Genomic DNA, 144,179 nt, shown 5'->3' with positions numbered 1-144,179 from the left:
TCTTTAAAAAAATCATCAGTGTTTGGCATGGCTTTTAAAAATTAAAACAATAGTACTTGTCACAGTCAATTATGTCCTCAGGTAACAGATCATAAAATGATCATTCCTCACCTTAGCAGAAAAGTGGGGAGCCACAGGGCAGAGTGATGTATACATTGTTGTGTAGAATCACTTCATCAATTGTTTTGCTTCATTATTTTTTTTGTTACCAGTACAGTTTTAATTACAGATGATGAAGTACTGAAATTTGGATTCATTTCATAATAGTGCTGTAAAACACAATGATTCAATAAATCATCTTAAATACTAGGCTTTCCATTAATTATCCTTTAGTGTACCCATGATTTTATCATTATGGGTACAAATTATAATAGTTCCATACTTTATCATCCCATGCTATTCATATTAATATTTTTTCATAAATACTACACAAAGGATCCATCCAATATACTGAACACCTTCCTCTCACATTTTTAACATCTGGAAAGTACCAAATTCTAAGGCAGTCCATACAAAGTCCACTAATTACAATAGAAGCTTTTGTTTATGTTAATAATAATAGTAATAGCATTCATATAGTATTTTAATGTTTGTAAATCACCTTACAAGTGGCACAAAGTAGGAGCTCAGCAGATACTAAGGTATTGATTTATATCAGTCTCTTAGGATTTAGTAAAACTTGAATTACCAGTATTGAATATTGCATGAAGATTACTTTCTTCAGCAACACATTTCAGTTTGTTGAAGATATTTTCATTCATTGCTTTCTACCAATGTTGTCACAACATAAAGGTCATTTTCTTCAACACTGTCATCAGAGAAGGGAATGTATGTCTCATTAAATTTTTATCTTTGGGTACTGGATGTTGCCAACTAAGTTTCTTCCATAGCAACTTTTTGAGAATTCATAAAGATAGGAAAAGAATAAATGGATGATGCAAATAGAAATTCCATAATTAAAAGGATTTTATAAATATATATGTATTTGAGAATAATAATCTTGGTGCATTTTTCTTTTATAAGAATTTTTTTCTTAATTGGAATGCTGCAATGAGTAAATTGAAGTTCATATCAGATGGCAAATGATTCTAGGTAGATAAGTACAAAGAGAAATGTCATTTTACCCCCAAATAATCTTCATTTCTTAAATATAATAAGCATCTTTTGAATCTCTGATTTGGGTTCAACTATTAACATTCCTTAAATCATGAGGGGCAGCTAAATTGTACAGTAGATTGAGTAGTGCCTCTGGAGTCATAAAGACATCTTCAGGAATTCAATCCACCCTCAAAAAGTCCTTAGACATTTATGAGTTGTATGATTCTAAGTAAGTCACTTAACCCTGCTTACTTTAGTTTCCTCTTCTGTGAAATGAACTGAAAAAAGCAAATGGCAAGTCACTCTAATATCATTACTAAGAAAAACCGCAAAATGGAATCACAAAGAGTTATACAGGACTGAAGCAATTGAACCACAGATCATGATGCAATGGAAGAATGAGAATAATCTCTCAGTAACTCATTCACAACCAAGGCTGTCACCTGTCTGAAAATATAATGCAAGCTTACACATATCTGCTAAAGAGCTGAGGCAATTGATATATGGATAACTATTTGTAAAAAAAAATAAAAAAAGAGGAATATGTAAATTTTGTTGGAACAGTCTTTCAAAACAATTTATTAAAATGGTAAACAGTCTTTATTCTTCATAGTACAGTAGGAAGAGAACTTACTGGACCTGGAGTCAGGGAATCTGGATATGAATACCCCCCTCCAATATTACTGCTAGTGACCTTGGCAAGGTTATTTACCTTCCCTGATCTTCAGTTTCCTCAGCAGCAAAATAAAGGGACTGAATTAAATACTTTCAAGGTCTCTTCTAGTTCAAGAGCTATGATCGTATAATTCTATTATATAATATTCCCATATTCTTGATTCATAAGTGTGGCAGAAGCAATACTTTACATCTTCCTGCTATGTAAATTAGGCTTATTTTTTTTTCTTAGAGAAAGTCCTAGAAACTTACCTGGCTCAAGAGACTAAGAATTTACACTGTTAAAGTCCCTTCCTCACTAACTGAATACAAATCAGTCACCAGAACCAGGAGTGGGATGTTGTGAAATGTTTGGCTTAGAGATAAGGATGGATACAACAATCAAAAGAGTTTTATTCATCCGAATTAACTCAAAGGGTTCTCAAAGCCTATCTTCATTTTTTTCCTTTTACCACTCAATAATTTTTTTTGTTAACTATAGAATGACTTAGGAACATAATCTTAGGAACACAGGCTTCACTACCAATGGCTAGCTATCAAGGAATTGACCAAAGTCAAGCCTAAGCCAGAATGATAAGGAACAGCTATCACTATGTATCTATGATGCTTGCCCATTGCATAATCAATACATGTGTCATATTCAATAAACAGTTGCTTTCTGTGACCAAGATTTTTTATCTTGTTTATTGCTAAACTTCACAACTTACCAAGATAAATAAGAAAGAACAGAAGATTGGTTTGGTTTGGACTATTTATAAATAGTCAGACATTTTTAATCATTTAATTTCTTGCAATCTCTAGGATGATATAAAATGTAGGCAGCATTTCAAACATAGAGCTTTGTCAAAGCATAGTCAAAGTCTCTTATTTGGGGATGATTTACAATAGAGGCTAATCTAATTGGAAGCTAGGTGGTACAGAAGATAGAGTACAATCCCTGGGGTAAGGAGGATTTGAATGCAAAGGTGTCCTCAGACACTTACTAGCTGTATAATTTTAGAAAAATCACTTAACCATGATTGCCTCAGTTTTTCTCATTTGTAAAAATGAAGTGGAGAAAGAAATGAATGACAAACCATTTTAATATCTTTGCCAAGAAAATTCCAAAATGAGATCATGGAGAATTGGTTATGACTGAAATGACTCAACAAACAATATTTATTTGAAATTTTAAGTACACTTAGATTTGAAGAGAAACAAAACAAATTATAAGAGAACAAGACAAGAGAAAGGATTATTTTTCAAAAATTAATCTCTACAGGATATGCCCTAGTATCAATATTCATTCAGCATGCTCTCTTCTATCTATAGTACTGTGCAAGAGAAATGACATTCAGAACAATGATGAAGAAATAGCCTGGTAACAATAGCCTCAATAAAAAGTCCTTCGTCTTCATACCTCACCCAAGAAATTAAATAAGCAAATGGCTTTTTTAAATTATGAATTTAAAAGTACCAAATAAGCATTTTATTAATGCTTATGCAAAAAAGGAAAAGACATGTACCTGAAGCTATAGATCTTTATCATGTGCTTTTCTTTGTAAGTTTATAATAAATTCAGCATGTTTTCCTCAAGGTCATCCTTATCTGTTTCCTTTTGACCTTCCTTTTTGCATTTTTTAAAAATGATTCAATGACTTCATCTTATTCTTTTTTATTCATTTCAGTCATCTGATCACTAACATCTTTCCTCCAATTGAAAAGAAAATATATATCAAATAATATTAGTCAAGCAAAACAAATCCTTGTATTGGTTATGCCCCAAAATATATGTCTCATTCTATATACACAGAAGTATTAAAGAAATATATGGACATTATGTCGGGCACCGGGGATTGTAAAGTCAAAAGTCAAATACTCCATGCTCTCTAAGGCCTTCCATTCTTCTGAGGGGGAACCAAAATATATACAGATGAATTATAGATTAATTTCACAGACATGGAAAATCATCAAGTAGAGGAATCAGAGTAGACCAAGGAGGAATCTTGCAGATGGTAGTACTGGAAGCGTTTGGGATTCTGAAAACAAAACTTGTAATTAATTAGAATCTTATTTTTATGATTACCTCAAGATGTACTGTAACTCGTCCCAACTTTCCTCATACTTTCTGGTCCATTTGTTTAATATGGTAGAATTTTATACAGTAGAAAATGGAAAATATTGACACATTTTTTTAACATCAAAAGATGGCTTTGTTTCTGAAGATGAGAGAAAGAAAGAGAGAGGGAGGGAGGGAGGGGGGGAGAGAGAGAGAGAGAGAGAGAGAGAGAGAGAAACAGAGACAGAGTGCAGCTTTCACTATTGACTAATGAGAAAATGGTTCACAATAAGTAACATCCTTATCATTTCCTTAAGTTGTCACAAAATTCTAAAAAGAAATTTCTGAAAGATATACAAGGTAGCAAAAAAAAAAAAGCACATCATGTAACACAAACACCATGTCCCTTAAGTTCTCAGCTGAATGGTTACACTAGACAGAAGAACAATGTTTGGGTCCATATACCACCTTAGACACACTATATATAACGTTGAGTATTTCATTTATGCTCTGATTTGGTCAACTTTGATACACCACCTAAAGTGCAGGAATGTTGTGATGAAAACACTTCATTTGGCTTACAATTCTACAAAAAATTTATGTGACAACTAACATTTATATAGTACCCTAATGTTTGCAAATTACTTTCCTCCAAACAACTCTGTGGGGTAGTTGTATATAATTGTATGTGGTAGTTTATTTAACAATTTGCCTTAAAACTCAAGTTTACTGCTCATTTCATAATATTGCTTTTTGCTTTGTTTTCTCAGAACTTATCATAGGACATTATAAATATTTAATAAATGCTTTTTGATTGATTGAACATTATAACCCAATTTTCTGACATTTAAAACAAAGACCTTTTATGATCTCATTTTGAACAAATATTCTATAACCTATTTATTTTGGATTATGTTATATGTTAGAAGAAAACTGTTATTCTTAAGCATGGTATTAATTAGGTAAGACATGCTCTAGTCATATAGTTTTAGTTCTCCCTTTAGTTCTAATGAACTTATCAGCTGAAGACATTTTATTATCCTTCATTTCCTACAAGATACATACCTCAAACTAGATTCTACCATGATCATGATTCCAGGAAACTCATGATCCTGAGAGTTTTATAAGCTTTGGTATTCACTTCTCATCAGTACCTTCTATCCCTCTGATGAGAGTGCTAAAGGACATAGCAAAGGACTCCTCCTAAATCTTCCATTTAAAAAGGGTTCTCTCTAACAATCATCTCTTCATTTCCCACCAGCTTCACTGTCTTATATACCTTCTTCCTATTTCTCCTCTCCCTTTTTAGCTTCCTACTGGGTGATGCCTTCTTATACTAAATTATAAATTCTTGAGAGAAGAGGTCCTTAGTTTTCTCCTTGGTATCTCCAGTACCTAGCACACAATAGATGCTTAGAAAATCTGATTGAGTGACTAATACGTAGAACAATGTACTTTGTAAGCTTCTATATTTCTTCAATATTAACACCAAACAGAAAAATGTTTTGAAAGTTCAGTTAATTATAAATTTAAATCTGAGTGGGAAAGAAAGCATGAATAAGATGGACAGTATTTGTAAAAAATACTCCCTCTTGAATGTGAGTGCATGTGGATCTGAGAATTTTAAGCCTTCCTCAGTCCATGGTACTATTACCAGGGGCTCAGTATCCCATGATTTTGCTCAATTGACAAAAGAATTAGACTACTGCAGTCATCATGAGATTCATGAATGCAGCCTGTCTCCATTTCCACATGGTGAGCTTTATCCGATTTCAAAAGTTGGAGAAAAAGATAGTGAACATATGCTTATTTTAGTTCACTTTATTTCTTCATATTTCTGTCTACACTATTTCTAGTAATAATAGCAAGAATGAAAAACAACAAAAAATGACAATTCACGTTCACATTGTTTTTTGTTTTTTGTAAACAACATCATGAGTTAGGGAAAGCAAATATGGCTTTCATCTTACAGATATAGGAAAAATGACCTGTCAGCGTCTTCCTTAGAGATACTTAACTAGTAAGCAGCATTAGAGGCATGATTTAATCCTAGAAACCATGACATATCTAGTATTCTATCTACTACCCTGTGTTGTCTCTCATCATATTAGATCTTATGGATAGATTATGCAAGTGAATGAAAATGATACTTCAACCTTCACAAGTCTGCATTTTGCAAATCTCTAATGTTATTACCATACAATTTTATGAACTTCAGTTGCCTCTATTTGTGTTTTGTTTGGTCTGCTAGAGCATAAATTACATGAAGACAAACTTAACTTCTGCATCCTGCCCAAAGCTCAGCATACTACTGCTTTCTTCAGCCTAGACCCTAATAATGTTTTCTGAACAGATAAATAAAATAAAATGAAGAGAGGAAAGAAGGGAGGGAAGGAAAAATGGAGAAGTGAGAGAAGGAGGAAAGGAGAGGAGGTAGGAGGTTGGGAGGAAGTGAGAGAGGAAGAAAGGAAAAAGGAAGAGAAATAAAAAAGGAAGAAAGTGAAAAAAGAAAGGATTAAGAAAAAGAAAGAAGGGAAAGGAAAGAAGAAAAAAGAAAAGGCAAGAAAGAGAGAAAGAAAGAAGGAAAGAAAAAGGAAGGAAGGAAGGAAGGAAGGAAGGAAGGAAGGAAGGAAGGAAGGAAAAGAAATAAAAATTACTTATAGGCAGTGTTACCTGTCAGAATGCTTTCTTTTAGAAGCAGTAAGTACAAAGAACAATTGGACATGGAGTCATGAAGACCCATGTTCAAATACTACCCCTATTATTTACTGTCACAAGGGAAAGCCATGTAACTTCTCTGGCTCTTTGTTTCCTCATGTGTTAAAAAGGGATAATGATATTTGCAGGGTCTCCCTTATAAGGTTGTTGTGGGCATAAATGAAATCAGCTATATAAAGTACTTTTTTAAAACTATGTCTTACAATTAGAGTTCCCACTTATTATGATTATTTATTTATTCCAAATTGGCTCCATGATCAAACACAGAATATCTATAATTTTCCACAAATATCCCTTAGTATATTCTCCACTTTAGTCTTAGGTTATTTTTCTTTTTTTTTCTGAGTAACAATCATGCATAGTAGTGTCCTGGCCTCAGAATTTAAAAATAATCCATCTACACACTCCTCTTTGGGTTCTAATTGCAAGAGTTGGTTTAATAGTAACTTTCCATACTCCATTTTGAATTACGAGATATTTTCATTAGGATTCTTCAATCATTTCTATCTCTTTGGATAGGCCATTTATCACTAAGGTAGATGTACTCCATTTAGTCTTATCAGTTAATTAAATGCTTGATGAATCATCTGTTTGTTTTGGTAACTTCTCAGGAGGGTCTTCATTTAATATTAATAATGCTGTAATGTTTTCTAAGAGTCAATAAGGATTGAAACTGACTTGAACTGTCTTTGGGGAACAGCAGTCATATTAATTTGAAAAGGTGGTTCTCACTCTTTTATTCATTACACACTCCGCATAAGAAGTCTTACTATGCCCAGTGCCCCACAATAGCCTTGCCCTTAGATCATAGGATCCTATGCTGTCAAGACAGGGAAACTTTGTATTATATTTGTATTCTCAGCTAAGAACTATCAGGGGTCTCACTAAATAGAGGGGGGAAAAGGATGACTCATTACAAAGCATAGCTCTGAGAAATATCTCAACAATGATTATATATTAGCCTTTCCCTATTTTCAGAGAATATTGATAAATATGCCTGAATGTGGATATTGCTTATTATTTAAGGCATCAGTTCAATTTTAGTTATTTGCAGGCTTCAAAGGTGCTATATGGTATTTCTTCTGAGCTCCAGAACCATATTTCCAATTCCTAACAAGATGTTTCCACCTTGAAAATCCTCTGGAATCTCATATTCACCATGGTAAAAACTGAGTTAATTATTTTTTCCCAAGTCTACTTCTTTAGTAATGTAATGTTTCTATCCATAGCACTACCTCCATATTTGAAATCTCAGTGCTATTTGCTTTAATATATTTCTTCTTTCTCTCTCAAATCTAATTAGTTGTGAAATCCTGTGGAAGCCACCCCAACAAGATCTCTTACATTTCTCATTTCTAGTACTTTAGAAACCCTACATCATTCTAGTCCCTAATTACCACTTGTCTTTACAAATTCCATTGTAGCCATTTCTTCTAAGACATCCTTCAGATCATTAAAAGATAGACACAAAATAGACAAATTTGATGTGGAAGCCAATAGGAAAACTTGTTTGCAATTTTGTTAAATTGAGGGGGGGACCTATCTTACAAAAATATTATAAGAACCATAGAAAACAAAACACTCTAGTTTTTAAAAGACTGGTCTTTTTATTCATAGAAATAGTCATAATTCTATTTTCCTCAAAAATTTTCAGTGGTTTCATTGTTTTACTGAGCCAAATTCAAAGCTTTTGGCTTGCCATCCAAGGCCCATTACTATCTGATACTGCCCCAACTTTCTAACCTTGTCTTTCATCTTAATTTTCTGTTGATTCTAGGATCATATTATTTCATCTTTATTAAAAAATCTTGAAAAATGTATATCTTTGTGTCTTTTACGTGTGAAATCATTGGTATAAAATAGATGTGCATAATTTATTAATGAGTCAATCGACATTTATTGGGGAACACACTCAAAATATTCTTTATTGATGGGAAGGAATCCGTAATCAAAAATGTTTTAAGGATTATTGATACAATTCATGATATAAAATTGAATGACTAGCTCATAGAGTTGGTTTGTCCATCATTGTTTATGGTTCATCATATGTAACTTATAATACAGGTACAAGATAAAATGGACTTAGAAATTAATTAGAAGAGGAGAGGGTATTTGGATTACATTGAGGAAATTATACAACTCTTTTGAGGATCCCAAGTTTCTTTTTGAGATGAAATTCAAATTTTTTTTGAAATTCAAATTTTTTAGCATATTTATCTTTTCATTGACTCAATAAGACTATGGGTCATTGAACACCACAATCTCTGTGGAACCAGAGCTGTGGGTGACTCCCAAAGGCAACAGAAAATAAGAGGTGAGCATATACAAACTATAGTATATTATCCACCATGAACTACTTTCTTTTTTTTTTAGGAACCAAAAATAGTTTACTTATGTATTACTATGGTAATATGTAAGAAGCTAAAGGGAAGAAAGAGTACAGGCAGTTAGAGCAGTGGGAAACAACTGATCTATTAAAGGAATTAGTTGCAGCAGTAGGAAAACAAGCAACATAAAGATAGGTATAGGAGCATGAGAGTTTATTGGAGGAATCATGCTTCCCAAGAACTGACTGGCCTCTCAAAGGAAGACAATCTTTTAGGGTATAAACAGTAAGGAAGGTTATAGGGACAAGGACAATCTATTTGCAGGATGATGCTCCCCAAGAGCAGGCAAACTTCCCAAAGGAAGACAAGCCTCAAGGACTACTTTCAAAGAGAAATATCAATATGTGTAAATTAAGGTAAGGCCTCAGGTATATTGAGCAAATCCCTATGGAATATTTACAGAAGATCGTAGATAAAGAATAATATGGGGGGGGGGGGCGGCTAGGTGGCGCATTGCATAAAAGCACAGGCCCTGGAGTCAGGAGTTCCTGGCTTCAAATCCAGTCTCAGACACTTAAACTGTGTTAACACTTAGCTGTGTGGCCTTGGGCAAGCCACTTAAGCCCATTTGCCTTGCAAAAAAAACAACAACTAAAAAACAACTAAAGAATCATATAGGTTAAGAAAGCAAATGCAAATTGAATGATTGGAGGAAGAATCTACACTAATGGGATCATAAATTGTTTTCTATATTGAAACAAATAAGAGAGATAACAAACATTTATTGAGAATGGGCTATTATCCTACAGGCTGCATATATAATATAAGCAAAGAAAGGAAGACAATCCTTTAACTGAAGGAGCTTACATTTTAATGAGGAAAGACAACAGGTAAAAAGGAGCTCAAAAGTTTTGGAGAAGGATTTCCTATAGTATAATATCAAAATTCAGAAAATAACAGAGCTAGGAGGAAAATGGAAGTTAGCCACTTGGGCTCCTCCCCAAAATGAGGTCCTCAGCTGGATTCACTTTTGGGAAAAGGTAGCTGGTATGGCAATTGAATGCTCCATTTTGAAGAGACCTCAGAATTTGAGAGAAGTTCTAGGATGATATAATACTTGAAAATGGTGGCAAAATCCAGAACAAGAACTGGGAGGGGATTGAAGTTTTGCCAATTTTAATGATGTGTATCCAATGAAGCAAGAGCAGTTATATGAGCAAAAGGATATCTGTTTACCCCTATTTTCTGATGTTGGCTATGGAAAGAATGGAAGATAGTTTTGTACTTATAGTTAGAGAATGTGACAGGGTTGGTGCACTGGAAAATGATGGAATAGATGTGCTGGTTTTTGACTGTAGGCAGAGTATTCTCCAGAATATAGAAAGGGATCTCTCTTCCAGTCTTTTAATAGAGGCAGCTGATGACACAGTGGTTACAGTATTAGGTTTGCAGTAAGGAAAATGTGTTCAAACCCAGTCTCAAACTCTTATTCCCTGTGTGACTCTGGGCAAGTTACTTAAATAATTTCTGTTTAATTTGTGTCAACTGTAATATAGAAATAATAACAACACTTACCTGCCAGAGTTGTTTTAAGAGTAAAATGAAATATTTGTTAAACGCTTAGCACAGTGACATAGTAGATGATTCATAAATGGTTACTCCCTTCCTCCTCCCCTCTCATATAGCTGTAGGTTATGTCAACATTGCTTAGGGGTTTGCAAATATTTCTAAGAAGACAATATGAAAGTAAACCACAAAAATTTTAAGAAAATTATTAATTTAAAAATGAGTGAAAGATAAATTTTAATGCTGAATCCCTAAAAGCTCAAATTATAGAAATAATGCTTCCATCAAAAAATTGCTGTAAAATAGGAAGCACAATAATTACAATAAGTGGTTCCATTATTTGAAAGACTTTTTTCCAAATTGATTTTATTTTATTTTTCCAATTACATATTATGAAAGTTTTTCAACATTCATCTACACGCATATGCATATTTTAAGTTACAAAATTTCCTTTCACCCTCCCTTCCCAAACCCCTCCCCTCAGCAGTGAACAGTATGGTGAATATTGTACATACACATTTGTGTTTAACAGGTTTACAGAGTAGTCATTTTCTGTATGAGGAATTAGGACTAAGGGAAAAGAAAGAAAACTATGAGATAGGAAAGAAAAACATAAGAGAAATTTTAAAAGAGTGAATATAGTATTCATTAAGACTGTAGGTTTATGTTTTGTTTTGTTTTTTGTTTTCTTCTTCTGGATGTGGATGTATTGTCCATAGCAGGTCTCCTACAGTTGACCTGGCTCTCTAAACTGCTGATAGGAGCTACATCCATCAAGGTTGATTAACTCATAATGTTGTTATTGATATATACAATGTTCTCTTGGTTCTGCTACCTTCACTCAGCATTAGTTCCTGTAATTAGTCCCATGCTTCACTAGAGTCCAACCTTTCATGGTTTCTTATAAAACAATAGTATTCCATTACATTCATTTACCAGTACTTGTTCAGTCAACCCCTCACTGATGGGCATCCCTTCAATTGTCAATTCTTTGCAAAAAAAAGAGCTGCCATGAATATTTTGGAACATGTGGGACTATTCCCATTTTTATATATAGGTCTAGTATTGGTTTTGCTGGGTGAAAGGGTATAATCAGTTTTACTACTTTTGGGGCATAGTTCCATATTGCTTTCTAGAATGGTTGGATTAGTTCACAACTCCTCCAGCAATGCATTAATGTCTCAATTCTACTACAACCTTTCCAACATTGATCCTTTCCCCTTTTTATCACCTTGGCCAATCTAAGAGATTTGAGGTAGAATCTCATGGTTCTTTTACTATTCATTTCTCTAATTAGTAGTGATTTGTAGCATTTTTTCATATGATTAAAAATAGCTTTAATTAACTCAATTGAAAACTTCCTGTTCACATCCTTTGATCATTTATCAATTGAGGAATGATTTGTAACCTTATAAAGTTGATGCAATCCTCTCTATATTTTAGAAATGAGACCTTTATTAGAAACCCTAGTTGTAAAAATTGTTTCCCAGCTTGCTGTTTTACTTCTAATCTTGGAACCATTGGTTTTATTTGTGTAAAACCTTTTTAATTTAATATAGTCAAAATCATCCATTTTGCAATTGATAATGTACTCCATTTCTTGCTTGGTCATACATTTCTCCCCTTTCCAAAGATCTGACAGAGTATTCCTTGATCTGTTAACTGGTATTGCCCTTTATGTCTAAATCCAATTTTGACTTTATTTTGATATAGGGTATGAGATCCAGGTCTATGCCTAGTTTTTGTAATATATTTTCCAGTTTTCCCGACAATTTTTGTCTAATGCTGAGTTCTTATCCTAGAAGCTGATGTCTTTGGATTTGTCAAACAGTAGTTTACTGTAGTCATTTATTACTGTTTCTTTAGAATCTGTCCTAATCCACTGATCCATTATTTTATTTCTTAATCAGTACCAGGTAGTTTATATGACTGCTGCTTTATAGTATAGTTTTAGATCTGTGGAGCTAGGCCATCTTCCTTTATATTGTTTTTCTTCAGTTCCTTTGATATTCTCGACCTTCTGTTGCTCATATAAATTTTGTTATTATTTTTCTAGCTTGGTAAAATAATTATTTGATAGTTTGATTGGTATGGCATTGAATAAGTAATTTAATTTGGATAGAATTGTCATTTTTATTATATTAGCTCGACCTAATCATAAGCAATTGACATTTTTCCAATTGTTTAGAACTGACTTTGTGTAAAAAGAGTTTTGTAACTGTGTTCATACAGTTTCTGGATTTATCTTGGTAGCTTGAAAGACATTTAAACAAGTTTTTGTACTTTATTTTTAAATATCCTTGTTGTGTTTTGTTTTTGTTATTTTTTTTTTGCAGAAAAAGCCTACTTCCATTTTTAAAAAGGGAAATAATTTGACAAAAAGTGGGTCAATAATCAGTAATCCAAGACTGAAATCAAGCAATTATTATACATCAAACATTTTTCAATGTTTCTTATTGCAAGGAAAGTTGTACTCCAGTTGAAGATACAGTGATGTTGATACAGGTTGCAAACCTAAAACCATTTAAAGATGAGCCAATAACTATTCTTAGAAGAGTAACTAATCCATTATTTGACTTATAAGAGATCTTAAAGGGCAATCAGTCCAAATCCCCTGAATTATACAGAAGAAAACTGGGAACTAAAATAATAAATTGACAGGAAAATAAGCAGCAGGGCTAGACTTTGATTTTAGCACACTAGACTCAGAATACAACCTTCTTTCTGATGCATCACATTGCATGTGCTTCCAGGCTTGTGGAACTTGGAAGGCTAGCAATAGTCATATTTAGAAAGATGAGAAACCTGGTGGAGTAACCTTTAGGAAAAAGCTATAGGAGGGGCAGCTAGGTGGCATAGTGGATAAAGCACCGGCCTTGGAGTCAGGAGTACCTGGGTTCAAATCCGGTCTCAGACACTTAATAATTATCTAGCTGTGTGGCCTTGGGTAAGCCACTTAACCCCATTTGCCTTGCAAAAAAAAAATCCTAAAAAAAAAGCTATAGGAGAACTGATTGCAAACTGGTGTTTCTACTTCTACTACTACTACTACTACTACTACTACTACTACTACTACTACTACTACTACTATTACTGCTACTACTACTCCTACTACCACCAGGATGACAACAACTAGTACTACTACTACTATTACTACTCTTAAAGTTATAATTAACTTTATTCACAACTGTGTTCCTTTTCTGACTTTCAATTTTGCTGACCTTGTGGTCCTGACTTTGTAACATGAAAAATGCTAATTTGGGTAGCTTTGCTTCCTTAGAATCATTTATATATATAGACACATGTATGTAAACATACGTATATATACACACATATATGTATACATTTTGTATGTATAGGCACAGTACATGCAATATATATATATAATATATATATATCTACCTATATCTACATATATATGAGTATATATACATATATAGATAATTACACAGGCTCATATCTGTGAATTTATATATATATATATACATATATGTATATATATAATACATACATATATATATATATATATACACAGCTACGCACAGTCATATGCACACATACACATACATATATCCTATTCACAAATGAATATGCCTCCTTGATGTATATTATACTCCACTATCATTTTCTTTCTCTCATAGGGATAACAATGATTTAAATATAATTATTGGAAAGGAGATTAACCTTTCTGTATTCCTAGATTCCTGATAGAAGGGAAAACAGGTTTTGTTGACATTTTGGTAGGACACTGAAGTTTACAAATCACTTTACACTGGCATTTCATTTGGCTTTTGCAACAACCTTGTGGCATAGGCATCACAGATACCATTTATTATCCACATTTAATAGCTAAAGAAACTGAGGCTGAGAAAGTTAGATGATATTATCACAATGGATTTGAGTCTGGGCCTTCTTGATCTACCTAAGTCTAGAATCTATTTAGTAGACCACACGCATTTATTTGTCAGGGAATGATAAGTAAATATATTTATAACAATTATTTTTATATTAAATGGAAATAGAGGATTACAATATGATATTCCTGCAATAATACAATCTAAAATATTAGGGAAATAAGATGGCATAATAGAAAGAGGACTATCTCTAGAGTCAGAAGACCTGTTTTCAAATCCTACTTCTGATGCTTATTATTTGTTCTGATTCATTTCCTCTCACTGCATGCTTAGTTATTGATTTTTGGACAAGGATTCCTCATTACAAGTACCAATAGAAAGATGGTGGATTAAAGGCAGGAACTCTGGAAGGGATAAAAAGGAAACTTGGGAGGTCAACAATAAAGGTCTAACTTGCTGGAGTAAAAGAGGAATGTTATCCAGCCCATACCAAGCCCCCAAAGGACCTAAACACTGTGACACTCTTTGACCCAGCAATACCGTTTTACTAGATGTACATCCCAAAAAAGATTAAAAAAGGAAATGGATCGATATGGACAAAAATATTTATAGCAACATTTTTTGTGGTGGCAAATAATTGGAGATTGAGAGAAGCCTATTAGTTATGGAATAATTGAACAAGTTGTGGTATATGAATGTAATGGAAATTATGAGCAAGATTCTTTCAGAAAAACACCTGGATACACTTACAGGAACTGATGGAAAATAAAATGAACAGAATCAGGACAAGGTACACAGTAAAAGCACCGTTTTACAATGATCAAATGTGAATGACTTAACTTTTCTCAGCAATACAAAAATTCAAGACAATTCTGAGGGACTTATCATGGAAAATGCTAACCACCACTAAAGGAAGAACTGAAGGAATCTGAATGCAGTTTGAAACATACTATTATTTTACTTAATTTTTCTTGGAAGCTATTTTTCTGCTTTCTTTTGAAACATAAGTAATGAGGAAGTAGTTTTGCATGACTACATGCAGAAACTTTATCAAACTTCTTGCCTTTTCAATGATAAGGGTAGAAGATAATTTCGAATGTAAAATTGCAAAAAAAAGATAAAAATTGTTTTTGCATGTAATTGGAAAAAAATAATATAATGTTAAAAATATCAACAATTAAATTAAAGATCATAATCATTCTAAAAACTGATTCTTATCACTGTCTAACCATATTTCCACTGTTTTGCCAGAATTAATACAGAGGAAGGAGGCTATACAGGACTGTGAGATATTTGGTATTTTTTTTTCATTTCATGAATTGCCATGTTCAAAGAATTTATCTCCAATTGATCAATTTACTGGTTATGCACCTTACTTTGCTTAGATAGACTATGGAAAAATAAAACTGTAGACAGAAGGAAGATTCAGACTGTGCCTAAGACCAAAGTCTTTCTATCATGATAGAATTTACTAGAGTTTCTACTCTGAAGGTAAAGAATTCACCCAAGGCCATGTCCATGTCATGACTGAAAAATTGAGTAGAAGTTTGTGGAGGATACAAAATTTATGCAAAATATTACAAATAGAGGAAAGATATTAACAACAGAACAATCAGGAAAGGTCTTGTGAAATCATTCGAACTAAACCTTGAAGGAATCTAAGATTTAAGCTCATCCCAAACCTTTATTTTAATAAGGATATTTTATGTATGCACATACATATGTGTATATCTATGCACACATTTTATAAATATACATGTACTTTTGTATGTATATATATACTTTATAGTTTATATGCTATATATTCTTTATTTATTATATATAATATATATATTTACATAATAGGTTCTTTGTGTACATAAATGTGAATTTAATAGCATCATAGCTCTAGATTTGTAAGAGATTCTAAAGACTAATTAATCCAATTGTCCCTTTTTATAAATGATGAGGAACAGAAGTTAAGCCATTTTTATTGGTGATTGAGTTCAAATTTACCTAATCTAGCTGACCCAGACTAGTTATCTTGCCATATATTTATATTTGTACTTTAATTAGCCTCCTCCTCAACTATCCTGCCACAGGCACTTACACCATTTTCTATCTTGGCAGTGAGAACAAGAACAAAAAATAAATGCTACCATTGGTTTTGCAAATGTATTGATTAAACTGAAAAGCACCTGATCATTCCTATGATTCTACAAGTCAAAGTTCCCTTTTCTGACCATTGAACCTTTACATATACATTTTCTGAATATAGGTTTCTAATGATTAGATACTCAGTTTTTATAACTGTTCCATCAGTGATAAGCATGATACTTGTCATATAATAAATTTTAATATATACTTTTCTCTTTTTCCTTCCTCCCTTATTTTTTCCTTCTTGAAATTTTCATTGTAAAATGAAACCAGAAGTAAATTATAGCAAAAACGAAAAATAAGTCACATATCCTCCAAATAGAGTCAAAATTAGGAATTAGCAGCAGGGGGGATTATATTTTTGACAAACGTCATCAAAAATATCATTTCATAGAAAATTGATCATCTCATGTTACCGTGATAATTTTAAGCATTTGGGTGAAAAAGATCACTACTACAAAAATTTCCAGATGCTCATCAACATCTGTTGCTGAGGATAAAGATGTAAGAAAAAACATATGCACTTGATAAAACCCTCCAAAGTAAATCAATATATACTTTGATATTCCTTGGGTCTAATGCAAAGAATCATTAAGTGAAACTGCTAAAAATATTTTGAAAACTACATCAGAAACAAAGAACAAGAAACCAAAAAATAATTAATTATTAAAAACAACACAAATTAAATATATATATATATATATGTATCTATCTGTATATACATATATACATATATATATATATATATATATATATATATATATATATGAGTAATAACCAAAAGACAGCTTCAGTATTAATCCTTATGTTACCAAAAAAAAAAAGAAAAGAACGTCCCTGAGCATGATGGGAGGAACTTCCAAGTGAAGAACATAACCAAATATTACATACAAAAATGGGTTTAAATCTTTCATTGGATGAATTACCTACATTGATCAGATCATGTATCAATTTGTTTATTTTTTTATTAAAATGATCTGTTTACATTTTGTTTTTCCACTCCAGTGAAAATACCCCCTCCCAGAAGAATGGACCTTCAAGTTCACAACCCCATAGGAGGGGAACAATTTCTAGTATTATATTAGGGCAATTTATTATATTACATTAATTAATATAGTATATCAATAGTACAATATATTTTTATTTATTTTATATTTTCATGTTGTCTTTTTATTCCTAAATTAAGAATACTGTTCTGCACATAGTTGTAATTTAATGTCTTTATTAAATGAATGTAATGAGATTCTATAAATATCTGATTCTATTACAAACTCTGTCGTTTTGGAGAAGACATATTCAAGAACAAGTTCAAGAATCATACCAAAAAAAGGTACTTCATTAGAAATCTTCCTAATGATAGTTTGAGATTATTATAGTTAGACAATACTTGACATCTTGTATTTTTCCTGCTGGGTTACACATAGCTCAGACTTCTTTGTTAGAAAGTAACGTACAGTGCGTAATTCAAACATGTCTTGAGCTGAAATAGGTGTTTTGACAAAATTTCAAAATGTATTGTATTTATAGGCTCCAACTGCCCACCTAAATCATGAGCCCATCAAAATTTTCAGTGATGAATCTATGACATCTTAAGTAGGCCATGATGCTAAAATAACCTATTGCTTGAAACTTTGCACGAAAAAAAAAGATAAGAAAAAAATGTGCCTCATGTTTTTCTTTTCTTCTAGTTTTTCAGGCTCCTTAGCAGCTTGTCAGGACATAATATTGATTTCATACTGATGAAAATCTTTTTGACAGGCAGATAGAATTCTTGTTATCCGAATGCCATTACTGTCTTGTAGAAATGGAGCTTCTCTTGCCTTTATGGTACTCTTGAGTATGTGTTTTAAGGAGAGAAGGCAGGTTTTTTTTTTTTGTCTTTAATCAATGGCCAATGAGGCCATAAGTATCTCTCTAAAGGAATGTCATGAGGAAGAGTAGAAAATAGTCTAAACTTGACTCAAGCAGATATTAGTTTGAGTCCTGGCTTCATCACTAAGCAAATGCATGAAAATGACCATAATTCTCCAACTAGGTTTACTCATCTGTAAAATTATGAAGTTGAACCAAATACTCTAAAATTTCCCTACTACACACATGCATACACACACACACACACACACACACACACACACACACACACACACATATATCAATGATTTACATTTGTATCATAGTTATTGTGCCTGTAATGAATCAGCAAGTTATTTGAAGCTACTCACTAAAAACCAAACCATACCAAACTAACTTCATTTCCATTTTAAAAGAGTTTCAAGATTGTTAGATCAAGAGGATTCTATAGATATACTTTAATTTGATGTCTGTAAAATATTTAACAAAATCTCTTTTATTATCCATTTGGATGGATGTGCAAATTAGGATACATCCAGAAGAAAGAAACTGGGAAAAAAATGATATGGAAGATTTGAAGAAATTGGGTATAAGTAGCATAGAAAAAGTATATTATTGTGTTAGTTTTTTTTTTTCTCAAAGGGAAGGATAAAGGAATAATAGCTGACTCCACATACTTGAACATCTGTCTGTGTCACTCCAGAGAGTAAAATTAGGATTAATATGGAAGAAAGAAAATGGTAGATAGGGAATAATTATTTGATATAAGGAGGCAGCTCACAATAACTAAGTTTAGGATCAAAATAAAGAAATTGTTACTGTCATTATTGCTATTTTTAAAATAAAAGATTGTCTTGCATGTGTGAGTTCCCTCACCCCTCCCATTCCTATAAGGGTTCTGGAAGGGGATAGATGGCTATTTATAATAATGGTGGAGTGATGATTTCTACATGGGGCTAGTGGATAGATAGGCAACTCCAAAGATCTTTTCAGTTCAAATATTCAATCCAGCAAATAATTATCAACCACTTGGTATAGTGCCATGCACTGTGCTTATGGAAGGACTACAAGGAGTGGTTTGTCTACAAGAAGCTAACATCCTACTTGAAGCAAATCAAACACCAACAGGTAAGTACATACAAGTACAGGCAAAATAAATGTAATTGAAGGGGAGATGGAAACAAACAACTGCGGAAATTAGAATAAACCTTGAAGGGGACTAGGAATATAAAGAAGAGAGGGCATTTTAGACCTAGTTAGATCTGTGCAAATGAATAGAGGCAGGGGATAATGAATGATCTGTACGTGAGGAGCATCAAGTACCCCCTTTGGGAGAACATAGAGCAAGTGAAGGGATTTAATTGACAATAAGACTGGATTGTGAAGGGAAATCTATTAGAAGGGTTTTTATTTTCTCTAGATGAAATAGGAAACCAAAATGGAACTTTGTGAGCAGGGGAGTGAGCAGGTTAGACCTGAGCTAAAGGTACATTCCCAGGAATGGAGAAAATGGATGGGAGGGGACAAAAGCTGATGCTAGGGAGGTCTAATTAATGATGAAGTCTGGAGATGGAAGCTGTGGGGGATGGGGGTAGTAGTGGGAGTGGGGTTGGGTTCGTTGAGTGGAGAGAGTGGAAAGACTGGGACAGGTGTTATGAATGTAGAATTGAAGGAACTTGATGTTTAATGGTACTGCAATTTCTGTTCTGCATTTTCCAATGTTGTTGATACACTTCAGGTGGAAACAAAAGTATATAGTTACACATAGGAACAAAAGAATGGTACAGAGGCTCCACCTCAGCTCCTTTCCCACCCAATTACTGCCCCCCTCCCAGAGAAGGATCAGCTTGAAAGAGAAAATTGAAGATGCTTTGCCATAAAGACTTGGCTTTCTTCCCCCACACCCGTTTTTCTATTTAATCACCTCCCTTCTGGAACAAAAACCCAAACTCTCACAAATACATACACTATATTCCTCAATCTATTAACTTTTACTGAAAATTTCTTCTGCACATATTACTTCTCAGCTCTCAGTCCTACAATTTATTTCATGTTCATCTTTGGTTTTTGGTTTTGTTTTGTGACTTTTTTTGAGGCAATGGAGTTAGGAGACTTGTCCAGGATCTGAGGTCAAATTTGAATTCAGATCCTCCAGATTCCAGGTCTTTTTGTTCTATTCACCTAGTTGTCCTGGTTTAACTTAATTTGAATTGGGAAGTTTGTCTGAGTTTTTATTGAGTCTGGAAATTTTATTGAGGGGTTCAAAAACTGGTGAATTTTACAGTCTCACACTCAGCTCATGAATGCTTAAGAGACTTAAAGTCAAACTTATGTAACTCAACTTCCTTCCAAAATTATTGCATTCCAATACTCTCTCCCTCCTTCACATATTCCACAAATAAGTCAAATTGGACTATCGTTAATTCTCTTACCAAGTCTTCTCTTTTTCCCCATATCTGGAATGGTTCCTCACAAGCACAGCTTTGCCTGTAGAAATTCTTCTCTTTCTTCAAGACCTAGCTCAAGGACTATCTCCTCATGGAATCTGACTCTGTCACTGCCCTCAAATATGATTCCTTCCTCTTATTTTTATTTTTAGGGGTTTTTTTTGGCAAGGCAAATAGGGTTAAGTGGCTTGCCCAAGGCCACACAGCTAGGTAATTATTAAATGTCTGAGACCAGATTTGAACCCAAGTACTCCGACTCCAGGGCTGGCGCTTTATCCACTTCGCCACCTAGCCACACCTATTAAGCCATCTTAATAAATGACACACCTCTCTCAAGGGGAAAGGGGCCTGATTCCTTCCTCTCTTGAATACATCATAAGATCATAGACCTTAGAGCTGAAAGGGAATTCAGATCATCTAGAACAGGGATGGGGAAACTGTTCTGCCAAGGGCCTTTTGGATAGTTGGACATCATTTACAGATTATATTTGGTTATATATTTAATTAATTCACCCCTAAAAAGATCCTAGAATTGCTGAATTGTGAGTCCTGCCTGTTGCTGCTTTGGCAAAGTCTCACCAAAACAGTCCATGGACAACAGGTTCTCTACCCAGGATAGTCTAACCATCTCATTTAACAGATGAAGAAATTGAGACTAGGGGAAAGTTATGTTTTGGTCAAAGTAACAATATTCAAAAAAGCATTTATTAAGGACTTGTCATGTGCCAGGTTAAGGAAATAGTCCCAAATGCTGAGGAACTTAAATTCTGTTGGAGAAAAAAAATGTTTAAATACAAACAAAATTGGGGCGGCTAGGTGGCGTAGTGGATAAAGCGCCAGCCCTGGAGTCAGGAGTACTTGGGTTCAAATCCTGTCTTAAACACTTAATAATTACCTAGCTGTGTGGCCTTGGGCAAGCCACTTAACCCCATTTGCCTTGCAAAAGCCTAAAGAAAATACAAACAAAATGACTGTAAGATATTTTCTGGGAGGTCACTACCAAATGGAAGGGATGAGAAAGAAACTTAAGCTGAATTTTGAAGGAAACTTGATATTCTGCATGGCGGAGGTGAAGTCAGAGTACATTCCAGGCATAGAGGATAAAGCAATCAGGTGGCACAATAGACTAACACTGGGTCTAGAAACAAGAAGACCCAGATTCAAATTCAGCATCAGATACTTTCTAGGTAATCCTAAGCAAGTCCCTTGAACATCTTTGCCTCAGTTTCTTCAATTGTAGAATGGATAAAAATGGCATCTACCTCCCAGGGTTGTTGGAAGGTCAAATAAGATAATACTTGAAAATACTTAGAACAGGGGCAGCTAGGTGGCACAGTGGATAGAGAATCCACCCTGGAATCAGGAGGACTTGAGATTAAATCCAGTCTCAGATTTAAGAATTATCTAGCTGTGTGACCTTGGCCAAGTCACTTAATCCCACTGCCTTGCAAAAACAAACAAACAAAAAAGAAAATACTTAGAACAGTGCAGGCACTTATAAAACACTATTTTCCTCCCTTCATGAAAGGCAGAACTATGAAATAAGTCTGAAAAGGTAGGGAGGCAATCTATTCTAAAAGGGTTTGAATGCCAAATGGAGCAGGAGGGTGGGGAATATTGTGTTTTATCCTAGGGGAGTTAGGGAGTTTATTGCAGAGGAGTATAACATGATCAGAGGAAAGATATTAATTCAGCTCCCCTCAATTCAGAACCAGTGCTCTTTCATTATATGATAAAAATTGTTCTCAAATCCTGCTGGGGTGTCCAACATATTTCTGATCAAAACATCTTAAAATGAATCATTTTATTGTGCAGCTAACACTCCTCAAATGAGATCTAAGAGATGTCTGCCTTATACAGAATTTTGTTCTATGATGACTGTTATAGCTAGGTCCCAGTGGAACATTGATGTTTTCATATTCACAAAAGGAGAGCAAAAAGACTGAGTACAGAAGAGCTAGAGTAATGGGTGAAAAGACATGTATTAATATAAGATTTATAAAAGATAATCAAAGGAGAAGAGAACAGTAGGGAGAATGATGGAAGAAATTTGCTAGGGGAAATGCATCTTTTGCATCAATAGCAGAGATTTGCTTCACAAAACAATGAGAAGACCAATAGTAATAAGAAGAATATATGACAAGGAAAAAGAAAAATGATGTCTCTCTGAAATATAGAGTGGAGTTGTTTTTTTCATCCCAACTTATCTATCTTATGTTTTACTATGGTTTTTCTTCCAACCCTATATCTGTTATTTTTTTCACCAGTGATATCCATGAAATTCACTCTAGAACTTCAAAAAAAATCTGTTGAAATAAAGAAAACATTCAACTTCTCCCTTGCATTTCAATTCTCTAGGTTCTGATCTATCTATTCCAGCCAGTGAGCTACTGACAGAGTACACAGTCTTCATTTAATTTTGTTGTTATTTACTTGTTTTCCTTCAAGGTTCTACTTCAAGGCTTTATACTACCAAACAAACTTTAATACCCTTCCTCATCAGCTTCATTGTCTCTTGTAGTGATATGAAGTCACCTTGTCAGGCAAGAAAAAAGGATAAACTCTTCCCCTACAACAAATTTTTGTGGGGGGGGGGCGGTGTAATGAATCTCTTTCTTGTCAATGTTACTAGCAAGACTATCAGACTCAGCCATAGGAACAACATAGAGGCAGGGGGAGGGATGGACTCAGAGTAAGGAAGAAGAAGAAGATTGATGTCTATGTCTTTCATACAATACTAGATGGATTTAGTGGAGCAAATACAATGTCAAGAACTTTGCAATAACATGCAGAAAATAATGAACATAAGTAAATGTATTTTCAATCATTTAAAGATAATGTCTATTAAAGGGTAAAAAAGAAAAAATACCTTTTTTGATTTGAAGATTGGATAGGTCCTTTGAAAACAGTCAATTTGTTCTGTTTTAAATAAATGTGATAAATGTAAATCTGAAGATGAACAAACACCATTATAAATGACACATTATGTGATATTCTGCATTTTAAGGCAAACAAGAATCGAACAGTTCTTTTAAGATGATGTCAAAGGGTTTTCATATAACTTTATGGTTTGTTTTATATGATTTTTTTTAAAAAGTGAAGAACTACATGGTACAGTAGAAGGGTTGTTGGATTTGGAATCAAAGGAGCTGGGTTTGAATCCAGCATCTGCTTCTTACCACCTGTGTGGTCTTGGGAAGATCATTATACTTTGTAGAGTTCAGTTTATTCATCTATAAAATGAAGAGTTGGAGCAGATAATTGCTTACAGTTAAAAGTTCTAAAGTTATGATACAACTGACCTACAAGAAGGGATTGGGGAAAAGGAGAAACTGGACCTGATGAACTATTCAGGAGTTATCTAGATCAGAAATGATTCTTACCTTAGTAAGAAAGCCTCTCCCCTTTACTCCCCAATTCTTCTGACAAAACCCTACCAATCCAAAGAAGCTTTAAACTAATGAGCTTCATTCTAGACCATAGGGGAATGAGATGCTCAGGAAGAACTAGTATCTTTGAGAGCTATTCAAGCCCCTTTCAGGGTGCTCCTCCACCTAGAGTGCCCACTTGCCATCAAAATCTCACTTGTGGCTCTAAGAAGCTATAGTAGCAGCCACATCTTGATAAAACTGTCTCTGCAGATGCGCTAAACTAACCTGAGTGTAGTGGACAGGGTTCAAAATCATTGGGGAGTTAGGGAGTATCTACTTCAAGTATGTGAAAACTGGTGACCTCAGCAGAAATAATACCAGGGACAATTCATTCCAATAACCATGAAGGAGGCTGAAACAGGTGCTGTGGAATAATTGGAGCTTGGCAAGCCATCAAATACACTGCATCTCTGGCCATCACCAGTTGTCCTGACTTTTGTCCTGACACTGGACTTCAACAACTCTGGAAGGCAGAGTATCTTTTCAACTCAGTGTCACTTAACTACATTTTACACATGAGACAAGATGTCACCCAATACATAGTGATATCATTGATCATTTTCAAAAATGAAGGATGAACAATAATTTATATCATACACCCTGCAAGAACTCCAACTATCTCAGGCTCAATAATCACATTAGAATTTATAAGATGCAATTCCAAAGTTCAGTAACAGAAACTGAATTTCCCTCTGTGCTGTCCTTATGTCCCTTTCCTACAGCCCAAATTAATGCTTTTTTTCAAAATATTTATTGACAGCATTCCCAGATTCAGTGAAAGCTTCTCTCAACTAGTTGTATTCCATCCTCAAGTTAGTCTAAACTTCCAAAAGATGGGTAGGTGTTTGAATGTGAGGTAAGGTAAGTCTTCAAGGTTTAGTGCCTGTGGACAAGGACTTGGGGAAAGGTGACAACCCAATCCTATACAATGTGGGACCTGATGATACTACCTAGGTCCTGATGTCAGCCTCTACTCTGAATGAGCTATTGTGTGTTCAATGAGCTCTCTATGGCTCTCAGCACAGATACACATGCAAATTTATATACATTTATGTATACTTATATGTATACATCTACTTATATGAATATACATGTATGAAGGAGTATCTTTGGCTTAAAGGACTTTTCAGGTATTCTTACTAACTTTAGCATATCTATGAGTTAGTCGGGAAATGTTACCCCTACTTCTTCATCAAATTCTTAAGGTTCATTAATTAAAACTTGACCCAACACTTACAATTCAAATCAAGTCAATCAGTATTTTAAAATACTTTCTTTAAACCAGTGCTTGGTGCTGAATGCTAAGAATGAAACAACAACAACAATAATAATAAAACAGCTGTCCTTTGTATTCAAAGAAGACCTTGCCAACTAAGTTAATGGTGGAATAACTTGAACATTATGTTCATTATAGTGAAGGGTATCTTGTTCAAGGACATCTTTCTCACTTGCCTTTTCTAGAACCATGGTCTAATTTGATAAAAAACAGAACTTGTGGTGATGGTCGACTGGATACTGCAAGAGTCCTTGACCTTTGTGTATGCTTTCTTCTCCCCTATCAGAGAGGCATCTCAGCTCTCCAGTAACACCATGCAAAGCATCAGTGTTTGATATCTGGTGACACATGATATATCCAAACCTGTCCCTTAATGAATAATCATCAATCTGGATTTTCCTCACATAATAAGGAGGCAACACAATCTCCACAACACTAGGCTATGACAACACATTCATTCAGACCTCTCTCTTAGTAAACTAATCATTAGGATAGATTTTCTATCAGACTTCCATTCATACATCCTCCTAGAATGTAGAGGAGCAGGTCATGGTAATAATAAAATTGCACTGTCAAGTAAAAGAACTATATAGTTTTTGCCATTGATGAAGTTACCTTCTTAAAGCTGAAAAGCAGGGTAAAAGTTCTAGAGGAGAAAAAAGTAAACCCAAAGCTTGAGTAAAGGAAACCCCAAGTCAAATCTGGCCTCAGAATCTTACTAGCTTTGTGATTCTCAACAAGTCATTGAACCACAGTTTATCTCTGTTTCCTCATCTCAAAATGAAGATTGCAATAGTAGCTGTTTCCCTGGATTGTTATGAGAATCATATCGGATAATAAATGTAAAAAAGCTTAGAATGGGGCCTGAAACCTAAGTAATTACTATATAAATATTAACTCCTATTATTATTATTATCATTATTACTTGACATTTGTCTGGAAATGGTGTTGTTTATCCTTCATGCTTAAAAAGGACCAATGACATCAGGAGGGTGATGACTTGACTTGCAAGTGAATTGAATTTTAAGTGTGGCAGGGTTGTGCAAAGTCTCACCATCTCCTCCAGGGTCACTTGAGTCTGGTGGCAAGGCATGGGACAGAACAACTGAAAATAATCCCCTATGCATTGGAGACCTTGGCCATTTATAGCTAACATCTTTTCCAGGTCTTAGTTTGTCTAAGGTAAAACTCATTCAGTGATTTAAGGTTAAGCAAGAAATGAGTCAAAAGATGACTGAGTTTACCTACTGAAAAAAAAAATCAAACTGGGAGGGGAAGACCCTCAGAGTTTCTGGCCAGAAACAATCACTATTTACACTCACTCTCAACCATTAAAATCCAAACAAGGACTGAGTGGATTTGGTCTCACTTTGTATGGCTTAGCCCATAGATTCTCCTTTTCCATAGGCCTCATTTCCAAACCAATTAACATTAACAGTGAGTCTAAAATAAAATGTAATAATGCCACATGAGTGAATCTGGATACATCTGATCTAGAGAAAATGGGAAGGAAAGATGGAAAACGAAGAGAATGAAAGATACCATTTTTGGAAAAGGGTGGATAGCAAAATGAAATTTAAAATCTAAGGAACAGGAGTATTGAAGGGGGAAGAGGAAGAGGGATATTAAATGAGAAGAAAGTATTTAGGGGTGAGGAGAAAAGATTCAGTAGCAAATGGGTCATCTCAAAAAGATCAAAGTAAAATAATTGATGGAACACTATACTGTGTTTATAGCTGAAAAGGGAACTTGAAACTAAAAAGTTTTTGCACAGATGATAACTATACATTTCAGCTAAGAAGGGAAATGGTCCAATCGGAGGAGAAATCTCTGTATCAGATTTCTCTGATAAAAACTAGGTATTAAAGGTGTATGAATAATTATTACACATATATATATATGTATATATATATATGCAAACAAATTGCTATTCCCCAAAGATAAATAAATGATATGAGCAAACAGTTCTCAGAAGAACTACAAAATATATTCAATGTCATGAAAAAATAATGCTTTGAATCACTAATAATAAAAGAAATTCAAATTAAAGAAAACTAGAAAATTACCTTATACCCTACAAATTGGCAAAGATGCCAAAACATTGAGTAAAGATAGGCATACTAATATACCATTGATGAAACTATAAAATAGTAAAAAAAAATTAGAAAGTATCAGGAATTATGCAAATAACATAACTGAAATGTTATTTTTAAACCAGAGATTCCATTACTAGACTTTTATTTCAAGGATGTCATCAATAAGAAGATACCATATAGTCCAAAATATTTTAGCAGTATTTTTTGTGATATTCAAAAGTTGGAAATCAAGTCAATAAATTGGGGAATGTCTAAACAATTTGTATTATATGATGTAATAAAATATTACTGAGTTGTAAAAAATGCTTTATATTATGACTGCATAGAGATATGAAAAGATCTACATGAACTGATGTACATGGTGAAGTAAGCTGAACCAAGGAAACAACATAGGGAATACAAAATAGAAAAATGATAAAAAAAATTAATGCAATAAAATTATATTCAACAAAACTTAAATGAAGAGATATGAGAAGGGAAAGCCTTAACCTATACCTTTGAGGGGTAGAAGGTTTTATAAATTGAGTGCTTTTTCAGACTTTTTCAATGTACCGAACAATTATGCTAACTTTTTTCTTCTTTTTTCCCTCTTCAAATATCTATTTTTCATATAGAATGGTTCTCGAGAAGGGTCAGGGAGAAGAATTCATGGGACACTAGAATGATATGAGTGACAGAAAATATCAATAAAATGCTATTTAAACAATATAAGCTTGAGAGAATATAATTGCCTTCCTTTTATTTTTATCAATTAGTACATGATTTTGTTACTGTTGAATTGTTTCAGTCATGTCCAACTCTTCCTGACCCCATTTGGGGCTTTCTTAGTAGAGATACTAGAGTGATTCATTACTTCCTTCCCCAGATCATTTTATAGATGAAGAAACTGAGTCACACAGGATTCAATGACTTGTCAAGAGTCACATTGCTAATAAATATTTGATTTAAACTCAAAAATGATGAGTCTTCTTGGATTCAGGCCTAGACCCCTATTCACTGCTCTATTAACACAGTATATGGTGCTCTTACTACATGCTTTTTTCTATTTATTCCTTCATTTCACTCATTTTGGATAGAACTTGATGGTTATAAAACCTGGGTTTGTGTCCTTTAACAGATCTGCAATGTGTCCTTGGTCAGTGATCTCTCAGTCTCAATTTCCTCAGGCAAAACATGGATTAAAATAGTACCTACCTCATAGGATTGTGGTAAGGAACAAATGAGATAATGCCTATAAAGCATTTTAAAACTTTAATACATCATATAAATGGGTGCTATTTTTATTTGGAGGACTATTACCAATATTATTACTAAAGTGATTATTATAGTCATTGAAATTAGTACTGTCTTTTCTAAATATTCTGCACAAACAAAATAAGCTTCTCTTTTTCAAAAACATGATTAATTTTTCCAAATTGCTCCTGCTACATGGTCTAAATTTCCATATGCAAATATATTTATTGAAGCTCAAGAGCCAACAACTTGAAGGAATTCATATCAAATAATGTTTTTCAGCAATTCCATAAGTAATCTATTCTGCCCAGAGGTTCCTAGGGATGGTAAATTCTTGAACATTCACCTCTGTCTATGTAAGTTTTGAAAATATTTGCTAAAAGAAGTGGCAATATTTGTGACAAATATTAGTATTTAAAACATAATTTCTTCCCTAATTCCTAAAGAATGAAAACTTTCTGCAAATCATTTAATTGATTGCAATGCAGTTCAAATACCCTGTAGAGTTCTTTGTATATTTATGGACTGGTAAAACATAAGTGCATAAAATAAATTCATCAAAACCTCTACACAAATAGATCCCTGGATAGAAGTTGACCCTTCAAGTAGAAAGCTGCACATTTTTTCATATAAAAGTGTTGACATTTTCTTCAGAAATTTCACTATGAAAGATGGCCTCTCCGGTTCCTTCCATCTCCTAGATTGGAGAACTAGGAAAAGGGCAAAATGTATGCTTCTAAATATAGAATTTAGCCTCTTGTTTGGTCTTTTTTTCATTTGCTTATTTCATTCTAGAAATAGCCTCATGATGTGTGACAAAAAAACATGAAGACACTTTTTTTTAATTGAAAATTAATCCTCTCTGCTATTTCTTTGTACTCAACAGTTGAACAAAAAAGGGTTTATTAAGTAATATGTGCTAGGGACTATACTAAGCACTGAAAATTCAAGGAAAAAAGAGTCCTTGGTTTTGAGGTGACCCTTTATGATTCTTACCTGGGAAAGTCCCTTGTAAAAAAAGAGTTAAATATCATTCTAGTGAATCATTTTTTTGATAATCAACATACAATAAGGATAATAAGAACTTATATTCTTTACATCTTAAGTACAACCCCCATGTTTTGTGGATAAGGAAACGAAGGACCTGGGAAATAAATGGACAAGTTCAACATGGCCAAAACTGAATTGTTTTATCTATCCCTACTAACCCAGCTTCTTTCCCTTAACATCATCCAACAGATATTGATAACAGGTCTAATTGGTACAGAACACTATTAGGTACCCAAAATCCAACAACTAAAATAAAATTAGTTCCTTAGCTTCAAGGAACTACAATTCTTGAACATCATCTACTACACAACAAAATGACAGTACAGTTTCACATTTTATAAAGAATTCATTAGAGTCTATTATTCTCACCAACACTGAATCAAAACCTTTATCTAATAGCAACATAAACCTCCTTTTAGGCCACTGAGGGACCATAATCTGGTGTATTAATGAGGGTCTAAAAGAACCAATGAGTTTCTTTTAATTAGGGAGAGATTTATACTTTCCCATTAAACAGGAAACTCTCTTATAATCCATAACTTCTAAGAAATTACAGAAATCCTTATAATTGGTGTCAAAATCTTTTAACTCCTAATCAAAACTCCATGAGGATTACTTCTACAGAGGCTTGGATATATCAATTTAATTCAATTCAATGACATTTAACAAGTTCTTAAACATTTTTCTATGTGTTGTTCTCTAACAAAATATATAGATTGGACTGCTTAAATGTGCTTAAAATCAGACATAAAATACAAGCGATTGGGGTGTCTAGGTGGTGCAGTAGATAGAGCACTGGCCTTGGAGTCAGGAGTACCTGAGTTCAAATCCAGCCTCAGACACTTAATAATTACCTAGCCATGTGGCCTTGGGCAAGCCACTTAACTCCATTGCCTTGCAAAAAACTAAAAAAAAAAAAAAAATACAAGGGATTACAAAGGAAATTATTATATCAACATAACAAAAAAATGAATAAAAATAAATCTATGTTCATGGATCCCAAATCAATGATTCTTGATTTATAGAGTGCTTTATTATGAATCCGACAATATGCTGAATACCTGGGCTACAAGACAAAAAACTAATTGGCTCTTACATCCAAGTTTATACCTACCTGAATGTCAGATAATAGCATCACTTTTTTTTTACTTTTCTGGATAACTGAAAAATCTTTATAGAAACAAAATTATAATTATCATAAAGTAATTTTATACTCTGAAGAGATATGGGAATAAAAATTAATTATTCAGTATTTTAATAATTTTTCAGGAAGAAAGAAAAGACACTTATAAAGTAGAACACAATTTAATTGGTATACCTTGGATTTCCATCAGCTTCCATCCAAAGAACACAAATTGCTTTCAAATCTATTATCCGGTTCTCTCAATTTTCACTTACGTGTGGTAAAATTATAATGGGATCTCTCTGAGAAATTCCATGGTTCTTTTAATGAGCCCCAAGCTCTGTCCTTAAATATCCTATTTTATAACAATATTCTTTCAGTTATGTTGCATGGCTCAAGGTTATAGGACTCAAGAAAAACTGAAGAATTAAACTTGCAGGTAATACAAGTGTCAAAGGAGAGATTCATACTGGAATGAAACAGACAAGCCATAAAGAATTGGGTAGCAAAGATGTCATGAAGGACTCAATCAAAGACAAGTATAGTCAAAAAAAGAAAGAAGAACATGAGGCAATCCTGCAGCAAAAGTAAAAGAAAAGCAATGAATAAAACATTAAAAAAGGTAGAATAAGGAACCCAACACTTTAGAGAACCACTTGCAGATCCTTTAGAAGAGGAAAAGGGTTATTTGGGATATGAAGATGTGGTTATGTGAATAAGTTAAGGAGGAGAGCATATATCCGCTGAAATGTCAAATCAACAAAATTTAAATTTAATCAACTAAGTTTTGGTTTCATTGCTGGCTCATACTCTTTCACAGTATGAGCCAGCAATGAAACCAAAACTTAGTTCTCCTAACTAATCGTCCAATCTTTCAATTTAAATGATTCATACTTTAGAATCACATAATTTCGAACAAAAAAAATGGACCTTAAGTGTCATTAAATTCAGTCTTTGAATATTACAAAGCATGAGTATATGTCTATTATTGAATAAAAATATAAATTATGACCTATAACATAAAATCAGCAAACAAGAGGAGAATCAAATTCCTACAGTTTTTCAAACATACTTTTTAAATGGTTACAAAAATTCAGCAAAAAATGGCTAAATGTGGAACTTAGGAATTAATTTGAAAGTTCTAAAATGTGCAATATTTTTGTTATGCCAAAAAACCTAATGCAACATTTATGTGGTATAGATTCTAACTGGAAGCTTACAAGATAAAATAAATTTGGATGATATAGACAGTGATGTTCCTTTTTAAAGGCAGAATGTGTTTTGATTTCATGAATCACTCTAAAACATGTTTTCAAACATATTCTTAAAAATTCATAAGTTCATCTGCTACACAACAAATGCTAAGTATATTGGTTATTATAACCTCTTCTCCATTTTATGTAAAAAATTCTTAAGAAGAGAAATCTGTGATATTGAAGGCTTGTATGGAGTATTTCAGCGATGAGGAAGATTCATAATACAAAGTTTAAAACCTTAACTGGATAATGGTAGGGTTTCTTCATCAAAAGTTGGATCTTTCAGGATGTCATTGAATTGATAAGAGACTATAATATGCTATACTATACTATGCCATCCTATGCAATGTCATGCCACATTACACTATACTATTTGTGCTTTAGTCATTTAGGTCTTGTCTGCCTCTTTGTGACCTGATCTTATTTGTGGTTTTCTTGGCAGAGATATTGGAATACTTTGCCATTTCCTTCTCTAGTTCATTTTACAGATGAAGAAATAGAGGCAAATAGGATAAAAATGACTTGCCCAGATTCACATAGATAGCAAGTATCTAAGGCCAGATTTGAACTCAGAAAGATGAGTTTTCATGACTTCAGAACTAATACTCTACTTACTATGACATCACTTAGCTGCCTACATGATATATATGATAATATGCTGTCTTATCCTATCCTATCCCATCCTGTTTGCTAATATCCATGATGTAGAATCAGAGTAGTAGAGTATCAGATTGGATAGAGGTAAAATCAAGGAAGACTTGAGTTCAAATATAACCTCTGATGCAAGAGAGTGGGCAAGCTGCACAGCCTCCATGTGCCCTGAGGCAACATTCTGAAACTATAAATTCTAAACAAGTTATTGAACTGGATCAGTGTAAAGAGTTTCCACACAGTGATACCAACGGGGGGAAAAACCAAGTCTGAATAGACAGAAATATAGAGAAAAAGAGATAAGTAGATGAACAGACAGGTTGCACTAAAATCCTGAAAGGTCCTTTATCTAGAAGAATGCTATTTAAAATAATTATAATCCAGAATCTAAATACCGCAATCAAGATTTTTCCCCAACATACACATACAAAAATATGTTTCATAGAACAAACCCTGCAACCCTATTTCAGTATAGCTCCTCCTACTTCATTCAAAAAAAATTAATTTAGATAAGAAAAACAATTTTTTGAATCCTTCAATGAATTTGCAGTTTCATGTACAATCATCTTTTTTCCCCATTCTATTATGTTTAGGAAATGGCATGTCTCATATTTTAAGTTCAGGATAAAAAATTAGAATAATATAAATCCTTTCCCTTTAACCAAAATAGAAACTGAAGAGAATTTAACATCATTATTTTTCAAAATTACTAAGGTTTTAGCCAGTATAAAAAGCATATTTCATCTAAGAATCTTAAAGCAGCTTCTAGAACTAAGTAGTGAATAGTATTTTTATTACCATTTGGAGATAACCATGGGATCAAAGACTATGAATAGCTCACTGAATGCCATATGACATTTCTGTGCTAGAGAAAGGAAATAGAGGTCAAGTTTCCTGATACTCATTCAGATATTCTATCCAGTCTCTGATGAGTTATACCTTACAAACCTTCAAATCCAATCATCTTTTTTAGTTTTTTTTCTCTTAAACTGAAACCAAGTAAGAAAACACTTTATGTGTGAAAAATTTTGTTGCTGCCCTCCCAAGTATCATAATGTGAGCACATTGTTTTCGATATTGACTTTTATGTCAGCATGTGAAACTAATGATACATGTAAAGAAATAATGGTAACACTTCTAATTTCTCACTTCACACATTTCTTAATTAATAAGCAAATAACTCACATAACATATTTTATATTAACAAATGATATGACATTTTGAAATATATTTTCAGGAGAGATGATTAATTGGTCTAGGATCTTTTGCAGGCTGATTTACTATATCACTTATTGAAGGGTAGTTCATCAAAAAACTCATTGAATTGGATTGATTAGGCTTATAGTTTTCAAATACTTCATATCCAATAATAACCCATTATTTATAAAAACATTTTCAGGATTCAGAATAAAACAACTGTATTTTGAAAGTGGAAATCCAGGGAGATCTGTGTGGGCAATCAAAATAAGTGTAATAGCATTTTGAACACAAAAGATGAAAATATGTCATGTGAAAAGTGGGGATCTCTAGTTAGGATTATTCTGGCTTTCAAAAAAGTTATATTAATTATTTCTTACTTTCAGTACCTTTCTTGGCACCTTTGCCACCTGACAGGAAAATATACCTCCAAAAATTATTTTTCTCCTGCCAATAGATCACATCAAACAAAAAGTAATTTCTAATTCACTTAGAATGATGCTAAAAGTATACAACAGAAAATGCTACAAAATATTACTATAAATACCATTAGCATATTTTCTTAATCATTAATTACTTATGCCTATATTGGGGACTAGTACAAAATAGACAAAATATATCTTCCAAAAGCTGCCATTAGTTCCCTAGCATTGGTATTTGTGCCCCTCCTGTAGAATAGCATTCCGAACTCATATCAGTCTGAGCAACCACAGTTGGACACACTGTAATTTCTCTCAAACATAGTGATGTCATTTGGGTCTTCTTTGATAACGAAAGAAAAGAACCAACCAAGCAACATAGTTACAGTGACGGATGCTGTGTGACTCACTAGAAGATAAAGTAGACATGCCAAAATGAAGACTTAGAAGAAAGGAGTAGGGTAGACAAAGCAGCTGGTGATGCTGAAAGACTTCTTCCCATGACATGTGATGTTCTGTAATCCAGGGAAGGGAATCTGCTGGAGAACAGATTACCCATCACCACCAGTTATTAACCAAAAATCATATACACAACAAATAAGCAAGCATAGCAGGAACATCAAGGCACCTATTGAAATAATTTTGCAGGGTGGCTAGGTGATACAGTGGATAGAGAACTGGCCCTGGAGTCAGGAGCACCTGAGTTCAAATCTGACCTCAGACATAATAATTACCTAGCTGTGTGGCCTTGGGCAAGCCACTAAACCCCATTGCTTGGCAAAAACTTAAAAAAAGAAAGAAAAATAAAAGAATAATTTTGCCACTTAAAAATGTATCCTCCTCCTTTATGTCTACTCAGAACTCTACTCTATTCCTCCCCCAAAAGAAAACATTTATCTCTCTTGCATCATAGAAATATCAGATTTTGCCTTTTGTGGTTAATTGCATGACAATCTTAAAAATCAAAAAATTCTTTATAGGAAGAACCATTTTAAAAATAATCTCATATCGCTATGTCCATATGTCAGTATACTGTATGCAGCTGGGGTACATAACAGATATGCTGGGAGTAAAAAAAAATGAAGTTCATGTCTTGTCTCAGGCCTTAAATAATTGTCTGTGAGTTTGGGCCAGTTTTTTAATCTCTAGTAGTCTTAGTTTCAATATCAGTAACATGGGAGTAATATAGCATCAACTTCATAGGATTGTACAGCATCATGTTTATTGAATTTATCCTATTATAATAAATATTCCCTATTCATTTCTCTGAAATTTTAGGCTCTTCTAAAGTTAACTTCTAGAATAATTTAGATCTTATTAAATTTGAATAATTTCCTACCAAGAACTAAGAAGAGTACTATCATGTATCATTATGATCACAACCTTGTGTTCCTTATGGAATAGTAACTGACTTTTTTAGTTATTTCTTTAGTGTGATTTTAAAGAATATCTCATTCATGAAATACCTCTTTTTGGCCAAACAAATTTAGAATAACTATGTGATTAACATTGTAAGGAACCTCAGTCTTCCTTTATTTTGGAAGTATTAGACATCTTCGAACAGTTTCATGTAATTATATTTACTAAATAAAAAGCAAGAGTATTGTTTTGCAGTACCCTTATCAATACCACTCCTAATTTCCAGCCCACTGAGTTTCCTCTTATGAGGTTATTAAAAATAGAAAAAAATTGCAATTTAACCCATGAGGCTGACAAAGGCATGTTATTAGAATATTTATACTGGCAACTAAAGTTACCTCTTTTCTTGTCTCATATCCTAAACAAGTATTGGATTATCTCCCCAAATGTCAAATTTTTATTTAGGCCTAATGAAAACTTTAGCTCTTTAAACTGTTTCAGATTGTTCGAAAAGGTAGTGTTTTGAATGGTGGCCACATAAGGTTGTCAACAAAGTCCCATATGGACAATTAAGCTTGATACTGAGCTAAACTATTTTACTGTTGCCTTCATACAGATAATATAGCATGCCTTCAACAAACACAGCCAATAAAAAAAAGCTAAAATGTGAACTCTCAATGGACTGTAAACTAGAAAATTATAGTTTTAAAAGAAGCTGCAACCAAGTCACCCCTTTCCTCCATTCTTCCTCTCCTAACAGAATAATATTTAGCCTGGAGATGATTGAAGGAAAATTCTATAGCTGTCTTCCATTATAAAGCAACTTATATGGAAAAAAAATTAGACTTTTTCTATTTGACTCTTGAGGACAGAATCAGGAACAATGAGTGAAACTTGTAAAGACGCAAGAAAATCTTCCTAACTAAAGCTGTTCATCGTGGTTTAGGGGTTTGTGCAGATTAATGAAACTATGTACTATGCTGTGTAGTTAGTCCCAAGATGGACAGACGATAGTGGAGACTTATGACAAAAGTTGATTCACTGAAGAAGGAAACAGTAAACCACTTCCAGTATCTTGTGAAGAAAATCTTATTGGCAGTATTAAATAATAAAAGCGATGACATTGGGAGATGAGCTCCTGAAGTCAGAAGGTTATATATATATATATATATATATATATATATATATATATATATATATATATATATATATATTTATATTGCATAGGAACTTAGAATGTAAATTCTATGAACCATGGAAAGCTGAATGTGGTCATACAGGTTATGAAAAAATTAAACATTTACATCTTGGGTGTCAGTGAATTTAAACAAGAATAAGTAAATTTCAGTTCATCACTACATATTTTATTATGGGCAAAAATCTTTAAAAGAAAGAAAGTTGCTCTCATGGTCAATAGAAAGGTAAAAAAAAAGCAGCACTGGGCTATAATCTCAAAAATAGTTCAATGGCATCTGTTAAAATTCAAGGCAAAACATTCAACACCACAGTAATACAAGTCAGTGATCTAGTCAATCATGGTGATGAGAACAAACTCATTCAGTTCTATGAAGAACTACAACATCTTCCAGAAACAACATAAAAAAGAGATGTCACAGTCATCATGGGAGATTGAAATGCTAAGGTAGGAAATCAAAAGATAAATGGAGTAACAGGCAAGTTGGACCTTGGAGTATGAAAGGAAGCAAAACAGAAACTAATAGTTGGGTAACTTTTTTGCTCATAACAAAAATTCTTTTTCAACAACTGAAATAGTAACTTTACAAATGGACATTACAAGATGGTCAATATAGAAATAAAATTGACTATAAACTTTGCAAGCAAAGATAGAATTCTTTTTTCCTTCTTTTTTTGATTTTTGCAAGGCAAAGGGGTTAAGTGACTTGCCCAAAGTCATACAACTAGGTAATTAGTAAGTGTCTGAGGTGAGATTTGAATTCAATTCCTCATGACTCCAGGGCTGGTGCTGTATCTACTGCACCACCTAGCTGCTCCAAGAAGTTCTACAGAGTCAGTTAAAACAACACCTGAGCGAACTGGGTTTATTATTGAAAAATTTAGATAAATTTGAAAAAAAACTGGGAAAATCATCATACCATATAGGTAGAATCAAATAACATTTTTATGAATGTGAAAGGTGATGATGAATAGATACAAGAGATTAAATCCAGTGCCTGAAGAATTATGAACAGAGTCCCCAATTTAGTAATTATTAAGTGTCTGAGGGTAGAATTATACCCAAGTCCTCCTGACTACAGGACTGATGCTTTCTCCACTGCCCCGAGTTCCCAATTTTGTGCAGGAGACTGCAACAAAAAATATTCCAAAGAAAGAGAAGAGCAAGAAATCAAAGTGTTTGTCAGATGAGTCTTTACAAATAGCTGAGGAAAGAAGGAAGGTGAAAGGAAAGAGAAAAGGAAAGATATATACAAGTGAATGAAGAATTCCAGAGAATAGCAAGGAGAGATAAGGAAGGTTTTCTTAAGTGAGCAATGCAAATAAATAGAAGAAACAAGAGATCTCTTAAAGAAAATTAGATATCAAGTGAAAGTTTCATATAAAAATGAACATGATAAAAGACAAAAATGCTAGGGATTTAGTAAATGTAAAAAAGTTCAAGAAGAATTGGCAAGAATACACAAAAGCACTAAACAAGAAGGATCATAATATTACCAATAACAATGATGGTGTGGCTATTGAATTAGAGTCATATAACCTGGAGAACAAAGTCAAGTGGGTTTTAGGAAGCATTGATAACAATAAGGCCAGTAAAGGTGATAGAATTCAGAGCTATTTAAAACCCTAAAAGATAATGTTTAAAATGTTGCACTAAATATGCCAGCAACTTTGAAATGCAATTACTATTGGATTGAAAAAGATCAGCTTAGTTCCAATTCTAAAGACAGGTAGTGCCAAGGAATGTTCAAATAACTGAACAATTGCACTCATTTCCTATGTTAGAATGGTTATGCTTAAGATTCTGCAAATTAGAATTCCACAATATGTGAACCGAGTATTTCCAAAAGAACAGGCTGGTTTTGAAAGAGGCAGAGAAAACAGAGATCAATTTGACACCATTACCTGGATTATGAATAAATCAAGGAAGTTCCAGAAAAATATCAACTTCAACTTCATTGATTATACCAAAACCTTGAGCAAGTCCTTGAAGAAATGAAAGCACTGGATCATCTTACTTGTCTCCCAAGAAACCAAGTGTGGGTCAAGAAGCAACATTCATTCCAAAAATGGAAGGATTAGAAAAAGGCATATGACAAAGTTGCATATTGTCATCTTATTTATTTTGACTTATAAACAGAGTACATCATGAAAATGTCAGGTTAGATGAATCAAAAACTGGAATCAAGATTGCAACAATCTCATACACAGATAATATTATTCTGATAGAAATAGCAGAGGAATTAAAGGTCTCTTGATGATGAAAGAGGAGAGTGTAAAAATTGGTTTCAAGTTTAACATCAAAAAAACTAAGATTTTTGCAACTGGTCTATTTGCTTCCTGGCAAATAGAGAAAGAAGAAATGGAAACAGGGTCAGATTTTATATTCTTGTTCTCAAACACCATTGCAGATGGTGACTGCAGTCATAAGTCACTTGCAGTCATAAGTCACTTGCTCCTTGGAAGTAAAGTTATGGCAAATCTGGACAATCTACTAAAAAGCAGACCTATCACCTTGTCGACAAAGGTCCATATGTTCAAAGCTATAGGTTTTCCAGTAGCAATGTACAACTGTGAGAGTTGGACTATAAAGAAAGCACAGCATTGTAATCTTAGTACTTACAAATTATAATTCTGAAAAAAAATTTGAGAATCTGCTAGAGAGCAAGGAGATCAAATCAGTCAATACTTAAGGAAATCAATTCAGGTTATTCACTGAAAGGTCAAATACTGAAGCTAAACCTAAATACTTTGGCCACATAATGAGAAGATATGACTCAATGGAAAAAGTTAAAAAATTATTTAAAAAGATTGAAGGCAAAAGGAAAAGGGGCAGAAGAGAATGAGATGGATAGATAATAGAAACAATAAACCTGAACTGGGACAGACTTCATGCTGCTATGGTCCATGAATCATAAAGAGTCAAATACAGTTGAACACCTGAACAACAATAAGAGATGATGAGTAACAATAAAAGATGCCTGTCAGTGGAGGTGAACAGCCTCTAAGACATGCCTTCATAGTTACCAAAATTTTCTACTCTGATCTGAAATCTGACTCAAAGGTTTACAGTTTGATATCTTTAATTTTACCATTCCCTCAAAAATAATCAGACCCTAGGAAACTGACTCATGGTAACCAAAGTGACAAAAGAATGATTTAAAGATTTTAATGTTAATTTGTTGAACTCTTACCTCTCCTTTAATGTCTAATTGTGTCATGAAGATGACCTTAGGTTTCCAAAGGACATTCCAATGAAATTCAAGAAACTGCAAGTCTACTGTTTGAGGACCAACTTAGTAAAGTTCAAAGAGGCACATTGCCAACTTGGTGGCAGAACAATGAATTTTACAACCACAGCCATTTGTCTATACTCATCTCCTAAATAACCGGGAAGTTGCTATTACTTTCAAGGATGAAATCCACATCAATGTGGATTGCTCCTTTGTTCCATTGTCCCTCAAAGTACTGAAATGCCATGTAATCCAAAACCACAATTTACAAATGTAGCTATCTCTGGTAACCTTGGAGAAAAACAGTTAGGATAGCAGATTTGAAAACCAGATTGGGAATAAAAACTGGACACCTAGGTGGCACACTGGATAGAGCACCAGCTCTGGAGTCAGGAGGACCTGAGTTCAAAACTGAACTCAGATACTTAATAATTACCTAGCTGTATGACCTTGGGCATGTCACTTAATCCCATTGCCCAAAATAAAAATTAAAAAAATAAATTGATAGAATGAGCACTTGACTAGAAATCAGAACATTGTGAATTTAGGACAAGTTAATGTCTCTGGGCTTTTTCTTCTTCGTTTCTTTGAATAGGGATTGGATTAGATTATCTCCAAGACTCCTTTCTCTTTTAAATCACTATGATTTTTAATCCAAGGAAGAATGACCTTTCCTTGACTTGAATTTGCTAGTCAGATTAGGGCCCCAAAAGACTCTGTCCTGTTATCTTACTATGGGGGCTAGAAAAACTTATCAATAATCTACAGATATTAACAAAATAAGTTACTATACTATGCAAATAACTATTTGATGATGGAAAATCATTTAATAGCTCCTAAATTGGAGTTTTATTTAAAATCATTATTTTAATATTCTTTCATTTTTACAATATAATAATAATATATTGTGATAGTTTTATCATAAATATTTATTGGAAGAGTGCCAAATATGTGATTCTATAATTAAGTTTCATTGCACTTGTTTACTATAGAGCTCTGACTTGATTGTTCTGGGGACTTGTATGTCATTTAAATCAGGATAAAAATGAGATTTTGAATGTATTAAGGTAAATAGTTTTTGGGAACCTAAAGTAGTGTTTATGTATAGATATAAATTAGCTAACTGAATCCAGAAAGTAAATCATGTGTGACTAATTCATTTTTTGCCTACTAGATTACCTTGGTGTTCCTGATATAAAATGTGAAAATTCTAGTAGCTCAGTCCAACAAATTCCATTTAGTAGACACTTACTATCAACTACATGCAATGTAGCTTGCTAAGCATCATAGCAAAAAAATGTTATGCATAACCTTCTAAAATAAGAATATTCTTATAATGAGGTATACACACTCCATGATTAAATCAATAAGCCTATTCTGTCCAGGGGAATGGATTTTCTTTACATTTCACCCTCCCAAATTCCATCTTTTAACTCTCACTTAAAAATTAACACGATAATATTAGTCAATGATTATTTACTTAGACAATATTGAGTAAGGCAATGGGGATCAGGAGTGATAGAAGCAGATACTGAAAGAAGAGGAAGAATATGGAAAAGCAGTCCTCTACAAAAAACAATTTGGCAGTCTGAAAAATCAGTATATTGCTACTCTGGGCATCAGTTGCTAGATATAATGTAATATTAGGAAGTTGGATCACATGACTACCTTTCTAACTCTATAATTATGATCCAGGGTTATCATATAGAGATTCACCATGAAGTTGGTAAAGATTTGTTTTAAGAAAACAACTGTATCTGAGTTTTGGGGATCTCCATTTAGTAGATTTATTTGTGGTCATTTATAGAGAGGAAAGAGGAAAAAAATGGTTTAAAATTGAAAGAACACACATATAAAAAACAAACTCACACCCTTGCAAAAGGAAAGTGAAGAATTCATTGTCCTAGAGTTTAAGGACAAAATTAAATGTGTCTTGATTTCTTCATTTTCTGCAAATATGCAAATACAATATGCTTATATTAACATTATTTTTATGTGTCATTATATCACCGATTATAAGGTTTCAGGTTATTAAACCTCCAAAATGATGGTCATGCTTGATTTGACAAATAATTTGTTTCTTAAATAATGCTAGTTAAAACAGAAAATTACAAAGCAAAACATCCTTTAAAGAAGCTGAAATTGCTTTTTAAAAATATGGATTATGCTCCTATGGTTATTGATATTTTTCTTTATCATTTTTCTATCACTCTTTCATTGATATTTTTCTGGATGCTTTTCTATTGTGTTGGATCATCATAAATGCTAGCAGATATTTCATGTGGCCATTTTTCTAAAAATAGCAAACTAAAAATTTGGTTGGTATGGGGGGGGGCGTTTCAAGGAGTAAGTCTACTGGTGGAGATTCCCACATGCTCTGTGACTTCTTAAAGGGATGCCTGGAAATATTGAGAAGTTAAATATTTGCCCATGGTCATAAGGTCAAAGTAAAGATTTTTTTTTTCTTGGAAAATAGCTATTATGGTGCAATGGATAGAGCACTGGCCTTGGAGTCAGGAGAACAAGAGTTTGAATCGAGCCTCAGATACTTGCCATTTACTAGCGATGTGACCTTGGGCAAGTCACTTAACCCTAACTGCCTTGCAGCCAGGGCCATCTCTAGTCATCCTGATTCATATTTGACCCTGGGCCCAGATGGCTCTGGAGGAGAAAGTGAGGCTGGTGACTTAGTATAGACTCCCCTAATTCAAATATAATTCATTTGCTTGACATGACATCACCTCCCTGATGTTATGGTCTTCTTTGAAAATGAAGGACCAACATTACTTGATTACTGACACTGAAACCAGCTTCCAAACTCCATTGCCACTCAACAAAATATTGCACATAGCAAAAGTCAGGAAAAATACTTGTGTAGGATGCATCCTCAATTCTCACTGTCAGCCTTCAAAAGATTTATAATTTCAATGTGTGGTTATTTTGTCCAATAGTAAAGAGAACAAGCATAGCAGATGGTTTCATGATTTGCTTTAGGCCATAATATTTATCACCTTAGCAGTCAGCTTTCTGGTGATGAGTCTCTGAGAGTTCTAGTTTCATGGCAAAGCAATAATCTATCCCCATCTATACCCCATATGGGTATATATGATGGGGTCTACTTTGTCTCTACTGGAAAAGAGATCTAAAAAACTCCCAGGTTACCTCTTTACTTCCTCACAATTTAAGGTTGGAATAGAACTTTGATAAAGATTATACAATTAAATGTTTTCCATCATGATCTCATTGTAAAGTGAATTGAATGCTTTGTATCCAAATAATGATTTTATTAAAGTCATTTTTGTTGGTGAACATCATTTTTTTTGTTAGGAAGATTCACAGGAAGACAATGCTGGGTAGTTTGAATCCAACACAAAATAATTATTTAATGTCATAAATATGATTTTATAATAATATAATTTAGATACTCAGAATGCATCATTTCTATGACCAACTAGAGAGTATTAAATATTTCTAGATAGCAGTGATTCTTACCATTTTTGGTGTCACAGATCCTTCCAGCAGCCTGGTGAAGCCTATAGACTTCCTTTCTTGAATAAAGTTTTTACAGGCATAAAATTGGATACATAGCATTAAAGAGGAAATCAATTATATTCAAATCTAATTATCTATCTTTATAGTTTTCATTTTTTAAAGTTCATGTTTTTGGGGTGGCTAGGTGGCATAGTGGATAAAGCACCGGCCCTGGAGTCAGGAGTACCTGGGTTCAAATCTGGTCTCAGACACTTAATAATTACCTAGCTGTGTGTGGCCTTGGGCGAGCCACTTAACCCTATTTGCCTTGCAAAAACCTAAAAAAAAAATAAAGCTCATGTTTTTGTTGTTGGTCAATTGTGTCCCCACACACCCCCATTTATGTTTGGTTTTTTTTGGCAAAGATATTCAAATGCTTTGACATTTCCTTCTCCAGTTCATTTTATAGATGAGGAGACTGTGACAGACAGTTACATGGTTTGTGATGCATCGTATATTTCAGAAGTGTCTGAGATCACATTTGAACTCAGGTCTTTTGATTTCAGGCATTCTATCTGCTGTGTCATGTATTGCTCCAAAAGTCACAAGTTTTAGGTGAAAATCCTCTGTTATATGACTTGGTACCTCACTATAATGAAAACTATACACTTTGGGTTTGGACTGTTGTTGCTTTTCTTGTCCTTTAAACAGACACAACACATCTATACACTTCAATCCAAGAGATTAACATATAGTTTACAACAACTATTGAAACAATGTCACTAATATCTCTAAAGAGAGAAATAAAATGAGGATTCTGTTTTCTTAGGAAAAAATTATTATTTTGAACTCAGAAAATTTATTAAAGGCAAATAAATAAAAAACGGGATATAATATATCAAATGTCCTGGAAAATATTCAGAGTTTTGCAAATAGGCAAAATACATTTATTATGAACATTATCTAGCAAGAAGTAACAATTCTGCAAAATGATAGGAAGGAATAAATCTTAGTAAGATATAAGATATTTTTAAAGCATAACTGGTCTTTCAAAACTGCAGAAAGTTTTTCAGGGTGACCCACCTTTTATAATATCTCTTACACAGTAGTTTGGAGATGAAATGAAGTTGATTTCAATGCCCTCAAAAACCTCAGTATCAAAACAATGTTCTTTGTCAACATTGCCTCACTGATAGAATTTCTTCATAGAGGGAGGTGTACAGAATTCATAAATCCATGTTATTTCTGTAAAATTTATAGACTTGAATTTTGGACAATGGTTGGATAAGATGTTATGGTTAAACCCTATAGCTCTTCTCATCACCTCAGAAGAGCTAGAAATTTAAAAATTAGAAAGGAAAAGAAAGAAATCCCTTATAGTTATTCCTGTAGAGGGGAGGGGAACAGCAGCTATTGAAGAAATGGACAAGAAAAGAAAAGAAAGTTCAGGAAAACTTAAGATAAATCAGGTATCTAATGTTCCACACTTATTATCTTTCCACCTCTATCAAGAAGTGGTGGGATGAGCAATCATAGCAGGTACCTTCTTATCCTTCTGGCCTGATGACCAGAACAGAAGTTTGAGGTTTGATTTTTTTGGTAGTTTAGGGGAGTTCTGGGTGAGAAACTTCTACATTCTATGTAATTTATAGTCTTGGGAGATTTGCCTGAAACTCTAAAAGAAAAATTCACTGGTCCACTTTCACCTAGCTAGTAAATGTCTGAGGCCAGATTTAAATTTAGGTGTGTTTCTTGATTTTTGAGTTTGGTTCTCTATCTACTAAACCTAAAGCTGACTTTTCTCTTAGATGATAAACAATCAGAGAAAACACCCATAAAGGTTAAGGCTAGAGTGTTGGAGTTAGGAAGACCTGAATTCTAAGGTTAAATCACTTATCTGCCTCAGTTTCTTCAATTGCAAAATGGGTCTTTATGAGAAGCAAATGAAACAATTGTTCCTTGCTGTTTATTAGTAATGTCTGACTCTTTGTTACCCCATTTAGTATTTTCTTGGCAAATACATTAGTCATTTTTTTGATTATTCATTTTTCTGATCACAAATTTTATATCTCTTATTCAGCATAATTCTTCCCTTGTATAGTATTGCAACTCAAAATTTCCTGCCTATCACAAGTCTCTCCTTTGCGTTCTCCATGAGACAATATAAATGTTTGTTTCCTTCTTTTCTAAAGATATCTTTGTAACCTCCACAGCGCCTAGCAAATTACCTTGTACATAGAATTTTTGAATTGATTGAGCCCTCAGAGTTTCACTATTTCTCAGCTTTACTTGAAGGTTAATTTTTAACCTTATAATAAAATTATGGGGGGGGCAGCTAGGTGGCATAGTGGATAAAGCACCGGCCTTGGAGTCAGGAGTACCTGGGCTCAAATCCGGTCTCAGACACTTAATAATTACCTAGCTGTGTGGCCTTGGGCAAGCCACTTAACCCCATTTGCCTTGAAAAAAATCTAAAAAAATTATGGGATGGTTCTAAAAAAGTTCTTTATTAGTATCTTTTGGGCAAGCTAATCACCATTTAGAGCTAATGAACACCTTAGCACTAGATTTTTTAAATGTGTGGTTATCTTGCTTTATTGGATATAGTTACCTTCCTAAAATGGACACTCATGCAAGAAGACAAGAACAAATTTGTATTCTGAATTATAAAAGGAATATCTTCATTTGCAAATTTATAGACCTATATAAAGGAACCTGAAAAGTCATCAGAGATAACAGAATCAAAACACATCAGAAAGCCCATACAGACAATTAGGTGCCTTGTATTTAAATCTGAAAATGTCAATATTTGACTATTGATATATTGATAGCAAACACTCATTAATGAATAATGCATTTATGGTTTCACTAACTAGAATAATTTGCAAATGGAATACTTGACCTGTAAGCTTCACTAGGGGTGAAAAGCTGTGAAAATATTTGAGTATAAAGTCTAATATGACATCAAGTTTATAATCTATCCATGGTCTCACTGATGTGACACTCCCTTGTGATAATATGAGCCATGAGTCATTCAAACCTGCCTGTTTTGTATAACTACCATCTGTATAGCTCTATAAATTTGCCACAAGGAATTCACCCAAGATTGAATTCTCTTGATAGTGTATGGATACTAATTAATTCAGCTATCCTTTCCCACCTTTTATGTCACGGAGCCATCTTTTTTGATTACACATTTCTCTGATCAAAAATTTTACATCTCTTATTCAGCATAATTCTTCCCTTGTATAGCATTACAACTCACTCTTTCCTAACTACCACAAGTCTCTCCATTGCCCTCTCAGTGACCTTCTATTTCAGTTCTTCAGAAATTATATTATTCCATGATTTTAAGTCATACACCATCACTAATAGAATATTAGTCTTAAAATACATAATTCTATTTCAAGGAGCAGGTTGGAGTCATTTAAAGCACTACACAATTTCTAAAAATCAATCCAACCCATTCTCCTCTTCCTGTTTAATTCTGGGTCTAGCTCATTTTCACCTGCAGTATCTTCCAAGAAGAACACACAATTAAATTAGAAGAACTCTACCAGTTGCCATTCCACTGCTTATCATCGTCTTTTCAATAAGCATTCTTTATCCATTTGGCTTCTTTGGGGGGGAAGCGAGGCTAAGCATGATGTCTTCTGTGTAAAGGAGCAACTAAATATCTTCATTCTCTACAGGGAATCCCTCTTGGCCTTCTATTCTGCATGTACTTCCTCCATGAAAGTGGTAAATCATTTCAGTGTTGGAATGAAAGAGGTCAAATGTTTATAGAACATACAGAGACCTCATTTCCATCAATTATGAACACTTCAAGTAAGAAAAAGAATCCTGGGCATCAAATAACATCCAAGAAAGGATTGATTTTACCTTAAAGGACAGAAAACAAATTTTTTACTGATAGGAAAGTATTTTTGAAATCTTTTCTAAATCAACTGTCAGATTATACTTGTTAGAGCAAAGGTTAGAAAACTTTATTAGAGTAAAAAAAAAAACAAAACTCCAATCTTATTTAAACAAGTTGTTGATGTCAAAAAAATTTTTTAAAGGGCTGAAGGGACATCAATATCAATTATAATGATTTTTTTAAAGGTTAACTTCTGTAAATAAATTGTCAGGTCATCAAAAGAACCTAGAAAAAATATCAACTGCAAAAATTTGATTTCCTTGACAAGTAGAATTTTATGAAAAAAAGTCAATACTGGTTTACACATTTGTAATAAAAATGAAAACATAGATAACTTTTGAAATTTTTGGACTTAAGCACAAAAATAATCTGAGCTTTCTTCTGTTCTCTAGACATTTTAAAAAAAATTAAATTGCCCTTTTATATATTATTGTTTTGTAAACTTTTTTCTGAGAAAGAATCTGGTGATTTTCAGAAGTATAATTTCATAAAAAAGTAAAAATTAATGATGGGAAAATAAAGTCTAACGGAATCTTGGCAAAAGACCTATATACCATGTAATTTCAAAGACATTTAAGGACATAATGAGGACAATGTGGATAAAAAATGGAAAAGATCTGTTTGCAAAAAGTTATCGCATCTTTTTCACTATCAATGACAGCTAAGACATCCTAGTTGAATTTCTAGAGGAAGTATAAACGATATTGACAAATACAAATATGGAAAAAGTGCTGATCTTAATCAAGTATCCAAAAAGCAATTTCAGAGTACCAGTGATACTGATTATTAGGATATATAAAAGAGTGGAAGATATGGGCAGGGGGATGTTTTTGCTCCTTATTATTGTCTAAAACTGGCAATGAAGAAAATATCAATAATTACTAAAATCAATGTCTACTTTTCTACCTAAGAAAAATATTTTATTGGAATATTCTATAACAATATTGATGGCAGCTAATGGCTAATTTCATTGAGTAGAATGGTACGTACACACACAGAGTAACAAGGATACAACTACAGGGATAATTTGGCTTGATGAGTCTCTGGTTAGTAATATCAAGTTTGGCTCAAAACAGTACCAAATGTGTTCACCATTAGCATTTAGTTAACATTGAATTGAATTGACTCAGATGTAAGCCTTTTCTTCACTTAATCAACAGAGACAATAGGAAGTAAAACATCTTGAGTTCAAGTCTAGCTTGTTACTTATTGTCATACCACTGGTCATTTTTCTGAGACTGTTTTAATATTTACACAAGGGGCTCTAGATATGACAAGATATGACATGAATTGGTGCATGGAACCCAGTTGATGGTGTTTAATTTTAACAAATCTTTTTTTGGCTGTTTTTGTTTTTTATTTTTTTTGAGTGTTTTTTTGCAAGGCAATGGGGTTGAGCAGCTTGCCCAAGGCCACACAGCTAGGTAATTATTAAGTGTTTGAGGCTGGATTTGAACTCAGATATTCCTGACTCCAGGGCCAGTGCTCTATCTAGCCGCCCCACCAAAAGTTCTTAGAAGAATTATCATTAACGAATTATGCCCAAGAATCTGGTCTTTCAAGATATGGGATGTCTACCATGCTTAATTTTTTACAGTGAGAATTCAAGCTATGCTAAACATGCAACTTTATCTTTAATATATGTTATCCACTCCAGAAATAGATTGGACTAATTGGATTAATAGCCTCCATGACATATGGTCTTTGATTATAAACTTCTAAATGTTATTCTGTTTCCTATTCCATCACTCTTACTTGTTCCCTCTGCAATTGATCCGATATAACCATTCTAATTGGTCTTTCTAATTGACCAATTGTTGTTAAGATTATTGAAATATTATAATTTTGATAATAGCCTACATTTAAAGAGTTCATCTATCAGCAAAACTCTTTATATACATATATGTACATATATGTATATAATATATATGGATAGATAGAAGATGCATACAGCAAAGGGCTAACATTATTGTCCTATTTTACAAATGTGAAGTCTGAGACTTAGAAAAGTTAAGTAATTTGCCCATGATCACATAATTCAGGACCTAGACCCAAACCTGGGTCAACTAACTCAAAATCTAGTGTTGTTTTCATTGTGCACACTGTATTCCTAATGCGAAACCCCTTAGAGAGAACATCAATTTTTTTTCAATCTTCAAAGTTTGCTTTATATGAGTCAAAGATTGCCAACCCTGTTTTACCATTTGAAATATAATAAACTCTACATAAACTCTCATTATAGCTCAGTATGAGTCTTACATGCTTTAAGAATATTTCTCATTTCACCTGTATACACCAAATTATTGTTATACTTTCTGATTCGTTCTGCCACTTTCTTCTATTTTATTTATGTTTATCCCTCTCATTCAATTACTTTTTGTTATTTCTTTTTCTCTAAAAAACCCTATTATAGTTCTTTTTTTTTAAATCAACACTGACCTTTCTATTTCTTACAATAATAATCTAGTCGTAGTTTCTTCTCCCTTTCCAATCAAGACTCAGGTTTTGTCCAGCTTCCTTTTTTGTGATCCTCTTACAATGTGATCCACACACTCTATCTCACATTGATTTTGCTTGAAGTAATCCTCCAGTAACATACCCTTCAGCTCAGATACCCTTCCTCCCTCTTTCCATCCCAGACTAAGTCCCTATTTAATTGTACTCCTCCTCTGTGAATTTCTTTTTAACCTTTTGCCTAGCCCAGATAACAATCCGGGATAATCCATATGCCACAACAAGATAATGAAGCATGAATTCAGTTCATACCATTTTATGAAGAAGGCAGCTAGCTGACCTTGAAGTCAGGAGGAAGGGTGTTCAAATCCAGACTCAGACACTTGACACTTACTACTTGTGTGACTTTGGGCAAGTTAGTTAATCCTGACTGCCTTACATCCAGGGTCATCTCCAGTCATCTGGGTTATTTATCTGGTCATTGGACTCAGATGACTCTGGAGAAGGATGTGAGGCTGGTGACTTAGCACAATCCACTCATTCAAATGCTATTCATTTGCTTATCATGGCATCATCTCTTTGATGACAAGATCTTCTTCGAGAATGAAGGACCAATATCATGATTTTTTTAAGGCTTAAATATGTCAGTAAGTGAAGTATTAGACAAAGAGATACTTGTCATCAGAGAGTTGACTAGCAGTTAATTTTATAAGACACAATCTGAGATTGAGATCTATAACAAGGAAATGCACACAGTGATGAAATAAAAGATACTTGAACTTTTGAAATATAACTAATAGGAATAATAAGAAGCTTCAAGCTCTATGGAGATGAGGGGTCCATTTTTGTTAACTTTCTATCTCCCCAAATACCAGTACAGTGCTCTGCATGGTATAAACACTTATTAGCTTCTTGGTGAAATAAAATTTATTGGATTTAATCATGGAATTGGAACCATTCTGCTACTTATATCATGGCATGTAAGGAAGAGTAAAATAAACAGGAACACCATCCTCATCAAATATTAGAAGTCTTCATATGGCAATGTTCCAGGGATACATGGAATTTCAACACATATAATCAGCTTGATTGGCCAGTCAACAGAATCAAATAGCCATTTAGAATGAAACCATTAGTCAATTCCATCTGAGTAGCTGAACTGATTATTCATATGGACACAGTCACATTGGGAGCTTTACAATGATGTTTGAGGCAATTTTCAGAAAGTAATGGTCCTGAAAAATGATCAAAAAGACCATTCTGTAATGAGGAAGTCATATATACTAAGACATCAAGCTTACTTATGTGGAGAAAACCCTAAATATGGTCCCCTGGGTGAGTAAGATATTCCCAGAATGCATTAAAAATAACCTTAAAAATCAGTCACAATTGATTTAGAAAAAAAACCTGATTTATTATTATTATCAATCTAGTCATGGTAGGATAGCCTCAATAAGAGGCAAGTACACATTTCAATAGTCATGACAATTAAAATTTAATAAAACTCTCCTGACAGAGGTTTTATCAGAGTTTCTGATGACTTGACTATGTATTCATATAAGTAAAACAAACCCTTGGCCCAACACAGTTCCAAGGAGAAAAACAGAAAATAAAACAAGCTCCATACCAAGTGAAAAAAGGATCAATAAATATAAATGCCTTTCACGAAAGATGAACATAGAAGTAAATCTATTAAACTCAAATTACTGGAAATCACAGAGCTGCTGGATGTGTAGCTAGACTTGAGATCGATCCTTGCAAGTAATTGAATCCGATAGACCTCTACCTTCTAAAAGTACTATGTCTTTTAACAAAGACTTAACATGAAAAGAGAGTCACTGAAATAGCTCACCAAATGAACTGGTCTACAGCAAGTAATAATGGTAGTGAAACAGCTTTCAGCTGAAATGCACAAGAGTCTTATCTATTAGAAGCCTGCAATCAATTTGGAAGCATTTTGTAACACCCTTTGTTGGCTGACAGGTAGAGGAGCAGGTATCTTTATGTCAGGATTCATCTGGATAGTCAAGGATGGAAAGATATCTTTCCTGGTCTAACTGACTAAAGTGGTAAGAAAGTCTGCTCACCATCAAACCTCAATGTCAACACTTTGACTTGTTAAGACCCTCAATAACTAATCATACAAGAATTCAGTTCTCTAGTAATTCTTGTCAAGTTGACTTTTGCCTGATCAAGATTTGGGATTATCAAAAATCAAGCCAATAAAAACAGTCATGGAATTTCTTTCAAATTCAAGAAACATCAATCCTAGTGACTGACACTGTTTTTTACAGAAAAAGAGTTTTTGTGGTTATTACATTTAAATAATGAACAGTCATAGAGATTTTATTAACTACTCAGGCTGCATGGGTATCTGTGAATGTTTTAAAAGAAGGGGTACACTCCCCAAAAAGCTGAAAAGCAAAATGAAAAATGCTATAAACTAAGACCTCAATTTAGAACTTTATAATGTGTATAATAGGACTTTATATGTGTATATACATATATATGTATGTGTATGCATGTAGTATATGTATATAAACACAATTGTATATAGATAGATTGACATCTTTACAATATATGTATACTTCTGTATATCTCTCTATGAGTATGGTCACTTGGACATCTGTGTACATATGTGTTCTTGTTAAGAAATGTCTTTACAGGGAAGTAGGAATACAATAAGAATAGATTGAGGGAGAAGAGTCAGATGAGCTAAGGACTGTGTTAAAAGCTAGTGAAGGGGAAAGGCAATGAGGAAATTTCCTGGAAGTTCAGAGTCTGCTACCAAGTGACTTCTAACAGAGCTAAATTGGATGCTTTAACATCATACCAGATTTTGATCACTGAATATCAGAGTTCATTCAGGTCACAGAATTTTTTTTCTCTTCCACAGACCTCAAAAGAATCCTTCAGAATTTGGAAACAAATACAAGAGATCTCCCCAATATCATAAAACCATATGTGCTGTTAAATACCTCAGTAATGAAACTAAACTAACTTTGAACTGGCTGGGGTCATGTCCACCCAAGATAGGACCCAAAGACGCTTTACCAAATAGTAATATTTCTCTGAGAGTTATTTTGGACACTTCAGACAGTCTAGAACCAGAGTTATGTATTGATATGACCTCCTTCTAACCCATGATGCACTACTGAAAAGTATAAATGGATTTGATAAAGAATATGCTGCCATATTTTCCTAACCTCAAGAGGTGGGGAAATTAATTACAAAGAAATTTAATTGCATCTGAGATTTTTAACTTACAAAAGTTAAATTCAGAATTAAGGTTCCCACAGCAACATCACCTAATGTCATTCATTATAGTGTTATGTGTGGTTCCCTACTCCTTCCACCATGAATTGATAATTTAACAATGGACAAAATAACAATCTTCTCAGCAAGTGCTTATTTTAAAAATATGGTTTAAGTACTGTTGGCAAGGGTATAGAAATATTTTATACAATAATAAATTACCTGTCTATTCCAGCCAGAAGCTTATCTATGATAACAGATTTTAAGACGTGAGGTCCCAGAATATTAGACAATTACAAGACCTATCACTAAGAAATATTATTTTCATTATAATAAAAAAGAATGTAAAGATTAAATTACTATCTCTAGTTAAAGATTTCTGTTTTTATTTTTTTTTAAAAACTGGATATTCTAACAATTCTCTCATCAGAACTGTTTGCAAAGAATGTGTGCTAAAGTCAGAGATGATGTAACTTATTATTTATTAATAATACCAACCTTCTATAAACCCACCCAATCTTCCTTCCAACAGGTATCATACCTTAGACTAAAGAATAGCAGAAATAACTGGTATTTGTACCTCATTTTATGATTACTCAATATCACACAGAGGTTCTAAAAAAGAAAAATGTTGGTAGAGACATGATTTCCTTGGTGTGGGCAGAGGCAATTACTTGTTTTAGTAGATAATACAGTGAACTTAAAGAGAAATCTTATTTTACCCTGGGCAAATCATTTAACTTCTATCTGCTTCTGTTTCTTCATTTCTAAATGGGGTTGATAGCAAAGTTGCTGTATATATATATATATATATATAAAATAATATTGGTAAGTACTTTCAAACTTTAAAGCACTATATGTGAGTTGTTATTATTATTATTATTATTATTATTATTATTATTATTACTACATGTTACCTTTTATGTAATTCTTGTTCATATTGTCCTATAAAACCCTTAAAACTGTGACTACCTGCCCTACTGGAAAATCCAAAGAGTATCACTATGATGAAACCAAAGTATTCTTAAAGGACATGAGGGTGGAAAGAAAGCACTTTTGAGATTCCTCCAAGTTAGTAAGTCTTCAAGTACAATGTCAGCAATAGATGATGGGGCTATTGTCTGAAGATGATTCTACTACTTCAAGTTCAGATTCATTACTGGAGGTTCTCTATCAAAAGGTAAATTTTTTTTGGTGGTGCATGAGAACCCATTAAGTGAGCAAAAATGCATACAATTCTGTTTTAGAAAATCAAAAATAGGTCAAGGAAAAGAACTGAATGAAACAGAAATAAAATTTAGAGCATGATAGATTTAGTGGTCATCAAATCTAACCCTCACATTTTACAGATGAAACTGAGGCACAGAGAAGTTAAGCAAGTTGATTAAGGTGGCATAACTAAGTCCTGATTGTAATTCAACAAAACATCTTCTTCACTACTTGTGATAAACACTGCCGAGACAATCCAGCACACTTGGTTCTTTATTCTTGAGATCCTGTAGTTTCCACTTCATCCTAACCCACTTCAGTCCTTGCTCTCTCTTCCAAATTGAGGCTTTAGAGAACATACCTAGGATGAGATGAGACTCTCTCCTCTGTACTCAGACATCCATAGATCCTCAGGTACCCTGGGATCATGTTTTGCTCTCTGCTTCCTAATAATTTCCCTTCTGTGCTTCCCTCCACCTCCATACATATATTCATTTTACCTTTGGTTCTAAATAATATAATTGAATAAATACAACCATTAGTCATGGATTATTCAATTATTATTCAATTCTCTATCTATGTCATATATTTTATTTTCTGAAACAAAACATCCTTTCCTGGCTACTTTTTTCATACATGTCTTGTCTTTTCCTTTTAGAATAAACCAAAAGGGAAGGGTTGTTTTGATTATGTTTCTGTAATTCAGAGCTTAATATCTAGTGAGCACTTAACAAATGTTTCATTCATTCTCAGTGTTGGCAAGGAACCAACAATCATCTCCTTTCTAAAGTGTTTGTCTGCCTATGTCTCTTTTTAGTCACTAAAGACATTATCCTTGAACATAAACTATTGTGGTTGTTAACATTAAATATTTCTATAGCCTATTTATTAGTCTGTCACATGAGACATATGATATGTGTAATGTATACTACTGCTGATCAGTTGAGATAATTATTTTAAAATATTTAGCACAGCGATGACACAGGATAGGTATTTCGGAATTCTAACCTAGGTAAACAGGGTGGTAGGTAGGAAGGTAGGAGGAATATGAAGTAGAAGAGGAGGAGAAGAAAGAAGAGAAGGAAGAGGAGGAGGAAGAGGAAGAGTTGTTGCTGTTGTTGGAGGTGGTGAATTTTTAAAATGAAATAATAATATATTGCATTAAATTTTACAAAGCACTTAAAAAAGATCATCACATTTTCCCCCTTCACAACCACCTTGAGAAGTAGGTATTAATATTATCCTCATGAGGAAACTGAGGTAGAGAGTAATTTGTCTGGCGTCATCTGGTATGTTTTGAGGCTGCATCTGACTAATGATGTGTGGTCTTTTGCTGATCATTTGTTCTTTTAGATGTTCACTAACACTTTTTTAAAGAATATATTCTATAACACTGATGCATTGTTGGTGGAGCTGTGAACTCATCCAACCTTTCTGGAGAGCAATTTGGAATTATGCCCAAAGGGAAATGAAAATGTGCATACCTTTTGATCCAGCAATACCACAACTGTGTCAATACCCTGAAGAGATTATGAAAAAGGGTAAAAAAAATCACTTGTACAAAAATATTCATGGCAGCCCTGTTTGTGGTGGCAAAGAATTGGAAATTAAGTGAATGTCCTTCAATTGGGGAATGTCTTAACAAACTATGGTATATGTATATCATGGAACACTATTGTTCTATTAGAAACCAGGAGGGATGGGAATTCAGGAAGCCTGGAGGGATTTGCATGAACTGATGCTGAGGGAGATGAGCAGAACCAGAAAGACAATGTACACCCTAACAGCAACATGGGGGTGATGATCAACCTTGATGGACTTGATCATTCCATCAGTGCAACAACCAGGGACGAATTTGGGCCATCTGCAATGGAGAATGCCATCTGTATCCAGAGAGGGAGTTATGGAGTTTGAACAAATACCTTCAATTTAGAAAAAAAATTGTTATCCTCCTGTGTAGTTTTTCTGTCTCTTATACTTTTCATCACATTCAACTAAGATCAGTGTATACCACAGAAACACTGTAAAGACTAACAGAATGCTTTCTGTGGAGGGTGGGGAGAGGGAAGCAAGAACGGGGGAAAATTGTAAAATTCAAAATAAATAATATTTTTCTTAAAAAAGAATATATTCTATACACTCAAAAGATTTAGTTTATTTTTAGATGCATAATGTTTTTGATTTTCTTCTATCCTTACCAATACTTCCAGGATTTTATCATGAGTGGATGGCAAGCAATGCACCCAAAATACTATTCACATACATATATATTTTGATACATTTCAGTCATATATTCATATATTCATATAATCATAGTGCAACTTATTAAGGGTCTATGATAATGTAGCAAACTTTATTGACTAATCTTATAACCTGACAAACCTATAAAATAAGAGATATACAATTTCTTGTTGTCATGCAATCTGTTCTTTGTAAAATGACATTGTAAAAGTGAAAAAGTAGTATTTGTACATTAGTATCATTGACCACCATCCTAAAAATGAGAAATATTTCATTTCAATGGAATGTCAATATTCCTCTTGGTTTTCAGATAAATACCTACTTCTAAGGTAATCAAACATTTATTATATTTCTGGGAAAGTGATAAAAACCTAACACTATTTCATTTCTTTGAGGGAAAAACATTGAATGTTGGTTCTGAATTGCCTAGGGTAGTATTCTTCCTCAGAAAGTACACTAATTTTGAAGTGAAATTAATACCTAGGACAATTGTTCTCTAAATATTCTGTTATTGCTGGGATTATTAATAAAAGTTTTCCTGACAAATGTAATAGAAATTACAAGAATTTTATTTGGCATCATCCAAATTTGAAGAGAGTGGGAATAGCTCATCTATAATAATAAATTTAAAACTACCTAAATAGAAAGTGCAAATCTGTCAAATTTCTACTTTAAATTCAATAATTATTTTTTGAATGCTTCCCAAGTACAAATGACTGTACAAGACATAACGATTTTTTGAAAAAGAACAAAACCTCTACCCTCAAGGAGTTTGAAATCTAGTATAGGGTAAGGTTGAAGCATGCATAAATGACCAAATAACTAGAATACAAATATTAAAATATTATTTTAATTAATAGATTAGCCAAAGTAGAGTGAAATTATGGAGTAGCCAATTTGTTTTTTTTCAAATTCTGCTAGGTTCCTATAATAAATCTTTGTGGTTAGCCTGAAGAGGAAAAAAATAAGATGGGAGACAAAATAGTCATCTTCAGATATTTGAATGGTTCTCCTGAGGAAAAAAAGGATTCAACTTTTCAGGGTTGCAAGAAAGGCAAAATTAAAAACAAATGGTAGACACTGAAGAGTTAGTGTCACATTAATAATATGTCCCTATAGTGAAAACTCTCCAGAAATGGAATGCAATACTTTTTAGGAAACAATGAATTTCTCATGATGAATTTTTCAGAGGATAGATGAACACTAATCAAATAAGGTTTCTTTCAACTTCAACTTCTTAAACACATTTCAGATCCCATATATAAGAACTCTTCCTTTGGAAAATAATTATGCATGGAAACCATAATTCCAAAAGGATTTCTAGTTCCAGACTTGAGCTATGAATGGCAAAAACTGTGTGAGCATCATGTCAAAAAGATAAATAAGGAATGATGGAAAATTAAGAAAGATAAGCAAGAGAGTTTTGCATTTGCAAATAGACAAAACAATCTCTATTCCATGGTAAGGTAGTGAATCTTAGCCCAATATGTACTCTGGACCAGCAATAAGTCCTTTACAACAGACCACCTCTCCAGAATCTGAGTAAAATTTCTCTGGAGGGATCAGGAAGTTGAGACTGTGATGTGAAGAAAAGGATGCTAAAGAGGGTGGTAGGAGTTAAAAAGACAAGGTGCATTATGTACATGTTTCTAGTAGGAAGGAATTTTTTTAGAAATAAAGGTTTTAGGGGCGGCTAGGTGGCGTAGTGGATAAAGCACCAGCCTTGGAGTCAGGAGAACCTGGGTTCAAATCCAGTCTCAGACACTTAATAATTACCTAGCTGTGTGGCCTTGGGCAAGCCACTTAACCCCATTTGCCTTGCAAAAACCTAAAAAAAAGAAATAAAGGTTGTATGGATCAGTAACAATTTCCTATGGATCAGAAATTGAGAAAGAATGATCTATAGCCACTCAATTACCAGTAGGTAAACAGGAAAGAGATCAACAAGAAGAATCAGATTTTTTTATAGTTGTAGATGGCAAGATAAACGGGTTCACAAAAAGATTCCATTCCACTTTTAAACATTTATATTTAATGCTAAAGCTTAAAAAATAACACTGAAATGATATGTAGATTTGTACTGGAGATTCATATATGATTTTACATAAAAATGAAAAACCAGATTTCTTCCCCTTTATAGGATAGTTAGACCATGCTCAACTGAGTCACTATGCTACATTATAAGAAGCAGAACCTATTTCCTTACTCTACTATAAAAAATGAATTCCAATAATCAGTCTCCCTAAAATGTTCCCTTGGCATCTCTCACTTATATATTATCTTTATCTTTTTTAATCACCTAAATTGCTATTACATATTCTACAACTGTCTAATACCTCTGAATTTAAAATATTAATGAGATAATTTGTGCTAATTATTACCTCCAATTTCCCTCCCCCGTGGTGCATTTTACTCCATAAACATTTTAAAGATAAAGTACCTACAGAAAAATTTCTCATTACAAGAATTGTCACTTTAATTCCAAAGGATGGACAGCTAAAAGTAGAGAATTAGACTTGAAAGAACATCTTGTAGTTGAACCTTGTTATTTTACAAATGAGAATACAAATGAGAATTTAAACATAAAGTACCAAAAAAAAAACTTTTTACTGCAAAGAATTATCATTTTAATTCCAAAGAATAGACAGAGGAAGAGAATTAGACTTGAAAGAAGAATTTCTACTAGTTAAACTTTGTTATTTTACATATAAAAAATGCCAAAGCCCTAAAGAGCAAGCAAATTTTTTATTGATTTTTTAAATTATTAAGCATTTACTTTTATACACATTGATCTCCCTCTCCCTAAATGAAAAAGAAAGTAAACCAAAACCAAAACAAATAAGCATAATCAAGTAAAAGAAATTCCCATTTTGGCCATGTCCAAAATTGTGTAGTACATTTGGCATTTTAGTTTATAGTTCATCACCTTTCTGTAAGGAGGTGAACAGCATTCTTTCTCATCAGTTCGTATATTCAACAGAATCCCTAAGTCTTTAAAAAGTGTTCATTTTTTACAAAGTTCATGCTATAATGCATTGTTCTCCTTGTTCCTGTCACTTTATATCAGTTCATGTAAGCCTTCCCAGATTTCTATTCATTTCTTACAATACAATTGTATTTTATTATCAATATTCTATTCTATTACATTCACATACCATACTCTCTCACCTAATTCATGGGTTCACTTTAGTTTTTCAGCTTTTTGTCAAAAAAGATCCGCTATAAATATTTTTGTTTATGTATATATTCTCCAATTTCTTTGGGTTATGACCTATAATGGTACTGCTGGTTCAAAACATTATTGACTAGCTTTGGGAATGTAGTCCCAAATTTCTTTCCAGCATGATTGGACTAATTTACAGCACTGATAGAACATCAAGGCAGCAGTTTGTCTAAGGTCATACAAGATGTGGATGACAGTCACTCCTAGTAGAATTTGATTTGATCTTAGTTTGACTGGATTGAAGAGTACAAGCATACTGAGGATTAAAAAAAAAAGTTGGGGCTAGATTTTCTGCAGCTTTAAAATATCTGCAGAGGATTTTAAATTTTTCTCTAGAGGCAAAAGTACACTGGACTTGACTAAGGGAATTATAAGGTCAAATAACGACTTTAGAAAAATTACAGGGGCAGCTAGGTGGCACAGTGGATAGAGCACCGGCCCTGGAGTCAGGAGCACCTGAGTTCAAATCCGACCTCAGACACTTAATAACCTAGCTGTGTGGCCCTGGGCAAGCCACTTAACCCCATTTGCCTTGCAAAAAAAAACCTAAAAAAAAAAAAAAAAGAAAAATTACATTGGTATCAATTAAAGAATGGACTAAAGTTGAGAGAATTTTGAGTCAGAAGGACCAAATAGTAGGCTGTTGTAATGATCTAGGTGAGAAGTGACATGGTTCTGAACAAGAGTTTTCAATAGAAATGTGAGTGGAAAAGGGGTTAGAGTGCAAGAGATATTTATAAAAGATAGACAAAAAGTTTGATAATTAGCTGGATATGTAGGATGAAGTGAAGAATTGAGAAAAATGCCAAATTAATAGTATGAGACAGACCATGCTTTTAACATATAAGAAAGGTTGGAGAAATGAGAATTTGGATGGGATGGGGGGGGAACACTGAGCTGTGTTTTAGATGTTGAATTTTCTTTGAAGTAATTTTTGTTGATATCACAGATTTTTTACATAATTATAATATAGTTTTCCCATTATATGTCCCCTTCCCATTCCCATATAATATAGTAATTTTCAAAAATAAAAAAGAAAGATGCATTGAAAAAACTCTAAAAATATGAAGGATACACTTGTGTATCCTCTCAATTCCAAAAAAGCATGGATTAGTAGTGTCCTCATAATTCTTCCCAACTAGTTTGATCTTTACAATTTCACTACAGTCACTTTTGATTTTTGTATGTGTGGTTGTTTTTTCATTGACATTCCTGTGGATTGTGGATTCATTGTAGATTTTTTTGACTCTTCTTACTTCATTCTGCATCAGTGCAGGCAGCTCTTAAGATGGACCCAGAGCAGAACATTTGAAATATCCAGTCCCAGTCTCAGACACTTAATAATTGCCTTGCTGTGTGACCTTGGGGAAGTCATGCTTAACCCCATTGCCTTAAATAAAAATTTAAAAAAATTTTTAAAAAGGAAATAATAGTTAAATCTATGAGAACTGATGAGAGTACCAAAGAGTATACAGGAAGAAGGGATTCCAGATAAGAACCTTGAAGAACTTTCACATTAAGTCCACCAAGAATCATAAGGTAGAAAGACAAATAGTAGATGAAATAGGAAATAATAATACAAATAACAAGAAAGGGGTGAGTTTCTGGTATCTTCAATAGTGATATATATATATATATATATATATATATATATATATATATATATATATATATAGCATAAAGGTAACAAAGGATTAGAAATGAGAAAAGACCATAAGATGTAGCAATTTAAAAATTAGTATTCACTTTGAAGAGACTTAGAGTTTAGTGAATAGTTCTAAAGTCATTGCAAGGACTGAAGACTGAGAAAATAGGGAGTGGAAACAGCAGGTACAGACTTATTTTACTCAAGGATGTTGAGAAAAGGAAGAGAAACAGAGGTTGATAGGTTGAGGTCATGGAAGGGTCAGATGAAAACTTTTTACAGATAAGATATGAAGGCAATAAAGAAGGTACAAGTTGGTAGGAGGAAGTTAAAGTTTCGAGAAAGAAGAGAAAAGAGAGGGGATTAAGGACTGCCTTTTTGTCACTGATGGAAAAAGGGAACAGGAGATGATGCCTAAAGAGGAAACTCGTGTTAAATGATCTCATTTTTTTCAGTAATGTAAGAGAGAATTTACTCATATTGGGAGGGGGTTACTTCTGGAGGGAAGAAAAAGTTTGGAATAGCTTCTGAAAAAAAATCAAAATAGTTAATGAATTGGGGATGGGGAGGGGGAAGAGGACTGCCTTGCTGTAAAGAAGGTTGAGGTTGGATAACATGAATTTGTATTGTAGCAAATTAAGAGGATTGTGGGATTAATGTCAGCTTTGTTAGATCATGAGTTGAAGTGGTAAAGACTAATAGTGACTATTAGTTAGGGCTGAATGGTATGCTAACAGGACAATGAGACAAAGGAATTCCAGAGTAAAGGACAATGTGGAATTGAGATGGGGAACTAGTGAGTTGAGGTTGAACAGGCAGGAAAACCATGTCAAAGCAAGAATAAGTACTGAGGATGAGGAAATTTTAATTCTAAATTATGGGAAAGAACAGGTACAAGAGGAGTAAAAGGGAGAGATTGATATTACTACATAAAGTTATGCTTAGGAAAATGTCAACAGTTCTAATTGGAAAAGTAGAATTACGTAGCAAATTTTAATGGCAAAATCTACTATATAACCATCACTATGTGTGGTTATGGTGATAGTGGATTGTATAAAAAGGGATGGAAGGTTAGAGAATTTGATGAAGATTTGAAATCAATATTAAAAGTCCCCTAATATTAAGATAGGCAAAGGAAGATGATGAGTCAGGTGCTGCATTTCATGTGAAAGGACAAAGGATGGCCTGGGGGGGGGGGGTTCAATATACTACAGTCAGCATAATTTTTATTAGATGATAGGAGGGAGGTACAGTGTTATCAGAAGGGAGTCATATTTCTGTAAGAGCCTGTAGAAGACAGAATATAAGAGAGACAGATCCAGGATTTAGGAAGATCTCATTATGGAATGGGAATTCTAGAGGGCACAGTGTAGTTGGATTGGGATACAACATATCAGAATAAAATACAGATATTCTGACTGCTAGTCTACTGGACCTCTTGTGGCATCATTTTCCTACATGCATCAGTGTGATCCAAGAAAGGCAGTTTCACAATGAGTAAGTATAACTGCATCATAATTTATACCCTAAAAAAACTTTTTCATCTTTTTTACCTCAAGAAACCCATCAGAAATACAAATTTTAACATCATCCTTCCTCAATAGGAAGAATTCCAGGGGTTTCAGATCAGAATGTAGTAAAACATGTATAAAAACCCAACATTACCTTCACACTGGTTCTAAATTGGGAAAGAAAATTTCCTAGAAACTTGGTAAGAGAATTGTGAGAATTGATGTATTCTCTGAGAGATGTCAAAAATTTGAGCAGGAGAAAGTGAATTCTATAATTTTGTAAATACAAAAATGGCCCTAGAAAGATAAAGTTTCAATTTAAATTAACTAACTCTAGTATAGGAAGTCTAAGAGCTTCTAAAAAAGAAATGGTGTGTGGGTGTTAGAAGAGTATGGAAAATGTCAGAGAAAAAGATTAAATTCATGATCTGTGTGCCTGAAAATTTTGCATTATTGTGCTCATAGAAAGGGACTTGTTATTTGGTCTCAGTGAGCACAAAGACAGAGTAATAGAAGTAACTAAAAAGTAATAACTCAAAGATCAGGTTCTAATCAATGTGGAATTCTTAAAGCAAAATTTAGTACTTCATACAGTTGATATATCTCTGAAAAGAGAAATAAAATCACAATAATCTATAACATTCTGATTTCTCATTTTTTAAAAGAAATCTTTTAGAGGAAAGGAAAGGACATGAGGATTCATGGGAATTAATGCATGGAAGGGATTAGGCGAAGAAAAATAAAAAAGGTTCCCAGAGACCATTAGTGACAGCCATGTAAATGAAAAAAGTGTTCTAGAGATTCTTGTCACTGGGAGGGGGGGGTGGAAATAGAGGAAAGGATTACCACTCTCCTTTCTTACTCCAACCCCAGAAACTAATGTGCTGATGAAAGAAATATATTCAAAGAATTGGGCCCCCCAAATCAAGAATTTAAAGATTAGCTAGATGGTACAGTTGATAAAATATTATATACTGGGGTGTCATAGACTTGAGTTTGAATCCCTCTCTTCAGTCATCCAATGGAAGACATGACAAGTCATTTACCCTCTCTCAACTTCAGTGGTCTTATCTTTTAAATGAAATAATAATGGTACTTATCTTTCAGGATAGTTATCAGCATTAGATAAGGTAATATGCAAAATATTTTGCAAATAGTTAAAGCTTTATGTAAATACTAGTTAGTAAGTGAAGTACTAAGGTATCTTTTGGGAAGAATTTTTCTTCTTGAAGTGGTGTTGATATTTTCTTTGACACAGGTGAACCAACATGTTTTATCAACCAAACTGGATACAGTTCTGGCCCTTATGGAACTAGAACCATAACCTTGGCATTATTAGCACCACACTCTAGGCTGCCAGATTGTGCAGTGTATAGAACACAGCCCTAAAAACCTGAGTTCAAATGTGACCTCAGATACTTGATACGCACTAGCTGTGTGACCTTGGGCAAGTCACTTAACCCCAACTGCTTCATATTCAGAGTCTTCTCCAGTTGTTCTGACCCATATCTGGTCACTGGACCCAGATGACTCCAGAGAAGAATGTGAGACTGATGACTTAAAACCCCCTCACTGAAAATCAAGTCACATGTATGTCATGGAATCACCTCCCTGATGTCATGGTCTTTTTCAATGAAGAACAAAAACATCATTAGTCAAATATCTCCCTTTCACCATATTCCCTGAGATCTCCTATGCTCATAGGAATCCCTTTATATCTATGCATAGGACAAGTTAAATTTGGATATTTGGCCAGAATTGGACCCATAGAAGATGACCAAGATTACTCACTACTGAATATCCAATACAGAAATGGCAAGTAGTAAGGATCATGCCATTTACTTATCAAAGCAAATAAGCAAAATACCCAGGATATTTTCCTATTAAACCAAATGGTTTTTCCAGGCTTTTGAATGTCTAAATTGTTTCACTTTGTGAGAATTTTTGTAGTGTGAAAAATTACTTTAAATAAACAGGCAATTGGCTAGGGTTTCTTTGACATAAAATATTTTTTTTTCTTTTTACTAAAGGTTCTTGACATTTTTTGTGTCATGAATCCCTTTGGCAGTCTGGTGAAACATATGGGCTTCTTTTTAGAATAATGTTTTTAAATGCATAAAATTAAATGGGAAATTTACAATACAATACAAAAGCAACTATTGGTATTAGAATAAATTTATCAAACATATTTTTGAAAGCTTCATGAACCTAGGGTCCATAAGATCCCTAATATAGAAGAGATTAAAATTAAATGTTATAAACATGTATTTTAAAATAACATTACTTGTCATAATGATAATTAAGATTTTCTAAAAAAAAAAATTTTAATGATAGTGGAAGGGGTGGAGGGTGTCTTCCCACAAGAGGGAAACAAAGACACTGAATCTCTTTGGGGAGAGAAAGAATGCCAACTAGGTCAAGGAAGGACCACATCTCATCATACTATCTGTCAGCTTCTCATTCCAACTAGTGATTCTTTCTAACTAGGTACTAAGTTATATTTTTCTATACTTCTGAAAAAAATTGCAAGTACTTTCAATGCTCTTTTAAATCTACTCCTGGGGGAAGCCTTAGTCAGAGCTAAACTGTTCCCTCAGTCTGTAAAAATATTAAAAGATAGTTTTATGAACTCTAGAGTCTAACTGATCTACACTAAGACAATATGCAAGTCTTTGAATTGCTTATTATATAATATTTCTTATTTATATTGTTGATGCATCTAATTTTATAGTCAATATTCATTTATTCTCAGTATGTTTGTTAAGGTAGAAGAAAGACAAGGAAAATGGGGAGTAAGAGAAGGTTATTTACAGAGGTAAAAACAGAGATGTAAAACAAAATAAATAAATAAAAATTATTCTAATTGTTTTTTCTGCAGGCCAATAAAATATTAAACAGGAGGTAGATATCTCTAGGCTGATGGTAAAATGTGTAGAAGGGAATCATCTAATCTGACTATAGAAATTTTAATATGGAATAAATATGGAACACAAATCTTTTTGCATGTTTAGTTACCTAATTGATATGCTAATGGTTTATTAAGTGCCAAATTATCTGAGCAGTCAAGTAATCACACTTATATAAAAGGAATGATTTATATTTCTAAAAATTTCCCTCAAACTCTGTTTTCCCTTCTAGTCCAGAAAGTGCTCATTCATAATTTAAGTGCTCCAAAATAGGTCAAAGGAAATAGAAATATATATAGAGAAAAAGTATTAGAATATACTTTAAAATGCTTTGCTTCTGCTACTCATACTTGATCCATTGCCTGCTTACAAGAATTTGCGAAAAATATGGGATTTCATTAGGTGTGAGAATTCCACATGATTTAAGAGTAGAGGAATGAACACAAAAGCACTTATCTGCTATGTGCAAAGCACCATGCTAAGTACTGGGGATACAAATAGAAAAAAAATAAGAAAGTCTCTGAACTAAAGGAGCTTATGTTTTTAAATATATATTTATTTAATATTTCCCCCAATTGCACATAAAATGTATTTTTGACATTCATTTTTTAAAATTTTGAATTCCAAATTCTTTTTCTCCTTTCATTTCCCCTTCATTGAGTAAGCCAACAATTTGATATGTGTTATATGTGATCAGACCAACATTTCCATGATAGTTAAGTTGTGAAAGAACAGAAGAAAAACCAGTTTTTGAAAAATATGTTTTGATCTGCATTCAGACTCTATCAATTCTTTGTCTAAAGACATTTTTATGATAATTCCATAGGAATTATTTTGGATCATTATATTGTTGAGATTATTGATCAATATTACTTTTACTGTGTACAATATTCTAGTTTCTGTAGGTTTTTCTGAGAGCACCCTATTCACCATTTCTTTTTTCTTTTATATATATATATATATATATATATATATATATAAATTTTTTTCTAATTACATACAAAGTGTTTTCAACATTCATCTTTTTGTGAACTAAGTTCCACATTTTTCACCACCCTTCCTTCCCTCCCCCCCTTCCCATGCCAGGGAGAATTCTGATATAGATTATACAAGTACAATTATGTTTACCATATTTTTAAATTAGTCATATTGAGAAGGAAGAATTAGAGTTAAAGGGAAAAAAACAGCTCACAATTTCTTATAGTTTGATAGTATTTCATCACAACCATTTACCACTTGTTCTGCCATTTTTCAAGTGATGGACATGCTTCCAATTTACAATTCTTTGCTATTACTAAAAGCGCTGTTATAAATATTAGTACATATAGGTCCCTTTCATTCTTTTCTTTTGTTTTTGGGATGTAGACATAGTAGTAGCATTGCTGGGTCAAAGGGTATACATGGTTTTATTATATATGTATGCACACATATACAAAGAGTAATTTCAAATTGCTCCTTAGAATTATTGAATCAGTCTATAACTCCATGGACAATATATTAGTCTTAATTTTCCTCTATCCTCTCCAACATCTGTCATTTTCCTTTGCAATTTCATTAGTCAATCTGATACATGTGGGATGATACTTCAGAATTGTTTTAATTTACAATTCTCTCATCAGGAGCAATTTAAAGCATTTTTTTTTCATATGACTACTAATAGTTTTGATGAGTTCATCTAAAAATTCCCTGTTCATATCCTTTGATGATTTATCAATTGGGTAATTGCTCTTATGTTTATGTTGGTCTCAAATCTCTTTATATTTAAGAAATGAGACCTGTAGCAGAGAAACTTACTTTATGGTTACTGTATCTTTCCTTTCCTCCTATTTTCCCCTATTTCACTGATCATCCATCTTTTTCCCTTTAAAGTTTATACTTAGTTTTGTTGGATATGTCACTTTTGGCTGTTATCCTAGTCTCTTTGCCCTCTGGAATATTATATTCTAAGTCCTTCATTTAATGTAGAAGATGCAAAGTCCTATATTATTCTGATTGTGATTCCATGATATTTGAATTATTTCTTTCTAGCTGCTTGAAATTTTTGTTCTTGACCTGGAAGCTCTGGAATTTAGCTATAATATTACTGGGAATTTTCATTTTTGGGTTCTCTTTCAGGAGGTGATCATTGAATTCTATTAATTTCTATTTGATCCCCTGGTTCTAGGATTTCAGGGAAGTTTTACTTAATAATTCCCTGAAAGATGATATCTAGTTTTTTTAAATCACTTCTTTCATGAAGTCCTATAAATGTCTAAAAAGATTTTTTTTTTTTTGGCAAGACAATGGGGCCCAAGATCACATGCAAGGTAATAGATTAAGTGTCTGCTTCCAGATTTGAATTCAAGTCCTCCTGACTCCAGGGCTGGTGCTCTTTCCACTATGCTACCTAGCAGCCCCACCAATACTAATTTAAGTAATAATACTCCTCACTGACTTTTTATATCTTTTTCCCCCTTTTGATCAATTCTGTTTTTTAAGGAGTTCTTCTCTTCAGTGAATGTTGTATATCTTTTCCCATTTGATCAATTCTGCTTTTTTTTAAAAAAAATTTTGGCTATTTATTTTCCCAACTATAGATAATGGTAGTTTTCAACAATCATTTTTGCTAGGTTTTGAATTTTATATTTTCCTCCTTCCCCCTTCCCCTAACAGAAAGTAATCTGTTAGAGGCTAAAATGAAGATCTATATTAATTGTTGCAAAAGAAAAAAATCAAATGAATCAAATAAAATCAAATGAAAATGGAAAAAAAATTAGAGAAAAAATAAAGACACAATATATAAGACAACTTTTTAAAATCTGAAGATAGTAAGCTTTGGTCTGCTTTTAAACTCCACACTTTCTTCACTGGATATAGATGGTATTTTTCATCACAAGTCTTTTAGAATAGTCTTTGATTATTATACTGTTGAAAAGAAGTCTATCACAGTTGATCATCATTCAATGTTGCTGTTAGTGTGTATAATGTTCTTTTTCTGCTTACTCATTCAGCATCAGTTCATGTAAGTTTTTCCATATAAGTCTGTGTAAGTATATTATGAACATGATTCATGATTTCATGAACAATGGCATTCCCTCAAATTCAGTTATCAAAATTTGTTCAGCCATTTCCCAGTTGAGGGGAATTTTCAAATCTTTACTACTACAAAAAGAGCTACTATAAATATCTTGGTAGATGTGGAGTTTTTAATCTTTTGTCATGATCTTTGGGATACAGACCTAGTATAGTATAGTATAGTATAGTATAGTATAGTATAGTATAGTATAGTATAGTATAGTATAGTATTTCTGGATCTAAGTGCATGTAAATTTTTAATGTCTTTTGGTCATAATTCCAAATTGCTCTCCAGAAAGACTGGATCAGTTCACAACTCCACCAATAATGCATTAAAGTTTCAGTTTTCCCAAATCCCCTCCAACATTGATCATTTTCCTTTTTAGTCATATTGACCATTCTGATAATTGTGAGGTGGTACCTCAGAGTTCTTTTAATTTGCATTTCTCTACTCAATAATGATTTAGAGTATTTTTATTCATAAGACTATATATAGATACCCTAATACTACTTTTTTTTTTTGTTTTTGGTAAGGCAAATGGGGTTAAGTGGCTTGCCCAAGGCCACACAGCTAGGTAATTATTAAGTGTCTCAGACCAGATTTGAACCCAGGTACTCCTGACTCCAGGGCCAGTGCTTTATCCACTGCAACACCTAGCTGCCCCCCAATACTACTTTTTAAGGAGCTTTCTTCAGTGGATTTTTGTGCCCCCTTTACCAAGATATTGACTCTCCTTTCATAATTTTCTTGTATCACTTTTGTGTCTTTCCCCAATTTCCCTCTACCTTTCTTTTTTCAATTTTGAAAATCCCTTTTGAGTTCTTTGAGGAATTATTTTCTGATTTGAAATGATTTCACATTTTTTTCTTTGGACTTTGGATATTGGAGTTTTGGCCTGCTGTCTTATGATTTTTGTCATTTGTTCTTTCCTGTAACCACAGTAACTTTCTATGGTCAGATAACCTTTTATGGTTGTAACTCATTTTCTAGCCTATTTCCTTGACTTTTAACTATGTTAAAATGGGATTCTGCTTCTAAGGTAGAAGGGACACTGTTCCATCTTTGATATTTTTTTTTTTTTGCTGCTCACAGAACTAGCTCTGGGTTTCCTCAAGTTTTCATTTTTTCCAAAGTGGTGTGATGTAAGGTATTGTCACTGTTCTGTCATCTACTTTGTGAAAACCACCTTTTTTCATTTTGGACCTGTGAGTAGTGCTTCACTTCCCCTTATAGCTTCAAGCTCTAGTATGCTAGTGTTTCTCCTTGTCCTGGGACCCTAACCCAAGACTTTGATTCATGTAAGAGCATGCAGCAGAATCCTGGACCAAGTGCCAGGAAATATACTCCTGTAAGCTTCCTCTGAGCAGTTGTCTGACCTCTTTGCCAAATGTGGGTTAAGAGCTCCAGAAGCTGATGCAGCTATTACCCCTACTTCAATCAGTCCAAGACTTGTTACTTGTTGGCTGGTGCACAGTGTATATTTTTACAGCTTATAATGAACTGCATTCCACTTTAAGCCCAATATTTTCTTTCAACTTTCTAAGTTGTCCTGTGCTAGAAAAGTGTTTCACCCCATCCTGTCACTTCAGAATTTGTTTTGGACTTCTTTGAAGTTGTTTGGAGGAGAATTTGAACAACTTCCTACCTTTCCTCTCCCATCTTGACTCTGCCCCCAAGCTCATATTTTAAAAGATATAATACATATGAAATATTTCTGCCCCAAGTCAGAGGGAAACATCTCCCGGTTCCTAGGAGGCAGCAGTAGATCATATGGGAATGCATCTTTTGTAATGTCATTTCTGCTCATAATACCATATCAATTTCTGATGCTGAATCATTGGATTATGGCAAAAACTTGAGTGGGGAGAATCTTCTTTTCTGGGTCTTCGGTAACAGTGACTTCTGAGGCACCAAGGACTACAACACTTGCAGAGAATGTTGCCAAGCCTTAAATCCCTAAGGATTGCTTTTTGCTGAATGATGGCAGCAGGAGACTAACCTGAAAGCAGGGCCAGTGGACTGGGGGCTCATTTATTCCAGGGACTCTTGTATATATTTTCCACCAGAGACAAGTATTTAGTGGTAAGTGGTTCTGATGGTAAAGACAATGGACTTCTTCTTCATAGGAATTGCTCCCCATAAATGCTGGCTATCAAAGCAAGACATATAGCGGTTAATGGATGAATTGAACAGCTATTATCAGAGATAGAATTTGAGTTAAGGCCCTTTTGACTTCAAGTTCAATGTTCTCTCAAATATGCCATGATTTCTAGTATAACTTTGTAAAGCCAGGTCATTTAATTGTAAAAAAAATATTCCCCCATCTATGACAAGAGATAGTTATAATTTGGTTCAAGATGCAGGGAATAACTTTCAATTAATATGGAAAGAGTTTATATACCAGGAGTTGAACAAAGATACTTCTATACTCATATATAGGCAATAGATGAGGTTAAAAATATAAGAAAGCCAATGGTTATATACCTATTCTTCATGATGGCATTAGCAAAACAGAGTACCAATAGTGTTTATTTTATGCTTTAACATTTCTAAAGCACTTTAAAAATGTTTTTTCATTTTATCCTCACAAGGAATTCTAAGATATAGGTACTATAACAAAGAAGGAACATGCCTTTAGTATTAGGTATTTCTTTGTGCAACTTTATAAGTATGATAAAACTAAATAAAAAAGATGCACCACAATTCAGGGAATCACATTAATGATTTTAGTCAGGGGTCAAATTATGTTTTACTATGATATGGAATGTTAAAATGAGATCAAATATAAATTTTAAATATTTGAAGAATTGAAAGGGAAGACTTTTAGTTTTTAATTTCATTTCTATACTGGTAGGTTTCAATATGTTATTCACCATAACTCAACTAAATCCACAGCTCATGGAAAGAAAGGCTCTTGTCTTTCATCACTGATACATAGTCTGTTGGAATAGGTTAATTGGCAGCTTTTTCTTCATTTATACAGCATTTCAGCTAGCTGCTAAAGGTCACTTTTAGCATCACAAACCAAATTACAGTCAAGAGTTGTTGGTGTGGTTATGGGAAGGTGTGTTTGGATAATTAAGCATTGTGGTTATGCATAGATTACCAAATTTTTAAAAATGAGGATCCATTAAAATGCAAAGCCCTAAAAATTGAACCTGAATATCATTTAATTTGCCTTCAAGGAGTCTTACTTTACTATCTTAAAATGCCACAGGGATTTTCAATCAATATTATTATGAGCATCAGCTACAATTTCCCTGAATATTCTAACTAAAATAAACTAAAATACTCATTGAGAGGAAATTCGAAATGAGCCAAATATGGGTTAAGAGTAGTTCATTCGGATTATATGTGAATTTCAATATTATGTATTCCGATAAATATTTTCATGATAATTCTAATATTTCTCATTCTTTCATTTATATACTCATTCAACAAGAATTCATTAAACACCTACTGGCTTCAGAAAAAATATATAGAATACTAAGGCAGATGAAAAGATAAATAATATACATACGGCTACTACCATCACTCTAACATAGAATTAACTAATTAATTAACATAAAAATGGATGTGGCAGCAAGGTGGGGCAGTGGGTAAAGTATGAAATCTAGAGTGAGGAACTCTCATTTTCCTGAGTTCAAATCCAGCCTCACTTATTAGCTGTGGAAGTGACTTAACCCAATTTGCCTCAGTTCCCCATCTGTAAAATCAACTGGAGAAGGAAATGTCAAATCACTCCAGCATCATTTCCAAGAAAACCCCAAATGGGGTCACAAAAAGTTCAACATGAAAATGGTTATTATGCACCTCCTATATACCAAACACAATGGTAAACTTTGAGGAAATAATACAAAAATAAGATAGCTTGCAAAAAAAAAAAAAAAAACCTAAAAAAAAGAGGAGTTGGAGAAGACTTTCAGTAAAAGAATAGATTTTAGTTAGAACTTAAAGGAAGCAGGGAGATCCGTAGGCAGATTTGAGGAAAGATATTGTTTTAGTGGAGTATTCCCTCATCTCTTGGAAGTCTATTGCAATAGCCTAACTGGCCTCGTTCCAATTTGGCTACACAACTACAGAAGTGATTATTTTCTATATTGTAGGTCATATCATATCATATCATTCCCTACTCAAAAGCAAAAAAACCCTCCCAATATCGTTATCACCTCTAGCAATAGAAATCCCTCTGTTTGGCATTCACAAATGGATCCAAATATACCTTTCCAGTCTTATTACACATTACTGCCTTCATGTACACTACTGGAACAATCAAACAGTCCTTTCTGTTGTTCCTCATATGGGACACAGCCTCTCTTTTCTGTGTATGTACTAGCTGTATCCCTCCCATGTTTACAAACTATTTCCTCCATGGTTTTCTAAATACTGATACAGGGTCATTTTAAACTGGACAATTCTGTTTCTGTACCTCTCCTTCAATGAAGAAAATCATCTGGCTTATATTTGTTTTGTATGCATGTGTATGTTTATATCCCCACCCCCCACGTAAGTTCCTTGAGGAAAGAGACCATTTGGTTTTTACCTTTGCATCCCTGGGACCTAGTTCAGTATATCATATATTATAAGAACTTAATAATTGCTTGTTGATTGGTTAATGAATAAGTGAATTAGAAGAACAATTAATAGAAACCAGCTTCCTGAGAAGGATGAGAATAGCTTTTGGCTAGGACATTCTGTCAAGAAAAAGGGATGTGGAAGCTGAGGCTTGTAGGATTTCAGCAGCAGAGCTAGGAAAAGATATTCTAGGAAGAGAGGAGAATATATCAGGAAACAAGGCAAAGAATATGAAGTATAGCCTATTTTAGTGATTGTTATTATATAATATCGAATGCTATAGTAAACTCTAGTATCACATTATATATAGCAATGATTTTATATAATAATATACTATATACCATATTATATCATATACAATACTGTAAATAATACTTATAACATTAATGCAATAATATTCTATATATGCTATAGTATGATGTGCATATTTTTATCTATGCCATATTAGAAAATTTTTTATATTTATGATATATAGTTAATATCATAGAATTTATATAGTTTAAATGTTAAGTATTAATCTCTTATTTTAAATTGTGCATAATGTAAATAATGTGTTTTTATTTTATAGTATATATACTATATTATAGTGTTAATATGTTTTATATTGTATAGTATATACTATAACATGTTAATAGGTTTCATGATTAATAGTGTATATATATATGTATATATATATATACTATGCTATAGCATTAATAATTTTATACATTTTTATAGTATACACACTCAAACATTCACATACAATATTGCAGTTAAGTGGCACAGTGGCTCAAGTGCACTACTCGAAGTCATGAAGGCTTATCTTTCTGAGTTCAAATCTGTTCTCAGACACTAGCTCTGTAACCTTGAGTAAGTAAATTAACCCTATTGCTTTTAGTTTCCTTATCAGAAAATGGAGAAGTAAAGCACAAACCACTCCAGTACCTTTGGCAAGAAAACCTCTAAATGAGTTTTAAATACAATTTATCATACTATCAATATATGCTTTATATTTAATATTATATTAAATTATAATATTAATATATTTAACAGAATATAAACTATATGAAAGCATTAACCTATTTTGTGGAATATAATTTAGCATAATTTATGTAAAGCATTGATAAATTATTTATATTTTATAATATATCTAAATAGAATTTATATTTTAATTTTATAGCATGCATTATAGAATGGTATTGATATAGACTTTATATCTCATATAATATATATTACGATAGTGTTGTACATACATATCATAGTAATCTATATATTTTATAGTACATAGGCTATACTAGTGTTTATGTTTTTATATGTAATATAGTATTGAATATTTATTTAATAGTATATGTATTGTATATTAATGTTTTCTGTTTAATAGTCTATGTACTATAGTATCAATATGTTTTATAGGGCATATGCTTTATTACAATATTAATACATATTCATATTTTATAGTACTAATATGTCTTTTATTTTATAGTGCATATATTATAATATAGTACAAATGCACTGTTTTATACTATTAATATGTATTATTTTATAAAATATGCATATCACATTATTGTATTAATATGTTTGATAGCATATTTACTATAATATGACATTAATAAGTTTACATAATATAATTTATTACAGTTTCATGTATAATATTTTATATTGTTTATGTGTTGTAATACATATAGGAAGTTTAAGTCTATAGGTATATGCTTACTTTTATAGTATATATAGTATTATTGAATTCGCATTTTTAGTATATATTGTAGTATAGATTTAATATACTTTATAAAATATATACTATATTATAACATTTATATGTTTTACATTTCTGTAGTATATATTTATTTATATATAATTATATACTATACTCTAGTGTTACAATGCTTTATATATTCATAGAATATATACTATAGTATACAATTAGTATGTATTTTATATATCAAGAGAGACATATATTACAGTATTAATATATCTAACTTTTTATAATTTACATACTATATTATATTTTGTTTTACAATTATAAAATATAATTTCATTATAATAATTACATATTATATTTCATCATCCATATACTATATCAGAATATTGATATTTGGAAGACTTTGCCACCTTCTTAAGTGATTTATCAAACTTAAACCATTCTTTAGATCTCCAATGACTTCTGTTCATCCCTTCCCTCAGTTACCCATACTCTCCTTTTCTTATGCCAGCCAAGAAAATCAGACTTTGATCAGCTCATGCACTTTGATTTCCCAGCTAGATAGTGAATTGGATAGAGAGCTGGGCCAGGAATCAGAAGAGCTGAGTTTGAATCTAGCCTCAGACATTTACTAGCTGTATGATCCTGAACATGTCACAGTACCTCTATTTGCCTCAGTTTCTTCATCTATAAAATAGGTATAATAATATCTCTTACCTTGTAGTGAGTGTCAAATGGGATAATATTTATAAAGCATTTAGCACATACTTGATATATAGTAGAAACATAATAAAACCTTCCTTTTCTTCTTTGTTTCCTCTTCTCTTCCATTCCTTCCTCCCTTCCTTCCTTCCTTCCTTCCTTCCTTCCTTCCTTCCTCCCTCCCTTCCCTCTTTCCTTCCTTCCTTCCTTTTGCTACTATAGCATACTTTCCCTTGGTTCAAAGTAAATCTATCACACTTTCCAATAAACAAGACAAAACAATAACATGTCTGGCACTTCATTGTGAAATTTAAATTTCTTAGCTATTAGAATCTAAATTCATCATTACTTTGTCATCTTGATATGCTATATAATTAATGTATAGTAGTTCTTAACTTCCTTTTTAAAAAAACTTCCAAGACTATGATTTTTATCAAGGTAAAGGAAATTCAAAAACTTCCTCCACTTAGAGAGCTCATGACTTATTTGTAACTTCCATGATTACAGAGGTGCCTGAGGAATGGAGAGGTCAAGTGATTTACTGTGCAGGGTTTTGCAGCCAGTACTTAGTAAATGTAAGACTTGATCCCAAGTCTTACCAAGACCACATTCCAAGTCTTACCAAGACCACATCACTATTTATTATGCAACACTGTGTCTTGCCACAAAAATAGGAATAGATAAAGAAATTCCTTGAAAATTCCCAAAACAATAAAAACTAAAAGCTTTTCTCTTGTTTCATTCACTGCAGCTGAAAAAAAATTATATTTAAGGACCAATCAAAACTGAGAGAGAGAGAGAGAGGGAGGGAGGGAAGGAGGAAGGAAGGAAGGAAGGAAGGAAGGAAGGAAGGAAGGAAGGAAGGAAGGAAGGAAGGAAGGAAGGAAGGAAGGAAGGAAGGAAGGAAGGAAGGAGGGAAGGGAGGGAGGAGGGAAGGGAGGGAGGAAGGAAGGAAGGAAGGAAGGAAGGAAGGAAGGAAGGAAGGAAGGAAGGAAGGAAGGAAGAGTAAAACATGGCTTTAGAAAAAGAAAACAAAGTCTAGAAAAATAGGTGACTGGGTTCCAAATTAAGATGGAGACATGGGGAAAGGATAACTTAATAGAATAGACTATGCAAATCTCAAGAAAAGACCACAAATCTATTGGTAGTTTTACTATATGTCTCATCGGGGAAAGGTTTAGAATTTCAAAGAAATTAATTTAGAACTGGAATAAATGTTTGAGATGATTTAGAAAAGTCCAATAAAACCCAATAAAGCTGAACTTATTCAAGCTCATTTATGTATTAAATAGCAGTGTCAGGATTTGAATTGAGATTCTCTATTTCTAAATACATAGGAAGGCATTACTCTGATTCTCCAAAACAAAGCAATTCCTACATCATAGAAAAAGAATCTGATTTGGGAAGGCCTTCATAGGCTTTCTCTACCCTAATGCCTCCTACAACATCCTTGACAGGAGATCATCCAGCCTGAAAAATACAGACCTAGGTATCTCACAGGCTCCTGGGTCATTCATTCTACTTCTAGGTAACTCTAATTGTCAGAAGGTTTTTCTTATTAAACTGATGCCTTATGCTCTGCATCCTCTATCCAGTTCTCTTTTTCCTGCCTAGCTACAAAGAGTTGGTCATGAATGAAACAACTAAACGTCAAAGACCAGGCAGAGGAAGAATTATCCCTCCTGCATATATCAGTCCTCCAAATACTTGGAGACTTATCATCTCCTTTTCTTTTCCAACTTAGACACTTAGACACACACAGAGAGTAAAATGAAGACTATTTTTGTGGTATATAACTGAGTTGAATACTGAGAGTGAATAAATACCAAGTCCAAGAGACCCACATAAATCCTAAAATACCTAAAATGTGATTTATATAATTTTCATTCATCTGAATAAAAGAGTGGCAGCTTGGATGTTTCTGCTTAAATACCAGTAATTTTGAATGAATTGCCACCAACAAGCAGGATTCTATAGCAAGTTCAAATCTGGAGCAGGATGTGAAAGAAAGATGTGTGTATGAGACTTGGGGGGAAATTCTTATCCTTTATAAAAAGCACACTTCAAGTCTGAATAAGATGTGTAAAACGATATATGTGTAAATGAACATTTTAAGATGCTTTGGGGAAAATTCTTTATCCATTATAAAAAGGATGCTTCAGATCACTAATGAATGGAGAGATGAAATAAACATGCGAATTAACCTGAAGTGGCAATTCCTTTTTAAATTCAAGGTTAAAAATAAATAATATATTTTTAAAGCCAACACTAGAAAAGCTTAACTTCCAATAGAAGATACTTCAAAGAGCTGGCTGAGATACAAACACCAGTTACAACCATTATAACCTGATTTGCAGTGTGAATAATTCCATATGCATATCTGATCTATTTTTCATACTTCATTAATCATATGAAGATGTGTTTTAGGCTGACTTGCCATCCAGGTGCTGCCACACAGCTTATCAGGTGCCCCCTTGAACATTTGGGCAGAAGCATATCTAGGAACCGTACTGCTTAATTTCCCATGAAGTCCATCCAATTCAATTCCTATCACAGCTAAAAGCAGACTCTCCCTTAGGATACTTAAGAAGGCATATTAACTTTTTCAGGCTATAGGTAATGCATTACTGTTCCAGCGCATTAACAGATACCCTAGTTGGCTGAAAGAGTTGGCTCTTTTGAAAGAAAGTGTTTAGAGAACTAAGGTACAGTCCATTATTATTCCAGCTTTACCCCTAGTATGAATGAAAATACATAAGTCTATGCTTACACAGATTTATTTCTACTAACATTCAGTTACACTTTATTTACTATATCATACTGGGGAATAACTAGCCTCTATAAAGTCTAATCTGCATACTTGGAATGAACTTTTACCCTGAAGATCTTGTACTTCATTTAAGGCTTCCTATAGGAAGACCTCTCTGATTTCCCTAGTTCTTTGTGTTCGTTCTCTCCCTACTCAAATTATATTCTGTTTATCCATGAACATATCTCTCCCCATTCCTTATTAGTATGTTAAGAGTTAAGAGTTAAATCAACAAGCATTTATTAAGCACCTGCTGTTTTCTCCATATGCACAGAGGCTACAAAGGAAAAGCAAAAAAAGTCCCTTCTTTCATGGAGCTCACAGTCCAACTGAGGAGACAATATGCAAACCACCATTTACAAAGGGGGATCAATCCAGGATAAACTGGCGAGAATCTTGTAAGGAGACAGGAAGTTTAAGGGGAAAGAAGCTTCTTGCAAAAAGTGTGTGTGGGGGAAATATGATTTCTTTTTTTTCCCTTTGTATTCCCCCCAGTATTTAGTTCAGTCTTTAAATGCTTGTTGCATTAAACTAAATTAAATTGGGAAAGCAGGGTGTTTCTTTTGCCCTTGGTATCTTCCAACCTAGTTCAATGTTTTGCTTAGACTAGATGTTTTCTGAATTGTAAAGGTAGATTTTATAATATCTAAGGGGCCCTGGTAAAATATTTTAACAAAACACCCTAAAATCTAAAAAATATCTTAATGGAAATGTTTAAGAATATATTAAATTCACTATTTCTTCTCCTACAGAGTCATATGTCTTGCTAACTACCACCCATAACAAGAACATTAATTCAACATCTAAATAATTGCAAGATTATTCTTAACTCTTGTTCAAAGATTTTCCCATTGAGTCAGTTTTATACTCACAAAGAAACCTCTAAAATTCTTAACCAAAATTACTGACTAGGAATAATTTATAGAAGCCTATATTTAACAATATTTTTCCTAAATGTTTTGACAAATCTCAGATTTCAAATCTTACAAAGGCATATGGATTTTTTTCTTATTAGACCTGTGATTTTGTTAGTATAGGAAATTCCTAATGAATTAATCTCAACCAATGTAAATCCATACTTATTCTGGACCTTTCCATCTTAGAGAATAATCTTGAAATAATAATGGGAGAAAATGAAGCTAATGTTATTGACATTGACAAAGAAGAATACTGAGAGTAAAATCCAAAATTCAATGGATGATATCATATTTAAATAAAAAGGAGAGGAAATATAGAATAATACCCCTCATAAGTAAATCATGTACTACTTACCCAGGTGAAAAGAATTGAACATTTTCCTTAATAGGGTAACACTCTCATTCCAATCTCTAGCAGACAGACTCTAAGCCTACAGAGAGTAGTATTTTTTCTGGTTTGATGCAAGGGATGAAAACTAGATAACCCTCAAGAGCTGTTTCAGGCTATTATTTATGATTCTTTAAAGAGCAGCAAATTGTTCAGGGAATCAATGTGATGCAGTATTCATCTACAATCCAGGAAAAATCAAACTTGATAGTGATAGGTAGCACCAATATTGTGACAGATGAATTTTGCTATATATAGTATTACATTTTCTAAAACAAAAGATAAGATTAAATGCTATTAGATGAACTGGCTTAAAAAAATCACATGTTCTTTTCTTCAAGTTAATTTTTTTTAAAGTTTGTAGAGATGAACACCAAAGTAGAGCTTTGATAAATGTAAAATGTCAGTTACTTAACTACAACTCCTTATATATAAAAGTTGTAATAATGGAAAGTACAAGAAGTAGAAATCAACAATATTCATGAGAGGTATCAACCCATTTTTACTGCCTATAGTTAAGTACATTCAGATAAAAAAGCAGATTAAGTAATTACAGCTGACCTTTTAAATTTCTAACCAGGATATTATTAGTTCCCCAAACCCTACCTACAGTCTATCAGAAATGGATGATGATAGTGATGATAGCACTAAGAAGAAGAAGTGGAAGGAGGATGGAAAAGGGAAAAAAGGAAAAGGAGGAAAGATACAAAGAAGAGGAGAAAAAGGACAAGGGAAAACAGGAGGAGAAGAAAGAAGAATAGAGGGAGAATAACAGGAACAAGAATAACAAATAACAGAAAACTGTATTTATGAAGTACTTTATTTTAATCCTTCTAGAAAAGTTTTTCCCCAGGTTTGAGCATCAGCACAGTTTGTAGCCTATGATTGAGAAGATGGTCAAAAATTTAATCACCCTGCAGTCAACTGATTATCTCCAAACAAAGCTGGTACTCAGACACTTGAAATCATCTTCAAATTTCTTTCTAGACTTGTAGGACCTACTGGAGATTGTAGTCTATTTGCTTTGCCTTTGGGAGTCCCAGGTCATGATGAATTACTGAATTCAAATTTTAGTAGCAGTCATATCATGGTTTACTCAAAATTGTTGATATTAGGGGAATCACTTATTAAAATCAATAGTATTATGAGTGCAAAGAGATTAGATTTGAAGACCTATGGATTAAAATCTTTGTTGTTCAAACATTGTTTAGTTGTGTATGACTCTTCATGTCCTCTTTTGGGGTCTTCTTAGCAAAGATACTGGAATGTTTTGCTATTTCTTTCTCCAGGTCATTTAACAATGTAGAAACTTTGGCAAACAGAGTTAAGTTAATAAACAGACTACACAGCTAGTAAATGTCTGAAGTCAAATTTGAATTCAGGAAGATGAGTCTTCCTCATTCCGGGATAGATCCTTTGTCTACCATGCAATCTAGCTACTTTTGTTCAAATCTTGCTAATTACTACCTCTATATCCTTGGGAAAGTTACTTCATCTTTCTGGACTTCAGTTCCTCAACTGCAAAATGGGGAGTGTAAGGTTTGGCCTAAGTGGCTAGTAATGTTCCTTCTGGCTCTATGAGCAGGAATTACAGAAAGAATATTGAATTTGAAATATTTTATGAATTTTGATTCCCACATCTGCTACTTTCATACCAGGTAACCTAAGACATATCTTGAAATATTTCTAAAATTAAGGTATTGAACTAAATGATCTCTTAAGTTACTTTCCGCTCAAAGACTTCTGAGACCATAATGATACTTCTTTATTCAGAATTGGAATGATGGCATGAGTCAGAGAGTAGGCATCAGGCAGGACAAAATAGACCAATGACATTGCCTTCTCTAAAACCAAAGAATGACAATGAAGTTATAAGAGGAATGAAGAAAGGTTCCAGGGATTAAAGCTAAAAATTGAAGATCCGAGTGTCTGATACTGTGCTAAGCACTTTGCAAATACCATCTCATTTTTTTGGTAAATGGAACACAGAAATGTAGAAAAGTAGACAGTGTATATTATCTGGTTTTGTCATCAGAAATCTGGAATTAAGGCCCAAATATCCAAAGGATCTTGGATTTGTAAGAGTAGGGAGTTCAGTGGAGCCAAACAAAACCATCATTTTGATGATTTTTCTTGCTTTCCTTAACTCTTCCAATTTCTTCATAGTTCTTGATATGATCCCCTACATGGCACAAAGTTTTCAGTAGAAATCATAAAATAAAAAATGTTAAGTTGGAAGGAACCTTAGCAGGCAGGTCATTCAACCAGTATAAGGAAAAAAGAGTCTCCAGGGTCAACATAATGGACTCTATTTGAAGTGTTCTAATGAGGAGAGGTGCCTTGCTTTCTCATGAAGATTATCCTATTTTAGGGCTACTTTAATTATTAAAAAGGATTCATACATTTGTTTTCTTCTCAAATCTAACTTTTTTTCTTTCTGCGAAGTCTATGCATTGCTTGTTGTTCAGCCAAGTAGAATAAGCCTAATTAACTTTACACATGCTTAAACACAACCATTATCTTGACCTTGCTCCCACAGTCTTCCCTTCTCCAAATGAAATATTCCCACTTCCTCCAACTAAGTCTCACTTCTCTCAGATTCAATGCCCTTTTCCATCCTGGTTGTCTTAATCTACATGGTCACCAGTTTATCCAGCTTTCTCTTAAACTCAGGTGTCCTGAATTAAACAGAATTCTCTGGATACTGACTGAGAAGGTACAGCAAACACCATTACTTCATCAACAGTGTTGCCTCATAATGTACTTGAAATCCATCAAAACCCCCAGATCTTTTTTCTCAGCAAAATGATGTCTATTTGTGCTTTTCTAATCCTGCTGGAAATTATCAGATCTAATGAAAAAAATTAGTTAAACCTTATTAGACCATTTAAATTTTTCAATGACTGAATTCCATTTTTTCCCCTAGTTTCCTCTGCCCCACTCCATGAAAGGCAATGTTGCATAGCAAAACCTTGGAGTCTTGGTGTCTTAAAGACTCGGGCTCAAATTCCACCATTAATATAATGGTTACTATAATGACATCTAAGACAGCAAGTTACATAGTTTCCAATCCGTATTGGGTGAAGGAGGTTACAACATCTCAAACTCTCCTAAACTAATGATATTATAGCTCTAATACCTGAAACACATATATACCACTCCTGAAAACACACACAAAAAATATCTCCCAACTTTGAAAAACGCTGTTATTGACCCCAGTTTGACCTCTATATAATTCTTATTTCTTTCCTCTTACCACAGCAATTAAAAAAAATATTGAGCAATGAGGTTGCAGAGTAGATATAGACCTGGAGTTGGACTCTGAATTCAAATCCAGCCTTAAGATTTACTGGTGGTGTGAACCTTAGCAAGTCACTTAGCCTCTGTTTTCCTCAGTTTAAATGGAGATAATAACAATGCCTAATTCATAGGGTTGGTGTAAGGATCAGACCAGAAAAACACATGAAATGCTAAGCTATTATTATTCAATGACATACTTTTTGATTCCCAAAACTTTGTTTCTAACCTCACCCATTCAAAGGCAACAGCCCTGTTTGACATCAAATCCAACATAACAAGGTCCCTTTAAGCTCTCCAGCTGTGATACTATGTTGCTATTTTTAGCAAAGCCTTCTTGGAACTTTAGCACATTTAGAAAAAGATAAGAGCCCAACTCTATTATAAAATCTTAAAAGAGACAGATAATAAGCCAAATCAAATGATGTTAATTCTCATTAACATTAATTCATTGTTAATACATATTTTATTTCTGGATACAAAAATTAACATTTTAAGAATAGCACCTAGACAATGAATGCTGATTTAGCGGAGATATCTAGGAGTCATCCTGTGGTTATTGAACTGCATTTGACTCTGATATGCAAATACTAATGCTTCAGTCCCTTTATTAAATATAATAGAATGGCAGGTAAGCAAACCAGGTTGAGCATAACTGTCATGCCTCAAACCTGACGGTTAGATAGATAGGGGGATGACTACTGCAAGTATGGAATGGGAGGAAAGGAACACTTTCTTCCAATGATCCTAAAAACAGCTGAAGAAGGTGCTGTGGAGTGCTTAGAAGTTGGTCAGACATAGAAGACTCCAAGGTCATCCATCCACTGTATCCTGGGTCATTGCCAGTCATCTTGACTTTTGTCTTGCCAATAAACTTCAATAATTGGAAGAGATAGTGAGGCTGAAGACTAGAACTTTTTCACACTTAAATTCGATTCACATGCAAATAAAGATATCATCCAGTGATGTCATTGATCCTCTTTAAAAATTAAGGAGGAACAACAGCTCGATTCAATAATTGGTTGACTCCAATACTGTGACCTCTTTTAATTAATGATGAGTCAAAATGAATCTCCAGTCATACTGGCTATTATTTAAAATAAAAAAAAACCTTTCTGTTGAATTCCATCAACCAACCAAACACTAAGTATTCTAAGCAACTCCTACATGACTAGCAATGTGACTATGTGAATACGTGGCTACTAGTAGCATAGCAAATCTTACGTGAATCACAAATACTATTAAAGTCAGTCCTTCCATACAAAGAGTTTGTATACTATTGGACAGAATGATTTTCTTTCTGAATAATAGCAACTTACATGTATATAGGATTTAAGCCTTATAAAACACTTCTAAAAACTGCAAACTCAACTCATCCTTTATTATACTGTGGTTCATTAGTACTTGTTAAATACTTGTAAAACTAACACAGAATGTGGAATTTCTCAGTATCTTTTATTTAGCATTTCCTTCAAATTTTTATGAACTTGCAGAAAATTACATAGGGTAAACCCTAATAATAATGGTAAAACTGTGACTTCTGATTTTAAATTAAGAAAACCTGCATTAAAATTCTGATTCTCACACTTAGTATCTCTTTGACCTTGAACAAGTCACTTACTTTCCTTGCATCTCAGTCTTTCAAATTCCTTCAAGCTCTGTATTTATGAGCCTATGATTTCATGAATACTTTGATATTCTAATGGATTTATAATATTGTTGATTTTTAAGTTTTATCAATGTGCTTTGCTTTTATATTGCTTATATTTGCAGATTCCCTCTCCTGACTGAGAGATTTTTGATAATAAAGAAAACCAATTAAGTAAATTAAGTAAAATTTATCTGGAAGTGTAAAGAACATTCCACATCTGCAGTATCCTCCCCTTCTATATTTTTTATTTTTTAATTAATAGAAGTCTATTTTTTCTCTTTCCTACCACCTACTCTCAATAAAGAAAAAGAAAGAGAAGAAAGAAAATGTCTTTCTAAAAACATAAATAGCCTAGCAAAACAAGATTCCTTCATTGGCTATATAACAGAAAACAAGTCTCATTTTGCACCCTAAATCTATCATTTTGACATTAGGGGGTGAGTATCATTTTTTAATATCAGTCTTTGGAATCTTTCAAAGTTGTTTGTTCTTTCAGTATCGTTGTATGAATTGTTCTGGTTCTGCTCGTTAAGTCCTTCATCAGTTCAAATAAATATTTCCATGTCTGTTACACTTTATCTATTTCTTTATTCTGTACAGCACAAAGGTATTCCACCTCATTAATATACCATAAAATTATTCAGCTCTTCATCAATTAATGGACATCCCAAGAGCTACTTCGAATATTTTTGTACATATAGGAATTTTTCTTAATCTCTTTTTGGCATAAAACTAGCAGTGACTCAAGGGAAATGTACTGTTAATAAATTTTGTGTATAATTCTAAATTATCTTTCAAAATGCTTACACCTATTTATCAGTTCATTAGCAGTTATTCCTTCTATCAGTTCAGATTGTAACCCATTCAACTTGCTCATCATCAACCTGCATCCTCATCTGTAATCCATCAGATACTTCAAAGCAACCTACCCAAGATATATAAACTGTTGCTAAATCAAAATATTTCTTCCTTCACATTTCTTACATCCAGTGTCTCTTTTCTATTCCCAGAGTTACTCTTGACTAGATTATTGAACAGTCTTCTAATTGATCCGCCTGCCTAAAATCACTTATCACCTTAACCTATTCTCCACACAACAACTAAAATGACTTTCTTTAAACCTAATAATGTCTACATGCCTCCATACCCCAATAAACTTCAGTGGCTTCCTATTTTTTCTAGAATAAAAATAAATCCTTAGCTTTCAAAATTCAATCACAATCTGTACTCAACCTGTCTTTCTAGGTTCCCTAAAAATGTGACAGAACCTTTCCCCTTACTCCCCACTTAGTGATCCCAATAAAGGTGACCTCTCTGATCCTCACACACAACACACAGTTGTTCATCTCAGAGTTTTCGCACTCACCAGAGAATAGATGTGACAAATGTTGATTGAAATATATATATATATATATATATATGTAAATCACAATATATATATCATATATATATTCATATGGATATTTATGTGTGTATGTGTGTTGAATAACTCCCTCTTACTTCCACCTTATAGTATCCCTTCCTCCTAGAAAATGTAGCTCAAGCATTATTTTTTTCAAAAAGTTTTTGCTTATTTCTCATCCTCCCTCCCAAGTGCTTGGCCATCCCTATCAAAATATCTTGCCTTGTGATACTTTGAATATTTTTGATTTTTTAACTTTATATTTATGATGTACATAGCTGTATATGTATTTTTCTTTGTCTCTCCATTAGGAGACATTGTTCTATTTTTCAGATTTATATCCTAGTACCTAACATAGTGCCTGGGACATAACAGGTTTAATAAATAGGTGCTGAATTATTGATCAATTCTCCTGTCTTCTGAAATATATCAGTGGAGGATACTTACAGAAACTTAAAAATAACTTAAACCATCCCATGTTTTCACATCATATTAAATAGTTTGTTCATGTGTTTCTCCATAGAAAGAATAAAGGAAATTCAATTAGAAGATATAATCATATAGAATTGTAGAATACTAGAGTTGAAAAGGGCCTCAAAATTTATTAGATATTATCTATGTTGGATAGATAAAAATAATGAGGTCAGAGGTTAGGGAGTGACTTGAATATGTAAATAACTTGTCTGACATTGTTTGTACAATTTGATCCCTTAAATGAGAGACAAAGAAGGAAAATAAATTTTTAAAAGTCGATTTTTTCTCACTTCTCTAGACCAGATTCTCCTAGAAGGAAGCCACTCAGAGAATGACGGGGAAAATGAACATCAGAAAGTATGACTACCAACTGTTCTATTCCTACCTACTTTCAATGTTTCAGATATTTAACAATCTTTATACTCAATTCCTTACAAATGAACTACTTCATATTATTTCATTCTGAAGACCAATCTCCAAATTAGTGCCCAAAGACTGGAAGATTTCAAATAACAGAATAGTACATTCACATAGAATTAAGATCATGAATAAACATTCAGAAAAGGTTTGAGATACTTTTAGATGATGAACCAAAACAGGGAAATCCAGAAGTAAATGAACACCCTAAATATAGCCAGTAATAGTTCTTGCTGCAGAAAAGCTTCTGTAAACTGGGAGGCCAGTAGCCACAGTCTCTTAAACTTTAATATGGAAAAATCAAGATAATGAGGTGATGGATACACTATTAACTGATCAACTAAGTTTTACATTGATTGAAAAAGCAGTTTGCTCTAATGGCAACTTCTATTTGTGATTCCTCCCTGCCACCCCCACGTATAGGCTTCCTATTCCTTTCTCCCTATCATTGATGCTATTAAATTGTTTCAAGTCAGAGGATAAAACTGCTATAAGCAACAGATTTGACTTATCTTTTATTAATCATTTCCCCCTGAACTTTCATAAAATCTAAGAAAGTGGTCTAGAGTGAACCCCAAGTGTTGATTCACTTTAAGGAAATGCTTTGAACAGAAGAAAGTTGATCTAGGCCACAAAGGCAAAAAAAAAGAATATACTTAAGGAGGACTTAAAGAACAAGTATTTCTTGTCAAGCTATGGTACAGTGGAAAGAATACAGGCTCAAAATTGCAAGTTCCAATCTCAGTTTTGTCATCAAATAAGGTCTGGTTGACCTTAGGCCATTCACCTCACCTCTCTCAGACTCAATGTCCTTATTGAAGAGGGATGTTAAAAGACGTGCAAAGTTCCCACTAATTCTGAATTCATAGTTATTTTTTCTACATCATGGTGGGTCAGTGCCTGTGTCCTCTTGATCTGGAAAATCCATTAAAATTTTTTTGAACCTCCCATCATACCAGACAAGAAGTCTGAATTATTATGGTATTAAAAAACTTGTTGATATTATACAACACTTTACATTTATTTTCAGCATTTCTGCATTATAAATTTTTTTTCTGTCATCTGCTGATCTTTGCATGACTTTTGTAACTTCTTCAAAACTCCCCCCAAATTAATTACTTTTTGCAAACAATTTTTGCAATATATGGAAACCGCAATGGAAAAAGTTGTGGCATGGAAGAGATACCTGTACCATAAGATACAGTTGCACTAAGTTTATGGACAAATTTTGTTTTCTCCTGTGACAATAAACAACTTAAATACAAGCAGAGAAAGAAAAAGAGGAAGGGGATGAAAAAAGGGAGATTAATAAGTCAACAAGCATTTATGAAGATCTATTTTGAGTCAGATACTATGTTAAGTAAAGAAGTAAAATATACCAAAGTGAAAAACTCCTCTTCAAGGTGCTTGTAGACATCATGTACATGTGTGTGTATTCACAAAAATATATATAAAAATAAACAAAAAGTAATTATTGAAGGAAGGGCACTATTAGCTGTGGGAAACAGGAAAGCCACCCTGTAGAAGGGGGTGCTTGAGCTGGTCTTGAAATAGAAGAGTAATTCTAAGAGGTAGATGTGGGGGGGTAATTTCAGGTATGAGGCACTGTCAGTACAAATGAATGAAGATGAGAGATGGAAAATCAATAGTGAGGAATAGTAAGAAATCTCAGTTTTAATGGTGGAGTGTATAAAGGGAAGGAATATGGTTTAAGTTTAGGGCAAGACTGAGAACAGGACAAATATATTCAATGCAGCATTCTGGTCAAAATATTCATTTCTCTTTTAAGATACTGGGGAAGGAAGAAGTTGTAACTCGATCTGAGCCTTCCAGATCCATGCCTTCCCTGAATGTTACAAATAGTCACCTGAAAAGTCATGGCAAAATTTATAAGAAGAATAGCCTTAGAAGAATTATTTCAATAAGGAATGCTTAGCTTCCGTTCCAAGTTCAAGAATAGCATGAAGCCATCTGCCTGGACTTTGATTATAACTACCACTCCATTCTCATTTACCAGGGTATTCTGTCCAAGTCACCATGTCAGAAGGTATCAGGAATACTGCCATTCATGCCAACTCCATCCACCCTGCCCCAAATGCTTCCCATATCTGGAAAGTAAAATAATTTTGAAGAGTCACTATTTCTGACTTCTCTCAACTGTTGCCACCTCTCTTACTCCAATTACTATCATAGTTATGGTTTTCAGATTTCTTCTCCCCTAATAGATTGATGTACCAATAGGCATACCAAATAAGCATGCTTTTATTTAATTATTCTTTTAACTTTGACAACACTTAGGATAGAGCTTTGAATGTAGTAGGTATTTTAATAACTATTCACTGAAGTGATTTTGTTGCCATTGTTCAGAAATACTTGAAAATGGTGATTTTTTTTTTTGGTTTTCTGTTTCTTTGTTTTCATGAGGCAATGGGGTTAAGTGATTTATCTAAAGTCATACAGTTAGTTAACATCAAGAGTATCAGGTTGGATTTGAACTAAGGTCCTCCTGACTCTAGGACTGGTGAATTATATCCACTGTGTTACCTAGCTACCCCCAAAATAGTCATTCTTAAAGACATTTCTGCATAAATATTTACTTAAGAAAGGAAGTTTTTAAAGTTGTACCTTAAATGGGGATTCTTTGGAACTAAGTCTGATGACAATATCATATGGAAACACATAGACCTGGTAAAGTCCAACACAATGTACACATTATTATCATCAAGGAATCTCATGAAGACATCTATCTTTTTTTAATTTAAATATTTTAAAAATATGAACAAGTATTTTCCTAGCCCCATACATGAGTGGCAAAGAAAAAGAAAATTCTGGTAATATATGCATAATAGAGTAAATTGAATTTCCTCATTTCTATGTCCAAAAATATAGCAGTCATTTTGTTTCCAGAAGGTCATCCTTCCTAGAAGAAAGAATCAAGCTCCAATCTAGTATGGAAACATTTAACAAATTATTGTTGAATAAATAACAGATATCTTGCTCAAAAGCTTGACCACAAATGCAACTGAATTTCTTGAAAATATGCTGTCAAGGGGTGGCTAGGTGATGCAGTGGATAAAGCATGGGCTCTGGAGTCAGGAGTACCTGGGTTCAAATCCAGTCTCAGACACTTAATAATTACCTAGCTGTATGGCCTTGGGCAAGCCTCTTAACCCCATTTGCCTTGCAAAAACCTTAAAAAATATGCTGTCAAGATTAAATCAAATAGAAAAAAAACAGAGGAAATTTATTTACTATCAGGTGAATACTGCCATTCCTTCAGGGAAAGGGAAATAAATTCATTGTTATTAACTGCAAGAATAACTTGCATATTTGGACAGTGTAGGTTGATGAAAAAACCTTGGCAATCAACAAGGCACATCTGCTAAAAGCCAAATGAAGTTGCCAAATCACAGGAAGCAGTGGCAGCTAAGAAATCCAGTTTCTTTTCCTACTTCATCCTCAAACCATGAAGATTTACACATAGTGTCCTACAAATGTGGAAATTTCATGAGTCGACAGGGTGATGAGCAAAGCAATAACTGCAAATATTTGCACCTATATGGCACAGGTGAATGAATGTGGTTATTCATGAAACATTAGGAAACATCCTAGGATAGCAAGGCAGGAAAAAAAACAAAAGCAACCCATGGATGGTGCTATGTGTGCCCTCTAACTTCTCCATGTTGGGACAATGACCTAGTTAACCTACCTAGTTTTAATTTTTAGCAAAATCCAAAGGAAACAAATTTAAAAGTTGAGAAAAATGAATTTTTTACATAATATACACACAAGCTGTTATTTTGGACATTAATTTAATATTATAGCTATTGGATATTTCCTTGATTTAAGATTGCAACTATAGAAGTAAAAAAAATAGGCCAAAGTCTCAATTATTAGTGCTTGATAACAAAATTCTTAATGTTATTTTATAAAAAACAAATATCCCCACTCTCCATGTAGATGATAGTCATAGGAATACGGGATGTTTTGCTAACCTACTTATGAAATGGAAATCAAAGCTCACATTTTCAGAAATAATTTGATAATAGTCCAGAATTTAAAAGTTCAGAGGAAGATCCTCTCTGTCTATCCAGTATTATTCTTTCAAAGGAGAGTTGACCAACTACTGTTGGCAGATTTTAAGGCAATTAAGAAAAATCACATTTCAGTAAGCCATATAACTTTAGCAACAATCAAATCTTTCTTGTTTTTCCCTTCTATGAGCTCTCTGTGATAAAATGTTAGGGCTGGAAAGAACCTTAGGAATCTAATACAGCCTTATCATTTTATAGAAAGGTAAACTATGGACCAGAAAAATTAAAATGACTAATTCCATGTCACACAACTGACGAAGCCAGAGATATTATTCATCTTCATTTACATTGCCAGCTCACTTTTCACTTTATAAGCAAAATTTTCCTTGAGATGTATCTCCTTGGCCCTTCTCCTAAGTTTTGGAGATCTTTCATACCTTTCTCTAATATTCCTTTTTATTAGATGAGAAGGTATAGTCACAATCATTTAGATTAATCCAGATCATTTCACTTTGGTAAAGGGTAATGAATGGACTAGAATGATTTATTGGATATTCAAAATGTGTTCATTTAAAATACTTGTCCATTTTATCTCAGTGGATTATCTTTCTAAGAAAATGGGTTAGCTGTGGATTAAAAAAAGAAGAAAGGAAAAAAACAAAAGTAAAGGAATCACCTTCAATAAATCCAATGAATAATAACAATATGGAGGGAACAGTTGTTGGCACTGTGAAAACATAAAATTTTAAAGTTAAAGACCTTGCCTTTAAGGAACTTAAATTTCAATTAGGGGTAAAGGACATGACCATTTAAAATGCAAGACAGAATACCCCCCAAATCAAGCGAAATGTCATATAACAGGTACATCAAAACTTGCTTCCCTGCAGAAGGTAGACTTAATGTTCAAGCCTTCAGAATGCCTGCCCTACAATATGTTCATGTCATGTGTCTTCATTCAGATTATTAGACCCTGGAGTCCAGCAAACACGTCAAACCTTAAAGTTATTTTATAGCTTACACTGGCTCTTTATCTCTGCCAGATGGAGTTACTATACACTGATGAATATAGGAGAATGTCATAAAAAATATCCTAAAATGACAGGATTTTAAAATCTCCTTTTTTCATCTAGAGTAGTTAGATGGAGGAAGGAAGGGAGGGAAGAAGGAAAGAAGGAAGAAAGAAGAAAGGGAAGAAGGAAAGGAGGGAGGGAAGAAAAGGAAAAGGAAAAAAGGAAAAGAATGGAAGGGGGAAGGGAAAAGGAAAGAGGGAGTGAGAGAAGAAAGAAGGGGAAAAAAGAAGGGGAAGAAAGGAAGAGAAGAGGACGAAAGGAAGGAAGAAAGTAAGAGAGGGCAGGAGGAACCTTAATTTTGACATGTTGATGTCTAAGGCTGGAATGGAACTTCACAAGGATCTTAAAACTTAGAAATATTCCTTAAGTAATTATTAAAAATTGATGCAGTAGTTGTTAGAGAACTCACTGGTAGTGATGCCCTCAATACCCTCTATCTTTCTTCCACCATTGTGTTTTTTTTTTATTTTGTACACATATACTTAGTATTTAATTATTCAGTAGAAGCACCTTCTTTGGAGGCAGGAACTGTTCCCTTTTTCATTCGTATTTTGTCTTTGTTATTCTAGGACTTGGCAAGGAGTTGTCAAAGTATGAGATACTTCATTCATGCATACATGAAGGAAGTTTAGTGGAATTTTCTTTTTTTGTGGAGAAACAAGTTTCTTGAAACTACAGAGATTAGTAGACTATGATGACTGATTCAATGGATGTCAACTGCAAGTTTCAAACCCCAACTCCCTGAAAATATTGAGCTTAGTATCTCTCAGGAAATCAGACTAAACTTTTTCCCTTACATTTCTTTGCTTATGAAAGTTACAGTGATAGTCCTGCTTAAATATCATTGATAGGGAGGCTAGGTGACACAGTGGATAGAGCACTGGCCCTGGAGTCAGGATGTCTTGAGTTCAAATGTGACCTCAGACACTTAGTCACTACCTAGTTACATGACCTTGGACAAGTCACTGAACCCCACTTCCTTGTTAAAAAAACAAAATAAAATATCATTGATTTTGCAGATATCCAAGTAGATACTAAAAGGGCAATTTAGAGGAATGAAAAATCCTTGACTACTTAAAACATTTTTGTTTCAAAAAAAAGCAAACATGAGAGATCACCTGGAGGAAATGGGCTTTTTTTTTCAATTCAGGACTATAATCAAGAATGCCCTAAGAAGATAACCCATTGTTATACAGATTTTAAAAAGAATGGTTAAAAAATATATCTTAGGGAAGGCTAGGTGGCGCAGTGGATAGAGCACTGGCCCTGGAGTCAGGAGTACCTGAGTTCAAATCCAACCTCAGACACTTAATAATTACCTAGCTGTGTGGCCTTGGGCAAGTCACTTAACCCCATTTGCCTTGCAAAAATACCTTTAAAAAATATCCTAACATATGGACTGTGTCTATCAGAGTATATAATAGTCTACACTCAAGGTGGGGCAGCTAGAGTAGTAGAGTAGATAGAGTGCCAGAGCTCAAATTTGGCTCAGACATGTACTAGCTATGTGATGTTAGGCAAGTCATTTAACTGTTTGCCTTAGTTTCCTCATTTATAAAACGAGCTGAAAAGGGAATAGCAAATCACTCTAATTTCTTTGCCAAGGAAACCCCAGATGGCCTCTCAAAGAGCCAGACACAACTGAAAATGACTGAACAATAAGAGCAATATACTCATGGTCCCTGACCTTTGTAATGAAATGAAAGAATTTATTTTTTTCCTCTAGTCCCAAATTTGTCAAAAAGTTGTTTATTTGACAATAACTGATTTATCCTTCTCCAAACTCCTATGCCACATACCATCCACAGCACAAAATTTAGCAGTTGTTCACATAGTGCCTTATATTATTATGAAGAGCTTCACATGGTTATATATTCCAGTTCCCCTCAAAACAAAAATCTAAACTCCTTGAAGGCAATATTTCATGCTTCTTGGCCATCCTTCATCATACCTGGAGCAAGTACTGAACATATCACAAGTATTCAATAAATAAAACATTGAAATGCAGTGACTGAATTGAATATGACAAATTTTTTTGAATTAAACTCAAATAGCCCTTCCATTACTTAATGCCCCTTTCCAGTATACTATTTTTGCTTCTCATCTATGTGGTATCTCCAAAATCCAAAGAGAACATTAGGATAGATAAAACAATGTCCTGGTGAATGTTTTGTAATCGCTCAAGAGATACTAAAAATATTACCAATGATCATATCCATTTATTTTCTCATGCATTTCTAGCCAACAGAGATGGGCACATATCAAAGAACAAAATCTTACAGAGCCAATGCTTCCTTCCAAAACAACAAATCATTATCTATCATTCCAGGAAAGGAAGGCAAAGAGACATATCTTTTTAACCATGGTCCTAATCATCAGAAATTTGAGATTTTGGTTGGAAAAATAAAGGTCATTCTTACATGTTCCCTTATAAAGATTTGCTTTCCCCTGGTGCTTGGAAATGATCATTAAGTACCCACTATTGGTGAAAAACCATTCCAGGTCTCAGCAGTAAGTTTGCAATTCATTCTCATCAGTTGGATATTATCTCTATTGTTAATCACTCTGATCTCTTTCCTCCTCCTTCTAGCCTAGGCAGCCCTGACACAACTTTCTCTGAAGAGAATTACATGGCTTACCAAAGTTGCTTCCCTTGTCTCTTTCAAGTTCAGATCCTGAGATAAAACAGCAGGAAATACAGTTTCATTTGGAAACTTACTCTAGAAAACTACCAAATGGGGAATTTGAAGGAAAATGAGAAAATAATTTGTAGAGTACAGTAAAATACCTAGTGGTTTTGTGTTTTGTTGTAAAAGGGAAGACATGGGCTACTATTGAATATTCTACTCTATTTGTCAATTGGGTAGTAGAAAAGAAAGGTAACAGTGGAAGAATACTTGATTTTCTCACTTGTAAAATGCATCTGGTCAGAATTGAACTACCTGATTCATAGGGATGTGGTGAAGAAAATACTTCAAGAGCCTGAAAATGCAAAAAAAAAAAAAAAGAAAAGAAAAGTGAATGTTTCAAGTAAAATACAAGGTCCTTGAAGTGTAGGGTTTTTTTTTTTTAAATCTGGTATCACCACTGTATGGCATAGTGATTGCAAAAGAATAGGCATTTAATGCATGTTGAATGGATTTGAATTTAAAAAATGATCAAATGTGTTTCATTTGGAAGGATTGCATTCTAATGTCACAAGTTACCTAATGGAATGGAGGACAGCTCTGAAATTTAGGAAAATTTGAATTCAAACCACATCTCTGACACACTGTGGCTGCCTTTTCTTGAACAAGTCACACCAAAGAAATCTAAGATTTAGACCTCCAATTAAATAAATACAATAATAAAATTACATAATGACAAGCAAACATACACTCTTTTATGATTTGAAAAACATTTTAAAAATATACCTCATTTTAGTACAGTGGAGCTCACAGGTGATGTAAGTGATGAAGGGAAGCTAAGGAAGGAAAGGAAGAGAAATGAAAAGGAAAAAGGAAAGGAAAGAGGAAAGGAAAGCAAAAAGGAAAGGAAAGAAAGAGGAAAGGGAAAGGGAAGGGGAAGAGGAAGGGGAAGAAGTAGAAAGGGAAGGGGAAGGAGAAGGGGAAGGGAGGGGAGGGGAAGGGGAGAGAAGGAAAGGAAAAAGGGAAAAGGAAAGGAAAAGGAAAGAAAAAAAGGAAAACATGGAAGGAAAAAGGAAAGGAAAGGGGAAAAGAAGGAAAGGAAAGAAAAAAGAAAGAAAGGAAAGAAAAAGAAAGGAAAAAGGAAAGGAAAGGAAAGGAAAGGAAAGGAAAGGAAAGGAAAGGAAAGGAAAGGAAAGGAAAGGAAAGGAAAGGAAAGGAAAGGAAAGGAAAGGAAAGGAAAGGAAAGGAAAGGAAAGGAAAAAAGAAGAAAAAGAAAGGAAAAAGGAAAGGAGAGAAAAGGGAAAATGAGAGGAGAGGAGAGGAGGAAGGGGAAGGAGTGGAAATAAGGGAAGGGAGGGTAGGGGCAGGAAGGGAGGGGATTGGAGGAGACAGGAAAGAGGAGGGAAGAATAGAGGATAGGAGGGGACAGGAAAGAAAAGAGGAGAGGAGAGGAAAGGAAAGGTAAAAAGAGAGGAGGAAACATTGGGAGGTAGGGGAGAGAGGGAAGAAACAAAGAAAATAATAATAGAAAGAAGGGAAATAAGCATTTTTAAGTCATTTACCATCATCTTATGTTATCCCCACAACCTTCCAGGATGAAGGTACTATTATTATTCTCCCTTTTATTTATAGATAAGAAAACTGAGCCATATGAACATTAAGTGGCTCACCCAGGGTCACACAGATAGGAAGTGTCAGAATCAAGATTTTAACTCAGTTCTTCCTGGTTCTAAATCCAGCACTCTATCCTTTGTGCCATTTAGATAAACATATTTTACTATCCTAAAAAAGATTTTTTTCTTCATGTGGTGACTTGCTATATAACAATGTGGTGAAAAGCAGAAAAAAAAACAGACTATGGATCTATACATATCCCAAATACTTTATGTTCCTCTAGAAAGGGAAAAAAGCTGTCCTCTTGATCATTTATACAATATTCAAATGGGTAAGGAATTTCAGTACATACTCTTTTTAGTTCTGACACTGTACAGTGCATTACAGATAGACATGTGCTGTGCTATTGCTATGATTAATATTGTCTACTATTAGGTGGGACAGTAAACTTTGTCAAGTCCTCAGAGGAAGCTATGTGATATAGCAATAAAATATTGGACATGGAGTCAATTCTGAACCAGTCCCTTTCTAGTTATGTGACCTTAGGTAAGTTTAAAAAATAAATAAAAGGCAAAAAAATCCACTTATGTTTGCCAGTTTCCTCATTTGTAAAATGAGCATCATAATAATAGCATTATATCCAGGGTTATTGAGAGGATGAAAAGAGATGATATTTGTAAAGCACTTTGCAAATCTTAAAATGCTATAAAAATGATGATAGCAATAATAATAAATTCTGATTATTAATGTTTTTATAGTTATTATTCTAATTTTCCAAACAAAATGCCTTGAAAAAAATCTGAATTTCAGGTAATAGAGTTCTTCTTTCGTGAAAAGGCAAATCAGATGTTCCTGAAGGTCCTGATGACAAACCTAAATCCCAACATGGTGTACAACTAGTTAATGAAGGCTTCTATGTGTTTATTTCATGAATGTTTCCATTGTTTTTCTTCAAGTTCCTTATTCTACAAAGATTCTATGTAGGAACCCTTCCCTTGACTATCTGATCATTAATGGGTTTTAGATTTCTGAGATGCAATAAAGATATCTAAAATGAATCTTGTAGTTGTTTCCTGTTGCTAAGAAACTGGGAGAGGAATTACTGTTCCCTGAATTATCAGGAATCACATTAATTTAGGGCAATTATCTTTCTTAACATGATTAGATGAATTTTGTGGAGAATCTGAGATCCCATTTGGAGGCTAGTTCCTCCTAACCACCATTGTGAAGAACCTATTCCATGGGGAGGGAGAAGCATGGAGTTGGGGAGCAGGATTATGTGTTTCACAGAATTGAAGAATGACAAGGAGGTTTGATCCTATGATTAGACTTGTCAACAGGGAACTAAGTCTCAAAAAGACTTTTCTGGGAGAGTGCATTTGGGAACAGGGAAGAATTTCTTGTTAAATTTTGAACTAACATTCCCCTTCCTATCACCTCTCATTTCAGACTGATGCTTCCGCTGGTTCTCCTTTGGTCCCAAGCTTAATTCTGAGGGTAATATCCCCACAGAATTCTCTTGACTCAATATGCAAGTTAAAAGAGATCGTTTTAACCTATGGCACCACTTTTGCTGACTGGAGAGAATGACATTAATTTTCTTGTTACCCCTCTGACACCTTGGAATCAAACACATTGACTTCCAGCATGCTGATGAGTCCCCAGCTTCCTTTTCAGGGAGTCTAAAGACTGAGCTTTGTATGAAAATCAGAAGACTGAGGTTCAGAAGTGGGGTGATCTTACAGGTCAGTTCAGGTGTGCTTTACCAACATTGTATATACAGGCTTTTTCAGACGTGGCTAGTGGTTCAAAGTCTCCATTGGGAAAAAAGTACTGGATTCTTTAAACTGGTCATCCCTATTTAACTGGGAAGAGAGATAGCATCTGAATTATTGTGCAAAGACTTCCTATAATTTTCTTTCTTTTCATGTTTCAAATAGTATTTTCCCATAGAAACATAACTAAGAATGGAGTCACAGTCTGAAGGTCAAACAGCTAGTTATTAATCAGGAAAAAAATCTGACTTGATATGGTACATGAATATTTCCAAAAAAAAAACTTAAAGAAAGCCAAATACCCAGGTCTCCAGAACCCAAGACCAGTCATTTTTTCCATTCTACCAAACTGTCCAGTTTCATACTAACAAACAAAAAAGAAAAATTCCTATTCAATGAAAAGAAAAGTAAACAAACATATTATCTGGCTTTTATCCATTTTAATTTTTGGTCAGTGAGTACTAAAACATATCCAGAACTCTCAGTAATTAAATACTGTGGTTAGATTCTAGATTAGAAAATATTTCAACAAGAAAATCACTTATAAGCCATAATAATTGAAAGCACAAGGAGTAGAAATAACAATTCTTAGGAGAGTTATGAACCCATTTTCCTGCCTGGAGTCAAGTATATGAAGACAGAACAATTTTAAATTCCACAGAGTAGATAGAGTAGATGTTACTTCTTTGGCACACAAACACACAAACACACACACACACACACACACACAACAAGAAATGATAGGACCAGAATGAATAAACCTTGTCATCTGCTAATATGATACTGCCAAGGAGACCACCATCTACCCTCAGGTTCTTCACTAGGGTTGCTCCTGGAAGTCTTGAAAGGATGAATATTGTTTACATTCTAGAGAGTTCACTGCTTGAACTCTAAGTCTGTAGGGCAGATTTGAAAAGACCCAGGACCACCAATGACCATTTGGAGATTTAGGGAAATCCCAGTCCTACTAAAAGCAGTTAAGTGACCATACAGTCAGGAAGATCTGAATAATTTTTCAGATACTAGCTACATGACTATAGGCAAATCATTTTCCCTCTCTCAGTCTTAATTTCTTCAGAAGTACCTGGTTCAAATCCTGTCTCAGACACTTAATAATTACCTAGCTGTGTGGCCTTGGGCAAGCCACTTAACCCCGTTTGCCTTGCAAAAAAGTAAAAAAAAAAGATGATGATGATGATGATGATAATTGTAAGAATTAACCTAGATGAAAAATTATTAAGAGTCTTGAAAACTTTAAAACACTATATAAATGATGATGATGATGAAATTATGTTTTCCAGGGAGACCCAGGGAAGGTATTCAATTATATAAAAATCTTCATATAGGGAATTCCAAGAAAATCCAATCACTTTCTGGATAATGAACCATTCTGTAGAGGGCTGTGGAAGAAATGTGCTATTCTCAGTCTTCCTAAATTGACTTGAAGCTTCCCATGGAAGAGAAATTCTGACTACCATTCTCAGAAGAGAATTCCCAGATTTTTGAGTACAGATTAGATGGCTCCCCATTGTTTGCAAATAAATAAAACAATTCTGTGTCCACTTTAGGCTAATGTATACCAAGTATGTCTTGGGTCTGTAGGGGGAAGAAAGAGGAGGAAAGAAATGCACATCTATTCAGTATTTATTTAGTATCTGGTGCAATCATTGTATCAAGCACTTTATAAATATTACCTCATTTAATCCTTTCAATAACCCTGTGAGGTTATTGTAAGAGAATATCAAAGGCAAACAGTGGCAAAGTGATTTACCCAGGGTCACACAGCTAAAAAAGTATCTGAGAGTGGATTTGAATTCAGCTCTTCACTGTAAGCCAAACAATCTATTCACTGAACCATCTGGCTGAAGTCTAACTGGGATGTTAATTCTTTCAGCACTCTTTTTCCTCTTCCTATTCCTCTCCCTTGATCCTCCTATTTTTTTTCCATGATAGTACCAAAAACTTCTGTCAGAAGGGAACCAGAGAAACTCAGCTATGAACTCTTAATACTTCTTAACTCCCAAGAAGCATTCTACTTTCTCACAGTAAGCAAAGTCCTTCTTTGACTTGAGTCAAAGGACTAAAACTCTAAAAATGGACAAATTGAGTGAGATGATTTTTTTGGTGGGATGGGCAGAGGGAAGATTAAGAGACTTTCTTGGTAGTCCTGATATTATACAAGAAGGTTGTGAACATCATCTACTTATCAGGATAGCCTGGTTCAGAATCAAACTATCTTTTGATACTTTAATTTGGGAAGATCCAACCATCTTGTATATATTAATCACCAGGATAGGGAATAGCAATTGAGAAATGATTGTAGTGGGGCAGCTAGGTGGCGTAGTGGATAAAGCACTGGCCTTGGAGTCAGGAGTACCTGTGTTCAAATCCAGTCTCAGACACTTAATAATTACCTAGCTGTGTGGTCTTGGGCAAGCCACTTAACCCCATTTGCCTTGCAAAAAAACTAAAAAAAACAAAAAAAGAAATGATTGTAGAATAATTATCACTAATGTGGAAGAAAGAGGTCACTTGGTATAGTGAACCCAGAGCTGTCTTTGAAGATAGAACAACCTAATGAAATTTTTTACATATGTCCTATGTATGACCTGGGACAAGTTACTCAACCCTCAATTTCCATCGTGAATGCTCCAGTCTTTACGTTTCAGAGCAAGTATGATCTCTTTTTGTTAAGGGCATCTTATTCTTGAGGATCCCTCATACCAATGAAATTACAGGTCCATTGCAAAACCTAAAATATACAGCAACAACAACAAAACATAAATGGCAATTTCTAGAAGACATCAAAGGCTGATTCATTTCCAAATTCTCAAAAGGATCACCATCACCTTCTTCTCTCACCCCTGGACCCCATGAAGGAATGGTCATATTGACTTTTCTCCCTACCCCACCACCCAAAAACATGTCACACAGAGAGGAAAGACCTCTTTAATTCTTCAAATTTCCTGTCCAGATTCCCAGGGGTGTCCATTCTACATTTGTCAGAAGTGTTTGAATTCATTTGGCAAGTGAACATCAAACAGACTGTGTAAATAAGACCAGGAGAAGCTCATCTTCACTTGGCTCCAGCCTGCCCATTGCTGTGGAAGGTGGCCAAACCACATCTCCTACACAAAGTACCAGTCTGGTAATGGCTCCATAAAACACTTCAGATCTCATTAAATCCAAGCACACAATACCACAAGGAGTAACTGCAGCCAACCTTAACTTTCCACTCTATGAGTTTAATTGAAGGCAAATGAAAAGATTATTCTACAGGTCTGTAACTTTCAATTCTGTTGCCACCTTGTGGGAAATGAAGGAAAGGGAAGGGGAAAGGAAGAAGGGGAGAAGGGAAAGGAAAGGAAAGAAGGAAACTAGTTTCTCTTTAGTGCTAAGCATTATGCTAAGCATTTTATAAATATTATCACATTTGATCTTCATAAAAAAACTGGGTGGTAGGTATCATTATTAATCCCATTTTACGGTTGATGAAACTAAGGCAGAGATGAAAGGACTTGCCTTACAATCACATAGACAGCATCTAAAGTTACATTTGAACTCAAATTTTTTTTACCTTACTCCAGTATGTTATACACTGCTCCACATAAGTGGCTTGGTGAAGAAATAGCACAAGAACGTTTCCCTAACATGTTAAAGATATTAAAAGGACCTGTAAAGATTTCATCTACTAAGATAACAATGTTCAGCCCAATAATTTGTAATTTTTCGAAGGATTTAAAATTATCAAAAGCCTTGTCTAACTGCTTCATTTTACAAAAAAGGAAACTGAAGTCTAGAGGAGGTAGACTGGCACCCTTAGGTGGCAAAATGAAAGACAGCTGACCCTGGAGTTAAAGCAGATTTGAGTTCAAAGCTGGATTCAGGTGCTGACTAGTTATGTGATCTTGGACAAGTTATTTAAGATCTATTTGCCTCGGTTTCTTTAATTGTAAAATGGGGATAATAATCTATCTCCCGGTGTTGTTGTGAGGCTCAAATGAGAGCATACTGTATGTGTTAGGAACTGCTAGGTAGTACAGGTCTGGATGTAGCTAAACCTTATTCAAATCCCACCTTTCACATTTATTACATAAACCATGGGTAAGTCATTTACTCTCCTTTGGTTTTTGATACTTCATCTCAAACATGAAAGGAATGGATTGGATGGCCATTAAGGTCCTACTTGCTCAGCGGGCAAGCAATATTCAAACTCAAGTCATTCAGCTCCAGGCTCCTTCCACTATACCACATTATCTGCTAATTAAAGTTTCTAAAAACAGCAGTGGCCAGCTAGATAGCACAATGGATCACGATGACTTATCATCCTGAGTTCAAATCTGGCCTCAAAGTCATGTGACCTTAACCTCTGTTTGCCTCAATATCCTCATTTGTGAGATAATCTGGAGAAGGAAAGGGAAAACCACTCCATCATCTTTGCCAAGAAACACCTCCCCCCATGTAGAGTCACAAATAGCCACAACTGAAACAACTGAACAACAAAGATGACATGAGGAAAAAGTTTTATGATACAACAAGTCACAGTCAGGTGCCATTAGAGTGAGAACTAGTAATAAGAAAGACAAAGAGGAATTGGGATGCTACATTGTCTGATAGCAGCATCAAATACAAGATGTCTGCCTTAAATCCTACTTGTATATAAAATAATAGAGCATTCTACTAATATGCAACATCATCAATGTAAGATACTCCTTGCATGGATGCTGATCTCTTAAATGTGAGGGAATTTAAAAAAAAAAGAATTGGCTAAACCAAAGTGAACAAATGGAAATGACAGAATAAATCTTAGGATGAATGAAGGAACCAATGTAGTGATAAGCAACCAATCCAGTGATAAATATCTCTGAATTTAGTTAAACTGGTCTTTACTCTTCAAATATACCCTGCATAACATATACTCTATTCAAAATAATCTTGGTTTGATAGGATCAATTTAAATTTGTACCCCAATGTTATAGCTTTAAAAAACTTAAGACTCACCTCCACATCGATTATTAATGGAGTCTTAGTCCCATAATAGTATTGCTATTTATATAAAAAACAGTAGAAATTACTGTGATACACTAAAGTTTATAAAGCATTTCCCTCACAATAATCATGGTAAATAGTAGAGAATAAGTACTACCCCATTTTGTAGGGGAGAAACTGAGGTTAAGTGAGATTTGGTCAAGATCATGAGCCTAACATTTGATCCAGAAAAGGTTCAAAGTCAGAAATATAGGACCAGAGAACCTAAGTTTGACTCCCAAGACTGGCACTGGATGCACTGTGCTATCTAGCTTCCCCATATATAATATCAAACTGAATGTAGTTAACACTGTGTGTGTGTGTGTGTGTGTGTGTGTGTGTGTGTAGAGAAAGCATAGTATAATGGATAGAGAGCTTTTCTTAGAACCAGCAAGACTTGAATTCAAATCCTATATTCAAATTATAAATCCTATATAAACTTATAAATCCTTGTAAACTAATTAACTGTGTGACCATGGGTAAGTCATTTAACTTCTCTATACCTCAGTTTCCTCACCTGCAAACTAATAGGGCTTGATGACCTCTAAAGTCAGTTCCTGCTCAAAGTCCAGGATCCCACAATGCTTAAGACCTGAATTCAACTCCTCCCTCTGACATATCTGACTGTGAGCTAAACCATATAAGCTCTCCATGGTCTAACCCACAGTTAGAGATAGATACAGATACTGGTATTGGTAGGTGGCATTTCCAAATCTTGGAGTTTCCTATAGCACTGAAATCCTGATCTAAAACCCAACCCCATGTAGGAGCATGTGAATACACATGTGCTTATAAACACAGGTATGAATAAATGCAGATTTACATACACTTGTATGTGTATATGCTCATATTCATATATATGCATTGTATCAAGCCTATATATATAATATACATATATATATGTTTATTTAAATAGGAATCTTTTAACTAATTAATAAATTGCCTACATCAGCATCCTATACAGTGCCCAAGGAGACAATAAAAAGAGCCTTCTCAAAAGCATGCCTTGAATGAGAATGACCATTATAAAAACAAGCTTACCTGGGGTTGCAATCTCTATCAAGTTCTACCATGTTTATGACTAAGTATATTGTACTCTCCTGTAAAAAGAGATTGAATCTCAGAGGGTAAAAGAGTCAAACCCTCATATTCCTGAAATATGAAACTCCCACAGTCAATGGGAAAAGAAACATAATTAACAAACCTCCAAGGTATCCTGACCACCATGCCCTTTTACACTCAGTCGCATTTGCCCCAAAACTGATAAAAAATAAAACTTTCACAAACTGTTACTTGGAGTATGTGTAAATGGTCAGAGTTCAACATATCCTACCTTCCAAAAGTCAGTGGCAAGGCAATGGAAATCCCCTGAGAAGTTGTAGGAAATGTTTGTAAGAAGTGGTTGAAAAGAAAGATTTCCTTCATTCATCCTAAGATTTATTCTGTCATTTCCTTAGCCACTCTGCCTTCTAGCGAGGCGGATAATATCCTGGAGGCACTAGTCTGATAAACAGTCTTTTCTGTGCAAAACAATGTAATCCCCAGTTAATTCTGTATTTTAGGGGCAGACAGAAGAAACAATCTCTGCCTCATCCCAAGCAAGTTACTTTTCACATGATAAAGACCACCTGCTTCGAGTTAGTAGTTATAGGGAATGGAGTGGAATACAAAGTTTTTATTTCCTTTTGTTATAAATCTATTTTATGAGCAGAAAACTATTATCCAGAAAACAAATTTCTCTTTTTTTTCTCCCTTTGGGACCAATGATAGATAATAGCTCAGTCTCCCATGTACTGACTTTACTTGGTTCTTTAAATATCAGTCCCAACTATTCTTTCACAGCTTGCTTATAACATAAACACTAGCAACTCAGAAATTTTAGAGGGTGGATGGTGGTTGTCATGTACTAAGGATTCTTTTCTATAGAAGGCTAGGAAATTTGGAATATCTTCAGTCAGCCCCAGATCAGATGAATCTTTTTTTTTTTTTAACCGGGGAATTTACCAGGGGAAAATTAGGTATCAAACAAAACTTCCTAGAAGACCCTGATGAATACCACAACAACCATATGGTGAGGCAAAAATTCAAAAAAATGAATCCATTGTGGTGGATTCACACAAAATTAAACAGTCTTCCCTTATCAGGATACTCTTAGCCAAAACAAAAATGTGGCTACAGGATCTGATGACTAAAAATGTGGGAATTAAATATCCAAGTCTCAGGATAACTTCCTGATGGTCTTGTTTTAACTATGAATGATTTATGGTCATATTCACATCCTTTAAAATGCCTAGAAGAGAAGCTTATAAATACAAATGTAATCTTCATGAAAGCAGAACCTATTTAACTTTTGGCTTCATTTACCAGTCACCAATGGTGTCTGGCACAAGAAGGCACTTAATAACTATCTGCTGATTGGAAGAGAAGCCCTAGAATTAATATTTATAAACACCTACTATGAGCTAGGCACTATGCTAAGCCCTGGAATAAATAAAGTATAACCAATAGAAATAAATGATGAGTAGCATTACTCCTTTAGAAATAATTTGGTGATTTCCTCATCAGAAAGAGCCACTTAGTTATTGCTGATTAACTGGCAACTATATTTCTGTAGCCCCAAATATGCCCTTTAGGGTATAGAAATTCCAACTTTGGTATTGAAATGGATGCCATGCTTTTCAGTTATTAAGTGATAAAGATAAAAGTTTGTTAAAGCAACATTTTAATAAAATGAGATGAATGTTGGCATTATTCATTCAATATACATTTATTAATTATTTTAAAAACTCTATTAATGTGCTAGGCTATGATTCAGAAATAAAATTCAGAACATACAGCAGCTACCAAAGATTCAGAAAGGAGAGTTCTTTACAACTCCCCAAAGTCCTTGGTATGATCAAATGGTTCAACATCAGAAACAGAAGTGATTTTTTTTTCCAGTGGAAATGATAGTAAAGAAGAGGCATTATTATCTGCTTTGCTGTTGTCCCCTAAGGACTGTGAGATCTTTTTGTTTGAATTAGAGCTGAAATTTCCATGTGTGTGTTGCCTTCTGCATCAAAATGTAAGTTATCCAGTAAGGACTGTGTGACTTTTCCATTTGTATTTTCAGTCACCAATACAGCTCTTTCCATACAGTGAGCATTCATTAAGTGCTTCATTCATTCATTTATTCATTCATTCCTCAAGGAACATTTATTCTATTAGGAGGAACCATTTATAATACAAATATAATAAAATACAAAATGATTTGGAGGAAAAAATAGCTCAAACAACCAAATGTAAACTTTTAGCTATGCCCCAGGAAAGGTTAAATTTTAGCATTCAACTAAGTGGTTCATTTGTGAAAGACTTTAAAATACTATAGAAATGTGAGTTATTAAATGTGTATATTTACTTATTAATTTATGTATTTTAAAATTTTATTTTATTTTTAATTTATTAGGTCAAGTATTTCCATAACAGTCTAATAAAAAAGAACTGTTTACATACAACTTGCTATTCCTTTTAAATATATTATAGTTATTATGTAAATTTCTTTTTTTTCTTTTTTCCTTGTCTTCCCTCCCTTGTCATCACCCTACAGATGGATATAATTAGACGCATATATATATATATATGTATGTATACAGATGTAAAATGTATATTTATGTAAAATTATTCTCTATATATTTCTATCTATTAGTTCTCTAGATGCAGATAGCATCTTTCTTTCCATGTTTTTTTCTAAGAATTTGTCTAATAATAATAATCAAAATAACTTTTTCCTCAATGTGCTTCATTTATTTTGTTTTACTTATACTGTACATTACATATTTCATTTTTATTATATATTGTCATAGATTACATATTAAACAATATGGTTATAGGCTTTAAATATACATGGGTTATGTATTATTATTTTTTAATTTAGAGGCAAATTAATGGTGCAATGAATAGAACTTAGTTCAACTTGTCTCAGTTTTCCCAAATATAAAATGGAAATAATAGTAGTACCTACCTCCTAGATTTGGATTAATTGAGACAATGTTTGTAAAGTGTTTTGTAAAATTAAAGTATTATGATAACTATTATGGTTATCATTATCATTATTTCAAGGATAACAAAAACAAGAACAAAGACAATGAGGGAAAATTATCTCACATGGTTCCCTTTGTCAGAATCTTAGACTTGACCAGAGCCTGCCTATACATGGGGTGATATTTAACCTCTTACCTTATGAAAAGAAATCTGATATGTAAAGATTCTCAATTCAAAAGAGCTCTGATTTCATCAGTCCACTCTCTCCATCCTTGGATCAATAAATAATATCTATGATATCCGAGTAAATAAGTCTTAGGGGATTATTTGAGATGAGGATTTATCCAACATACTAGTTAAGAGTTAGAACTGGGTGTGAACCCAGGCTTTATTGACTTGAAACTCTGACTCTCATTTGTATTGTAATAGCTTCTCAGAATAAAAAAAGTCAAAGACCATTTTACATTACTGGGGGAAAACTCCAGCCATAGCACAACTACCACACTACATCCTGTACAGTGTTCTCAAAGCTACAAAATTTCTTATTCTGTGGAGAATCTGACCTAATTACTGAAATGCACAGATAATCTAAAGAAGATGAACTGATAAATATTATAAAATATCTAAGTCAAAACTAGTAAAAGGAGACATAGTTGTAATAGATAATTCAGTAACAAAGGGTATATAAATATATATATATATATATATATATTCATATATGCCTACTACCTTTTTAGATTCTGATTATAAAACCCTAATGACCACAATAAAGTCATTAAAACTAGTAAAGTGATCATTATTAAAAAAATACATGTTAACCTCATCTAGATGGAAAAAGGCTATTTTTTTGAGGAAGTGAGGAAATTTTATTTTATTATTTATGAAGTGTTATTTATATCCCTAGCTTCTAATTATCCTTGTTTCTTTTGGTGTATTTTTGCCTCTAATTGGACAGGTCTTAATTCATCTTTTTTTCCTAATCCTGCTTAGTTCTTGTCCATATTCTTCCCCCCTGAATCCTCCCTATAGGATGGACTCAATGTGAACCCAAGATAACCTACCCAATGACATCCATAGATGATGTACCCATTAAGATTAGGGTCTCTTCACATTCTGTGGGTATGAGTGCAGCACATGGGTGGGCTGCCCATCTGTTATCCCCTGCTGTCCCATAATATGTGTTCTAATGCTTTGTTTACATTTCCTAATGGCATAAATTACCATTTTATTCAGCTCATACTTATAAATCAAACATTCTGACTCAGGCAGCTGGATGCCACTTATTGGGTATTTTATTCTAGAGCTAGCATGGCCCCATGAAGAGAGCAGGGAATTAGGAACCAAAAGGCCTGGATTTGAAAAACTGTTCTGCTACTTTCTACCAACTAACCTATAGCAAACCACTTCCCTTCTCAAGGTCTCAGTTTCTTCACTTGTAAAATGAGGGGATTAGACTAGAATATCTCCAAGGGTGTTTTCAGATCTAAATCCATGGGACTACGATTTTCTATCCCTTCTCTCTTTCCCCAACACAACTAGTTTTCTTTGGTGACACAAAGATATTGGTCACACTATTAAGTAACAAACTAGGCTGAATATGTTATGATCAATGATAGACCTAGGAATTATGATGCTGAGACTGATTCTCATAAACAGCCCAAATGTAAAATGCATACTGATGCAAAAAATTGTAACAAAAAGAAATATAGACAAAAATATCATTATGTGAAGATATTACATAAGACCTAAATATATATCCATAAAAAGACAGAGCTGCAACTTTTGCTAGAAATAATGGAGGAGAGGGGTAGCTAAGTGATGCAGTAAATAGAGCATGAACCCTAGAGTCAGGAGAACCTGAGTTCAAATCTGAATTCAAACACTTAATAATTACCTAGCTGTGTGACCTTGGGCAAGTCACTTAACCCCATTCACTTGCAAAAAATAAAGAAATGATGGATGAGAAAGGGTGTATAAATAAGAGTTAGAGAAAAAGCAAACAGTAGAAACTGCTGAAGCCTAGGTCACACAGTAATACATTATAAAGTAGGGAACAGGAGAGAGAGAGAGAGAGAGAGAGAGAGAGAGAGAGAGAGAGAGAGAGAGAGATGTATTTATGCTGATGGATATCATAGAAAGTATACCCTTCTAGCCTCAGATACTTACTAGCTAGTAAGCCACTTAATCTCTGTCTTCCTCAGTTTCCTCATTATAATAAATCATTGTGAGAATTAAATGAGATAGACACATTTGTAAAGTGCCAACTTTATTGTAGGAAGGACAGATGGCACAGTATATAAGATTAAAAGCTCTAGATATAGAATCAGGAAAAGTTGAATTTGATACTAACAGGACAGGTCATTTAATCTTTCTCAACCTGTTTCCTTATATGTAAAATGATCATAATAATATCATCTACCTCCCAATATTATGGAAGGAATCAAATGAGATAACATATATGCAGTATTTTGAAATTCTTAGAGTTATTTAAATTATAGTTTGCATTATTGATCGTTCATAAACTTATTTCAGACAAGTCTAAAAAATTCTTCTGTCATAGTATGTTATCTAGTAAATAAATTGTAAATCATGAAGTACAATACAAATTTGATATAGTTACTAATATTAAAAGAAAATATAAACCAAGTTCCTATTTAAGCTATAAAAAAGTTTAAGAAAAAATTTGGTGACAATCAGATCAAGGATAATCTTTGCATAATATTACCATAAGTGATTAAGAATAGATTAAATATATTTTTAAAAATATATCCAAGAAATTTTTCTTTTTAGGACCCAAGATATGGCAATTTTTCATATATTTTCATTTGCTACTAAAACAGATGAATTTTTATCTGTTTTATTTGGCAACATGGCTAATATGGAAATATTTTTGCATGAATGCACATGTATAATTTACATCAAATTGTTTGCCTTCTCAAGGAAGGGGGTAAGGAGGAAAGGAGACAATTTAGATCTCAAAAGTTAAAAATAAAACAAATGCTTAAGAAGGCTTAACATGTAATTGAGAAAAATAAAATAAGAAAAAATGATTAAAATGCTTTTTATTTATGAATTTTACAACTTTATGTTTTATGCTAAATGATGGGATTTCAAAAAATTATAGAGCATGGCAGAAGTCATTCTAAGAAGAATTGCCTCTGTCTCAAAACCTTCAAATAGTAGAATAGTATGATGTTGCACCTTGGAAAGAACACCCCTTGCCTATCAAGCTCAAATGGTCCTGTTTTTATACAAAATAATAAATTTTCATCAAGTATAAATCTGCATAACCTGTTCACAAGGTGACAGTATTTGGGAGCTACTGTACAATAAGAAATTCACACAATCATCTCTACCTTGAGTGTTCTTGTCAAAGGGCAACTACAAACTTACAATTAAGAAAGTTTTCTGGCAGAATCACTAATAGATGTCAAATTTTTGGCCCACTTAAATGCTTTATACTAAGTATTTCAGTATGTGTTTTGTACTTGCTGATTTTTAAAGAAAGTCTTTGCATAAGCATATCTTTTCTATATGTAGGATGGATGATAATTTATACCCAAGAAAGGAACTAAAGGCATTATTATCATCAAGGATTAGGAGATAGAAATCAGATATGATCCCTGGCCTTTTTAATAGTTATACCAGATTATTCCTATATTATACCTCCTCTGTTCCTGCTATATTTGCATGTTTTTAAGACTGAGAAATATATAAAAGTATAATAGATAAAAATTATGGGATTTTTTTAATAGAAAAAGCCATTAGAGATTATCTTGTCCAACTCCATTTTAAAAGTAAAGAAACTGAGGTCCAAAATCATTATTTTTTCAAAACAATATGAACAATAACTTGTGGTATCAGGATTCAAACACATTTCTTTTGATGGTAAGTCTAAGGGATCTTTCCATTACACTGTGGTATTTCCTAGTACCATATGCAAATAATTGTATTGCATCTTTTGTCTGTTTCTTTTCATTGATTTGTATCTTTTTTTTTTCCAATGAATGCTAGTAGCATAATGAGAAAAAGCTTTGGAATAAGAGCAAAGGAGACTTCCCTGGCCCTGCCAATAAGTGATATGAGTTTAGGCAAAACCCTTCAAATTATGAATCCTTAAACTTACTAGTTAAGGAAGAAGCCCATGGCATAGCCCTTCTATATTTTAGTATCCCTTTCCTTCCTTATCTGTATAGGTCCATTCTTCTTTGTCACATTTCTTGTCCTATCTTTCTTTCTTTCTACTCAAAACTCATTCTTTGCTGACCAGGATTTCCTACTTTCCCTCCAGTTCTCTCCAATATTATGAATGCAAAAAGAAAAAAAAAATGGAAGCAATAGTGTAGTATAGTAGAAAGACTATTGCTTGGAAACAGTTAAGATTTTAGTTCCCATATCACTTCATGTGCATTCTAATTGGGTAGCCATAGGCAAGTAATTTAAAATTACAATTAGAATTGCAAGGTACCTTAGAGGTTTTTCTAGTCCAACCCTCTCATTTTACAGATGAAGAAATTGAGACCTAGGAGAATTGAATGATTTGTTCAAAATCACAAAGGTAGAAAATTGGCCTAGGTGTAATTTGAATTTAGAGTCTCTGATTTCTAATCTAATCTCCTGCTTACTGTACCAAGCTATCTCAATCTCATGACTTCAGTTTCCTTCTCATGTGAAAAAATAATAATAATAATAATACCTGTAGTAATAACATTACAGGATTGTTAAGAGTATCCAGGAAAAGGGGCGGTAGCATTTCATTTTGCTTTTACATTTCCATTATTTAGGACCATGTCTTACACTGGGAAAGGTTTCATAAATATTTATTTAAATGAACTGAACTGAAAGTGATACCACATCATATGCAGTGCTTTCCAAACTTGGAAATATTTCCTTTTTTATTTTTCCCCCAGGTACATGTAAAAGCAATTTTTAACATTCATTTTTAAAATTTTGAATTCCAAATTCCTTCTTCCCTCCCCCATTGAGAATACAAGTAATTTGATATAGATTATAAATGTATAGTTATGCAAAACATTTCCATAAAAGTCATGTTGCAAAAGAGAACATAGACCCCCCCAAGAAAAAAAAAACTTAAAAATAAAGTATATATAATTGCTTCAATCTGTATTCTGAAAGTTATCAACTCTTTCTTTGGAGGTGAATATCATTCTTCATCATAAATCTTTCAGAGTTTCTTGGGTCACTATAATAACAAAAAAAGCTAATTCATTGATAGTTGATCATCTTACAATATTGGTGTTACTATATGCAACAATACATTTACATCAGCTCATATAAGTCATTCCTGGTTTTTCTGTGATCATTCTGCTTGTCATATAGCAGAATAGCCTTCTATCATAATCTATCACAATTGGTTCAACCATTCTCCAACTGATAGGCAACTTTAAATTTCTTGCAACTAAACATGAAATGCCACAGATATCCTATACTTGAAAGTACTTTCTAAATGGAAGCTATTATTATTAAGACCTAAAGCTATGGTACCAGCAGCAGAGACTGTACTGTGGCCATATGTGTCTTTCTTTAAATTTCATTTTATTTTTAATTATGTAGTAAGATAAGTATTACATAACATAAATACAATAAAAAATGATTGCACATGAAACTACAAATCTACTATATGCAACTTGCTATTCTTTCAAATAGAAATTTATTTTCTTTATTTTTTCTTCCCTATACTCCAACCTGAGAGATTACTACCATTAGAAACAAGATGTCTAAGTCATATACAATATACATATATATATATAATTATTCTATACATCCTACTTTTTATCAATTCTTTCTTCATATGTCCTTTAGAGTTAATTTGAATGTTTATAATAGTCAAAATAGCTCATTAGCTCAAAGTTGTTTAGAACATATTAGTTCTTTTTCTTTTTTATCTAACCATTTATGGAAATAGACCTACCTATTAGTGGTATTTCCGGGTCAAAGGGTATAGATAGTTTAATTACTTAATGTGTCATATTTTAGTTATCAACCTTAGAGTAGTGGATAGAAAACTCAATAGCTATATTAACCTGATTAGATTACTTAACTCTCCATGCTTCAGGCAAGTCTCTAAAATGAGAAAATGCTAACTTTCTTTGGCAGAGGGAGTTTCCTCAATCGCAATGGAATCACAGTTACAAAACCAACTAGGTAGCACAGTGGACAAAGTTGGATAGAGTCAGAAAGACCTAAGTTCAAATTCCTTCTCAGATACTTCCTCATCCTCAGTTTCCTCATCTGCAGAATGGGTTTAAGAATTGTACTTAACTCACACAGTTGTTGGGAGGATAAAATGAGATAACAAATACTAAAAGTTTTGTAGAATTTAAAGTATTAGCATGTCTCTAATTCCTATCAATCATTCAACCAGTTCTGCAGATATAATGGTATAAATTTCTTTTCCCAATCTGGCAAGTCTGAGGACAAGTATGTTTGCTTCTCTCCCATCAATCACCCAACCAGGATATTATGGAAAGACCACAAAGCCAATTCTTTAAGTTTTGTCAAAATGACTGAAGGAAAAATGCAGGTTAGCTCTGGGTAGGTAACTGCAGGGGGTGGTTTCTGCAGAGCAGTATAGTAAACTGGTAGGAGGAAGGGACAGGGGGAACAGTATAGTCAACAGGGGAGGGGGGAAGAAAGAAAATATTCACAATGTAATTTTTTTCCCCTCCAGGGTTTTCTATAGAATATTCAATAACTGTTCCAAAACAACAAGCCAGTCCTCCAAGGCCTCTCAGGTCCCTACCAGCATTTATCATGTAAATCAGTTGTCTCACTTCATTTGTTTTGCCAGGCACAGCAAGGGTTGTGTGTCAGACTATTTTTAAAAGATTTTCTTTTTTTTTTCCCCTTCTAAAGGCAAATGTTCAAATTTTAACACTAATGCCTGTTCTGTGGTCCTAGAGGCTGTAATAAACCTATGATGAGAGCTGTTTGCTTTTACAGTGTGTATGGGGTGGGAGGATATGGTGATTTTTAAAAAGAAGTTGCACATTTAGCTCTTTGCATTTGTTTTATAAGGCTATTAGAGAACAAAATTCATTGATTGCCTTAAATATGTCTTTAGAATCAAGGCCTACAACGTTTCCAAAGTCAGACACCAAGTTGCTGACCCCTTGTTCTGAAAGAGAATGCCATGGCCGGGGCAGGGGGAGGGTGTAGAAAAGGAATGGAATCAGAAAGTGGTATTGCTCCCGAAGGGTCCTCTAGAGCTCACAAAAACTCACCCATGTGTTTCAGCGATTCATCATACTTAAAGAGTTCCTTTTTAAAAAATCCCCAAATTCCCTGTGAGGTTTAAACCTATTAGCCTGAGATAAACACATTGGAGAAAGTAGAATTTTTCTGGGAAAGAAAGGATAAAAAAAGAGAGAGTCATTTGGCAGAATGAGGACTGTTGTAAATAAACCTGAGAAGGGCAATTTGCAAAATTTTAGGATCATACATTTAGAAATAGGATAGATTTTAGAGATACTCTAATAAAACCCCTTCAATCTACAGATTAGGAAACTGAGACCCATAGAGGTTAAGTGAATTATCCAAGGCCTTGTTCTTCTCCTTTGTTTTAAAAGAAGACCAATGACATCAAGAAGGTGAATTGAATTTAAGTGAAACAGGACTGTGTAAGGTCATTAAACCTCCACTCTTTCTTCCAGAGTTATCAGTAGCAAATCATACAAAGGGTGTTAGCCCATATTCAATTATCCTAGGTCCCAAACACAGGAAAATAAAGGACTCATAATTTGGGGATGAGGGGAATAGAAGAATTGGAGTAGTATCCTGGCCTAGTTTGTAGGACATTGGACTTGGAGTCAAGAAGAACTAAAGGGTTAAATTCCCACCTATACACTTGAAAAATCAGGTCCCTCATCTATAAAACAAGGGGGACTGGACTCAGTGACCTCCAAGCTTCATTTTAAGTCAAAAGCTATGATCCTAGAAGCTTCAAGAGATATAGGAAGAGAGAGGAGGAGGAGGAGGCGGTAAAGAGAAAAAGACGATCCCTTTATAATTCTAAAATATTATGTTTTTTAAGCTTTTTGATAATACTTTCATATACATTACCTCATTTGTTACTCAAAATGGCTATAATAGGAGAGATAGAACCAAGATGGTAGAGTAAAGGCAGGGACTCACCGGAGCTCTTTCCCAAAACATTCCAAATACTTTTAAATAATGACTCTAAACAAATTATATGGTGGCAGAACCCACAGAAAGACTGGGTGAAAAAATTTTCCATCCCAAGACAAATGAAAGATTGGTGGGAAGGCTCTGCTTCATTGGGGGTAGAAAAGACCTTCAGTGCATCCTGGGTCACTCCAGAGCAAACCGGCCATAGCAAATCCAGGAGCAGACACCAAGGCAACTGAATCAGTGGCAGCAGTGGTGGTTTCCAGACCTCTCAGTCCAGAGATTGTGGAAGACAACTTGGAAGAGCAGGAAGAGCAGACTTGAACCCAGCAGACCAGTTGCAGATCTTGGGAGTTACTGAATCAAGGAAGCTGCCTCCGGAGCTCTCAGTCCATGGATGGTAAGGGGGATTGGAAGGAGATTTGAGAGGTCTCTTTGTTATCACTGAGGCAAGATTCTGTTGTTTTGCCCCAGATCTGGGTCTCAATCTGGGGTTCCAGTTCCAGGAAGAGGAGTAGTAGAAACAGAACAGTCTACTGCCTAAGTGGAGCAAGGACCCAGCTCACAGTTCCAGGGCAGGGTGGAGTGCTTGTGGTCACCCACAGACCAGAGCACAGGCAAGCGGAGTAGTTATAACCTCTCCTAAGAACTTGAACGTATTGAAAACTTATAGGTCCCTAAAAGGATCACTGCAAACAGCTGTAAAAAGCCCCAAAAGCTTGGAATAGTACATCCCCCACCCTAGAAGCAGAGTCCCACCTTATCAAAGGGTTAAAATCAAGTCATAGGCTGGGGAAATGAGCAAATAACAGAAAAAAATATCCAATCATAGACAGTTACCATAGTCATACGGAATAAGAAGTTAACAAAATCAAAGTTTCTACATCCAAAATATACAAGAAAATGTGAATTGATAGGTGAAATGATCTCAGAAAAATTCAGAAAAGATTTTGAAAATCAAATAGAGGAGGTAAAGGAAAAATTGGGAAGAAAAATGAAAGTGATGTGAGAAAATCATGAAAATGAAACAGTGAAGGAGACACCAAAAAACCCTGAAAAAAATGACATACTAAAAACAATATTGGACCAAATGAATAAAGAGACCCAAAAAGTCAATGAAGAGAAAATTGCCTGAAAAATCAGAACTGGTCAAATGGGAAAGGAGATACAAAAGCTCACTGTAGAAAATAATTCCTCACAATATAGCATGGAGCAAAGGGAAGCTGATGACTATGAGAAATCAAGAAACAATAAAATAAAACCAAAGAATGTAAAACTAGAACAAAATAATTATAATAAATATGTAGGCTAAGTCAGAGGATCATGAATTTAGTGTTGAAAGGTACTTCAGAGATCATCTAGGCCATGCTCCTTAATTCATCGTCCAAGGGGTAATTTGTCCAAGGCTAAAGAGATAGTTATCATCATTACCCAAATAACTGGAGATTTTCCTCCTGGTATTTTAATATCCAATGATTACTAGTATTACATTTGCACAGTCCATCTTTTATCTTGCTACATGTCAGACCATCTTCTGATAATGATGAAGATAATAATATCATAATGATGAATAAGAAAAAGGAGGAGGAGGAATGGGAAGAGGAAAAGAAAATAAAAATTTTAAAAATCACCAAGTATCAATCAATACTCCATTTCTCCCTCATCCTTCTTTCCCTTAGCCTACAGATAAGACATTAAGCTAACAAAAGAAGGCAACTCTCTTTGCCTTCTGTGTACAGCAATAAAGTTTTGTGAATCTTCAAAACAAAAGGTTTTAGATAACTTTACTTCAATAGAATTGGTTCCTTTTCAATTCTATACATTTTACTTTGCGTATATAAAAAAATATTATTCTGAGAAGGACTTCATAGGCTTCACTGGACTGCCAAAAAGGTCTAGACAAAGAAAAGGTTAAGAATTTTTAATATAAAAAATAGAGAAATGAAACAAGTAACCTAACATTTAGGTCATATACCCCAAGAAATGTTTTTAGTAGGGATGACAGACAGATGTGAAGATGGGCAGGAAGGCTGAAACTGGCAAGCTGTTTCTAATAGTGAATGGTAGGATTAAAAGCAATTCTTATTACTTCCTTTAGAGAATGGCTCTCAAATGAATGATTAAATATATATTATATTTCTTGAGTGTACTCCCTATATAAACTGAGTCTCTGTATACCTACATGTAATCAATAAATGTCATGTGCTCATTAACTAGAAAGGGAGATATCAGATACATGACCTGTATTAATTTGGAGTACCTCCTGAGTGAAGCCAATCCAGATTAAATATAATTAAGTTATCTAACAAAGTAAACAAAAACTCAATAGACCATGTTAATGTCTAATGTTAATATGTAATTTCCTGTGTCACTATACTGCCTGCAGAAATATTCATTTGTGTTTAATACTATTGACTTAGAACATGTGTCTTTTAGTATATAAATATGCTATATATGCATATAATTTTGTGTTTCTTCATTTTTTTCATTGGATCAATGAATTTATTGGAATAGGTTAAACTGTTGAGGAAAATCCTTATACAGTGTGACATTGAACAACTGTTCTGAAATTTATAGTTGACAGGTTAATTGTCTTACTCAGATCATAGAGCATATATGTATATATATATATATATATATATATATATATATATATATCAGAGGCAAGATGAACAAGGTCAACAATCTATTCACTATGTCATGTTGACTCTCCTCATTTCATTCTACACATACACAGATAAATTTAGATCTGTATATATGTAGATCTGAAGCCTGCTAGATGACACAATAGTGTCAGTGACACAATAGAGTGCCAGAATTAAAATCAGGAAGACCTGAGTTCAAATATGATCTTAGATACTAACTGTGTGACACTGGACAAGCCATTTAAATCCTCTTTTTGCAGTTTCCTCATCTGTAAAATGGATTGAAGGATAAAATGGCAAACCACACCAATATCTCTGCCAAGAAAACCTCAAATAAGACCACAGAGTATCAGTCACAACTGAAACAAGTGAATAACAAGACACATGCATGCATACATACATGTATGTGTGTATATAACTCCACTAGGTGCATAGTATAACAAATATAGAAAGGCAGTGTAGTATAGAGGATAGAGTTCTGTACTTAAGAGTGAAAAATACCTGTATTTGAATGTTATCTCCCACTGAATATATATGAACATGGACTATGTGAATAACCTTAGGTTTCTCATATGTAAAATGGGAATAATGGCTAGAACATCTACTTTTCCTCTCACTCCTCCACTTTGGCTTCTATACTAATTATTTAACTGAAAATGATCTCTTTAAAGTTATCAGTTATCTTTTGATTGGCAAATTTAATGGTCTTTGCTCCATCTTTATCTTTCTTGACTTCTAAAGTTTTTGACACTATCAATCAACTCTTTTTTCTGAATAATCTATTTTCTTAAGTTATTATGATATTGTCCCTCGTCCCAGTTTTCTTCCTCTCTATGTTACTTCTTCCTAGTCTCCTTTGCTGAATCTTCATGGAAGTCATGACTGATAATTTTGGACATCCTTCTAGCTCAGACCTGGTACTCTGTTTCTTCTCTCATTCTATGCTATTTTGCTTTGTTATCTGATCTACACTGATGAATTCAATTATCATTTCTAAGTACATGATTCTGAAAGTTATTTGTCTAGTCCTAAACTGTCTCCTAATTTGAAATCTCTCATCTTCAATTGACTATTGTACATCTCAAAATGTCAAAAGGATACTGGTCTAAGCTCAATACATTCAAATGGCCCATAGACTGTCTAAACTCACATCTAAATTAAACATTATTATTTCCCTATAAATTCTTACTTATTACTGACTTTTCTATTACTATCAAGGGCACCCTCATCCTCCCAGTCACCCAGTCTCACAATCCAATTGTAATTCTCTACCCCCATATCTAATCTGTTAAAAAGTTCTATAAATTCAACTTTTATAAAATTTTTCATATATGCCCCCTCCTCCCTACTGACAAAAATCATTGCTCTAGTGCATCATATCACCTCTCTTGTTGTTCTCACTTGAAATTACCTCTCTGGACTCTGAATAAAATAAAAAAACAAAATAAAATACTCTGAAAGTGTTTTCACTATTTTCCCATGCCCAAAATTCTTTTCTTCCTCCTCTCTGCCTCCTGTCTTCCTTCAGGTTTCTTTCAGAATTCTGCTTTCTGTAAGAACTCTTTTTCAATCCTGTCAGTGCTAGGGTTTTTTTCCTCCAAGATTATCTCCAATTTCTCCTGTATCTGACTTGTTTATACATAGTTATTTGAATTTTTCTTCCCCATTCAACAGCTGACTCCCTAACAGTAGGAGTTACACCTATCTTTATGTCCCCATAGTGGAGCATGGGTGCCTAGCTGTTGTAGGATAAATTCTTATTAATTTGATTTGCTAGGGCACTCTTCATACAGTCCTTGAGAAGTTCAAATGATATAATGTATGTAAAGAATTATAGAAACCTTCAAGCAGAGGGTCATTTGATTAATCAATATACTTTCAAAAATATGATGACAAAATTTGAATAATACAACAGATGTGATTTCTACTCTGATGAAGTAAAACTCTCATCTCCCCTTGCTATGCTTCCTCTTCTGATCTAAAATGTAAGAAGAAATTCTTTTTGTTTGTTTTTCTTCCTTTTGACTGCTGTAAAGCACAAGATAATAGATTCACATTAAGTTTAGGGTGTCCTAAAACTCTGAGTTTTTTTCAAATGAAGATACTGATATTGTGTGCATACACATAAAGACATACATTCTGAAAGACATACACACAGAGACACATACGTGCATGCACACACACACACACAGATTACTTGAAAATACTTCATTTTGGAAACATAACATTTTATATAAATTATCTTGTTTTGTACTTTTAGAAAGATTTCTAAAGTTAAGAATGACCCTCATCTAAAGTCTTAAAAGTAGATAAAATATGAATGCAAAGAGCTTTAGTATTTTTTTTTACATTTTCCTAGAACTTACTTCCTAATCCTTTCCAGACAGACTTGCATAAATATACACCCACATCCCCATGCTACTTTAAGGGAAATTATATATTCATACTGTAATAATACCCACAATTTAAAAAAAAATCTAAAGCTAAAGTGTGAGAAGCATGCCTTAGAGTAAGCAGAATCAGGAAGTAAGATCTTTGTTGTCCCAATCCTCCTTCAAACATCTTTATTTGTGTGCATTTGTCATTTTTCTCAGTCAGAGGAATAGTTTGCTTTTTGTCCTTCTAAATGATCTCTGTAAAAACTGGTCTGAACTAGTTGATAGATTTGGTCTTAGAAATACAAGACTAAGAATATGCACCATGGTTATGAGGGAGCATCTGATTTATCTTCACTCCACTCTATTTAGCATATATGGCAACTAAACTGCCAAGATTAAATCCATTAAGCACCTACTGTATATCAGCTACTGTGCTACATGAGCAAATTTGAAAAAAAGACAGTTGTTGCCCTCAAGGAACATATAATCTGCTGAAGAAATACAACACATAAAGTGAAGCTAAAAAGAGGTGATGGGGAAGCAGGGAAGTTATAGAATCTGTATGCTTAGTGAAAAAAGTGATAGAAGTCCCAAAAGAGTATAGCACAGTAAAAAAAATGAGGACATGTTCTAATCTGGGTACCCTCCTTAAATGGAGACTTTGGAATTTCTGGCTCCACTCTCCACTCAGGACAGAAGGTGATGATAAGATGGTATTCCAATGCTGATGAAATATTACAAAATGAAGTTTTCCCAATAAGAAACTTCCTGAGACACAGACTGCCAATTAAGGTACTCTATTACTTCACTTCTCCAAATGTAATCTTCTGCTCCTCCTTCCTCTATAATATGAATTAAGGATGAAAGAGATTTTCCTTATTTTGCCTAACATAAACTATTCTTCTTTTTCCTTTAATTTACAACACTGAGCTGCATGTCCTGCTCCTTAAAGTGGGTTAATTATTTTGGTTTTGGATCTCTAATGTGCTTCCATTTGTTTCTCAGTAGAAATAATATGCATTCCAAGTAATAACTCCCCCACCCCGAAATGAAATCTCTACAAACCCCTTAATAGTTGTTTAACAGCATAAACTTCCAGGGAAAATCATCATTTAATCATTTTACTGTCACTAGCAGCCACACTTCTTGAGCATTAATTTAGAGACAATGTAGGAAACAAAAAATGATTTGATAAAGACAAATGGAAAGAGTTTTTCAGGTCTTCTTGAAATGAATAAAAATTACTTATATGAATGTTTGTGTACTTCATTCATATATTTTAATTCCATCTACACCTAACATGGTAATTTCCTTTGTTTTGAAGATGGAATCCAATCTTCTTAAGCTTCTTTATATTTGGGGGACCATCTGGAGTCAGGGAGAGAAGGAAGAAAATGATGATGAAAGTGTTTGTGGTGCAGTTCTAGGAGTAGGTGAGAGTAATGGAGTTGATTACTGGAATAATTGATTACTTAAACATCTGTGGAGCTTGAACCAGGAGACATATAATGAAAGCTCTTCTGTAAATGTAGTTGTCTGCTCTTCTCTCTATCACAAATCCACTTGAGAGTAAATATAAGAGCCATGAGGACAAGAATCTTTTTTCCCTTTCTTGTCTCTATATCTCTTTTTCAGAGATATAGCAAGTTTCTATTCCATGTAACATCTTTTTTTCTCAGTATGTTTGGTAATGATTCAGAAAGACTGGTAATCTTCTTTTGAGGCCTTATGCTTTTAATTATCTCTTCATTCTCCGTAGTAATAGGAATTATTCATCTAGAAGGTGCCTGATAGACAGAAAGCTTTTAAAAATTATTTATTTTTAACTTTTTTTGCCATTTCGAATTCCAAATTGCCCCTCCATCTTACACATCCTTTTTCCACAGAGAAAGCAAATAATATATCAACTACATAAGTGAAATCATGTCAAATATTTCCATGTTAGCCATATGACCAGAAAAAGCAAGAAAAAAATGAGAAAATTATATTTCAATTTCGTATCAGAATATGATTTTTTTGCTTTTGCTTTGTTTGAGATCATCACTGCCTTTTTTAATTGTACTTCAATTGAATTATAATAGATTATGTTCCAATCACTTCTTTGAACTGTGTATTTCTTTTTGTTTCAAGTATGTCTCTTGTAAACAACAAATTGTTTCTAATTCATTTACATATTCCCTTCTATTTTATGGATGAGTTCATCACATTCAAATTCATATTTATTATTACTAATTGCATTTCCTTTTAACCTCTTTTTATTCTGTTTTTACTTCTCTTTCTCTTCTTATCCTGTTCCCCTTCTAAAGTCTATTTTACTTAATTGTCTTGCTTAATCTGCTCTCTCTTTTATTATCCCCTCCCTTTCTCTTATTCCCCCCACCCCTCCTATTTTCCTGTTAGGTAACATAGAATTCTATACTCAGTGAAATGAGTAAATGAGTCTGAGACTTTGTGTGTTTGCGTGTTTGTGTGTGTGTGTGTGTGTGTGTGTGTGTGTGTGTATTCTTCCCTCTCTGAAGCAAATCCAGTGAGAATGAGGTTCAAGCATTGTCTATTACCTCCCCCTTTCCCCTTTCACTGTAAAAGCTCTTCCTTGTATTCCTCTTCCAAATGAGATAGTTATCCCTATCCTTCCTCTTTTTGGGGTATCCCTTTTTATCATTTATTAATTCTTTTTTTCTTTTAGATACCTCCAATACAATTAATTCATTCCAATGACATCTTTCCATGTAGACTCCTTCTAACTATCCTAATAATGATAAAGTTCTTAAGGGTTACATGTATCATCTTCCCATATAGAAATGTAGTTTAATATTGTTGAGTCTCTTTAATGTTTATCTTTTTATGCTACTCTTGTGTCTGGTGTTTGAATTTCAAATTTTCTATTCAGCTCTGATCTTTTCATCAGGAATGTTTGAAAGTAATTTATTTCATTAAATATCCAGTTTCTCTTAAAAGATTAAACTCTGCTTTGCTGGGAAGTTATTATTGATTTTAATCCTAGTTCTTTTTGCCTTCTAGAATATTATATTCCAAGCCTTCTGTTCCTTTCATCTGAAAAACTTCTAAATTTTGTGAGATCCTTACTGTAGTTCATGATATTTGAACTGTTTCTTTTTTTGCTGCTTACAATATTTTCTCCACAATCTGGAAGCTCTGAAATTTGACTATAATACTCCTGAGAATTTTCATTTTGACATCTCTTTCAGGAGGTGGTCAGTGGATTTTTTTTTCCATTTCTATTTTAATATTTGGATCTAAGACATCAGGGCAGTTTTCCTTGATAATTTCTTCAAATATGATGGATAAATTCTTTTATTTTTTGATCATGGCTTTCTGGTAATCCAATAGTTCTTAAATTATCTTTTCACAATCTGTAACCCAGGTCACTTGCTTTTCTGATGAGATATTTCACATTTCTTCTTATTTTTAATTTTTTTATTTGTTTTATTATTTCATGATGAATTGTGGAGTCATTAGTCTCCATTTGCCCAATTCTAATTTTTTTAGGTCTTTGCAAGAAAATGGGGTTAAGTGACTTCCCTCAAGGTCACAGAGCTAGGTATAGTAAGTATCTGAGGCCATATTTGAACTCAGGACCTCCTGACACCAGGGCAGGTGCTCTTTTCACTGTGCCATCTAGCTGCCCCCTTCTAAAATTTAAGAAATTATTTTCCTCAATGAATTTTTGTATATCTTTTTATAAAATTTGACCTATTCTGATTTTTAAGTTCTTTTCATCAGTGACTGTTTGTGCCTCTTTTGCCATTAAGCCAACTCTGTTTTTTTAAGGTTATATTTCCTTCAGTATCTTTTGAGCTTTTTTTTTACCCAGTGATTAATTCTCTTTTCATAACTCTCTTGCCTTTCTTTTCCAATTTTTGTTCTGCCATTAAACTCTTTCTTAACTCTTCCAGGAATATTTACTGGGCTTGTAGTCAATTAGCACTTTTTCTTTGAGGCTTTGCTTATAGCTGTTTTCACATTGTTATCTTCTTCTGAATCTTGTTTCTTTATCTTCCCTGCCAGTATAAGGTTTTGTTCTTATATTGGTATTGGTTGTTCATTTTCCTAGCCTACTTTTTGACTTCAAACTTCATGTTAAAGCTGGGTTTTGTTCACCTGGGAATGGAGAGACACAGTACCAATATTTTTGTGCTGCTGTTTTCAGATCTAGCTCTGAGGGTCTAAAAGTTCTTGGGTTTTCCAAGATGATATGATCTGGAGAAAGGTGCGGTCACTATCCTGTGCTCTGGTCTTTACCCAAGAAGATATCTCATACTCCCCTGCATCTGGAAGTGCAAGCGCTTCTCTTGGTCCTAGGACTGTGATCGGGTTTCCTGCTCTTTTGCAACCACAAGTCCTAGTTCTCCTCTCTGCTATGGAGCAGTGGCCGCCACCTCCACAGTGCACTTTTGGCACTGCCACCAAGTATACTTTCTATTTGACCCTACCCCAGCAAAAATAGATCCCTTTTACTGACCTCATAAGATGTCTTAGGCTAGAAAAATATCTTATCCCCAATGTTTTGTTGACTCTGCTGCCCCAGAATTCAATGTCAGGTATTATTCTGAAGCTGTTTGGGAGAGAATGTTGGGAGAATTTAGTTGGTTTGTGACCTCTGCCATCCTGGTTCCACTCCCATCATAAACTCTTAACAAAAACATAGTATTTAATTGATCAAAAGAATACTAGTTTATAATATTCAAGTCAATAATCATTGGGAAATATCTAAATGATAAGCATCTGAAGAGATAGGAAGGAAGAGAAATAAAAACACAACCCAAATATTGGTGTGACAAGGACCAAAATGTAACTCTGACAAAAAGAAAATAGCCTTCAATAAAGATAAAACATGACAACAAGGCACCAATTTTCTTCAAATGTATTTATATATCTTCATTTACTTATAGGAAAGGAAAAAAGGAGGAAGTTATGATATAGAATTACAGTATATCTTATTACTAAGAGACCTAGGTAAAAAAAATTAGTCAATCTATAGAAAACTGATAACTCAAGTGTATGACTCACAAACCAGAACTTTGTACCAGGACCTCAAATAGACATATGTCTTTTACCTGGGAGGGATTTGTCATAAGATATTTGTCCAATGAAGTGTATTAAAATTCTACAATGGAACTATGAATACAGTCACATGGGCCTTCCCTCTCAAAATGCAGAAGAAACCCATTTATGTCTATCTAGCTTATTCATGAACCTAAAAATCTGAGGGCCTTCCTTTCTGTCTTTTAATATTGTTGGAGCACATTTGCTGTCTGCGGGTTATCTTTTACTCTCAACACTTGCCCAGTCTGGAGAAAGTTGCAAACAAAAGACAAATTTAAAAATATCAATACTTTAGTGCTGAATTATGTGGCTGAGCTTAAGAGAATCTAAGAGAGTCTATGAAGAACTAAAAATAAGTATCATCCAACAGACAATGAAGATGTATATGGTGAATATGAAGAGGCTGAAACACATTACAATTAAGTAATTAAGAAGGAGAACTAGAATAAGAAATAGTGCTAATAAAATGCTCTGGCTAATAGAGAGTTAATATATCACCAATAATTACTCATTTTCAGATAATTAGAATGTGATGAAATACATGTTACAAAATAGTTCTGCCTATAATTTTTAATCTTTCTTCAATATTTTAAATACAAATGAGAATTTAATAGTGTTTTAGAGTCATAATTATGATGAATTAACACTGTATGAGTAAGTATTGAAATGCCAATTAATGGAGAATTCTATAATACTGAATTTGGGCCCAAAGGACATGAGTTCAAATTCCAGCTGTGCTAAGCTTTTGTGGTCTCAGGTAATCAATAAATCAATCAATAATAATATAATTAGCATAATAATATTTAGATAGTATTATGTACCAGACACTGTGCTACATACTTTAATTATTATCTCATTTGATCCTCAAAATGCCCCAAAGGTAGGTGTAATTATTATCCCCATTTAACAGGAGAGGTAGATCGAAGTTAAGTGATTTACCAGTATCATACTAGTATGTGTCTGAAGTTATATTTGAACTCAGGTCTTTCTGACTTCAAGGCAGCTACTCTCTTTCCTATTCCGGCTTTGCTGCTTATTACTATGTACAAGATACCCTACTAAGAGTTGAAAGTTTGTAGAAAAGAAAAAAAATGTTCCTTCCCTTTAAAAGAGCTCACATTCTAATGGGGGGAATATTCAAATAACTATATATATATATATATATATATATATATGCAGTATAGGTCCTGCTTTTAAAAATGGAGTGAGGGTAGTCTAGATTACCTCCAACATACCTTTCATATCAAATACTACTATTCTATGATTTTACTTCTTGGAATACCTATTTCTATGAAATATGAGTTGCTGTTACTCCACAAACAGATTAAAATATTTGAGAGGTTTTTAAGTTGGCATTAAACTAATTTCTTAGGAGAAAATTTTATATCATAATAAGTTGAAAAAAAAGATTAAAATGCCATTCCACTGTGCTTAGAGGTCAAATCAGTGACAGGTTATCCAGGGGGAACATGAGCAATTCGCTTTTACTCGCCAAATAATCAGAAGTATGACTAACTTATGTGCTATAGTCATCCTGTATAACATATGCTAACATGTTCTACAGTAATTTTCCCATGGAAGTCTAGATGATGCTTCTAGAATTCTGTGTAGATAATAGACAGGGTTAGTACAAGATCTGAAACAATTTCTTTCATTTCTTTGTGAAGTAGAAATTGTACTGACCTTACATTCTACAGTTTTCTAATGTTATCTTGGTCAAGTTGCCACAGTTTCCTCATCTGTAAAAATGAAAGGGTTAGACTAGTTGACTTTGAATGCCCCTTCTTGTTCTGAATCTATGACCCCAAATCACTGCATCTGCTTATTGAAAGGAAATCAACATATTCACTTTAAACTTCAATGTCCCTTAAACTAATTCTGGATTTATTTCTAGCTCTCTCTTTGAACTCTTTGAACAGCTTTTTTGATGCCACTTATGACTGAATATTAGAGCATCTTGTGAATGACTCTAGCTTAAATCTAGTGGCTTTAGGCAGTCAGTCAAGGAGTATATACTAAGTGCCTACTATGTGCCATATTTATGTGTATATATGTATATATGTGTGTGTGCATATGTGCATATAGATATTTACATTTTATAAAGACTTGAAAAATATACAATGATTTGAAAAAAAATAGTCCCTAGTCTAAAGGAGATCATCATCTAATAGGAGAGATTCTGTGTCCAATCAAGACAGAGATGGGATAAATTGAAGATAATCACAGGAGGGAAAGCATTAGTTCTGAGATCTACAAAGTCTTCTGATAGAATATGGAATTATAGCTGGGACTTGAAGGAAGCTAGGGAAGTCTGAAGGCAGAGGTGAGTAAGGAGATTTTTCCAGGAATGAGGGAAAAAGCCAGTGAAACAAACAGCCTAGAGTCTGGAGACAAAGTATCTTGTGAGAGAAACAACAAAGAAGTCACTTTTAATGGATCTCAGAAAAGGGTATAAAAGAATGGAAAGGAAGGCCGGGGGACAGATTATGAAAGATATTTAATGTCAAACAGAGTAATTTATATTTGTTACTTAAAGTGGCAAGGAGCCACTAGTGTCTTTACTTTGACAGCTGAATGGACTTGAGTGGGGAGAGACTTGACAGGTAGACCAATGAACAGGTTTATTTAATAGCCCAAGCATAAGGACAGAGAGGAACTGCCCCAAGATGGCAGCAATGTCAGAGGTAAGGAGGCAAATATGAGAGGTTACAAATATGAGAGAAGTCCAGGATGACATTTGGTTGACTGGGGGGATCATGGTATCCTCAATAGAAATAGGGGAAATAGAAAGGAGTGAGGATTTGGGAGGAAAGATGATGAGATCAATTTTGGTCATGTTGACTTTAAGATGTCTATGGGAGGAAATATCTAATAGGCAGTTGGAGAGCTGAATATAGAAATTAGGAGAGAAGTTAGAACTGGATAAGAACAAGAATCATGAACATGAGATGATAATTGAACCCATGAGAGCTAACAAGCTCATCAAGTGAAATAGTATAGAGGAAGAAGAGAATATCTAGGACTGGACCTTGGTTTACCCATCTTAAGCGAGCATAATTTGGGTAAAGATCCTAGAAAGGAGATTAAGAAAGAGTAACCAAACTAGTAGAAAAAAAAAAGCAAGAGAGAGCAATGTAACAAAAACTTAGAGAGAAGAAAATTTTCACCTCCTAACTTTTCCTGACACCTTTCAAATTCCAGTTAAAATTCCAATTTGGATTTTATTAATCATTTTCTATTTTACTCTCAGAGTGTTTGTTCTAGAATGGATATTTGCATGCTGTCTTCCCATTAGATCTAGAAATTATTGAAGACAGGAAATGTCTTTTGTCATTTTTTTTTGAATCCCCATCACTTAGCACAGTGCTTGGGTACAGAGTAAGCATTTAATATTTATTGACTCAATGACTAGTAAACAATGTCAAGGGCTACAATAAGACCAAGAAGAAATACAATTTTAAAAATAAATCATTAGATTTGGCAAGTAAGAGATAACTGATGACTTTGGAAGGATCAGATCTGGTTAATGGATAAGATCAAATTATGTCATATGACAATCAAAGAAAAAGAAGAAAGAGGTCAAACAATTAAGACCTTTGTATTTTAATACAGAAAATGTAGATTATATTTTCCCCATGACTTGATTACATCAAGGAAAAAACACCCTCTACTAATAAGGAACAACTGTTCTTATTATCTTGGGTGCTGAGAGGTTAAATAAATTTTCCATTCAACCAGGAAGTGTCAGAGACAGGTCTTCCTGGATCAGACCAACTCTTTCTACAAAGCAACTAAAATATTGTTTATAAGGAACTAAATTATGATTTTACATATGCCCTAACTGTTACTTCATGGCATAAAACTTGTCAAATGTATATATAAATTTACAAAGTTAGTCTATTTAACCTAATGATATAATTAATTTTTATTTTTGCAACTTTCTTTTTTTCTTCTCTTTGTTGTCTGTTAGAATTAATACATGAAATTATGCTTGGGTTGAAAGACATTATGATGTGATGGATAGGGAACCAGCCTTGAAGGTCAGGAATATATAGGTATTGTTTTACCTTAGACTTTTTATGATTTGTGACATCATGGGCAAATCATAATGTCTCAGTAATGGTGAAATTCCCATCATCTACATATTTCCATTGCTATAGAATATCTACATAGGTTATTGTACAACCTGATGAAATGATGAATCTATGTCTCTCCCAATCCTCACTCAAAAATTCTTGAGTATTATTTCAGAGAAAATGTTTAATCATTTTCAACCTTTAATAAATTCCTTTTCTTTCATCCTGCACTTGTTACAGTTTCATTCAATTTATAATTCACATATTTTATCTATTTTTCTAATCCATTTTCTTTTTAAAAATGTTTATTATTTAAGGCAATGGGTTTATTTAACCTCTCAGCACCCAAGATAATAAGAACAGTTAAGTGACTTGCCAAAGGTCACACAGCTAGGCAATTTTTTTTAAGTGTCTAAGGCCATATTTGAACCCAAGTCCTCCTGATTCCAGGGCCAATGCTCTATTCCCCAAGTCACCTAGCTGCCCACTAATCCATTTTTCTTGCACTTTCTGGATTTATATATTCTAAAAGTAAAAGACGAGAATAAATTAATTGTTTGCATTTATTCATATTAAATGCAACTTAAAACATTACAAAAAGTTTTAAGATTCTGTTTTATATTTAGATAACAAGCTAAAGATTTTAAAACATTACAAACTGAAGGGAAAGACTGATGTCTTGGTATGAGTCTATGGTGTTCATTATACCATTGATCCATGGTTGTATTATATATCATTGCTCGAGAAGAAATATTCATTTTTAGAGCAGATCTGAAAAATATGGAGTCAACTCAAAGGATTATCATCATTAAGATGAAGATCAACTATCAGATTTCTATTTTAAGCCAGTTTCTATAGGAACCAAAGTCTTTCAGAGCCCCCCTCTTGAATGAGTTGTGATTTTTAGAGATTACAGTTTTGTAAGCAACTTTCTCTACAAGACTGATTCCTAGGGCCAAAGAAAGAAGTCGTTTCTATAGGTGATGAGAAGCCCTGTGGAACTGTACTAATTTCCGACTGCACACATGAAAATGACCAATAAATTAACAGGCTTCTAAGAGCTTCCTGCTTCCTTAAAAAAAGACTTAGATTCTTTTGTTTTTCTACTTTAAAAAGCAGCAGGTAGAAAAATAACAAGAGTAAAAAATTAGAATGCAGCTTATCATTAAAAGTGTTTGAAATTAATTCTGTAATATAATAACATTTTCTGAGTCATTTTTTTAGCCTTGGGGCATAAAAGAAGTGAAAGACTTAGTGCTGAATATCCTATGTATATGATAATGAGAACTGATTTTATTTATGTGGTTCATATTATATAATATAGTTAAAGGATCCAGACAGGAAATAAAATTATCAGATTGTAAAACATGTTGTAGCTGGGTTGAAATTATTAATTTAGTCTGAAAGACAAAGCAGGAGATTGGTGTCTATTAGGCAGTGCTTAGCTCAACTCATGATAACAGAAATATTGCTAGATAGTATTTGAGAATTTTCAGATTGGCAATTATTAAATATTGTTAGATTATTTTAAATTTGAAGGACCTCAAAAGGTCATTTACTCCATCAGAATGTATCTATGCAGCTCTATTCCTAATGATATTTTCTGCTAAAGTCAGTGAAGGAATTGAGGAGAGAGAGAGAAGGAAGCTAATTAACCCAGAATTACCTACTGGAGAGAGCTTGTCCTGGGTGCTGGGGAGAATGGGGGCAGGGTGTAGTATTCAATCACACATAGTTAAAGGACTAACTGCTCTGGGAAGAGAAAGGGAGTGGTGGAGGAGAGCTAGCACATAGAAGTCATCCTATGGAGAAAGCCACCATCTTTAATAGACCCAGACCAGGTCATTATTATATTCTCTAAATTTATTGGCCAATTGGGAACAAAAGAACCCTGGTTCAAAGCTAGGTGGGGAAAGTTAGTCCTAGATGGTGCTAGTGGTACCATCTAAGTTTTATATCATAAGGGCAAAGTCCAAGAGGTAGAACCTATGGTTGGAATAGAAAATAGCAGACATTTTAATTTTTTTTTAAAAATTCTAAGAATAAGCCATATCATTTCAGTAAATTTTTATCTCAATCCTAAATAAAAACCCTAAGTGAGAACTTCCTGATCCTAAAATTAAGATTCTCTGTATTACAGGGATGTGATAACAAAACATTGGAGAGGAGGCTGTGGGAGATAGTTTAAAATTTCTCTCTAGGTTTTTAGAATATTTTCTAGTGTAATGAATGTATTTCTAAAAAATGCTACTTACTTAGTCACTCAGCCACTGAAGTTTCAACATTATTTATACACAATATTAGCACCAGTGATGTATATCCCATATTTATATAATAAGACTAAATCAATAGTATCATATTTATCAGCATGATCTGAAAAACTCTCCAGCCCTTTGCTAGTCTTCTGTAATTTTATCTGATGCTTTTAAAAGTCTGAACATATTACCCCAAGTCTGTGTTTTCTGTGGAGGAGAATTGTCAGCAACTTTTACTTATGTGCCACATGGATATCAATTCCTATACTACTTCTTTAGAAGAACAAAGTCACTTCTTTTTGCTAAATGAATGATATTGATCAAATTACCTAAAGATCTTATCACTGATATACTTACACACATATCATTTTCATATACACAAATACATACAAACATTCACTATTCTTAAACGTAATAGCAACAGGTCAGATCCTAGAACAACCAATCTCAAGATAATATTTAAAGAAAGTTGCTGTAAAATAGGTATTATAATAGTACTCAATTTGATTAATATCTTTGCCATAACAAAACCTCTCTATCTCCCATTTAAATGCAGGAAAGCCAGAAGCCTACTAGGAAAACTTTCCTCCATTCGTACCTAAGCTCACTGTTTTAGAGTATCTCACATTTTAATACATTCCCAAATAGAATCAAAAGAAGTGTGAAAGTGTTACAAAAATAGGACATTTAAAGAAAACCATAAACAAACTTGACAATCACTGGCATAAATTAAACAAAAAATCTTCTAAGATTTACATAGGATAACTAACTTAGAGTCACACAACTAATAAGTGCCTGAGGCTGCATTTGAACTAAATAGAGTCTTCTTAACTTAGATCCCATGCTCTTGTACCACCTAGCTTCCTCTAGCAAAAGACCTCAATTTTTTTTTCAATGAAATATGAAGCAAAGCTGTCAGTTGAGAGGATGAGGGGAAGGGGAACTATGTCAGCTTTCAGAGGGGATGGAAAGCCATAATGCTGAGTGGGATAGTATATCAATGAGGGAAGTATAATAGAATTCCCTTGCCACATAGAGGGACCAATTGAGATTCCAAACATAAACTTCCAGTGTTCCATTTAATTAAACATTTAAAAATAAATAAATGAATAAGTACTTATTTCTTTCATTATTATTGACTTTTATATCATGATTTCTCTCAGAAGTATCTTTGCTGATTAAGATCCTAGGAAAATATGTTTTTAAACAAATATTTTAAACTTATTCAGAAAAAGATTTTTCTTGTCTCTTGGCCCTACTCAGACAAACTTGAGATACTAAAAGAAGTGGCTATCACCATACAGAATAAGATTAGGTTTGAGAAGATAGTTAAGAAAATAGGTAGCAATCTGTCAATAGGTAGGCCTCTGTCAATTGACTTTTGTCCCCTTGAGATAGCTGACATAAGCAGAAAGTATAGTGAGAAATATGTCCCCTTAATCAAATCCCTATGAATTACAGCAAGTTGTGTAAGGCAGGCTAGGACAGCAAATGATGCACCAGAACCCTAAATTTTCAGTATTTTTTCAAGCTAGTATCACATAATGGGTGGTAATCAGCTAGTGTAATCCCATTTATTGACAAATTGCAGTGTGCTGTCAATGAAAAGTGATTGATTAAAATCCTTTAGTGTTCTCTTTGTATCAAGTGAAGAGACAAAATGATGCAGCTCTTTACAGAAAGGATTTTTGACAGAACTCAATCTAGTAATTTGGGTGGTAAAAGAAAAAAATCAGAGAAAATTTACTTGAATTAATGCTATCACTCGGGAAGTGATAATAATATACAATGTAATTGTATACCGATAACATTATTAGATCCACAAAGAAAATGAAACAAAAATATTTTATAAAAATATGTATAGATACTCTTTTTTCCTGAAGCGAAGAGTTGTAAACATGAATGACTGTAATCATGAATGAATGAACAAAATAATGGCACAAAAATGTAATAGAATGGCAAAAAGGACAGGTTCGGGAGATATTTACATGAACTGATACAGAACAAAATGAGTATAATTGGGAGAATAATTTATATGGTAAAAACACTGTAAAGAAAAAGCAACCAGGAAAAATTAATGAACTCTTTATCAGTCACAAAATGTCATCCACATCAAGGGAAAAAATATTGGAATCTGAATGCAGACCAAAAGGCTCAAAGTATACTATTTTCACTTTTTAAAACTTGTTTTATGTTTTTTATTTCTCACGTTTTTTCTCTGGTCCTTTGACTCTGATTCTTCTTTTATATCATGTACTTTTCTACCTCCCTCCCTTGCCTCCTCCTCCCTCCCACAGTGAATAATCTGATAGAGATGGGAGGGAGGAGGAGGCAAGGGAGGGAGGTAGAAAAGTATGGAACTTAAAAGCTCACAAGAAGATGCATATAAAACTATCTTTGCATATACCGAAGGATATAATAGCATTAAAAAAATAAAAAGACTGAGTGGGAAATTCTCCCAAGGTTTTGTAAATTGAGCAGATAAGTAAATAATTATTAAAATTATTATTAAAAAAGTAACTCTGATCAATATAATAAACCACTCAGGACAGGGAATTGTGATAAAGCATTCTACCTACTTTCTGAGAGGGGTAAACAGATCCAAGGAACAGAATGATATATGTATATACATATATAAAATTTGGAAATGGAAAAGTGTGAATTTCTTTTTTCTTGATTGAGTTTATTTGTTATAAGTATTATGGTTTTATCTTAGATGGTTTTCTGAATAGTATGTAGAAAAAAGTGGGGATTTAGTGATAGTCTTGTGAAAAAAAGAGGGGAAGATGTTGTAAAGATATTTGAAAATGCACACAAAGGAAAAGAAAAAAGTTTGGTGGGAAATCCAAACAAATATAATAGCTTTAAATGTAGTATGTTGAATTTATTACATTTATTACATTAAAAAATAATCTGGAAACTTAGAGTTTCCCCTATAATCCAGTTTGATCCACTTTTTCTATTCTATTTGGAACTACTCCCTTTTTTGGTATTTGTCAAATTCAGAATCGGGGAAAATAAAATTAAAAGGAAATAATTTAGATAAATGTCCTTGATCTGACAACTTCCTTTTTTCAATCAATTGTGTTTGCTAACTAAGTGCTGAGTTCAGCTTTTTCTAAAGGTGCTCATGTATTAAATTTCTGTGATTTCTAAATTTCAGCACTCTGGACAAAGTCCCAATTGACTTTTCATTAGTTACAATTTTGATTTCTCATCACTTTGGATGTCTACCTGTCTCAACAGTTAGGGTAGTCATAGGAGTATAGATTTTAAAAATGAAAGACTCTTTCTAGAGCATTCAATCCAACTCTCTCTTTAACAGATAACAAAACTAGGCCCCAGAGAGTTTAAGTAATTTTATGCAATGTCATTTAAGCAGTAAACAGCAGAGCCAGGATTTTAAAAAACCATCTGAGTCCAAATATACTAAACTACAATTATTTCCACAAATCCATATCATTAAGTCTGCTTCTGTTGTTACTAGCTCATACACTTTGCTGGGGGTAGTATAATCTATTATCTCTGAGCCTACTATGCTCTACTCTCAACCAGTTATAGTCTTTTAAAACATAATCGGAACATCAAATCTGGACCATTGGTTTTCTGAGGTCCCTTCCAGCTCAAAAATCAATCATATCATTCCAAAGAATCTACCTGTTCTATAAGTCTGGAATAGTTAACATTTCAGGTAGCTGTTGTATATGAAGACTACAGAAAAGTACAGCACAGTCAGCTGGAATTTATAGCTTCAGAGGGTTAGAGCATGAAATTTTGTTTTACGAATCTAAAATAAACTCTCCTTGTATCTAAAGATTCTTGTGTGTCTATTTTCTTTTTCTGTAAAGTGATGTGGGGGTGAGAAATGAACTAAAAATGTTTCACAAAAAAGTTTCTATGGATAACAGCATGTAAAGCCAGAAAAGATAAAAACAGAAATGGCTTGAATGAGGAGGGGCTCTCTTGGAGATGGGTTTGGAAATGATATATGGCAGTTCACTGCAGATGAGCTCCATTTGCATATTATAATTTCATCTGTTGAAATGCTACATTGTTAATGTCTCCAACTCCATGTCCCTATATGTGAGATCAGTAGACATTAAATATATTGTTGCACATAGATGCAGGAAACATTTCTAGTTCAGAACTGTCTCTTCATTTTCCCCCAAGTATTAAAAAGGGGATTTTTCTCCCTAGAAAACAGTCCAGTGATATACAATGAAAAATATTCAAGAATTATGAACTAAAGATAAATATTTCAGCCATATTTCTGGCATGTCTGATCTTCATGAGCCCATTTGGGTTTGGTTTGCTGCTGTTGTTTTGGCAAAGAAACTGGAATAGTTTGTCAGTTTACAAATGAGCAAGTAAAGCAAACTTAGTTCCTTGCCCAAGGTCACACAGATGGTTAGTGTCTGAGGTCAAATTGGAACTCAGGGAGATGTCTTCCTGACTATAGGCCTGACCCCCATGGCATCAGCTGACTGCCCAAATATACACATCTTTAAATATAAATAATAAATTAAATATATACATATATGTATGTGCATGTTTGTGAATATGTTTATCAAAAGGAATAATGATACAAATAGATCCAGGAATGCCTAAAACAAAAACATGTAATTTTTAATATTTTTCTTGAAAACAAATGTAGAATATTCTATTGGGGGAGAAGAATCTTATTGCACTAATTGATACCAGATCCTCCAAGAGTTAACCAAGTTGGCAAGAAGCAAAGTCAAAACAGAGTTGGACCAAAACCTCTTAAGAACTTTTGCTCTGACACAAAGCAACTCATAGACCCAGCTAAATTCACAGGCTCCTAAGACTGATAGTGATCCTAGGTGAAGGGATGTTTGACATAACCATAACTCCATTCCAAATCCATCATTTTTGAGGTGAGGAAACTGAGTCTCTTGTTACTAGGGGGTGAAGTCATTCATATATTGTTTCAAAGGTAACAAGCAAGTCAGAATTCAAGTCCAGTTCAAATGACTCCTTAATCTAGAGTTCTCAACAGGAGTTGCCAAACGTGATAGCTTATAACTGTACAAAATTTGATTTGTAATTGTTTTATGTGTTTAAAAATTAACAAAACAAAGTGTAATGACAGATGTTACACACTGCACATTTCAGACTTTTTCAGCATAATGACCAGATTTGTTGATTTTTTTTTCCTCTTCCCTTTTTTTTGTCTTCAAAAAAGACTAATTGTTGCATGAGATGGCACTCCAAGAGAAGGGGAGAGGAATGTTAGGGATAACTATGATGCTGCAAAATACAGAGAAGACATCTATAAAAACTTATTTAAAAACCCCAAAACATAATCATTGTAATTTTGGTTATTGAACAAATTACTTACCAGCTGAATTTGACTATAATTATGGCATCCAGTCAAACATTTAAAACATTGGTGTGTGTACCTGAAAGTCTTAGAGAAAAAGCCTGATTCTCTACTTGTAGATGATATTTTGATCAGAATGAACTAAGAATAGGTTGTGGTACTGGTCAATCACTTTCTTGTTTTAATCGGATCTTTTCCTACTTTGTAAATGTCTTTCTCTTAATCACCCTCTTCCTCAACACAGCCTTCTCCAACCAGTTGCCTTTTAAAATCCTTCCTTTTGGGAGGAGGACTAGTTCAAATTCCATCTCCTTGAAGTCTTTAATGCTACATATAGTGACCTGAAACTGATTGCTTCACCCCTACCTCTCTGATGAACACTTTATAAAATAATCCCTTATGTATCTCTTTCGCTTAATCCTGATTCCTCTTGCCAAAACCTACTAATGCTTAACAAAATATGTATGTAAAATGCTAACCCGACTGTTCCCATCTGAGGGGAAGGGGGGGGTGGGAAGGGAGGGTAGAGGGAAACTTTGCAACTTGGAAATATACATGTACAAATGGATAAAAATTTTTAAAAAAGAAACTGATTGCTTTCTTTCCCACTATAAAGTATTCTGTACCTTTATAATTTTCAATATGCAATACTGCTACTGTTTACCACCATCCCATCATCATATAGGTTTCATACCTTCTTGCCATGACCGAAGAAGTCAGTTTTATCTGTTTCTCCCCCAATGACTTTCACACATACAATAAGCACTTAATAAAATGGTTGTCAATGAAATTAATAAGGTGGTCACAAATCAAATCTCAATTAATAGCTACAATAAGTAAAGACAATTAGTAAATTCACAAGCTATACTTCTATTTATTCTCTAAGCTAATTATAGCTTGTATTAAATAATGATTTTTCTGTTTGAAATCTGATTCCTTAACATGAAGAAAAACATAAGAAATGGACTAGATTTTTGATGCTTAATATTACATGCATTACCTAATTCATATTTTAATGGAAATAGCATTAATCTTGTTGACAGGAGTATTAGGGTTTGAATTCCAGCTCTCATATTTAGATCTAGGGGAAATCTGTTACCCTCATTGAGCCTCAGTTTCATCTTCTGCAAAATGTAGCTAACAGTATTCATATTATCTGCATAATAGGATTTTTGAGGAAAATGCTTTGAAAATCTTAAGGCCTGCATAAATGTGAACTATGTTATTTTTATGTCAATTTTAATAGATTTTATTCTTTAAGACAAGAATCATATTTCTACTTCTAATCAGAACTGATAAAATGCATGGTTGGTCACTTTTCTCCCTCTGCATACTTTCAAATATTCAAAATGCTCAGATTTATGCATTACCTTAAATATAATTTTAGCTGCACCTGTCATGGCTACAAATCTGAGCCCTTCAACTTTTGGGAAATTGAGTAAAATGCTTTTTCTTCCAAAGTGTTAGTTTGACCACTTAAATGATAGTTCCAGAAGAAATATTTCTGAATGTATTAGAGGGCTGTTCTACCCCCTAGGAACCCAAAAAGAACTCTGATACAGTTCAATGATGGTAAGGAAGATCTTTTCCAATGCTTTCTGCTGATGCACAAATCGCTCTTTCTCAGCAGTCTGGTTCTTAGGCAGTTGATTATTTTGTTACATTTGTTGATGGTTCTCTGTCTTCATCTCCATTGTGGACTTTCTCATCTTCTACTACTATAACTTTCATGTTGAAAGCATAAAACTAAAAAAGCATTCTTAGAAGTCATCTTCTTTATTTGCTTCTCAGGTTCAGCCTTTATTTCTCAAACTCCTGGACTCTATGCCCAGGCAACCTTTTTGGTACTGGTAATAGTGATCTTATTCCCCTTACCTGTGCTTATATCCATAGCAGAAGCACTGAGGATACCATTAGCATAAATCTAAAATGTTACTTCAATCTGAGGAACAGCCATGGGACAAGGAATTCAAACTTGGTAAGTAGGTTTTATCCACCAACAGTTTCAATACCAAAGGAAAGAGGAGTGATGTCCAAAAGCAGCAAGTCCAGAGCATTCACAGATTTATCTCTGTATAAGATGACTACCTGGACAGCTGCATTATACAAACCTAAGAATCTCATTAGGATTGAAACTCTTTTGTAGAGTTCCTTGACAGTGAAAAATTTTGGCAGAAGTTTCTAGATTTGGGATGTAATCACCCACCAAGATGATGTCATGGATCTGATTTATTTGCCTACTTTAGGGTCCAGTGTGCCAAGGAAAAAGTCAGCATTTAGCTCCTCAAAATGGGCATAACTGATAGAGGTAGAAAAGTCAATAACTTCATAGAGGAAGTCAATCTCAGGATTGACCTAGGTAATGGAAGAGGGGGTGTGTCTTACTTGTTCACAAGCAGTTATACAAATGGTAGTAACCCCTCTCATTCACATTGAAGTTTTCCTGTACTTTCAATTGAACTCATTAATGAAATGGTTGACCACACTAATGTTGGAAGTCCTCCCCACACAAGTGGGGATGCTCAGCTTTGCATTTGACTTCAAAGATTCTATCTTCAGTGGTAAGAATGGCAACACTGAAACGTTTTTATCCAAATCATAAGCATAATCTCTGTACATCATAATCTTTGTACAACATGACTACCTGGACAGCTGCATTATACAAACATAAGAATCTCATCAGGATTGAAACTTTTTTGTAGAGTTCCTTGACAGAGAAAAATTTCTCAGAACAGTAGCAATTGACTCACTGATGATTCACAGTATATTGAGACAAATAATAGTCTCAGCATCTCTGTTGGTCAAATGCTGGGAATTATTAGAGTAAACTGAAACTTTAATGATACCATTTGTGACAACTTTCTCAAGGAAAGCCTTGGCTATTTCTTTCATCTTGATCAAGACCATAGAAGATTTTTTCTGTAAAAAAAAACTTTTAGTCATCTATATGTACTCCACCTTAGCCCTATGTATACCTGTGTCATTCACTACCACCATAAAAGGTCAATCCATCATGTCTAACTGTACAACTGTATCATCAAATCTATGATCAATTAGATGTCTGGCAACAAATATTGTGCTAGTGTGTTCATAGCAACTTGACTTCAAGTATCATCAGTGTTGGTAAAGAATGGGGGTGGTTCCTTTTCTTGGGTAATTAGCAATAAATTTCACTTCCGTGTTGGAAGACTTTCATACAGGAAAAAGTGATACCAAAGACCACTGCCAATGCAGGTCCCTTCATCAGGACTGTTAGAATTCAGGAGTCTTAGCTGACCACAGTAGAGTTAGAAGGACTACTGCTATATTGAATAAAGATGAGCTATTATTATAGAGATATTGACAGTCTAATTTTTTCTTTCATTCAATTCTTCAGAATCTACACTTTGTTATTAAGTGGCTATTTGGGGAATGTTGTTATTGTTGTTGTTTGTCCTTTGTTCTCAAAAAATAACATCAGGGGGGACTAGGTGGCCCAGTGAATAAAGCACTGGCCCTGGAGTCAGGAGTACCTAGGTTCAAATCCAATCTCAGACACTTAATAATTACCTAGCTGTGTGGCCTTGGGCAAGCCACTTAACCCCATTTGCCTTGCAAAAACCTAAAAAAAATAACATCAAAGAGGTGATGCCATGACATGGACAAGAATTGTATTAGAGTGAGGGGTGCTGTGCTAAATTACCAGTTTCACTTTCTCTTCCTGAGTTATCTGGATCTAGTGGCCAGATAAAGATTGGGTGAGAAAATACAAGACACCTAAGGGGATAAATTCTGAAGTCATATCTCCCACTGGAGCAGCTAACTTGCTTTTAAAAAAGAGCTTATGTAGGGGCAGGTAGGTGGTGCAGTAGATAGAGCACTGGCCCTTGAGTCAGGAGGGTCTGAGTTCAAATCCAGCCTCATACACTTAATAAATACCTAGCTGTGTGACCTTGGGCAATGCACTTAACCCCATTGCCTTGCAAAGACAAAAACATGACTTATCTTATAAAAATAAATTAGCCTTTCAGTTCAAATTACTGTCTTCTCAATACTTAAGATTATTTTGAAATATTACTTAAAGAACTTTTAATATATCATGTACTATTATGAACTGATACTAAATTTTTCCTTCTGAGATTTTTTAGGGGAAAGAAATGCAAACTAAAAGATTCAAATTTCTTTTACCTAGATATTCTTAAAACTTAAGACAGTAATATCAAGTAATATACTTAGGCATACTTAGACCTTCTACTCATGACAAGATTCTATTTAATCTGCTTCAATTTAATGTCCCAAACATATCTCTCACTTTCACTTTTATCCTTTATAGATAAGCTTGTTATTTTGATGTTGGTTTTTTAGAGTTTACACTTTTCTTTCCATTGTCATATGTGCTAACACATTCTATTTTGTTCCGGAATATGACATTTTGTTCAACATATTTCTGTTAATTTTTGAAAGGCAATGGGGCTAAGTGATTTGCCCAAGGTCACACAACTAAGTAAGTCTAAGTCACTGAGTCTGTATTTGAACTCAGATTCTCCTGACTCCAAGACTGATGCTTTATCCACTGCCATGAGAATTATGTTTAGCAAAGCTAAAGCTTCTTTAATTTATAGGCAGTTATTACAGGTTGTAAGATTCTGGATAAATAATTTAACCTCTAGTCATCTCAGTTTCCTCATCTGTAAAATGGGAATCATAATAGCACCTAGCTGCTGGAGAGAGCATTGGGATTAAATGAGACAACATATGAAAAATTCTTTGCAAACTAAAAGATCTCTATAAAGGCTAGTTACTGTTGTTGCTGTTTTTACTGCTGCTGCTGCAGTTGCTGTTGTTTTTGTTCTTGCTATGAGATAATCTAATACCATTCCATAGACACAATTAATCTTATCAAAGACCTTGGACTTTTTTGGAGCAATAACTATCATATATTTCCCTCCCACATTTTGTGCTCATTCTTCATTTACAGTTTCTTGTTACAACATAATTTATTCATTCAGACTATAATCATCCTCCAACTGTCTCATGGTACTGACAATTATCTCTGGAAAATTATTTCTCAGGGAGGTACTGTATTAAAGGTACTTTTTCCAACCCTGATGCTGCAATATGCTCACTTATTTGGGTTCCAATGTAAATTATTTAGGTTGATTGTTGATGTATTTGACTCAAAAGACTAAGTTCTTTGAGAGTTTGGGGAAAGAAACTATCTGGTACTCTTATCACAAAGATTGAATTATCTAATAGTGTAGAGAAAAGATTCAGAGGTATTAAAGCCTAAGTTCCCACAGTGCTATCCCCTGGGGACCTAGAATAAGCTTACATAAGCAACAGGAAGTCTAACAGGAAATAAGACCTTATATAGTAAGGATCAAATTAGCCCTTTTCTAGATATAATGACCACTCTTTTAAGGATTCACAACAGTAGCATCATCTAGTTGAGATTCCTTTTTTTTGCAATGGTGATGATTCATTCTCCCAGAAGCCCTGGGTTGGAAGTCCATTAACTAATTAGATATTAGTTCTTTGTCAGCAATGTATAATAACTTCAGGAGAGAGGTGCTTCATTCTCTATTTAGCCATGTGACCAATTAAATAAATCACTAAGTTCCACAAAATAACAGAACAGATAAGTAGCCTCTTTTATGGAGCATGATCACTCCCCATTCCTGGTGACCACATAGAAGCTTAGGGATTGGGGAAACTTCAGGTCATGTATGATTCATCACTGGGTTGTGTTTTCATGATTGGTTTAGGAGCCAGAACATGGTCATATATTAAAGGGGTTAATTGCCCCTCAGAAATTGCACTTGCTGACTTCAAAAATATAGACAATTTTAAATCATGCCCAGATAGTTGTGTGTATTGAAGGAGATGGGAGGAAAGGGTAGGATTAAAAGGCATAGTAATAGGTAACTAATTGCCACGGTCATTTTCCCCACCTCCTATCCAGGCAGGCCAATATCTCTGTATACAATTATTTTTTAAAATAAATTTTATTTTTTCCCAATTGCATGTTAAAACTATTATCAATATTTGATTTGTTAAGTTTTGAATTTGAAGTTCCAGCCCTACCTCTCTCCCTTCTCTCCCCCCTCTCCCAGAGACAGTAAGCAATCCAATGTAGGTTATACATGTAAAATCATGTAAAACATTTCCGTATTAGTAATTTGTAACAATTATATTTGACTGATCATGTTTATAAGCAAAAGGAAAGGTGCCACTAGTTAAAGAGAAATTGAAAATCAGGAGAAAAGGTTAATTTAAAAAAAACTCCCAAGAAAAAATTGGATGACATGGGATCAAAAATAGTAGTAAAGAGAGGTTTTGTTGGCATACAGAAGTGCTATCTCATCCTCTAAGATTGAATAAAAGAAGAGATTGGGGGAGGGAAGTGGAAGGTGATATGCAGGTGATATAAGCCAGATGATTTGATTCTTCTTGCACATTATAATTAAAATGGATATATATATGTGTATATTTAAAATAGTTTCATACACATATAACCTATTATAGATTGCTTTCTGTCAGAGGGAGAGCGAAGGGAAGGGAGGAAGAGAAAAATGTAAAACTCAAAGCCTTACAAAAATGATTGTTGAAAATTATCTTTGCATGTAGTTGGAAAAATAAATAAAATATTTTAAAAATAAAAAAGAATAAGGAAAGAAAGATGAGACTTGGTA

The sequence above is a fragment of the Macrotis lagotis genome, chromosome 3 (assembly GCF_037893015.1).
Source record: "Macrotis lagotis isolate mMagLag1 chromosome 3, bilby.v1.9.chrom.fasta, whole genome shotgun sequence".
Taxonomy (NCBI): domain Eukaryota; kingdom Metazoa; phylum Chordata; class Mammalia; order Peramelemorphia; family Peramelidae; genus Macrotis; species Macrotis lagotis.
The sequence above is the reverse complement of the archived record's forward strand: the minus strand, read 5'-3'. Positions refer to the sequence as shown.